At 51.0% G+C, this 121,843-nt stretch overlaps 2 protein-coding genes across 2 annotated transcripts; one reads left to right on the top strand and one right to left on the bottom strand.

Moving 5' to 3' along the window:
• Positions 1-8,350: 8,350 nt before the first annotated feature.
• LOC116937080 (3'-5' RNA helicase YTHDC2-like) lies at positions 8,351-67,190 on the bottom strand. The gene is made up of 24 exons (XM_076062180.1): positions 67,132-67,190; positions 61,568-61,717; positions 60,289-60,491; positions 59,909-60,075; positions 58,018-58,123; positions 56,896-57,052; positions 56,267-56,374; positions 50,282-50,427; positions 49,796-49,931; positions 48,723-48,849; positions 47,714-47,779; positions 36,337-36,515; positions 35,229-35,325; positions 34,057-34,144; positions 31,218-31,298; positions 30,024-30,106; positions 29,087-29,192; positions 26,948-27,067; positions 25,895-26,170; positions 23,851-23,977; positions 16,339-16,547; positions 15,458-15,839; positions 13,658-13,779; positions 8,351-10,281 (listed from the first exon to the last, which is right to left on the bottom strand). Exons 2-24 carry the CDS (start codon positions 61,701-61,703, stop codon positions 9,901-9,903), a joined length of 3,603 nt encoding a protein of 1,200 aa, XP_075918295.1. The 5' UTR covers positions 61,704-61,717; positions 67,132-67,190; the 3' UTR covers positions 8,351-9,900.
• Positions 67,191-67,855: 665 nt separating this feature from the next.
• LOC142917823 (TPR and ankyrin repeat-containing protein 1-like) lies at positions 67,856-101,095 on the top strand. Its single transcript, XM_076062189.1, has 21 exons — positions 67,856-68,159; positions 69,150-69,298; positions 71,475-71,589; positions 72,702-72,858; positions 73,744-73,868; positions 74,342-74,443; positions 77,325-77,460; positions 78,127-80,747; positions 82,741-82,981; positions 83,672-83,871; positions 85,092-85,229; positions 85,494-85,655; positions 88,196-88,358; positions 88,931-89,019; positions 89,783-89,886; positions 90,945-91,074; positions 91,959-92,026; positions 93,095-94,940; positions 96,345-97,488; positions 99,695-99,784; positions 100,212-101,095. Exons 1-21 carry the CDS (start codon positions 68,115-68,117, stop codon positions 100,307-100,309), a joined length of 7,923 nt encoding a protein of 2,640 aa, XP_075918304.1. The 5' UTR covers positions 67,856-68,114; the 3' UTR covers positions 100,310-101,095.
• Positions 101,096-121,843: the final 20,748 nt, after the last annotated feature.

Raw genomic sequence — 121,843 nt, 5'->3', positions numbered from 1 at the left:
CGCATAACATCTTGATTTGAACATTTCCTCGATTTTACTTCCCCTGTGCCATTTTAAGGAATAAACATTAGCCACGAATTGATGTTCTTCAACGTCATTGCATTCCTGGTTTGAAACGTGCCGTTGACGGCACTGAGTCACGGGGGCTGCTGGCACTGTGCCAGTGGCCAGCAGCTGGACTGGCAGTCCAGAGAGGTCGTCGCTTAGATTTTGACCTCCCGGCGCGGCAGCTGAAATCATCGGGCAGGGATTATAAATCTCCCTCCCCCACCCCCCACCGCTCTCGACCTCCGTCCACGCAGTTAAGTCGATCGGCAGGTGACGTTCGGTGGGGTAAAAGTATGGCTACTCCCAGACACCTCAGCAGTGTGGGAGCGCCATGGTTGACGAGATGTTAGCTACCTCGCCTGGTACGCAGGAGGTCGTGGGTCGCGGACCCCTACAAATACTCGCGATCATCAAGTTCCATACCCCCCACCCCCCACGGTTGTTGCATCGCAAGCCCCTAAGAGAGTCGGGTGACGGCTTGCTATCCCCTGCCAGACACGCTCAGCCGGTTTTCTCGGGCGAGCGTGGAGGATGGGGTCTGGGATTCTCAACCTTTACCTAATTCACGATTATTGACGCGGGGCATGGTTGAGTTCAACAGGCTCGGCAATGTGGCACTTTTGATTTAAAGATTTCGTGACTGCAAGCGATTCATAGACTCGGTTCTTTCGGTCAAGTCACGTAGAAAGGAAGTAATAAAAAATAAAACAATAAAATAAAATTCTCACGACGTTTCAGGCCACAATGCAAGCAGCCCTCCTCAGGTGAAGAACAGAGCTGTCCTAATGAGGACGCTGTCTTTCCGACAGCTGTTTCTTCACCTGAGGACGGCTGCTTGCGTTAACGTTTAACGTGGGATGTGTTTAACACGGCAAGTTAACGACGTCATGAAGATCATCACTGTCATCGGCCGTGATCATATCCACTGCAGGATGAAAGCCGGCCCAAGCCGACGCCAACCAGCACGTCCAATGAACTCGCGATGCATCGACCCACCCAGGGCACGCAGACGAACTGATTTCATCTCCTGGGTGGAGTTTGTGTTCATTAGGTCAGCTATCTTCAGATGAAGGTGCAGGCTCTGTGCTCTGAGCTTCGCTCTGCGAGCTACCCAGCCTCTGCCTCTCCCAATCTCACTGAATTGTGAACGTGTACAGCCGGGGAGGCAAAAATATTCTTCTTGGCCGTGCTAATTGAATGCCGATGAATTCTCCGAGAGGAAATGTGTGCCATTTTTAACAACCATTTTTAATCACGTGCGCATTGAACAAAACGTTCATCTCTCTTGATAAAGATAAAAAAAAATTGCTTAGAAACCACAACGGTTATTATTAAAATAACTCGAAATTGTTCCTTGTGTCCATGAATGTGCGAATTTGTAGTGTATATATTTAGTTGCATTCAGAGACCCAAATTGTTACATTTCACCGAAAAACGCCTTCCTTTATCAACGACACTGCACATAAACAAGGGACATAATCGTCACTTTTATTTTCCGTAAACGAAAAGTGACAAACGGCGCAAAAGACCAACAACTCCTTTGTCACGCGACACATTTTTAACAGAGCCGGGGGAAAAAAAAAATGCGACGCCAACCTCCGTGTTCGTCCCCCGGCGCTCCGTTACCCCCGCGGCCGGGGGCCACAGCGACGCGTGCCACCAACCGCGACCGTCGCCGCGACAGGCCGCCGGAACCCGCGAGGGCAGGGCCCGGCCCCCGCCGCCGCCGTGGAAGAAGAACGAGATCGCCGCCGCCGGCGACGGGGGCGCCGAAGCGCGCCGGAGCGATCGCCGCCGCCGCCGTCGGTGGGCGGAGGCGGCGGAGGCGGCGGAGGCGGCGGAGGCAGCGGCACGGGTCCAACAAGCTGCAGCCACGCCCACATTGTGTCCCACCGCTAGACCGGCGGCTGCCCCCTGTGGGAACGGCGGACCCCCTCGATAAGTTTCTCTTCATCTTCATCCTCCTCATCGTCATCCTCCTCATCGTCCTACTCATCATCATCATCATGCATCATGTGCGACTCACAACACGGGTTTCAATGCAACGTCTCTTTGCACAAACCAACCGAATAACGGCCGCCGCATTTTTTTTTTTACATGCCACCCTTACCCGTGCCAGGCTAGGTGCGCCGCGAGGCCCCGCGCGGAGCCCCAGCGCGAAGCCGCGCAGACACCAGGCGTCAGGGGTTCGCGGACCGGGACGGACAATGGACGTGACACCGCACGTGACACCGCACGTTGACACCGCACGTTGACACCGCACGTGACACACCGCACGTGACACACCGCACGTGACACACAGCACGTGACACCGCACGTGACACCGCACGTGACACACAGCACGTGACACCGCACGTGACACCGCACGTGACACACAGCATGTGACACCGCACGTGACACCGCACGTGACACACCGCACGTGACACACCGCACGTGACACACAGCACGTGACACCGCACGTAACACCGCACGTGACACACAGCATGTGACACCGCACGTGACACCGCACGTGACACACCGCACGTGACACACAGCACGTGACACCGCACGTGACACAACACGTGACACATAGCACGTGACACCGCACGTGACACCGCACATGACACACAGCACGTGACACCGCACGTGACACCGCACGTGACACCGCACGTGACACCGCACGTGACATCGCACGTAACACATCGTCACCCGCTAATGGTTATTGGGGAGGGGTGCGGCACGTGCAGTGACGTCACCCCCTCATTGGTTATTGGGGAGGGGTGCAGCACGTGGAGTGACGTCACCCCCTCATTGGTTATTGGGGAGGGGTGCGGCACGTGGAGTGACGTCACCCCCTCATTGGTTATTGGGGAGGGGTGACGTCACACACGGGACACACATTCTTGGCTCGTCACACGACCGATACTTCACGAACGTTTTATTGCTCATTTAAATTTTTCGCATGTTTTCAAAAGCGGCAAAAATAAACAGCTCTCAGAGGATTGACCGATTTGGCTCCTCGAGGCGATCAGCCTCGCTCACAGACGCACCGCTGTCACGGCAACAGGGCCTAACCCGCCTCCGCCTCCTCCTCAAAGCACAACACACGCATTCGATGCCCAACATTTGGAGCGCGCGGAGCGAGAACGTCGGACAATCGCACAACTCGACAAAAGCAACGGACACTCACAATGTAAACGCGCGCAATCCGACGGAGGTCATTCGGCGCATCTTCACGATTCAGCGAGCAGACCGCGGGGGGGACGCCCACGTGTCCATCTCGCGGGAATCCGCACTTTTGTTATTTTAGTCCCACTAACAAAGAGCCACCCGCCGTCCCTCCGCCGGCACCCCCCAAGACAAAGGTCCCCCGCGTGGACCTCCGCGGGCCGTCGGGGCGAGCGCGGTTACGCGAGCGGCGCCTGCGAAAGTCGTCAAGGCTACACGAGTAGGGGGGGGGGGGGGGTGGGTAGCCGGCGCCACGCCCGACCGCCTTTGTCTCCCTCGCGGCGATCTTTTTACGTTACGGCACCAGGAACTCCTGGGGAGGGGGGCCCCAGCGCCGGTCCGGGTAAATCATCGCTTGCTGCTTGTTGGCCATGAGCAGGAATCGAACTCGGGCCCGCCGGGTTCAGAGCAGCTGCCCCCCCCGTGCCGCAGGACTCGCCCACGCGAGCACACGGCGAGAGCGGCGCGTCCGTTTGGCGGGGCCGCCGGTTAGCACCTCGGCATCTGCAGAGGGGACTGACTTGCTGCGGCCTTCGCTGGGAAAAAAAAAACAAATAAAACACATTTTTCGATTAAAAGCTTTCGTGACTGCAAGGATTCAGCGCTGTCCTACCAGACAGTCTCGTCCCCTTCACCTGATGAAGGCCGCTTGTGTTGTGGCCGAAACGTCGCGAGAATATTATTGTGTTATTTTATTTTATCAATTTATTATTTTATTCTCATTCTACGTGGTGGTGACTTTACCGAAAGAACCAAAGAAAATAAAACACAGCGAACGAAATCTCCTCGCGTCCGATTGGCAACGGTTGGCTACGTGCGGTGCGGAAAGGAGTCCAACGTACGTACGGTGCAAAATTTACGCACCGCCGGGGGGAGCTCCGAAACGTCGGGCATCGCCGTGCGGGCAGACCCACGGCGGGCACAGCCCGTGAACACGGCGCAGGGACCCGCGTGCAGCCCAGCGCGGATTGTTTCAAGTGAGCAGAACGTGCGAATGAACACGAGGGAGCGTTCACAATGCCACTCGTAGTTTGGATGTTTACATAAGGTCATTTTAGGCGTGCGATTCTCCAAAGCGAGGCAGGTTTCAGGGCTTGGTTAATACCGGGGGATGCCAGGAGGAGGTGGTGCTGTGGGCTTGTGCCTGAGAAGCATTCGGGAGGTGACAGGACAGCGGTGCATTTAAAAAAACACACACAAATCTTGCCGCTGACATCTGTGAGAGTGACTCTCTCGTACGAATGGGTTGTCTCCGGGTTCTCCGGTGTCTCTCCCTGCCACGTGCCACAACTCGGAAAGGGAATTAAAAACGGGGCATTTTATCGGTTTCCATCGCTGCTTATTTTCACGGGAATAAAAATACAAAAATTACCACAGCCCTCGAGGAGAGGAGGGGTCCCATCCGCCGGGGTGCGTGTTGCTCTGCTTCCAATTAGCTCTGCCGTGTTGTCGTCAGCGCTGCCAGCGGCGCCAGTGGCACCCACGACACCGCCGCCATCGCCGCCGCCGCCACCACCATCACCGGCGACACGGGGCCATCTGTCCCACAATTTGAGCAGCTGTTCTCCAACCCGAGTCTCAAGCTCCTGTGATGGACATTCCCAGAGTCGTAAATAGTCGGCCGCAGCAATGACGCCACGTCACGCCAACGTCGCCACCGCCACGTGCCCTCCCACGACATCATCGCAATCACAGAAATAAACCCACGACCGCACGCACCGCAACTACCGTCACAAGCACCGCTACCCATCATCACCGTCACACACGTGCCACCAACAAAGACAACAAAGACCCACACCCCCCGTATAGCTAACCGCTACAGTATCGCTCCCCACACGTGCCACCACCGACTGTATCACGGGCACCGCCATCACAACCACCACCGTCATGCGCAGATGTAACCACACAAAGGTGGTAACTGAACGTGTGCCAACTTTCCGTTTAAAACCACCGACTCAAAGAGAGCTGAGAAAATGTGGCCGTCCTGACAGACGGCAGTGAAACAAGGACGCAACAGTAGGCCGGTTTCGTCGGCATGAGGAATCATCAGCGCACCAGCAATCATTGTTCGCTGCTGCTATATTCCCCTGGGAGACCCGTGCACGGAGAAACTTGTACCCCGACACTCTGCGGGAATGCAATTATTAGCGCTCGCCCAGAGGCGACAATTTTTGGGACGGCCGTAATTTTCTCAAATGTCTGCGCCGGCGATCCGAGTGACATTTGCCGCCCCAAATACCTATTTTTTTTAGCCCGTATAGATGTTTCCGTTCGGGATGGATTTGACCCAGGGCACACTACCGGGAAGGGATGCAGAGTCAAGGATAGCATGTGCGGGGTGTACAGTCAAGGATCAAGCGGTGCGCGAAAAGGGAAGCGATGTCAGGACGGAGGTCGCCAAGAGGAGGGGCACGGCTCAAGACGGACAGCAGGAAGAGATGAGGGAGAAAGGCAGGGAGAGAGGAGGGGGAGAAGGAATGACGAGAGGGTGATGACGATGATGAGAGTGGAGGGAAGACAGAGAACGAATGAGCCAGACGTGCGCTGCAAAGAGCTCTGTGTGTTGTGGAATGGCTTCAGAGAGAGGGGGCGGGGGTGGGGGAGGGACCACACACGTCACGTAATTTACAGGAGGTCTGAGCCGGTTTAAATTCCTCCGGTACAGCCGTGGAAAGCTTCTCGAACTACATGGGGGAAGGGAGAGGGGGGGGCGCTCACCTGCCCATCACGGCTCATCTGCACCCTCTTGTTGTTGTTACACCACGGGTTGAGCAGGGTGCTGCACCTGCTGGAAGGGGATCCTGCCCAGGTACAGCCACAGCACCCGAAACGCTCCGCCCAGCGCGGGGGAGCCCCCGGTCTCCGGCACCGCTCCTTGCCGATCTCCGACACCATCCGTGCGTAGCCCTGGCAACACGGCCGCCGTCACGCCCCAACCCGAGGCCGCTCGGCTCGTCGTGCGTCGGCCCTACGGCGCGTCGTGTTTTTTGTGGTTTTAACGGATTTTTTTTTTTTACTTACCAGGTTTAGAGGCCCGCTGAGCTACACGGCGCTTTTTCAGAAAGCGACCCGGCCAACGAGTTAGCGCTCAACGAAACGACTCGTCGTGTGGGAATTTGCAGCAGCCAAATGCTCTAAGCTTTTCTAAACGTGGAAGGGAAAAACCAGAGGACCCGGGAGAGTAATCCACACGATCGCGGGAAGAGATAAAAGAGACACGCAAACTCCAAATATACAGCAGCAGCAGCAGGCGTCACGGTCGGGATCGAACCCACGACCTCCCGCGTAGCAGGCAAGGTAGTTAACATCTCCTAGCCACCATGATGATGAGAGACACGAAAACTCCAAATATACAGCAGCAGCAGCAGGCGTCAAGGTCGGGATCGAACCCACGACCTCCTGTAGACCAGGCGAGGAAGTTGACATCTCCTAGCCACCATGATGATGAGAGAGACACAGACTCCAAATAAACAGCAGCAGCAGCAGGCGTCAGGGTCGGGATCGAACCCACGACCTCACGCGTAGCAGGCGAGGTAGTTAACATGTTGCCTTCGTTCGTGATGGCCCTGCACTGCGACAACAGCGCCAACAACACCAAACGTACTGAACAATTCACAATCCAGAATCTTTATTTAAATTGCGGGAGGATTCCGATGAGATCTACGAAGATCCGTTCGACAGATATGTCCAGTTTGGTCCGGGTCGTTACGATCCACCTCCGCCGCCCCTCCACCCACCCACCCACCCCCCCCACCACCACCACCACCACCACCCCTGCCAAACCTGGAAGCGTCCGGAGCCCCGCACGGAGAAGACGAGGTGGACGACGGGGCACGACGGGAACGCGCCGTTCAGTTTCGTCGGCCAGACGACCCTCTGCTGCGACAGCTCCAGGCTGCGCACGTTGCCGCTCTTCACGACGAAGTGGCGCATGCGGAGACGGAGGCTTCAGCCGGCGGGCGGCGAAACCGGCGAGAGCGGACGGGCAGGCAAACGAGTGAACGGCACACCGCGAGGGGGTTCGCGTCGGCCGAAGGGGTTCGTTCGTGGGGCGTAGCACCCAGCAGCAGCAGCAGCCGATCTGGGCGAGGGCGAGGACGTGGATTGGGGCACGTTCTCAGCGGTGCGGCGCTGCGTGGAGGAAGTCCTGGAAAAAGTTTCCTCCGCGAATCTGGCCGTCGCCCGATGACGCCGGTTGCAATTGCCGGCGAAACGTCGCGGTCGGATTGTAAATGTCGTGGCCTTTGCTCTCCGGCACACGCCCGGTGTGAGACTGTGCTGGTGACGAATTGGCACGTTCTGTTTACATACTCTTTGGTTCTATTGGGTAAAGTCACGTAGGTAAAAAAATAAAATAACAAAAATCACGACGTTTTGGCCACAACACAAGCGGCCTTCATCAGGTGAAGGGACGAGACTGTCTGGAGGACAGTCTCGTCATGATTTTTGTTATTTTATTTTTTATACCTACGTGACTTTACCCAATAGAACCAAAGAGTATGGATCCTAGCAGTCACGAAAGTTTTAAATCTACGTTCTGTTTACGTCACAAACCTTACTAATTGGCTGTGTCGGGTGGTGGTGGTGGTGGTGGGTGTAACAACACGCATTTATAGTTACGCGATCTGGTGATGTTGCCGCGTGCCGTGATGCCGTGCGTGTGACGACGACAATACAGAAGAGGGGCTAAACACGTGGTATGGACACAAACCACGTGATAGGAAGTTCTAGAAGGGTTGCTGTTGATGCTGCTGCACATGACGACGCTGTGTCACGATGCGCTGTGCGATGAAACAGGCGACGCTTTGTGTGTGTGTGTGTGACGCCGACGATCCAGGAAGGGCTACGCACGTGCATTGGGCACATTCTCAGAGGTGACAGCTGGACGAAAGGAAGCTGTGTGCACACTGAGCTTCTTTCGCACCGCAACACAAGCAATCATCATCAATCATCATCAATCATCATCATGCTTGTGTTGCAGTCGAAACGTCGTGATTTAATTGTATTGTTTTATATTTGTATTATTTTATTGTTTCCCTTCTACGTGGTGGTGACTTTACCGAAAGAACCAAGAATATGTATCCCTGCAGTCACGAAAGCTTTAAATCAAAATTTATTTCGCAACCGTTCGCAGCCAAACCACGCAAATCGTAAGTGCGGGGAAAGGACAAGCAAACTAAACACGACAAACAGTTCGAAATAAAATTTCAAAGTTTTTCAAAATTCTCGAAGGGTTTGGGGGATGCTGGGGAAAGAGGCACTGAGTGAAGTCTGCTGCATGAAGAATCGGAAGGCACCAGGCAGGGAGGAAGAAAGTTGATGGATCCGACAAGATGTAAGGCGGCCGTGATTTCCCACCGCTGGGCAGAGGACTCAAGAGAGGGTTTGAAGTGCGAGGAGCTGACGCGGCTCATCTCCGCGCATGGACAAACTTACACACACGCACACAAAGCCCCGAACTGCACACCACCACCGGTGTGATGTACCAGTAACGAATTGTAAATGTTGTAGTGGGTTTACTCTCCAACACACCACCATAGTGCAGTACTAGTAACGAATTGTAAATGTTGTAGTGGGTTTACTCTCCAACACACCACCGGAGTGCAGTACCAGTAACGAATTGTAAATGTTGTAGTGGGTTTACTCTCCAACACACCACCCGTGGTGTGATGTACTAGTAACGAATTGTAAATGTTGTAGTGGGTTTACTCTCCAACACACCACCGGTGTGATGTACCAGTAACGAATTGTAAATGTTGTAGTGGGTTTACTCTCCAACACACCACCGGCGTGCAGTACCAGTAACTAATTGTAAATGTTGTAGTGGGTTTACTCTCCAACACACCACCGGTGTGCAGTACCAGTAACGAATTGTACATGTTGTAGTGGGTTTACTCTCCAACACACCACCGGTGTGATGTACCAGTAACGAATTGTAAATGTTGTAGTGGGTTTACTCTCCAACACACCACCCGTTTGCAGTACCAGTAACGAATTGTAAATGTTGTAGTGGGTTTACTCTCCAACACACCACCGGTGTGCAGTACCAGTAACGAATTGTAAATGTTGTAGTGGGTTTACTCTCCAACACACCACCGGTGTGCAGTACCAATAACGAATTGTAAATGTTGTTGTGGGTTTACTCTCCAACACACCACCGGTGTGCAGTACCAATAACGAATTGTAAATGTTGTTGTGGGTTTACTCTCCAACACACCACCGGCGTGCAGTACCAGTAACGAATTGGCACGCTTTGTTTACATGAATAACCATACTAATTGGCTGTGTCGGGAGGTGGCGGATTTAACGGCACATTTATATTGATGCGATTTAACCTTAAAATCATCATTACGGAAAATATTGGTTGTGAACGCCTACTGACTACGTGTTTAACTGGTTTCAGAGTGATATGTAATCGTGTTTTTATTTCTCCTGTCAAGCCACGGACGTGACACGACCTCTCACATCCACGTTGCAAGTATAGCGAATTGACGATCTAAGCCAATGATGTATATAGAGGTCTATTTACACTCACCTAGAGACCTACAGACCTCTACATTCACACAGAGACCCACAGATCGTTGCTATCTACACAACTGCCACCGACCTCCCTGCCCGATAAATAACATGAAAACGATCATGGCCTCACATCTTGGTCACAAGCAACTCATCGGTTGTCTCGGCCCCACCTCCACCACCACCACCACCACCGGCTCCACCACCACCGGCTCCACCACCACCACCACCACCGCCACTCATCCGGCAACGATCGGCCATCCACGAAGCCGCCGCCGCGGCTGCCGCCGGGGGCGAAAACCTCACCGCGGGAGCGATCGGCATCGTCGGCCGTTGGCCGATGCCGGCGGGCTGCCGCAGGCCGAGGGCCTCGTCCTCGCGGGCCAGCGCCGCGACGACGGCGCTCACCGTCGCCTCGTCCGCCTGCGACGGGGCGCGCGACGGCTCCCGCATGCGGCGCGCGAACAGCGCGCGCCACTTCTGCCGCAGCCGCAGCAGCAGGTTCGCCGCCTGGCGGGGGGGGAGGGGAGCGGAGCGGAGGGCGTGAACGAGGATCAATCGCCCGGCGTTTTCGAGGCAGCAGCGGCGAGGGTTGTGGGCGGTGACTCCTCTACTAAGGGGACGAGTTATAGGCTCCGGGGGTCTGTTCGTAAAAGTCGATTTGTCCGTAAGTGCCAACTGTACCCCTGTCGATTCCTAACGGCGTCGTACGGCACTGCGCGCTGAGCACCGGGAATGGCTTTAAAAGTTGTGTAACCTCCCGTCAGATGTGGGTGCCACTGGGCTCTTCGCGTTCTACAGATGCAGAAGCCACCACCGCCGTCTATTGCACAGCAGTTGAGCTCGCGACTCTCGGTCCGAATAGGCAACTGGACATACGGACCGGGTTTGTTCGTAAGTCGAACATTCGTAAGCAGAGGAGTCCCTTTATGTGTGCATGTTGAACTTCTTTCGCACTGTACGTAGCCAACCTTGCTAATTGGAGGTGAAGGGTGAAGGAAAGGGAAAAAACTCAAAACAAAAAGCAGTTTTAAAGAAAGAAGTTGATTGCGGCGCCAATGTTCTAAAACTCCCCGGCCGCAAGAGTCGAGGGGGAGCCGTACCCCTGGTACGCCACAAGGCAGTAGAGCAAAGTGGACTGATCTCCATCTGTTTCCATCTGTGCGGGGATAGAGCGTTGCCCCCTCGCGCAAGGCGTGGGTTTTCTTCGGGTGCTCCCGTTTCCTCTCACACGTGAATAATAAACACGACTCATCGCCGATTTGCTAAAAAAATATCCTGAAATAAAAACTCAATTACAGGACCCTCCCGAAAAAGAGTCCTACAGCTCCTGGATAAACAAGTAAATTACTATAAGTACATTTGTATTATATTCTTGGTTCTTTCGGTAAAGTCACATAGAAGGGAAACAATAAAATAATAAAAAAATGAAGCAATAAAATTCTCACGACGTTTCAACTGCAACAGAAGCAATCATCATCATGTGTGAAAACCACAGCAATAATTTTTTTTTTAATTTTCTTGCTGTGGTTTTCACACCTGATGATGATTGCTTGTGTTGCAGTCGAAACGTCGTGAGAATTTTGTTTTATATTTTTATTATTTTATTGGTTGCCTTCTACATGGTGACTTTACCGAAAGAACCAAGAATATGAATCCCTGCAGTCACGAAAGCTTTAAATAAAAATTTACATTTGTAGTGATACGTAGATCCTTGTTTCCCCAGGAAAGCCTCGTCCACTCTTCTGCAAACTAAAACTAAACTTTCTATTTCACCGGGTAAGGCCCACTGAGCTAGAGAGATATTTTTCAGAACCTGGCCACAAATAATATCTCAACAAAGCGGCTTATCACGTGGACACTAATAGCGGCCAAATACTCGGCATGCGTGCTCATTCTAAACGCGGAGGGAAAAACCGGAGATCCCAGGGAAAAATCCACACGACCAAGGGGGGAAACACGCAAACTGCAAACATAGAGCAGGTGTCAGGGTCGGGATTGAACCCACGCGCTCCCTTCATACCAGGCGACGTAGTTAACATCTCGTAACCGTTGGGCCCCACAGAGACACACGCACCTTCACACGGAGACCCACAGACTAGCAACAGAGGTCGGTTGTAATTAAGCCGGGATGAAATTACATACAAACAAAACGCGCACCAGGGTAAATGTGATGGGGTGTGTTTGTACGGCCATCGGTAGCCGGGGCCGAAACCATCAAGTCGCCACAGCTGTGCGCACCGCGGTGTAATCGCAGGCGGTCAAAAAAATCGGGTCGTGAAACCCAGGATCTCAGCCATCTCGGCGAAGCGCTCCACGCAGTCGGCTCTTAAGAACAACGCGACAGCCTCATCCGACTGTTGGCTTCTTGTCGGGTATTTTGCGTGTTCACAGCCTCACTCGTGCTGGGAATTTGCACCGTGAGACAGAGCGACGCACACGTGCACGAGAAAACACGCACGGGCTAATGACATATTTTTCTTAGCTCTTTCGGTAAAGTCACCACGTTGAAGGGAAACAATAAAATAATAAAATATATATAAGACAATAAAAATTCTCACTACGTTTCGACCATAACACAAACGGTCGTCATCAGGTGTGTCGGTTTGCATTAATTTATTTATTTTAACACGGTGTATTTATTTATAAAAACACGTCAGCGCCACGTGCGGCGATTTGGCAGTTTATTTAGAAGGACTAGTCCATCTATGTTCAGGGGGGGTACCTCAGTGTTTAGTCCTTGATGAACCAAGTCTTCAATGATTGCGATGGTGTCAGGTAATCGCAATCATTGAAGACTTGGTTCATCAAGGACTAAACACTGAGGTACCCCCCTTGAACATAGATGGACTAGTCCTTCTAAATAAACTGCCGAATCGCTGCGCGTGGGGCTGACGTGTTTTTATAAATAAATACACCGTTTCAAAACAAATAAATTAATGCAGACCAACACACCTGATGACGACCGTTTGTGTTATGGTCGAAACGTCGTGAGAATTTTTATTGTTTTATATATATTTTATTGTTTCCCTTCAACGTGACTTTACCGAAAGAGCTAAGAATATGAATTACTGCAGTCACGAAAGCTTTAAATCAAAAGGTTAATGACAGTTTCACACGCAGCAGCAGCAGTAGTAGTAATCGTGCTTTCGCGACCAATATTATAGATGAAAGGTTTTTTTATGGGTTAGATCGCGTAAATATAAATGTGTCGTTAACCCAGCACCACCCGACGAGGCCAATTAGGAAGATGTGTCACGTGTCACGTAAACGTGCCAATCAGTTACACCTTTGGGCCACTTTCTGGCAAAATGTCGTCACAGTAGTCAAATTGTGAATGTTGTGGATTCACTCTCCGACACACCGGTGGGATGAAGTCGTACCTAATTTGCACGTATTGTTCGACGTGACAAACCTCACTAAAATTGGCTGTCGGGTGGTGGTGGTGGGTTAACGGCGCATTGATATTGAACACAATCTTACCCCAAACAAAAACCATTATTGTGAGGTTCATGACATCATACTAAACTGTTCAGAAAGCAGAGGGAGGGCTTGGGGCAGGAGCGTTGCCACGGTTAAGAAGCGAAGATGAACGGTCAGGAATGATAACGGAGCGGGAGCCAAGGGACGCGGACGTGTCCGAGAGCACGTCCACCGCGCAGACGGAGCGATGAGAGTTTGCGTCCAGCTGCGGAACGGGTTGTTGTTGTTCTTGTTGCACTGCACGATTGAGAGAGGTGGTGGTGGCGGCGGCGGTGGCGGCATGGGGAGGCTTTCATCCAGCAGTGACAAAAGCCAACTCTACACATTCACCATCCAGCAGTGGATACGACCATGGCTGATGACGACGACGACGACGATGGTGGCAGGTGGCGGCGTCACTCACCTCGGGGTCCAACTTGAAGTTGATCCACTCGTCTAGATGCAGAACGGCCGTGTTCACCTCCTCCTCCTCCTCCCCCTCCTCCTCAATCTCGTTGTCGCCGCTATCGGGAGGAATCCCCTCCACTGCACACGCACACGCACAAGTTCACGCAAGACGCGGTCACCGTAGCAGCCGTGACCACTGGCCCGTGACCACTGAGCCGTGACCACCGGCCCGAGACCACCGGCTCATAAACACCGAGCCGTGACCTGCACACGAGCCAAATTCATCGGCATCATCGATGTAAACACTATAAATTTAAAACTCATTTCTTTCGAACTGCTTTTTGTGTTTTAGTTTATTGCCGTTCCTCCGCACCTCCGATTAAGCACGGTTGGCTACGCTAGGTACAGTGCGAAATAAGTTCAACATACCTATACACTACTTTTATTTTAGCCGGTATTAAGGTCCCACTGAGCTGTGTAGCTCTTTTTCAGATGCAACCTGGCCACAAATGATAGCTCAACAGTGGCTTGACATGTGGACATTTACAGCAGCCAAATAAATTTTGATTTAAAGCTTTCGTGACTGCAGGGATTCATATTCTTGGTTCTTTCGGTAAAGTCACGTGGGGGTTCTTTCTGGCTGGTAACATTTCAAAACAACTTGACCCTCGTCTGTAGCAACATCAAACAGGATAGCCCTGTCACAAAGATTTGTGTCGAGCATTTGGCTGCTAAACATCGGTGATGAATATTCTGAACCAATCCCCCGGACTCCCGTTGGGTCGACTCAGCCTGAAATGAGCGCCTTGTCCCGCGTGCAAACATCCTTGGGGTGCGGTGGTGGCCCACACCTCCCCTTCTTGAGCCACGTCAACCACAATCGACGATCGCTGAGAGCACTCTCCACAATAGTTTCTCTTAGAATTTTTGACTTGAAACTTTCGTGACTCGCAGAGATTCATATTCTTGGTTCTTTCGGTAAAGTAACGTAAAAAAAAAATGTTGATTAAAAAGTTTCTACATCACTATACCTCCTTTGCCAGTACCAAAATGTAATAATAGGGTTTTTCCCCTTTTTTCTGGCAAAAAAGGTTTCAGTTTTGCTGCCAGAAAACAGGGTAAAAACCCTATTATAATATTTTGGTACTGACAAAGGAGGTCTAATGATGTAGATGCTCACCCCGAGCCCTCATTAATTTGATAGTGCATTGTCTTTGAGCTGAACGCCTTGTGGCGTCATCTGGTCGAGCACCAATTGGGTCGAGGCTCAAAAGAAAGCCGTCCCTTGGTGTGGACCAATCAGTTTCAAGGACAATGCATCATATTATCATAGTAGTTTTTTTGTTTGCATTTCGACTGCAGGTATTGCGGTTAATGCAGTAACATGCATCCTTGTAAAAAGGTTTCAGTTTTTTTGCCAGAAAAAAAGGGGAAAAACCCTACTATTAAAAAGTTTCTGTAGAACACAGGAGATGTTTGTCTTAGGTGGTATTAGCGAGGAGCGGCAGTGTAGCGGTCAGCAGGCTGCACTGCAAAACCCGGCGACCCGAGTTCGATTCTGGCTCACGGCCACCGGTGACGATTATCTGAACCGCTCCTGGGCCTCCCCTATGTCGACCCTAGGTCGACTCAGCCTCAAAGGAGCACCAGGCGCAGTGTGCAAACATCACCACTGGGGACAGAAAGGTGGCCTCACGTGGCGCTGGCCACCCACCCTGGCGGCCTTCATCGCCACTTGCTAACAACACTTGCCCCAAAGGTATCTTGAGGCTATACGGGGTATATCTGCCTTAGTCTGGCGGTGCAAAGTGTTTACGGTGAAGGTGGAGCGGCGGTGGCTGTTGTTGGCAGTGGCGATCGGTGGCGGTGTCTATCGATGGTGGTGGCATTTGGCGGCCGGCATCGTTGGTAGCGGCGGCGGCGGCGGCCGCAGAAGCGCCGGCCGCGTCGTCGGCGTCGTCGCCGTCGCCGTCGCCGTCGCCGGCGGCACCGGCCGCGGCGTTCGCGCCGTGCGTCGGTGACGGTCCCCGGAGGGCGGAGGCGGCGAGGCGAGGGGGGGCCCCGGCGAACAGAGCCACCGCCACGGGGCTCACGGCCGTGACGCAGCGAGCGATTGGCAGGCGGTGCACTCGCGTCATCTCGCCGAACACGAGCCAGTCGGTGGGAAGCGCCGCCACCCCCTGTGGAACGCCCTCCTGCTGCGAGGGGGGGAGGACCGCGCACGATAAGGGAGACACGGGGAGGTGAGAGCGGGCATGGGGGGTGGGAAAGCAGAGACGGCCGATGTTCAAGACGTCGTGTGTTCGCGAACGGCGACGTCTCATCGGTTACTCCAATACCGTCTCATCCGCCTGTTGACCTTTGTGAAGCAGCATCCCTTGCAACAACTTCAAACGATGCTTCCAATTGGCTCTCGTCAACTTTGCATGCCATTTGACTGAATGATGATACCCCCGCTTACGGCGACTGTTTCAGTTTCATTTTGATTTAAAGCTTTCGCGACTGCGGCGATTCATATTCTTGGTTCTTTCGGTAAAATCACCACCGCGTAGCAGGGAAACGATAAAATAATAAAAATGTAAAACAATAAAATTCTCACGACGTTTCGACTGCAACACAAGCAATCATCACAGACACACGCACGCACGCACACGCACACACACGCGCACATACGGACACGTGCACGCACGGTGGTACCTTATTGAAGACGCACTGGTCGAGCACGCAGGAGGAAGGGTGGAGGTGCACCTTACGCTCCAGCCTCGTGGTGAGCGTTTGAGTGGTGCGATCCACGTGGATCACGTTGGGGTAGAGCCCCGCCACCAGCGCCGCCTTCACCGCCGGCCACTTCTCCGAGTTCGTGTTGAGGTCGCGGATGTCGCCCACGCCTCTCGGCCGCACGAAACCTGGCGCGCGATTATTATTATTGTTGTTGTTGTTAGTGGTGTGACTGTCAGTGACGCTGGTTTACACAGGAAAGATAACCGTGTTTTAAAACGTAACTGTAAAATAATTGCATTTTACCAGTTGAGGCCCCACTGAACCACGTAGCTATTTTTCAGAGGCAACCTGGACACAAATGATAGCGCAACAGTGGCTTATCATCACGCGGAGATTTAAAGCAGTAGCAAAAATACTCTAAACGTGTGCCATTTCATGGGACATCGTTTGGCAGTACCAAAATATGAGAAGAGGTTTTTTTTAATCATGTCACTGCATTAACCACAATGCTTGTGGTCAGAATGCAAACATTGGTGTGGACCAATCGGTTTCTAGGACAATGCATATATTCTTCGACCACATCAATTCCATACACCCAGCCATCAGATTTACCATGGAGGTCGAAAAAGATGGCAAGCGACCTTTTTTGGATGTCTTAATTAAAAGGAGACATGATGGTTCAATGAGCCACTCTGTCTACAGGAAAGCTACCCATACAGATGCTTACTAGAAACCGGATTCCCACCACCATCCATCCCAGAAGAATTCTCTCATCAAGACTCTGTATCATAGAGCCCAATGCATATCCGACCAGGAACACATTACCAGTGAACTCAAGCACGTACACCAGGCTCTCAGGGCTAATGGTTACTCCGACTACACAATCCGCAAAGCCATTACTCCAGTCATGAAGAAGGATCCTCTTGTGGAGCCACTCAAAACCATCACCTAACCCTACATTGCAGGGGTCACTAAAAAGATCTCCAAAATCCTGAATAAACACAAGATCCAGGTCCGATTCAACACAGTACATAAAATCCGTGATTTAGTTCCATCTGTAAAAGATGCTGTTCCAGACATACAGTACCCGGGCGTTTACAAACTAAAGTGCCTCTGTGGTAGTAGCTACATTGGAGAAACCAAACGACATATCTCGGACCGCATCCGCGAACATAAAGCAGACTTGAAACACGGTAGGACGAACTCCTCTGCCGTGGCAGATCACTGTTATAATTCAGTGGGCTCACATGACATTGACTTCTCCAAGACGGAGGTTCTTTGCAAACCAACCGGCTACCATGAGAGATTCGTTCATGAGGCCATTCACATATACAAGCACAGAGACAATTTCAACCGAGAAGATGGATTCTGGCTTAGTAACCATTGGAAAGATGTTTTAAATCATTTCTGTTCTTAATTAATTGTATTTTACGATGACCTTCAGACCGCAGCTCTTTCGCCAGCATTGACTCTTAATACCTCTCACACCACGGTTAATGGTATGGTTTACAACATGGAGTATAATAGCGCCTCGCAGCTGTCTCTCTCCCCCTCCTCTGTTCCGACCATGGATGAACTCGTCCGTCTGAACGGGGCCGGTAGCTATCCGTGTTGCTAAAGTTGAGGGTAAGAATCCACCCATTTTTTCGCCATATAGCATTGTGATATATAACGACTTATTGTTGGTAGCTTAGCTGATTGGAGAATATAGAGTTTATTGATAACATTAAGGTAATTTATATTTTAGTTTTTTATTGGTTCACTATATAGTACTGTGAATAGCTCAGATGTGTAGGCCTTGACTTCAACATAGTCATTTCTGTGACCAGTCACTAGCTAATCACTCAGTTATTTCAATGCTAAATTCGCCTAGTTATTTCAATGCTAAATTCTCCTGTTTGATTTGTACTAAGTGCCTCGGTGAATGTGTATGCTCTGACTTTAACGTAGCTATTTCTGTGACCAGTTACAAGCTAATCACTCAGCTATTTCAATGCTAAATTCTATGCTAATTCCTTTGTCAAGGGGTGCCTCTGCGGATGTGTATGCTTTAACTTAGCTATTTCAATGCTAAATTCTATGCTAATTCCTTTGTCAAGGGGTGCCTCTGCGGATGTGTATGATTTAACTTTTAACATAGCTATTTCTGTGACCAGTCACAAGCTAATCACTCAGCCTTTTCAATGCTAAATTATATGCTAATTCCTTTGTCAAGGCGCTTTGTTTCCTCTCACACAGCTTAAAGGTCGTGATCTGAACGTGGCTCTTTCACTCCAGCGCTGTCCTACCAGACAGTCTCGTCCGTTCACCTGATGAAGGCCGCTTGTGTTGTGGCCGAAACGTCGTGAGAATATTATTGTGTTATTTTATTTTATCAATTTATTATTTTATTCTCATTCTACGTGACTTTACCGAAAGAACCAAAGAAGATGAATCATTGCAGTCACGAAAGCTTTAAATCGAAATTTAATGCATATATTATCAGAGTGTGTTTTTTGTTTGCGTTTTGACTGCAGGTATTGTGGTCAACGCAAACATGACTCCTTGTCATAAAAAGGTGTCAGTTTTGTTGCCAGATAAAAGGGTAAAAAAACAATGATCAACCATAAGACAATTTAGATTAAAGTTATCAGGCCAACTCCGCACTTTCGCGAGAAACATGGCTTCACCAATGATCTTAACACCTGTTGTTGTTGCCAGAAAAAATGGGAAAACAAATTCTGACACGTGTGACATTGATTCTCAATGTGGAGGGAGGACCCGGAGAAAAATCCACGTGACCACGGAGAGAGAGACACGCAAACTCCAAATATACAGCAGCAGGCGTCAGGGTCGGGATCGAACCCACGACCTCCTGTGTACCAAGCGTGGTCGTTAACATTTTCCCACCATGGCACAGAAGGGTCCTGCCTAGTTTTTGTGGTAGAGGTGCGATGATGTTGCCGCTCCGTGTGTGTGATCCCAATTGAGCAATTTATAGATAATTGTTTTACAGCATTGGGATGTTTGACCAATACCAGTTACATTTTATGCTAATATTTATTTACATACTATCAATGGCAGAGCCAGGCTTTTCAGGAAGGTGGGGGCAACCCCTCCAGCAATTAAAAATTGTCCCTTGCTCTTTATTCGACGCGTGTGCGGTGATCGAGGGGTGAATTTGAACCCCGTTTTGTGATCAGCATTGCGCTCGCTGAAGGTGTTGATGCCTTCAGCGAAGTCGTGTCCTGCATATACGCAACCGCGCACAATTCTGAGTCGCTTATAACCGCTTTGCCGTTACTTATTGCCAATTGTGGACTCAGACTATTGTCCTATCATCTCATAGAGTCCCTGGCACGTAGTAATAATATGGGGGTTGCAAAATGCCGATTTATTACCAATAAACCCCAATGATCCGATCGAAATTAAGGGATTTCGATCGGATCATTGGCTGGGCACGTGCCACCCCCCCCCCCCCCCCCCCCCCCCCCCCACTGGCTCCGCCAGTGCTTACTATGGGATGAAATCAGAGAAACCAGAGGAAACTGTACAAACATATAAACTGCACACAGAAAGTCGCCAAAATCAGAAATCGAACCCAGACCCTGTTTGCTGTGATGCACAAGTGTTGACACTGTAGTGTGTGGCTCCCAACCTGCCGGGAGAGTTAGTGCAGAATTCTCAACAATAAGAAGAGACGGACCACAAATATATTCCGAGTTTTTTTTCCCCTTAAATCAATCCTCAATATCATTCCCATCGTGCCACAAGCATCGTGACGTGAGATGCGTCATCCTTTCAGAGGTCTCTCAACCATCCGTGATGGAGAGCGACCAACGGAGGCGGATATCGTAGAGCTACTACAGAGCTCCCGTTCAAGTGACCTCCAGTTGACACGTCGCTCTGTTGTATGAGACTAATATTAGTTGCATGACGGTCAAACTGAAAAATGTTAAATTATCAGAGCTGGAATCTTAGCCAAATTATGTGCAGAAGCAAATTTAATAGTATTTCTTTTGTGTGCGGTCATTTGGTGACCTGGCCGAGACCGTAAACTTGCTACACTTAAGAAGCCGGTTTAATCATAACTCAGTGTCTGTGAGGCTAGGGATCTCTTTGTAATGTCTATGGGTCTCTGTAAATCTATGGGTCTCGATGCGAGTCATGAGTAGCTGGGATGAGACCTTCAGCTACCTTATACTTGAGCACCCGGCATTGTTACAACTCAGTCCCTGTGACACTATGGATCTCAATCTAATGTCTGCAGGGTCTCCGTACATTTATGGGTCTCTATGTGAGTCTATTGGTCTCTGTGTGAGTCTGTGGGTCTCTGTGTGAGTCTATGGGTCACTATGTGAGTCTATGTGTCTCTATGTGAGTCTATGGGTCTCTATGTGAGTCTATGGGTCTCTATCTGAGTCTATGGGGTTCTATGTGAGTCTATGGGTCTCTATGTGAGTCTATGGGTCTCTATGTGAGTATTTGAGTCTCTATGTGAGTCTATGGGTCTTTATGTGAGTCTATGGGTCTCTATGTGAGTCTATGGGTCTCTATCTGAGTCTATGGGTCTCTATGTGAGTCTATGTGACTCTATGTGAGTCTATGGGTCTCTATGTGAGTAAATGGGTCTCTATCTGAGTCTATGGGTCTCTATGTGAGTCTATGGGTCTCTATGTGAGTCTATGGGTCTCTATGTGAGTATTTGAGTCTCTATGTGAGTCTATGGGTCTTTATGTGAGTCTATGGGTCTCTATGTGAGTCTATGGGTCTCTATCTGAGTCTATGGGTCTCTATGTGAATCTATGGGTCCCTATGTGAGTCTATGGGTCCCCATGTGAGTCTATGGGTCTCTATGTGAGCATTTGAGTCTCTATGTGAGTCTATGGGTCTTTATGTGAGTCTATGGGTCCCTATGTGAGTCTATGGGTCTCTATGTGAGTCTATGGGTCTCTATGTGAGTCTATGTGTCTCTATGTGAGTCTATGGGTCTCTATGTGAGTCTATGGGTCTCTATGTGAGTCTATGGGTCTCTATGTGAGTCTATGGGTCCCTATGTCAGTCTATGGGTCTCTATGTGAGTCTATGGGTCCCTGTGTGAGTCTATGGGTCTCTATGTGAGTCTATGGGTCCCTGTGTGAGTTTATGGGTTTCTATGTGAGTCTATGGGTCCCTGTGTGAGTTTATGGGTACCTATGTGAGTCTATGTGAGTCTATGGGTCTCTATGTGAGTCTATGGGTCTCTATGTGAGTCTATGGGTCTCTTTGTGAGTCTATGGGTCTCTATGTGAGACTATGGGTCTCTATGTGAGTCTATGTGTCTCCATGTGAGTCTATGGGTCTCTATGTGAGTCTATGGGTCTCTATGTGAGTCTATGGGTCTCTATGTGAGTCTATGGGTCCCTATGTCAGTCTATGGGTCTCTATGTGAGTCTATGGGTCCCTGTGTGAGTCTATGGGTCTCTATGTGAGTCTATGGGTCCCTGTGTGAGTTTATGGGGCTCTATGTGAGTCTATGGGTCCCTGTGTGAGTTTATGGGTACCTATGTGAGTCTATGTGAGTCTATGGGTCTCTATGTGAGTCTATGGGTCTCTATGTGAGTCTATGGGTCTCTTTGTGAGTCTATGGGTCTCTATGTGAGACTATGGGTCTCTATGTGAGTCTATGTGTCTCCATGTGAGTCTATGGGTCTCTATGTGAGACTATGGGTCTCTATGTGAGTATTTGAGTCTCTATGTGAGTCTATGGGTCACTATGTGAGTCTATGTGTCTCTATGTGAGTCTATGGGTCTCTATGTGAGTCTATGGGTCTCTATGTGAGTCTATGGATCTCTATGTGAGTCTATGGGTCCCTATGTCAGTCTATGGGTCTCTATGTGAGTCTATGGGTCCCTGTGTGAGTCTATGGGTCTCTATGTGAGTCTATGGGTCCCTGTGTGAGTTTATGGGTCTCTATGTGAGTCTATGGGTCCCTGTGTGAGTTTATGGGTACCTATGTGAGTCTATGTGAGTCTATGGGTCTCTATGTGAGTCTATGGGTCTCTATGTGAGTCTATGGGTCTCTTTGTGAGTCTATGGGTCTCTATGTGAGACTATGGGTCTCTATGTGAGTCTATGTGTCTCCATGTGAGTCTATGGGTCTCTATGTGAGACTATGGGTCTCTATGTGAGTATTTGAGTCTCTATGTGAGTCTATGGGTCTCTATGTGAGTCTATGGGTCTCTATGTGAGTCTATGTGTCTCCATGTGAGTCTATGGGTCTCTATGTGAGTCTATGGGTCTCTATGTGAGTCTATGGGTCTCTATGTGAGTCTATGGGTCTCTATGTGAGTCTATGGGTCTTTATGTGAGTCTATGGGTCTCTATATGAGTCTATGGGGCTCTATGTGAGTCTATCGGTCTCTATGTGAGTCTATGGGTCTCTATGTGAGTATTTGAGTCTCTATGTGAGTCTATGGGTCTTTATGTGAGTCTATGTGTCTCTGTGTGAGTCTATGGGTCCCTATGTGAGACTATGGGTCTCTATGTGAGTCTATGGGACTCTATGTGAGTATTTGAGTCTCTATGTGAGTCTATGGGTCACTGTGAGTCTATGTGTCTCTATGTGAGTCTATGGGTCTCTATGTGAGTCTATGGGTCTCTATGTGAGTCTATGGGTCTCTATGTGAGTCTATGTGTCTCTGTGTGAGTCTATGGGTCCCTATGTGAGGCTATGGGTCTCTATGTGAGTCTATGGGTCTCTATGTGAGTATTTGAGTCTCTATGTGAGTCTATGGGTCACTATGTGAGTCTATGTGTCTCTATGTGAGTTTATGGGTCTCTATGTGAGTCTATGGGTCTCTATGAAAGTCTATGGGTCTCTATGTAAGTCTATGGGTCTCTATGTGAGTTTATGGGTCTCTATGTGAGTCTATGGGTTTCTATGTGAGTCTATGTGTCTCTATGTGAGTCTATGGGTCTCTATGTGAGTATTTGAGTCTCTATGTGAGTCTATGGGTCTCTTTGTTAGTCTATGGGTCCCTGTGTGAGTTTATGGGTCTCTATGCGAGTCTATGGGTCTCTATGTGAGTCTATGGGTCTCTGTGTGAGTCTATGGATCTCTATGTGATTCTATGGGTCTCTATGTGAGTCTATGGGTCTCTATGTGAGTCTATGGGTCTCTATGTGAGTCTATGGGTCTCTTTGTTAGTCTATGGGTCTCTATGTGAGACTATGGGTCTCTATGTGAGTCTATGTGTCTCTATGTGAGTCTATGGGTCTCTATGTGAGTATTTGAGTCTCTATGTGAGTCTATGGGTCTTTATGTGAGTCTATGGGTCTCTATGTGAGTCTATGGGTCTCAATGTGAGTCTATGGGTCTCTATGTGAGTCTATGGGTCTCTACGCTAGTCATTAGTAGCCCAGTTTCATCGCAGACGGGAAGCCGAAACCTGGTACCCCAGGATCACAGCGGCCGCCGGCTGGGCGCCCGCTGAAACTTTCCCGGCCGACCCGGCCGCTCGCCCTACCGGACGCGCGCAGATGACCCAACAGCCGCGTCCTCATGCCGACGATCATCTCCATGGTGCCCCGGCTCAGGAAGCTTCGCTCGCAGAAGGAGCGCTCCGAGCCTCCGGCGCACGCCTTCTGCCACGCCTGGCAGGACGGAGACGCAGACAGCGCAACGGAAATAAACTTTTCAAAGAGGCGGCGGTGACGTGGCCCGGCAGGAGATGCAGCAGAGGTTCACGGTTCGAATCTGGCGGGCCGGCCCTGGTTTTTTTGGTTGCGGGATGTTAACTACCTCGCCTGGTATACGGGATGTCGTGAGTTTTATCCTGACCCCCGACGCCCGCTGCACACGTGGAGTTTGCATATTCTCCCCGTGGTCGCGTGGATGTTTCTCCGTTTTTTGTTCTCTCTCCGCATTCAGAAACGTGCATTTCAGAAGTATTTGGCTGCGTTAAATTTCCACGCGATAAGCCACTTCATTGGGCTATCGTCTGTCGGCCAGGTCGCTTCTGAAAAAGAGCCACGTAGCTCGGAGGCCCTCGCTTGATAAAATAATAAAAAAAATTGACTGCCTTAGAGTGTTCTTCTTTGGTTCTTTCGGTAAAGTCACGTAGAATGAGAATAAAACAATACATTGATAAAAAAATAACAGGTTCCTGCAGGGTGGGCTGGTAGGACAAGTCTCTGCGCTGTTTTTACACCCAACAGCACGAGATTTCACTTCGTTAAAGTATTGAAAGGGGACGGACGGACGGACGGACGGACACATTAATCTATTGCAGGCTGGTACACTCAGTTTACAACTTCGTTCCTACCAGTATAACACAATAATATTCTCACGACGTTTCGGCCATAACACAAGTGGTCACAACACAAGTGGCCGAAACGTCGTGAGAATTTTATTGTTATTTTATTTTATCAATTTATTATTTTATTCTCATTCTACGTGGTGACTTTACCGAAATAACCAAAGAAGATGAATCCTTGCAGTCACGAAAGCTTTAAATAGAAATGCCTTAGAGTGGACGTTACAGATCCTTAAATGCGTCACGCTCCAAAATGTGCCATTTTCAAAATATTACACCGCCACTTGGATCATACTTTCAGGAGCAAAAAAATCGATGCCCGCTGTAGACGGACGAATGCCCGCGTGCAGGCCCAGGTGCTGAGCCACCTCGTGGTGCCACACAGGGGGTGCCCCTTCGTAGCGCGTCCAGGGTGAGGTGTGATGATGCGTGTCGCCTATCGGTTTCAGTTTCATTTATTTGGTGCAGGCAGGGGAGCCCTGTGAGCCATTCGGCTCTTGAATCGTGGTGCAACGGCAACAAAGCAAAAAAACGCTAACAAGAAAACATCTTAAAGTGACTACGTGACTCTGTGTGACTTTGTGCAAAACAGAAAATCCAGGAAAAAAACAGCAAAATATTCCAGAAAAAGCACCGTAAACCACCAACGCTGTGTGCAAAAATCCCAGTGGGATGCAAGTCAAACAACAACAACAACAACCACAAGACAACTTAGATTAAGGCCATCAGTCGAACTCCGTACTACAACAAACAAACATGGCCCAAACCAAAAAACGCAGTGGGCTTCGACGACAAATTATATCCAGAAAAATGTATATTTTTTTTGGGTTAGATCACGCAAATATAAATGTGTCGTTAAACCCGACACGGCCAATAAGTAAGGTTTGTTTGTGCTTGAATTTTAAATGTGGTGGGTTTACTCTCCCAACACACCGGTGTGCTGAAGACGAAACTCATTCTGTTGATGTGACAAACCTCACTAATTGGCTGCGTCGGGTGGTGGCGATTTAACGACACAACATTTATATTTACTGCGATATAACCGACAACAAAAAAACCTTTATTATGGATGTCGCTTATCACGTGGAAAGTGCTCTCCGAAATGCCACAGTGTAACGGAGTGGCGCTCGATGAAATGCAAATCACTATTATTGTTGTTACTACCAGTCTCACAGACCGACCGACCTGCCAAACATACCCCTCCCTCCCTCCCTCCCGCCCACGCGACAACTGCAACCTGCGTCAGTCACCCCACCTGGAATGCCCGGAGCAGGGCCATGTGATCGCTGAACGTGAAGGCGGCGAGATTTTTGCGCGAGAAGGCGGCGGCGGCGCGTCTGTGCGCCGGCTGGCCGGGCGGCGCGAAGGGGTCGCGGCAGGCGAGCGAGCAGGCGATGGTGAGCACCGGGTCGAGGCACTTGAGCACGACGCCGTGCAGCACCATCTTGCTCAGGTGAGGCTCCGTGGGCAGGTCCAGCAGGCGATGACCCAGCTCCGTCAGGTCCTCCCGGTCGTCCATCGCGTCGATCGCCTACCGCGCGCGCGCGCGAGCGCGAACACGCTCGCGCGTTCCTGGGTTGATGCCTGCGCGTCGTCGTCAGCCACGGCGCTTTGGGGGTCTGGCCCCCGTGACGCTTCACGCGGCCTTAGAGAGCACGCGGGCCCGGCGCGAGCGCCGCGGTGATGTCGCCGCCGCTCGGCGGCGAACGGCGGTCGTCGTCGAGTTTTGATTCCCGCTCGAGGCCAACGCCGCCGACGATTATCTGAACCGATCCTAAAATGGCCTGCCTTTAATGAGTACCACCAGGTGCGGTGTGTGTAAACATTACCACTCGGGGAGACAGAGATGATGGCCGGCTGCGGTGCAGGCAACCCACCCACCCCCGGTGCGTGCGGCGCCGGCCTTCGTGCACGCTCGTTACCGGCACCTTGCCCCCGAAACGTCTGACAAGGCTACGTGGGGGATATTTGTCTCTGTGCCGTGAGCACGCTTTGCGTTACGAACCCAGCGACCCGGGGTTTTTGTTTTTCTCCGTCGTACGTATATTGTTGCGACTCAATTGGTTTTTGGGTCAGGCCGCGTGAATTTCCACGCACACACACACACACACATGCACACACACACACACGTACACACACACGCACACACACACACACACGCGCACACGCGCACACGCACGCACACACGCACACACACACACGCGCACACACGCGCACACACACGCACACACACGCACACACACACACACACGCGCGCACACACGCGCACACACGTGCACGCACACGCACGCACACCACCGCACCGCACCTTGAGGATCTGCAGGGCGTTGCGGACGATGAGATTGGGCGGGGGATCCGGAGCCTTGGCCAGGAACTCGGCGACCGGCATGCAGGCCGGCGCCAGCAGCCTGGTGTGCAGGCACAGCTCCTGCAGCAGCAGTGGCAGCGGCAGAGGTGGTGCAGGTGATCCCCCCCCCGCAAAATAAATATCACCGTGATGGCACCCCCCCTCCCGTTGATCCTCTTTTTCTATTCTTTAAAAGCGTTGTAATAATAATAACAACAACAACAGTATCCTATGACGCTACACATTAGTTATTTATGAGGACCGAATCGCTTATTACAGCCACTACCAAGAAAATGAAAACCCGATTACCAAGAAAAAAAAATCTCAAATGAATAAACGAATTAATGATTCTCGATTTGAGGCTTTCGTGACTGCAGGAATCCACAGTGTTTGGTTCTTTTGGTAAAACATCACGATGTTTCGATCGCAACACAGCAAGCGAAAAAAAACAATCCAGCAGTGGAACAGCTGAACCAGCGAGAGAGCTGTCACAGCAACAAGAGGCCAGGACCCTGGACCAGCCTTCCAGCCCTTTTGAGGGCTAAGGCTCGCCATACCCGGCGGTCAGGACCCACCGGGGCCAGCGGTGGGTCAGATAGCCTCCCCTAGGTCCAAGCCGGAGGACTCTAGGCTAGGATAGCGGTAGACGTGTGAGTCCCGCCAAGTCCGGAGGCTGTACCTCCTTAGGTATCAAGGAGGTTAGCGGTAGACGTGCAAGTCCCGCCAAGCTAGGAGGTTAGCGGTAGACGTGCGAGTCCCGCCAAGCTAGGAGGCTGTACCTCCCTAGGGTATCGGGTGAGGGGACAGAATATCCCTCTGTGTGTGTTAAGGATTGTGTAAGGAACAGTTACAATAAACAGAGTGTGCCTCCTGAGAAGTTTACTCGTCTTTACAACACTACATATTTGCGGTCTACACCACGGAGCCGCCGTTGACCCTGGCTATTGACCGAGCAACGCAACAGGTTCCTACCAGCTCCCTCCGCAGAAGAATGTTTTATATTCTGGAAAAATCTATTCCGGCAAAATTGCCCGATGATGCGGGGACGTAATTGCCGGCAAAACGTTGTACTGCTGAAATCGTAATTGTTGCGGATTCACTCTCCAACACTGCCGGTGGTGCCGAAGTAGTAAACTGATTGGCGCGTTTTGTTGACGTGACAAAACCTTGCTGGCTGGAGGGGTTGTACGACAACGCGTCGCTGTTGTGCTCACGTGTCGACCTGAACCATTCATGATGGATCATCACCCACCGTACACAACGCAAGCCGTTTCCTACACTCACGTCACACGCGTCACAAGACGTGGCGCATTCCGGGGCACTCTTGGTCAGGGGCTATGATGCTGCTGATGACGATGATGAAGTTGGCGACGATGAAGTTGGCGATGATGATAAATATTGGCGATGATGAAGATGGCGATGATTATAAATATTGGCGATGATGAAGATGGCGATGATGATAAATATTGGCGATTATGAAGATGGTGATGATGATAAATATTGGCGATGATGAAGATGGCGATGATGATAATAAATATTGGCGATGATGAAGATGGCGATGATGATAAATATTGGCGATGATGATAAATATTGGCGATGATGATAAATATTGGCGATGATGAAGATGGCGATGATAAATATTGGCGATGATGAAGATGGCGATGATAAATATTGGCGATGATGAAGATGGCGATGATGATAAATATTGGCGATGATGAAGATGGCGATGATGATGATAAATATTGACGATGATGAATATTGACGATGATGAACGTCTATCCCTGGGATACTGAAGAGAGGCACAGTGAGCCAGAGCGTCACACCGCTGACGGTGTCCACCGGCCGTGGCTTCGTGAGGATCGTCGAAAAATCTCTTCAGAACGGGGGCCAACGTCAGCCAGAAGGCCCTCGATGGCACGCGACGGCGCCCCCCTCACCCCCCCTCCCCGGGGGTGTTCGCTGTGAGCGCTGCGAGCGCTTCGCATTCATCAGTTGCGCCGGGCGAGTATTTGTTGGTGGTCTGCGACTCGCCGCGCCGTCTGGAACGCGCTCTTACCCTCGCGCGCCTTCTGGCTGCCCGTTGGCCCGCGTCGTCCGTACCTGCAGCGGCTCTCGAAGCAGCTCGGGGGCCTGGAACTCCGGCATGTTCCGGAAGCGCACCTTGCTGAACAGGTGGAAGCAGATGCCGGGGCGACACCTCCCAGCCCTGCCCCGACACAAAAAACGCATAGAAGACGAGAGAGAGAGAGAGAGAATTCCCCCCGCGTGTGTGTTTATATCCCAGGCACTCGTTGTCGTTTCTTCCACAAATCGCGCCGTGGACGCGTCCCACGGGACCGGTGCCTCCGTCTCTGTCGACGCCGCCGTGTCCCACCGCTCGCGAGCGCAGCAGGTCACGCCAACACGAAGATTCCCCAACTGAGTCGCAAAGCACGGCGACGAAAAACCCCAGGTCGCTCGGTTCGTGGCGTGTCGTGTCCTCGTGACAGAAATGTAAACATCCTGCCCCCCCCCCCCGTACGGCCTTTAACAGACCGCGGGAACAAGCGCCGCTAGCGGGCACCTACGAAGGGCCCGGCATTGCGGCTCAGGGGGAGGCGGGTGGCCGACGCCACGCCCGGCGCAGGAACGGTTTAGATGACCGTCGCCGCGGTTGACCGCGAGCGGGAATCGAACCAGGGTGGCCGGGTTCGTAGCGCAGCGTAGTGCTAAACCCCGACACTACGACGCATTCACTCACTCACTCACTCACCCACTCACCTCACTAACAACGCTCACCCACTTTGCTTCTCCCCTTGCACTTTTTTGCTACAGAATTCACGCTCCCATCATCTCTTTTGCCCCGACGCGCTTACAGCCGGGGAACTATGCAAATGGTCGTGTTGGGAGCTACCGACAGCCCACTCGGTGACGAGTCACCTTGTACCAGATGAGATGACGTCGAGAGACGATGCATTTATGTACGTGTGTATAGTTGACATTCTCTCGCTAATCGGAGGTGCCAACAGTGTTGATGCACGCCCGTGAAAACCCATACCTGCCGCTCCTCTGGAGGCTGCTGGCCTGGGAAATCCAGACCGTCTTGAGCATGGTGGCCGAGGCGAGCGCGTCGTACGATTTCTGCAGGGCAGGACGGACGCACGGTCACCCAACCAGCGGCAAAACATTACCACCCCCGCTTATCTCTCCGAAAATTATAGCCATCATTTATTATTTTGCTTGTTCACCCGGGGGGGAATCGCCACCCAGTCTCAAAAAACTCTTTGTCTCAGGAGGGTCCTGCTAAGTATTCGCAATAGGGGGGGGTGGGGGGGGGACGATATTGCTACCCCAATTTGAGTAGTTTAACACGTGGGCTTTCGCGACCAATATTATTTCCTTGTTATATCGGAAAAAATCAGACTTCCTACCAGACAGTCTCGTCCCCTTCACCTGATGAAGGCCGCTTGTGTTGTGGCCGAAACGTCGTGTTAGAATATTATTATTATTGTGTTATTTTATTTTATCAATTTATTATTTTATTCTCATTCTACGTGGTGGTGACTTTACCGAAAGAACCAAAGAAGATGAATCATTGCAGTCACGAAAGCTTTAAATCGAAATTTAAATCCAAAAAACCTTATTATGAACCCAATTGAGTAATAATCTGCACTGGCTGGGGGGAGGAGGAGGGGGGGGGTGATATTAAAAAAATGGCCGGTGAAGCCGGTACACAATGGCCTACTCATCTCGAATGACGTCACGGGGTCTTTAACATTCCACCGAAGCAGACGCACGCGCAGTGGAAACGTATCGGATCGTTAAAACATTCGTGGCGATAGCCAGGGTGGCGCCTGCCGGATTCGAACCGTGAACCTCTTGCTGCTAGCGGCGAATGGGCTAGCCGGCGCACGGCAGCGTGACCGCCCCCCAAGTGAAAAAAAATTGTCTTCCACGAAACCGGTCCCTGGTGCCAAAAATGTTGAGGCTGCTGCTGTACAAGATGCAGCAGCAGCAGCAGCAGACACTCAGCATGAACAGAATATTATAAATACATTTTTTAAAATAATTAGCTAAATGAACAAAAAATGTAATAAGCGGAAGCGTATAAATAGGTCTTGAGGGGCATCTAAAAAAATGTACACAGATTCAGGGATCCCTGATATCTCGTGGAAGAGCGTTCCGTCGCTGATGCGCGCGTGTGTGCGCGTGTGTGTGCGTGCACGCGCTCTCTGCACGCGTGTGTCAGCACCTCCTTCACTTTCCCCGAGTCGATCACGAACACCACGTCGTTCAACGCGATGCCGCCCTCCGCTATATTCGTCGACAGGATCTTGCGACGGGGTTTGGGGGTTAAAACAGAAAATGAAAAGGGACGGAGCGAGCTGTGACCGCCTCCAGCCCGCACGCACACACACATACACACACATACACAGACACACATACACATACACACACATACACACACATACACATACATACACACACACATACACACACACATATACACACACACATACACACACATACACACACATACACACACACACACACACACATGCACATACACACATACACACACACACACGCACACACACACACATACACACACATACATACACACACATACACACACATACACACACACACACATACACACGCACACGCACAAACACACACACACGCACACACACACACACGCACACACACGCACACGTTCATCACCGTGAAAACAATCTTCTAAATCTAGACAGGATCGCCGCACCGCCGAACAAAATGGTCCCGTGGTTCAGTTTGCAAGCACGAGTTCACGTTTCGAAGTCGATGTTAGAAACATTTATGTTTCACGGAATGCGGTTCGTAAGTGCGGGTGTTCGTAAGTGCGGATATTCGTCAATGTGGGGTGTTCCTAAGTGCGGATGTTTGTAGGTCGAGGACCGCCCGTAATGAAAAACTATCATTTTAACCAAACTGTTGTTATACACAGTATCTGTTGTTTTAAATCTAAATTTAATTCTCGTTTTTTTTTTTACAAACGCATGTTGTCCAATTAGTGCGGTTGGCTACGTATGGCGCGAAAGAAGTTCAACATCCATGACACCTACATTTTGATTTAAAGCTTCCGTGACTGCAGGGATTCATATTCTTGGTTCTTTCGGTAAAGTAATGTAGAAGGGAAACAATTGAATAATAAAAATATAAAACGATAAAATTCTCACGACGTTTCGACTGCAACACAAGCAATCATCATCAGGTGTGAAAACCACAACAAGAAAATTTGAAAAAAGTGGCGTATTTTTTAACGTTAGCACCACGGAGAGCGATTTGACAAGTTTCTTCAGATGGACGAGTCCATCTATGTTCGGAAAAGAGGAGGGGAGACGAAAAATAATGGATGCGGTCTAACACCTGCTTAAGAAGTCAGGAGTCAGGTGACTCGGTTATTCTGACGAAGACTTCATGGATTTGCACGTACAGGGCATTGCTTAGAAGCCTCAGCAACTCACAGCGGCCGACATCGCATTTCATCTCAATCGTTCCAAAGTCCTGCTGAGATGTAGCCAAGGGACCCCCCCCCCGGTGGCAGCTGTCCACTTGTGGCTCAAGGTGTACGCTGGGGCGTACCGAAAAACGGAAATTTGTATATACAAGTTAAGCGGCGATGTTGCTTCGCGTTCTTCATTCCAAAATTAAGCAGTCTGTGAGTTAATGAATCTACCCCAACTGCACGCACGCAAATAAAACAAATCAGTTCAACAAACTTTGAACAGACTTTGAACATTCGAGCTCAATGTGTTATTATTATTATTTACGCTGCTTTACCCTGGAAAGGCCTCGCTGGCTTTCTCCACTGTCGTTCGTGAGCGTTTCTGCAGTAGGGGCGCGATGTCGCCGCCGCCGCTGTGCGCAATTCCAATTGAATCGTTCGCAAGGTTAATTTTTGTTGCAAGCGTTTGGATGTTTGCCCAATACCGGTAACACGGTGTGCAGGTTATCGATTCTAGATTCGAAGCTTTCGTGGACTGCAAGGATCCACACTCTTTGGTTCTATTCGGTAAAAGTCACGTTAAAAAAAACAACAAAAAATTAAAAGAAAATTTCACGACGTTTCGGGCCACAACACAAGTGGCCCTCATCAGGTGAAGGGAGCAGACTGTCTAGAGGACACCGCTGACAACACAAGTGGCCCTCATCAGGTGAAGGGAGCAGACTGTCTAGAGGACACCGCTGACAACACAAGTGGCCCTCATCAGGTGAAGGGAGCAGACTCTCTAGAGGTCACCGCTGACAACACAAGTGGCCCTCATCAGGTGAAGGGAGCAGACTGTCTAGAGGACACCGCTGACAACACAAGTGGCCCTCATCAGGTGAAGGGAGCAGACTGTCTAGAGGACACCGGTGTACAACACAAGTGGCCCTCATCAGGTGAAGGGAGCAGACTGTCTAGAGGACACCGCTGACAACACAAGTGGCCCTCATCAGGTGAAGGGAGCAGACTCTCTAGAGGACACCGCTGACAACAAGCGTTTGGATGTTTGCCCAATACCGGTAACACGGTGTGCAGGTTATCGATTCTAGATTTAAAGCTTTCGTGACTGCAAGGATCCATACTCTTTGGTTCTATTCGGTAAAGTCGCGTTAAAAAACAACAACAAAAAATTAAAATAAAAATTCACGACGTTTCGGGCCACAACACAAGTGGCCCTCATCAGGTGAAGGGAGCAGACTGTCTAGAGGACACCGCTGACCTCTAGACAGTCTGCTCCCTTCACCTGATGAAGGCCACTTGTGTTGTGGGCCGAAACGTCGTGAATTTTTTATTATTTTTTGTTGTTGTTTTTTTTAACGTGGCTTTACCGAATAGAACCAAAGAGTTTGGTGTGCAAGTTTTTTTGTTGTTTTTGCTACGGGACAAAAGCCTCCGACAACCCGGAGGAAACCCAATGCACGACGGGGGGTTGAGTCGGGAGTCGAACCCAGGCTCTTCTCGCTGTGAGGCACGCGCGTTACCGCCGTCCTGCTCCCACCCCGGTGGACCAACATGGGAGCGACCAAGGCTAGAAGAGGAGACAACATTATAAAATACGCACAATTTTGCGGGTTCCCGGCGGCATGCTCCTGAGAACTCTCCTCTGGTCACACGTCTGCATGTTGGAGTGGAGGGTGAACACGTGGTACCTGCCACAACAAGCGACAGAGCTCTTTAGCGCCGACCGGCGGCCGACGAGTAGCGGCTCAAGCGGGGCGGGCCGCTGGATTCCCAAAACGTGAACCTCTGCAAACGAGCGGTGAGCTGCTGGGCGACGTCTAAACTAAACTATTTTTTTTATTTCACCAGGCAAGGCCCACTGAGCTTATGCAGCTCTTACTTAAAAGCAAAGGGCAGCTCGGCAAAGTGGCTTATCGCGCGGGAACACGCTGCGGCCAAATGCTCCGAACGCGTGACGGTGATTTTAAACGCGAGGGAAAAACCGGAGGACCCCGGAGAAAATTCCACGCGACCACGCGGAAGAGAGAGACACACGCAGACTCCAAATACGCAGCAGGGGTCACAAGGTCGGCATCGAACCCACGACCTCCTGCATTCACGAGGCCAGGGAGGTGAACGTCGCACCCTCCTACCCGCTCCGTCTTATTTCGTAATACGCGCAATTTGCAAATGCAAGAAGCCGGGTCAAGGCAGCGAATCAAGTGAACAATTTACCCCTTTCAGTGGGGACCAGTCTGGTTTGGGGCAGCGGGACTGCTCCCCATCTTTCTACCCTCTTGCTTTTCACAACCGGTTTAGTTGACGTTGACGGTGTGTACTACGCGCGTCGCAGTGAGACGCGACGGGCCCCGTCCTTTGCCTCGATGATAAAAAAAAAAATGTCCACGAGCAATCTGACCAATGGGACGCAACTAGGAGCGTTCTCGAGCAGAGTTCTTCGGTAAAATATCACGGACGGAGCTGAACGGAAGAAGGGTCTCGCGGTCGCCGAGAGAGTTGAGAGAAATGTTTCCGCGTGCGAGGTGGCAACCTTCACAAGGCGCTCACAGTCAGAAAACGACGACGATGACGATCGCCGTCGTCAAGGGCCCCTCGTACGCAGGGTATGAGCGCCAATGGCCATGCGTGCAGGCGGGCGGCTAACAGGGCCAAAAAACGCCGCCGAGCTGTATGTAGGACACGAGCCCGTACCTCCTCCCGGACGCGTACGCACGCACGTCCGCAGCGGCAGGCCACCCATCAGAGTCGGGAAGGTGGGTAAAGCGTACTCACTTGTGGCTCTGCCACGCAAATCTTTTGTCGTCCCAGAGAATGAGGTCCCGCAGCGCGATGATCTCATCGTAGCCCGGCAGAAAAATCAGCACAGCTCCTGAACAACAGCAGCACCAGCAGCACCAACAACAAACATCAGCAAAGAGCTCAACGGTATTTGTTTAAAGCTCTATCAGCTGAGGTTGAAAGAGTCAATGCACAAGTTCTCTCTGTCTGTCTGTCATTTGAAGGCGTGATTACTCTTGAAAAGTCTATTCAGTACGTGGCCATCAAACATGAAATAGGCGACGTTTCAGGCAACAGCTCTTCTTCATAACACGTGAACATGAATTGATCCAAGTGCTGGCTTGGATCCGCCGCTGCCTGGGGAACCACAGCACTTCCTTTCTCCAGCTATACAGCAGAGATGTTCTCCAACTGCATGCCGGTGTTATGATGATTATTTGTAGACTTTAAAAACACCCTTGCAAATTGCTTCTCTGGGATTATACAAAGCGGTGATCATTGCCTCTTGTTGGCCAGACTAATGCCCCGCTTACAGGCCAGGTGCCGTGTCACCTCGTGGCGCACAGGGACAGCTGCCACTGGTGGGGGGGGGTTGCCCTTTCAAAAGTCTTGTTGAGATGTCACCAGTGAAAAGCGCAAATCGCTCCGAGACGCTCGCAGCGTGATGGAGGGCAGTTGTGTCAACAGCAAATCATTCCCATCATAATAATAACGATCACCGCCACCACCACCACCATCATCATCATCATCGCCGCCGCCATCATCATCATCACCACTGTCACCACCGTCACCATCACCACCATCATCACCACCACCATCATCACCACCACCATCACCACCACCATCATCACCACCACCACCATCATCACCACCATCACCACCACCATCATCACCATCACCACCATCATCACCACCACCATCACCACCACCATCATCACCACCACCACCACCATCATCACCATCACCACCGTCACCACCGTCACCACCGTCACCACCACCATCACCACCACCATCACCACCACCACCATCACCACCACCATCATCACCACCACCATCACCATCGCCGCCGTCGTCCGGCCGGGGCGCGGTGGATGGCACCCACCATCGCTGGGGCTCTGGCAGATCTGGTTGAGGAGGTGCAGGATGAGATCGAGGTCCACCTTGTCGTCGTCGTCCAAGGTGTGGTGGTAGACGCCGAGCAGCTCACGGCACTCGGGGCTAAGCTCGGTGCTGGCGTTCGCCAGCTTGCTTTGGTCAGGCCCGGGCTCGCCTACCGAAGCCCTGGGAGACCGGGCGAGAAAAAACAGGGTGGTGAATTCAACTAAAAGTATTTTTTGTATTTTACCAGGCAAGGCCCACTGAGCTACATTGCTCTTTTTCGATAGCGACCCGGCCACAAATGATAGCTCAACGAAGCGGCTTATCACATGGAAATGTACAGCAGACGAACACTCTAACACGCGTGCTTCTAAAAATGTGGAGGGAAACACCGAAGGACCCGGAGAAAAATCCAGGTGACCACGGGGAGAGCATATACAGCAGGCGTCAGGGTCAGGATTGAATCCACGACCTCCTGTATATCAGGCGAGGTAGTTAACATCTCCTAGCCACCGTGGCGCCTCACACTGCTGGGTGGACAGAGGCAGTGAGAGAGGTTTAAGAGCGTTGGCCACATATTAATAATAAGCCATGATCGATCTACAGCTGGATCAGGGACATCCCAAGCTGTCACCATCCCTCATGGTCCTGCAATGCAAGAATCTATCCAGGCACCTGCAAATTACTGATTTAATCTCCACGGTGAATGTGTATCTTGGCCGGTCGTGTTCTCATCTTCATCCTGCCCAAGCCCACTCATTAAAAAAGTAGTCAAATCACGTCTCAAACTCGTGTAAACCTTTTTAACGATAAAAACAATTTCTAACATTGATTTTCAGTGCCGGACGGAACATCTGACATGGCGACAGTGTGGTGAAAATTAGCCCTTGTGCAAGTGCCAGGTAAATCCTGACCGTGACGCGTTGTATATTTGGAGTCTACACGTTCTCCCCGTGGTCGCGTGGATTTGTCTCCGGGGTAAAATGTTGCATCGTGAGGTTGTGAGAGACTTGTCTCCGGGGTAGAATGTTGCATCGTGAGGTTGTGAGAGATTTGTCTCCGGGGTAAAATGTTGCATCGTGAGGTTGTGAGAGACTTGTATCCGTGGTAGAATGTTGCATCGTGAGGTTGTGAGAGACTTGTCTACGGGGTAGATTATTGAATCGTGAGGTTGTGAGAGACTTGTCTCAGGGGTAGATTGTTGCATCGTGAGGTTGTGAGAGACTTGTCTCTGAGGCTAGATTGTTGCATCGTGAGGTTGTGAGAGACTTGTCTACGGGGTAGATTATTGAATCGTGAGGTTGTGAGAGACTTGTCTCAGGGGTAGATTGTTGCATCGTGAGGTTGTGAGAGACTTGTCTGAGGGGTAGATTGTTGCATCGTGAGGTTGTGAGAGACTTGTCTCTAGGGTAGATTGTTGCATCGTGAGGTTGTGAGAGACTTGTCTACGGGGTTAGATTGTTGCATCGTGAGGTTGTGAGAGACTTGTCTGAGGGGTAGATTGTTGCATCGTGAGGTTGTGAGAGACTTGTCTCTGGGGTTAGATTGTTGCATCGTGAGGTTGTGAGAGACTTGTCTGAGGGGTAGATTGTTGCATCGTGAGGTTGTGAGAGACTTGTCTCAGGGGTAGATTGTTGCATCGTGAGGTTGTGAGAGACTTGTCTCTGGGGTAGATTGTTGCATCGTGAGGTTGTGAGAGACTTGTCTACGGGGTTAGATTGTTGCATCGTGAGGTTGTGAGAGACTTGTCTCAGGGGTAGATTGTTGCATCGTGAGGTTGTGAGAGACTTGTCTGAGAGGTAGATTGTTGCATCGTGAGGTTGTGAGAGACTTGTCTCTGGGGTTAGATTGTTGCATCGTGAGGTTGTGAGAGACTTGTCTCCGGGGTAGATTGTTGCATCGTGAGGTTGTGAGAGACTTGTCTCAGGGGTAGATTGTTGCATCGTGAGGTTGTGAGAGACTTGTCTCCGGGGTTAGATTGTTGCATCGTGAGGTTGTGAGAGACTTGTCTCCGGGGTAGATTGTTGCATCGTGAGGTTGTGAGAGACTTGTCTCAGGGGTAGATTGTTGCATCGTGAAGTTGTGAGAGACTTGTCTCCGGGGTTAGATTGTTGCATCGTGAGGTTGTGAGAGACTTGTCTCCGGGGTAGATTGTTGCATCGTGAGGTTGTGAGAGACTTGTCTCTGGGGTAGATTGTTGCATCGTGAGATTGTGAGAGACTTGTCTCAGGGGTAGATTGTTGCATCGTGAGGTTGTGAGAGACTTGTCTCTGGGGCAGAATGTTGCATCGTGAGGTTGTGAGAGACTTGTCTCTGGGGTAGATTGTTGCATCGTGAGGTTCTGAGAGACTTGTCTCCGGGGCAGATTGTTGCATCGTGAGGTTGTGAGAGACTTGTCTCAGGGGTTAGATTGTTGCATCGTGAGTTTGTGAGAGACTTGTCTCTGGGGTAGATTGTTGCATCGTGAGGTTGTGAGAGACTTGTCTACGGGGTAGATTATTGCATCGTGAGGTTGTGAGAGACTTGTCTCAGGGGTAGATTGTTGCATCGTGAGGTTGTGAGAGACTTGTCTGAGGGGTAGATTGTTACATCGTGAGGTTGTGAGAGACTTGTCTCTGGGGTTAGATTGTTGCATCGTGAGGTTCTGAGAGACTTGTCTCCGGGGCAGATTGTTGCATCGTGAGGTTGTGAGAGACTTGTCTCAGGGGTTAGATTGTTGCATCGTGAGGTTGTGAGAGACTTGTCTCTGGGGTAGATTGTTGCATCGTGAGGTTGTGAGAGACTTGTCTACGGGGTAGATTATTGCATCGTGAGGTTGTGAGAGACTTGTCTCAGGGGTAGATTGTTGCATCGTGAGGTTGTGAGAGACTTGTCTGAGGGGTAGATTGTTGCATCGTGAGGTTGTGAGAGACTTGTCTCTGGGGTTAGATTGTTGCATCGTGAGGTTGTGAGAGACTTGTCTGAGGGGTAGATTGTTGCATCGTGAGGTTGTGAGAGACTTGTCTCAGGGGTAGATTGTTGCATCGTGAGGTTGTGAGAGACTTGTCTGAGGGGTAGATTGTTGCATCGTGAGGTTGTGAGAGACTTGTCTCTGGGGTTAGATTGTTCCATCGTGAGGTTGTGAGAGACTTGTCTCCGGGGTAGATTGCTGCATCGGGAGGTTGTGAGAGACTTGTCTCAGGGGTAGTTTGTTGCATCGTGAGGTTGTGAGAGACTTGTCTCCTGGGGTAGATTGTTGCATCGTGAGGTTGTGAGAGACTTGTCTCAGGGGTAGATTGTTGCATCGTGAGGTTGTGAGAGACTTGTCTCAGGGGTAGATTGTTGCATCGTGAGGTTGTGAGAGACTTGTCTCCGGGGTAGATTGTTGCATCGTGAGGTTGTGAGAGACTTGTCTCTGGGGTAGATTGTTGCATCGTGAGGTTGTGAGAGACTTGTCTAAGGGGTAGAATGTTGCATCGTGAGGTTGTGAGAGACTTGTCTCCGGGGCAGATTGTTGCATCGTGAGGTTGTGAGAGACTTGTCTCTGGGGTAGAATGTTGCATCGTGAGGTTGTGAGAGACTTGTCTACGGGGTTAGATTGTTGCATCGTGAGGTTGTGAGAGACTTGTCTGAGGGGTAGATTGTTGCATCGTGAGGTTGTCAGAGACTTGTCTCTGGGGTTAGATTGTTGCATCGTGAGGTTGTGAGAGACTTGTTTCCGGGGCAGATTGTTGCATCGTGAGGTTGTGAGAGACTTGTCTCCGGGGCAGATTGTTGCATCGTGAGGTTGTGAGAGACTTGTCTCTGGGGTAGATTGTTGCATCGTGAGGTTGTGAGAGACTTGTCTCAGGGTAGATTGTTGCATCGTGAGGTTCTGAGAGACTTGTCTCTGTGGTAGATTGTTGCATCGTGAGGTTCTGAGAGACTTGTCTCTGGGGTAGATTGTTGCAAAGTGAGGTTGTGAGAGACTTGTCTCAGGGGTAGATTGTTGCATCGTGAGGTTGTGAGAGACTTGTCTCTGGGGTAGATTGTTGCATCGTGAGGTTGTGAGAGACTTGTCTCTGTGGTAGATTGTTGCATCGTGAGGTTCTGAGAGACTTGTCTCCGGGGCAGATCGTTGCATCGTGAGGTTGTGAGAGACTTGTCTCTGGGGTAGATTGTTACATCGTGAGGTTGTGAGAGACTTGTCTCTGTGGTAGATTGTTGCATCGTGAAGTTCTGAGAGACTTGTCTCTGGGGTAGATTGTTGCATCGTGAGGTTGTGAGAGACTTGTCTATGGGGTTAGATTGTTGCATCGTGAGGTTGTGAGAGACTTGTCTCTGGGGTAGAATGTTGCATCGTGAGGTTCTGAGAGGCTTGTCTCTGGGGTAGATTGTTGCATCGTGAGGTTGTGATAGACTTGTCTCTGGGGTAGATTGTTGCATCGTGAGGTTGTGAGAGACTTGCCTCAGGGTAGATTGTTGCATCGTGAGGTTGTGAGAGACTTGTTTCTGGGGTAGAATGTTGCATCGTGAGGTTCTGAGAGACTTGTCTCTGGGGTAGAATGTTGCATCGTGAGGTTGTGAGAGACTTGTCTCTGGGGTAGAATGTTGCATCGTGAGGTTGTGAGAGACTTGTCTACGGGGTAGATTATTGAATCGTGAGGTTGTGAGAGACTTGTCTCAGGGGTAGATTGTTGCATCGTGAGGTTGTGAGAGACTTGTCTCTGGGGCTAGATTGTTGCATCGTGAGGTTGTGAGAGACTTGTCTACGGGGTAGATTATTGAATCGTGAGGTTGTGAGAGACTTGTCTCAGGGGTAGATTGTTGCATCGTGAGGTTGTGAGAGACTTGTCTGAGGGGTAGATTGTTGCATCGTGAGGTTGTGAGAGACTTGTCTCTAGGGTAGATTGTTGCATCGTGAGGTTGTGAGAGACTTGTCTACGGGGTTAGATTGTTGCATCGTGAGGTTGTGAGAGACTTGTCTCCTGAGGTAGATTGTTGCATCGTGAGGTTGTGAGAGGTTTGTCTCAGGGGTAGATTGTTGCATCGTGAGGTTGTGAGAGACTTGTCTCTGGGGTAGATTGTTGCATCGTGAGGTTGTGAGAGACTTGTCTCAGGGGTAGAATGTTGCATCGTGAGGTTGTGAGAGACTTGTCTCTGGGGTAGATTGTTGCATCGTGAGGTTGTGAGAGACTTGTCTCTGGGGTAGGTTGTTGCATCGTGAGGTTGTGAGAGACTTGTCTCTGGGCTAGATTTTTGCATCGTGAGGTTGTGAGAGACTTGTCTCAGGGGTAGATTGTTGCATCGTGAGGTTGTGAGAGACTTGTCTCTGGGGTAGAATGTTGCATCGTGAGGTTGTGAGAGACTTGTCTCTGGGGTTAGATTGTTGCATCGTGAGGTTGTGAGAGACTTGTCTCCGGGATTAGATTGTTGCATCGTGAGGTTGTTAGAGACTTGTCTCCGGGGTAGATTGTTGCATCGTGAGGTTCTGAGAGACTTGTCTCAGGGGTAGAACGTTGCATCGTGAGGTTGTGAGAGACTTGTCTCTGGGGTAGATTGTTACATCGTGAGGTTCTGAGAGACTTGTCTCCGGGGCAGATTGTTGCATCGTGAGGTTGTGAGAGACTTGTCCTCGGGGTAGATTGTTGCATCGTGGGGTTGTGAGAGACTTGTCTCCGGGGTTAGATTGTTGCATCGTGAGGTTGTGAGAGACTTGTCTCCGGGGTAGATTGTTGCATCGTGAGGTTGTGAGAGACTTGTCTCAGGGGTAGATTGTTGCATCGTGAAGTTGTGAGAGACTTGTCTCCGGGGTTAGATTGTTGCATCGTGAGGTTGTGAGAGACTTGTCTCCGGGGTAGATTGTTGCATCGTGAGGTTGTGAGAGACTTGTCTCTGGGGTAGATTGTTGCATCGTGAGATTGTGAGAGACTTGTCTCAGGGGTAGATTGTTGCATCGTGAGGTTGTGAGAGACTTGTCTCTGGGGCAGAATGTTGCATCGTGAGGTTGTGAGAGACTTGTCTCTGGGGTAGATTGTTGCATCGTGAGGTTCTGAGAGACTTGTCTCCGGGGCAGATTGTTGCATCGTGAGGTTGTGAGAGACTTGTCTCTGGGGTTAGATTGTTGCATCGTGAGGTTGTGAGAGACTTGTCTCTGGGGTAGATTGTTGCATCGTCAGGTTGTGAGAGACTTGTCTCTGGGGTAGAATGTTGCATCGTGAGGTTGTGAGAGACTTGTCTCTGCGGTAGATTGTTGCATCGTGCGGTTGTGAGAGACTTGTCTTGGGGTTAGATTGTTGCATCGTGAGGTTGTGAGAGACTTGTCCTATGGGTAGATTGTTGCATCGTGAGGTTGTGAGAGACTTGTCTCTGGGGTAGAATGTTGCATCGTGAGGTTGTGAGAGACTTGTCTCAGGGGTAGATTGTTGCATCGTGAAGCTGTGAGAGACTTGTCTCCGGGATTGAATGTTGCATCGTGAGGTTGTGAGAGATTTGTCTCCGGGGTTAGATTGTTGCATCGTGAGGTTGTGCGAGACTTGTCTCGGGGTTAGATTGTTGCATCGTGAGGTTCTGAGAGACTTGTCTATGGGGTAGAATGTTGCATCGTGAGGTTGTGAGAGACTTGTCTCAGGGGAAGATTGTTGCATCGTGAGGTTGTGAGAGACTTGTCTCAGGGGAAGATTGTTGCATCGTGAGGTTGTGAGAGACTTGTCTCCTGAGGTAGATTGTTGCATCGTGAGGTTGTGAGAGGTTTGTCTCAGGGGTAGATTGTTGCATCGTGAGGTTGTGAGAGACTTGTCTCTGGGGTAGATTGTTGCATCGTGAGGTTGTGAGAGACTTGTCTCAGGGGTAGAATGTTGCATCGTGAGGTTGTGAGAGACTTGTCTCTGGGGTAGATTGTTGCATCGTGAGGTTGTGAGAGACTTGTCTCTGGGGTAGATTGTTGCATCGTGAGGTTGTGAGAGACTTGTCTCTGGGCTAGATTTTTGCATCGTGAGGTTGTGAGAGACTTGTCTCAGGGGTAGATTGTTGCATCGTGAGGTTGTGAGAGACTTGTCTCTGGGGTAGAATGTTGCATCGTGAGGTTGTGAGAGACTTGTCTCTGGGGTTAGATTGTTGCATCGTGAGGTTGTGAGAGACTTGTCTCCGGGATTAGATTGTTGCATCGTGAGGTTGTGAGAGACTTGTCTCCGGGGTAGATTGTTGCATCGTGAGGTTCTGAGAGACTTGTCTCAGGGGTAGAACGTTGCATCGTGAGGTTGTGAGAGACTTGTCTCTGGGGTAGATTGTTACATCGTGAGGTTCTGAGAGACTTGTCTCCGGGGCAGATTGTTGCATCGTGAGGTTGTGAGAGACTTGTCCTCGGGGTAGATTGTTGCATCGTGGGGTTGTGAGAGACTTGTCTCCGGGGTTAGATTGTTGCATCGTGAGGTTGTGAGAGACTTGTCTCCGGGGTAGATTGTTGCATCGTGAGGTTGTGAGAGACTTGTCTCAGGGGTAGATTGTTGCATCGTGAAGTTGTGAGAGACTTGTCTCCGGGGTTAGATTGTTGCATCGTGAGGTTGTGAGAGACTTGTCTCCGGGGTAGATTGTTGCATCGTGAGGTTGTGAGAGACTTGTCTCTGGGGTAGATTGTTGCATCGTGAGATTGTGAGAGACTTGTCTCAGGGGTAGATTGTTGCATCGTGAGGTTGTGAGAGACTTGTCTCTGGGGCAGAATGTTGCATCGTGAGGTTGTGAGAGACTTGTCTCTGGGGTAGATTGTTGCATCGTGAGGTTCTGAGAGACTTATCTCCGGGGCAGATTGTTGCATCGTGAGGTTGTGAGAGACTTGTCTCAGGGGTTAGATTGTTGCATCGTGAGGTTGTGAGAGACTTGTCTCTGGGGTAGATTGTTGCATCGTGAGGTTGTGAGAGACTTGTCTACGGGGTAGATTATTGCATCGTGAGGTTGTGAGAGACTTGTCTCAGGGGTAGATTGTTGCATCGTGAGGTTGTGAGAGACTTGTCTCAGGGGTAGAATGTTGCATCGTGAGGTTGTGAGAGACTTGTCTCCGGGGTTAGATTATTGCATCATGAGGTTGTGAGAGACTTGTCTCCGGGGCAGATTGTTGCATCGTGAGGTTGTGAGAGACTTGTCTCAGGGGTTAGATTGTTGCATCGTGAGGTTGTGAGAGACTTGTCTCAGGGGTAGATTGTTGCATCATGACGTTGTGAAAGACTTGTCTCTGGGGTAGAATGTTGCATCGTGAGGTTGTGAGAGACTTGTCTCAGGGGTTAGATTGTTGCATCGTGAGGTTGTGAGAGACTTGTCTCTGGGGTAGATTGTTGCATCGTGAGGTTGTGAGAGACTTGTCTACGGGGTAGATTATTGCATCGTGAGGTTGTGAGAGACTTGTCTCAGGGGTAGATTGTTGCATCGTGAGGTTGTGAGAGACTTGTCTCCGGGGTTAGATTATTGCATTGTGAGGTTGTGAGAGACTTGTCTCTGGGGTAGATTGTTGCATCGTGAGGTTCTGAGAGACTTGTCTCTGGGGCAAATTGTTGCATCGTGAGGTTGTGAGAGACTTGTCTCAGGGGTTAGATTGTTGCATCGTGAGGTTGTGAGAGACTTGTCTCTGGGGTAGATTGTTGCATCGTGAGGTTGTGAGAGACTTGTCTACGGGGTAGATTATTGCATCGTGAGGTTGTGAGAGACTTGTCTCAGGGGTAGATTGTTGCATCGTGAGGTTGTGAGAGACTTGTCTCAGGGGTAGAATGTTGCATCGTGAGGTTGTGAGAGACTTGTCTCCGGGGTTAGATTATTGCATCGTGAGGTTGTGAGAGACTTGTCTCTGGGGTAGATTGTTGCATCGTGAGGGTGTGAGAGACTTGTCTCCGCGGTAGAATGTTGCATCGTGAGGTTGTGAGAGACTTGTCTCAGGGGTAGAATGTTGCATCGTGAGGTTGTGAGAGACTTGTCTCAGGGGTAGATTGTTGCATCGTGAGGTTGTGAGAGACTTGTCTCCGGGGTAGATTGTTGCATCGTGAGGTTCTGAGAGACTTGTCTATGAGGTAGAATGTTGCATCGTGAGGTTGTGAGAGACTTGTCTCAGGGGTAGATTGTTGCATCGTGAGGTTCTGAGAGACTTGTCTCTGGGGAAGATTGTTGAATCGTGAGGTTGTGAGAGACTTGTCTCCGGGGTAGATTGTTGCATCGTGAGGTTCTGAGAGGCTTGTCTCTGGGGTAGATTGTTGCATCGTGAGGTTGTGAGAGACTTGTCTCTGTGGTAGATTGTTGCATCGTGAGGTTCTGAGAGACTTGTCTCCGGGGAAGATTGTTGCATCGTGAGGTTGTGAGAGACTTGTCTCCGGGGCAGATCGTTGCATCGTGAGGTTGTGAGAGACTTGTCTCTGGGGTAGATTGTTGCATCGTGAGGTTGTGAGAGACTTGTCTCTGTGGTAGATTGTTGCATCGTGAAGTTCTGAGAGACTTGTCTCTGGGGTAGATTGTTGCATCGTGAGGTTGTGAGAGACTTGTCTATGGGGTTAGATTGTTGCATCGTGAGGTTGTGAGAGACTTGTCTCTGGGGTAGATTGTTGCATCGTGAGGTTGTGAGAGACTTGTCTACGGGGTAGATTATTGCATCGTGAGGTTGTGAGAGACTTGTCTCAGGGGTAGATTGTTGCATCGTGAGGTTGTGAGAGACTTGTCTCCGGGGTTAGATTATTGCATTGTGAGGTTGTGAGAGACTTGTCTCTGGGGTAGATTGTTGCATCGTGAGGTTCTGAGAGACTTGTCTCTGGGGCAAATTGTTGCATCGTGAGGTTGTGAGAGACTTGTCTCAGGGGTTAGATTGTTGCATCGTGAGGTTGTGAGAGACTTGTCTCTGGGGTAGATTGTTGCATCGTGAGGTTGTGAGAGACTTGTCTACGGGGTAGATTATTGCATCGTGAGGTTGTGAGAGACTTGTCTCAGGGGTAGATTGTTGCATCGTGAGGTTGTGAGAGACTTGTCTCAGGGGTAGAATGTTGCATCGTGAGGTTGTGAGAGACTTGTCTCCGGGGTTAGATTATTGCATCGTGAGGTTGTGAGAGACTTGTCTCTGGGGTAGATTGTTGCATCGTGAGGGTGTGAGAGACTTGTCTCCGCGGTAGAATGTTGCATCGTGAGGTTGTGAGAGACTTGTCTCAGGGGTAGAATGTTGCATCGTGAGGTTGTGAGAGACTTGTCTCAGGGGTAGATTGTTGCATCGTGAGGTTGTGAGAGACTTGTCTCCGGGGTAGATTGTTGCATCGTGAGGTTCTGAGAGACTTGTCTATGAGGTAGAATGTTGCATCGTGAGGTTGTGAGAGACTTGTCTCAGGGGTAGATTGTTGCATCGTGAGGTTCTGAGAGACTTGTCTCTGGGGAAGATTGTTGAATCGTGAGGTTGTGAGAGACTTGTCTCCGGGGTAGATTGTTGCATCGTGAGGTTCTGAGAGGCTTGTCTCTGGGGTAGATTGTTGCATCGTGAGGTTGTGAGAGACTTGTCTCTGTGGTAGATTGTTGCATCGTGAGGTTCTGAGAGACTTGTCTCCGGGGAAGATTGTTGCATCGTGAGGTTGTGAGAGACTTGTCTCCGGGGCAGATCGTTGCATCGTGAGGTTGTGAGAGACTTGTCTCTGGGGTAGATTGTTGCATCGTGAGGTTGTGAGAGACTTGTCTCTGTGGTAGATTGTTGCATCGTGAAGTTCTGAGAGACTTGTCTCTGGGGTAGATTGTTGCATCGTGAGGTTGTGAGAGACTTGTCTATGGGGTTAGATTGTTGCATCGTGAGGTTGTGAGAGACTTGTCTCCGGGTTAGATTGTTGCATCGTGAGGTTGTGAGAGAATTGTCTCAGCGGTAGAATGTTGCATCGTGAGGTTGTGAGAGACTTGTCTCCGGGTTAGATTGTTGCATCGTGAGGTTGTGAGAGACGAGACGTATTTGAGAGGCATTCTTCCAGTGGATTGAAACATGATGATCTTTTTTTGCGACTGTTAAGTACCCAGGAAAGCCTCACTGAGTCTCAAGGCAATTTTTCCATGAAGATGCCGCCGAGTTATTTCATTTAAAAATAAACGGAATAAATATTGCCGTCACGCGTGACACCCCCAATTGAGTAATGCGCAGGATACATTTCTCAGCACTGGGATGTGTGACCAATGCTAATGACGCGGTATGTTCTTTTTTGTTGCTTTTAAGCTTTGGGAGGAAACCAAAGAAGCTGGAAGGAAAAGCCACGACAGCCGTGGAGAGGGAGCGCACAAACTCAACAACACGGACAAAGTATCCCGAGTCAGGCATCAAATCCAGGCCCCCGTTTTGCTGCGGGGCGCAAGTGGCACCGCCGCGCTGCCGTCTACGATGAATTACAATAAACCGGTGCCCGAATAAGGCGATGCCATCGCCGATAACGTACGCAGACGATTCCAGGAGCTCCGCCATGTCCGATTCATGGAATTTCTTCGCCCAGTCGAAAGCGTTCCTGCGGAAATGAAAAAAAAAACAAGGCAAGGGCATTTGGGGGGCGGGGGGGCGGGGTGGGGGGGGGTCGTCTCGACCGCGCCGGCACCGGGCGATTGCGCCGAACCGGGAAAACGAGCACGGGGCGGCGCATCTTGCGGAGGGGAGGCCGCACCAGCGCTTGACTGTCTGTCGGACCCAAAAACACTAAACCAGGGGGAGAGGCGGATGTTGCTCGCGACGAGATGGGCGTCAGGCACCGCGTGGCCGGATGTCGGGCGACGGGGAAAAACGGCGGAGACGCGGCCGAGCGGTTAGGTCCGCTTGCTGAAGGTTTGTCGATTCGCATCCGGCAGGCCACCCCGGTTATTAACAGCCCAAAAGCAGGAAGGCGGCTGCGGGGTGTTCTAGGATCCCCCGGGACCTCCCCCCCCCCCTTGGAACTCTCTGGAAGGGAGGCGTGGCCAGAGGCTGACACACAGGGGAGGTGTTTAAAAGCCGGGATCTCTCAACGTGTCCGGGGCCAGTCCAAGACAGAAGCCAGAAGACCAGCAGCTGGCCAGGACCCTGGGGACCCCCTAGCCCCGCTGTCCTTGTAAGGGCGGGGGACTCTGTGGGCCAGTGGTGAGAGACTCTGGCAACCCGCGGCCAGACGTCCTTGTTAAGGGTCGTGTCCGAGTGGGCCAGTGGTCAGAGGAGCCTCCCCTAGGTCACTCGTAGCCGGAGGAGCTGAGGGCTGTAGTCCGGTGTAAATTCGCGATCGTCCAGAGGCTGCACCTCCCTAGGTGATGAGTAAAAATGGCTGCAGCCTTAGCGAAGGCTGAGACCGTTGCTGTTAAAGCGTTTATTGAACAAACGCGTTGCCTCCACAAGTCGTCTCCGAGAACCCGCTACAACCTTCCACCGGGGCTGTGTCAACGCCCGATTGCGATCGAGCGGGGATGGGGGTGCAGGTGTGCCCTCACATGCCGTTGGAGTCCTTCAAGTTGACGTCGGCCCCCATCCGGAGCAGCAGCTCCACGATGTCAATGAGGCCGCGGCCGGCGGCCACCATCAGCGGCGTGGCGGTCTTCTCGCTGTGCCTGTAGTCGACTGCCCAGGAGAGAGACGATCATCATCATCATCATCGGCAGCGGCGGCGGCAGCGGCGGCGGCAGCGGCAGCAGAAGCAGCTTCAGCGGCAGGTGTGCAGCAACAAATTTATTCGACCATTCGAATTCTGACGCTCACACGTAGGGAGCATTCCGAGCTGTAATGGTTGGCAGTACTGGCCTTCCAATTCGGCATTTTAAACGATGAAGCAAGTTTATTAAATCACAGCCCCCCCTGCCCCTGCCCAGCCTCCCCAACCGCTCACCTTCACCACCGCCTGTCCAAACAACACCCCCGCCCCCTAGAGCCCTCTTCAGTGTAGGCTCTTTCAAGAACAGTGGCACAAGCAAGCAAGCCAGCAATAGCGGGGCTGCACCTTAATCTGTTAAATAAGAAACAAGGCCAAACTTCGACCGGGGCCACAGCGCACGTGGGCCAATCGACGCAACCCGTCGCAAACCGTTCCACCGATAAAAAAAAAAACGGTTTACCGATTCCTGACTCTCAGAACACGGAACAATATATGCACAGCACTTTTTCAGAAGCGACCTGGTCGCAAATGACATCTCGGTAAAAGTGACTTATCACGACGTGGAAATTTATAGCAGCCAAGTACCCTGAACACACGTTGATTCCAAATGTGGAGGGAAAAGCCGGAGGACCCGGAGAAAAATCCACGTGACCACGGGGAGAGAGACACGCAAACTCCAAATATACAGCAGCAGCAACAGGCGTCAGGGTCGGGATTAAACCCACGACCTCCTGCACACCAGGCGAGGTGGTTAACGTCTCCTAGCCACCGAGGTGGTAACCGATTCAGGAAAGGGCTACCGGTTTAACGGGGGAAGAAGTTGGGAGGGGAGGAAGGGGTGGGGGGTGGGGGGGAGGGAGGGAGGGTATTTCCCAGGCCACCCTGTTCCATTGGCACGCTGGCCCCGGCACGCACCGCTGACGCGCTCGCTGATCAGCAGGTGCAGCAGCTGCGTGGATGCGTCCTCGTCCCTGTGCAGCCACATGTTGGTGATGCACGCGTCCATCTCCTTGACGAGCCACGGCTCCAGCTTGGAGCCGTCGCGCTCCGCCTGTCCGCGCAAGAGACAAAAGATCCCCGTCGTGTAGCCGAAACAGACTGTTGGGGGCAAGCGCTGTTCGCCAGTGGCACCGATACGAAGGCTGGCACGGCGCACGAGGGGGCAGGTGGCCAGCACCACCACGCCTTTGTCTCCCGAGCGGCGATGCTGGCGCACCGTACCAGGTACTTATTTGAGGGCTAAGTCGATCTAGGCGAGGAACAGGAGCGGTTCAGATAATCGTCACATATCCTGCAACAGACTGTCGGGGCAAGCGCCATTAGCGAGCACCTACCTCGCCCGTATACCAGGCGAGGTAGTTAACATCTCCCGCCCCCACCCCAGCGTTCCACACGACATACCTCCTGTTCGAAGGCGCTCTCCCCCCCTTCGATGTTGAGAATCTTGGTTTGATCCGTGAGGAGTGCGACGCTGGCACCGCGCACTGGCACGCTCGGTCCGGTCTCCTCCTCGTATCGTTCGCTCAGATTGTTCTGCTGGCTCTCCACTGCGCACACGCAGACACAGAGATCCACCCCCCACCCCCCCCGGTATAAAGCCTCAACAGACTGTTGGGGCAAGTGCTGTTCGCGAGCGCATGTGAAGGCTGGCACGGCGCAAGAGAAGGTGGTGGTTGTCTATATGCTGCACCATGTGCTCATTTTAAGGCTGAGTCGACCGAAATAACAAGGAAAAACTTTTTTTTTTTACCAGGTAAGGCCCATTGAGCTACGTAGCTTTTTCAGAAGTGACCTGGCCACATAAAAATGACAGCTCAAGCAAGCGGCTTGTCACCAAGTGGACATTTATAGCGGCAGCTAAACACTCTAAATGCACGTTGATTACAAATGCGGAGAGTAAAAACCAGAGGACCCGGAGAAAAATCCACACGAGCACAGAGAGAGAGAAAATGTAAACTCCAAATATAAAGGTGTTATGGTCAGAATCGAACCCACAACCTCCTCTATACCAGGCGAGGTAGCTAACATCTCCTAGCCACAGTGGCGCCCACCGTGCAAGACTGGTCCTGTGGAAGGTGCAGGACTGGTTCGGATAACCGCCACTGATATTGGCTACGAGGGTCAAAGGTCACAGATCCCCCGTGTAGCCTTAGCAGACTGTAGGGGCAAGTGCTGTTAGCGAGCAGCACCTATGAAGGTCGGCAATGGTACACGAGGGGGTGGGTGGCCAGCACCACGCCCGACCGCCTTTGTCTCCCCAGCGGCGATGTTTACTAAACACCGCACCAGGGTACTCATTTGAGGCTGAGTCGACCTAGGGGAGGCCCGGGACCGGTTCAGATAATCACCGCGAGCGGGAATCGAACCCGGGTCGCCGGGTTCGTAGCGCAGCGTCGCGCTGACCGCTGCACCGCCGCTCCCCACCACGAGGGTCACACACAAACAGAGACGCAGGCAGAGACACACACACACAGCAGTGTACACGCCTTTGTAGTGGGTTCCGGAGACACTTCGGAGAGGCAACTTCTTTATGACAACACGGTACTCCCAGCAGTCCTCCTGATACACTGCTACAGCCTAGGGGACACGGCCTACTCCTAGCGTGCCTTGACACTGGCTACGCTCTCGGCTCCTCCGGCTATGATGACCCTAGGGGAGGCTACGCCTGACCCGACCCAGCCAAGGTGCGGGTCTAGACTCTGGCTTCCTTGGCCCCGGCAGTCCTAGAGTCCCACCACCGGCTGAGAGTCCCACCACTGGCCCAGAGTCCCACCACCGGCCCGCACAGCGTCCCGGCCCTTTTTAATTTTTTTCATTTTTCATTTTCATGTATTGGGTATAGCCCTGTGAGCCATGCGGCTCTTAAGTCGGGTGCAACCGCAACAAACTAAATTTGAACGCGGAACATCCCAAAGCGACGACGCGCAACACAAACATCCTGGAATTCAACAAAGCAAATATTCCACGCGCACAAAAAAAACTTATTAAAACGCTGCGTGCAAAAAAATCACAATGTGGTGCAAGCCAACAACAACGACAACTGTCTGGGGATCCTGAGCCCCCAGCAGCCCCTCCGCTCTTGGGCTGGTGCTGCAGTCCCTCCCCTGATTGTTCGAGGTACCGTTCCATCCATGGCGCTACACCTTCACAGGTCATGGCAGCTATGAAGAAGCCCGGTCAGGTGATGCGATTATTCGGACTTCCTGTGTTACGGTCGTAACGTCGTGGGAATTTTTATTGTCATATATATTTTATTATTTTATTGTTTCCCTTCAACGTGACTTTACCGAAAGAGCTAAGAATATGAATTCCTGGGTACCGTCCCGGCAACGCCTGACGTAGCTTCAAGCGAAACGCCGCGTATCTAAATCGCTGAATCCGGCTACGGGAATTGTCCTTCAACTCACCGGTGGGACAACTGAAACAATGACAACAGACACATCGTGAAGCGCCTGTTGCACCACGTGACGGTCTAATTAGTTTGGCTGCTTCGGGGTGGCGGAGGGGGTCTTGACGACACAGATTTGGCCAGATCATTACATGGCCTAACACAACACTTCAGTGGGAATTGACAAGCCATCACGTGGCCCCACCAGACATTAGCGATAACGACACGGACGACAGTTTATAAAACAACAACAACAACAACACGCAACAATAACGATAACATTCACGGTGTTAATAATAATAACAACACGGACGACAGTTTATAAAACAACAACACGCAACAATAACGATAACATTCACAGTGTTAATAATAATAACGACAACACGGACGACAGTTTATAAAACAACAACAACAACACACAACAATAACGACAACATTCACGGTGTTAATAATAATAACGACACGGACGACAGTTTATAAAACAACAACACACAACAATAACGATAACATTCACAGTGTTAATAATAATAACGACACGGACGACAGTTTATAAAACAACAACACACAACAATAACGACAACATTCACAGTGTTAATAATAATAACAACAACACGGACGATAGTTTATAAAACAACAACACACAACAATAACGATAACATTCACAGTGTTAATAATAATAACGACAACACGGACGATAGTTTATAAAACAACAACACACAACAATAACGACAACATTCACGGTGTTAATAATAATAACGACAACACGGACGATAGTTTATAAAACAACAACACACAACAATAACGACAACATTCACAGTGTTAATAATAATAACGACAACACGGACGATAGTTTATAAAACAACAACACACAACAATAACGACAACATTCACAGTGTTAATAATAATAACAACACGGACGACAGTTTATAAAACAACAACACACAACAATAACGACAACATTCACAGTGTTAATAATAATAACGACAACACGGACGACAGTTTATAAAACAACAACACACAACAATAACGATAACATTCACGGTGTTAATAATAATAACAACACGGACGACAGTTTATAAAACAACAACACACAACAATAACGACAACATTCACAGTGTTAATAATAATAACAACACGGAAGACAGTTTATAAAACAACAACAACACACAACAATAACGACAACATTCACAGTGTTAATAATAATAACAACACGAACGACAGTTTATAAAACAACAACACACAACAATAACGACAACATTCACAGTGTTAATAATAATAACAACAACACGGACGACAGTTTATAAAACAACAACAACACACAACAATAACGATAACATTCACAGTGTTAATAATAATAACAACAACACGGACGACAGTTTATAAAACAACACACAACAATAACGACAACATTCACAGTGTTAATAATAATAACAACAACACGGACGACAGTTTATAAAACAACAACAACACACAACAATAACGACAACATTCACAGTGTTAATAATAATAACAACACGGACGACAGTTTATAAAACAACAACACACAACAATAACGACAACATTCACAGTGTTAATAATAATAACAACAACACGGACGACAGTTTATAAAACAACAACAACACACAACAATAACGATAACATTCACAGTGTTAATAATAATAACAACAACACGGACGACAGTTTATAAAACAACAACACACAACAATAACGACAACATTCACAGTGTTAATAATAATAACAACAACACGGACGACAGTTTATAAAACAACAACAACACACAACAATAACGACAACATTCACAGTGTTAATAATAATAACAACAACACGGACGACAGTTTATAAAACAACAACACACAACAATAACGATAACATTCACAGTGTTAATAATAATAACAACACGGACGACAGTTTATAAAACAACAACACACAACAATAACGACAACATTCACAGTGTTAATAATAATAACAACAACACGGACGACAGTTTATAAAACAACAACACACAACAATAATGATAACATTCACAGTGTTAATAATAATAACAACAACACGGACGACAGTTTATAAAACAACACACAACAATAACGACAACATTCACAGTGTTAATAATAATAACAACACGGACGACAGTTTATAAAACAACAACAACACACAACAATAACGACAACATTCACAGTGTTAATAATAATAACAACACGGACGACAGTTTATAAAACAACAACACACAACAATAACGACAACATTCACAGTGTTAATAATAATAACAACAACACGGACGACAGTTTGTAAAACAACAACAACACACAACAATAACGATAACATTCACAGTGTTAATAATAATAATAACAACAACACGGACGACAGTTTATAAAACAACAACACACAACAATAACGACAACATTCACAGTGTTAATAATAATAACAACAACACGGACGACAGTTTATAAAACAACAACAACACACAACAATAACGACAACATTCACAGTGTTAATAATAATAACAACAACACGGACGACAGTTTATAAAACAACAACACACAACAATAACGATAACATTCACAGTGTTAATAATAATAACAACACGGACGACAGTTTATAAAACAACAACACACAACAATAACGACAACATTCACAGTGTTAATAATAATAACAACGACACGGACGACAGTTTATAAAACAACAACAACACACAACAATAACGACAACATTCACAGTGTTAATAATAATAACAACAACACGGACGACAGTTTATAAAACAACAACACACAACAATAACGATAACATTCACAGTGTTAATAATAATAACACGGACGACAGTTTATAAAACAACAACACACAACAATAACGACAACATTCACAGTGTTAATAATAATAACAACACGGACGACAGTTTATAAAACAACAACACACAACAATAACGACAACATTCACAGTGTTAATAATAATAACGACACGGACGACAGTTTATAAAACAACAACAACACACAACAATAACGACAACATTCACAGTGTTAATAATAATAACGACACGGACGACAGTTTATACAACAACAACAACACACAACAATAACGACAACATTCACAGTGTTAATAATAATAACAACGACACGGACGACAGTTTATAAAACAACAACAACACACAACAATAACGACAACATTCACAGTGTTAATAATAATAACAACGACACGGACGACAGTTTATAAAACAACAACAACACACAACAATAACGACAACATTCACAGTGTTAATAATAACAACACGGCTACGGTGGCGATGCGATTGCACAATCATGATGAAGAAGAAGAGCGACGGAAGAGCCCAGTTGACATTGGCTGATTGGATTCCTCCAATATGAACAAACACATTCTCCTGCGGAGGGAGCCGGTAGGAACGTTGGGTTGCTTGGTCAACGACCAGGGTCAACGGCGGCTCCGTGGTGTATTCCGCAAATATGCCCGACTGTGAGGGCGGGCACAAGCCGGCGTGAGTAGGTTAAACGTTGAGTTTTATAAGGGCACCACGGGGTGACCAGCCCCTGCCCCCCCGGCCCCACCCCTCCCACCCCCACCCCCAGCCCCACCCTCCCCACCCAGCCCCTCCCCACCCTCCCCTCCCCACCCAGCCCCACCCTCCCCTCCCCACCCAGCCCCACCCTCCCCACCCTCCCCACCCTCCCCACCCAGCCCCTTCCTCCCCACCCAGCCCCTCCCCACCCTCCCCTCCCTACCCAGCCCCTCCCTCCCTACCCAGCCCCTCCCCACCCTCCCCTCTCCACCCAGCCCCACCTCTCCCATTTTTGGATGCACGACGGACGGACACAACAACAATAATCCCCGTGTGGGCTGGTGGTGTAACCAGGAGGTTCCTACCGCTATCAATATTCTCCTGATTCCGATACAGTTGGAGATCGCCGCCTCAACACAATGGGAGGCTCTCTCAAGCAATGCGGGGGGCGGGCGGGTGGTGGGGGGGGGTGGTTTTTGCCGGCTGTACGTACGTTGATCTTTCTCCTTCTGGCGTCTCTCCATCTCCTTAGACTTGTAACCAGTGGTGGGCAGGATGTCCTCCAGAAAGAACCGCTTCACCTCGAAAAGCCTCCCAGGCACTGGCCCACGGACGAGAGGCAACACGGCGTGCACACCGCCACGTCCAACATCGCCGTTGCGTTTGGCCCGCCGCCGCCACCGCCGCCGCCGCCACCGACGCACGGTTAGATCGAGTGAATATAAATGTTGTGTCGTTAAACCCGCCACCACCCGACGCAGCAGCCGGTTAGCGAGGTTTGTCAAGTAAACAAAACGTGGCCAACGAGTTGCTAATTCGGCACACACCGGTGTGCTGGAGGAGTAAACCCACAACATTTACCGTTCGGTAATTACAACCGGCAAATGTCGCACTCCAATGGTAAATGTTGTGGGTTTACTCCTCCAACACAACGGTGCGCCGTGCTAGTAACGATATTTTGTTTTACGTGACAAAATCTTACAAATTGGCCCTCGGGTTTAACAACACATTTACATTGACGCGATCAAACCCAAAAAAACCTCTAATACATTATCGATAATATTGGTCGCGAAAGCCTACCGCTACGTGTTCAACCGACGGATGGATTTAGCCGTCTCTCACGTCTGACGACGGGGCAGCCGCCGAAGTACTCTGAAAAGAGTAAAACGTTGAGGGGGGCGCTCATCAGCACGACGCGGAGGTTGCACTGCCGCTCCAGAATGTCGCGCAGCTTGATGAGCAGGATGTCGCAGAAGCGGTCGCGTTCATGGATCTCGTCCTAGTGGATACATCACCGCCAACGCTGCCATCATCATCATCATCGTCAATGTAACCACCACCACCGCCATCATCACCATTGTCAATTTCGCCACCACCAGTTAACAAAAATCTATCATGACCAACTGACAATACAAAGATCCCCCGTATAGCCTTAACAGACTCGTTGGGGCAAGTGCTGTAAGCGAGTAGCTCCTATGAAGGCAGGCACGGTACACAAGGGGGTGGGTGGCAAGCACCACTCTTTAAGAACCACCACCAATACCACCACCAGAACCAACACCAGCACTACCACCATCATCATCACCACCCCTAATCACCACCACCACCACAATTATCACTACCATCATCACCACCCTTAACCATCACCACCACCAGCAGAACCATCAATAACCACCACCCTTAGCAGCAGCAACAACACTACCAGCATCACCACCATCATCACCTTTAACCAACCAGTAGCAACAGCATCAGCACCAGCTTCATAACAATAATTAAACTTCACCATGTACATACAGTCCGTTGTCAATCCAATGATTGAGACACTAAAACCGAACAAAAACTCAGAAACCGGAACTGGCCACATCTTGGGTTAGACCGAATAAAATAAAATAAATTAAAATCACGACGTTTCGAGCGAGCGCACACACAAGGGTCCGTCAGCAGGTGGGACAACCACATCTACAGGCCTCGATAGCCTCTTGTGACAGCAGCAGCAGCCCTTTTGCCCACTTCAGCAATTCTTTCTTGCTGTGGTTGTCCCACCTGCTGACTGACGCTTGCGTGTGCGCGCGCCCGAAACGCCGTGATTTAATTCATTTCATTTTCTACCTACCACGGTGACTTTACCGAGAGAACCCAGGGGCGTGGACCCCTGCAGTCACGAAAACTTCAAATCTAGATTAGACTGAAAAGAAAACTTTTGAGCACCGGTGTGTGGTGGATCGACTGTAGCTCGGCACGTACCACGATGATGTGCGTCACGACGGTAGACGTGGTGCTGTCTCCGGCCATGAGGGTCCTCAGCAGCACGTCGTTGGTGCAGAACGTGAGGAGCGTCTTTGGCGAGACCCTGCGCGCAACGCCGCGTGCGGAACGCGACGGTATGAGGGATACTCTTTGGTTCTATTGGGTAAAGTCACCACGTAGCAGGTTAAAAATAAAATAACAAAAATCACGACGTTTCGGCCACAACACAAGCGGCCTTCATCAGGTGAAGGGACGAGACTGTCTGGAGGACAGCGCTGGAGTGAGAGAAGCCACGCTGAGATCACGACCTTTAATGAGGGATACTCTTTGGTTCTATTGGGTAAAGTCACCACGTAGGTAAAAAATAAAATAACAAAAATCACGACGTTTCGGCCACAACACAAGCGGCCTTCATCAGGTGAAGGGACGAGACTGTCTGGTAGGACAGCGCTGGAGTGAAAAAAGCCACGCTCAGATCACGACCTTTAAGCTGTGTGAGAAGAAAAACACTAAGCGCCTTGACAAAGGAATTATCATATAATTTAGCATTGAAATGGCTCATTGAAATAGCTAAGTTAAAGTATACACATCTGCAGAGGTACCCCTTGACAAAGGAATTAGCATAGAATTTAGCATTGAAATAGCTAATTGAAATAGCTAAGTTAAAGTATACACATCCGCTAGAGGCACCCCTTGACAAAGGAATTAGCATAGAATTTAGCATTGAAATGGCTCATTGAAATAGCTAAGTTAAAGTGTACACATCCGCAGAGGCACCCCTTGACAAAGGAATTAGCATAGAATTTAGCATTGAAATGGCTCATTGAAATAGCTAAGTTAAAGTATACACATCCGCAGAGGCACCCCTTGACAAAGGAATTAGCATAGAATTTAGCATTGAAATGGCTCATTGAAATAGCTAAGTTAAAGTATACACATCCGCAGAGGCACCCCTTGACAAAGGAATTAGCATAGAATTTAGCATTGAAATAGCTGAGTGATAAGCTGAGGTATAAGGGATCTCAAATACATACATGGTGTTTTCCTGTTAACCTAACATCTAGGTTGTCAGTCAATATTACGATTCGTAAATTTAACGTAGGTATGCAAGTTGAACTTCTTTCGCACCACCGTACGTAGCCAACCGTGCTCAATGGTCCAACGTGTGTGAAGTCCTCCCCCCACCAGCCGCCACAGCCAAACCAATTAAATTACCACATGGTGGTAAAAGTGTTTCACTGTGCGCCCAACAAGATTGTTTCAGCTCACCACCGACAGTTGAGTTGAAGAACAATTCCATCAACACAAATTCAGCAATCGTATACAATGCCTATAAAGCGATATGCTAAATTTCCTTGTGACAATTGTTCTGCACCCCCACCCATACCCATGGCAAATTGTTGTTTGGCTTGCATCGTGCAGAGGAAGGATTTCACGACAGCTGTTTTTGTCAAGATAATTTCATCGTTGCCTAACCAAAAATAAATGTGCCGTAAATATTGTTGCACCGGCTCGGTTTTCGTAGAGTTGTGTCACTGCAGAGCTCAGACAGGACGGAGAAACGCAAACCGAACACAACCCTAAAAATCACACAACTCAACGAAAGGACACGGCGCAGGGCAGGGAGAAACACGACAGGACACAGCGGTAAAAGTACACAATAACAAACGTATGTGTGCATGTGCGCGTGTGTACGTTGAACGTCTTTCACACCGTACGCAGCCGACCGCGCTAATCGTGGGGGCGCGACTAGCACAGTTGGAATGAAACGACGAGAAAAATTACAATAGCACACGGCCCAGAGGGAAAACACAACAACAACAACAACAGAACAGACACACACACGCGCACGCGCGCACAACGGAAGCGCCAACACGCGTACACGCACTTGCTCTCCAATCGGATCTGGTAGCCGACGGTCTGGCCGACGCCCTCCCCTCGCTCCTCCGCCACCCTCTCGGCCGCGGCGACGGCAGAGATTCGGCGCGGCTGCGCGCAAATCACGCGGCACGGCGACCCCAGGCGGCTGCCCTCGTCCAGGATGTACTGAGGGATCTGCCGGGGGGGGGTGGGGGACGACACGGGCGGCGGCGCGCGCCGAGTGTTAAGCGGTGATCGGAGGCAGTCCTCAAGATCGCAATTCGGGGGTAAAAAAATAAAAAAAAATAATCCACGTTCACCCCGCTCGTCGTGGTGGTGGTCACTGGGGAAATGAGCCCGACATGCTGAATGAAGGAGCGCCGAGTTCCAGGACCGTGCTGCGAGCACCTGCGTGGTTTTGCCGGAGCCGGTCTCGCCCAGCACCAGCAGGATGTTGGACTTGGCGATGGTGCCCAGCAACTGCTCCCGGAACGCGGCCACGGGGAGGGTCTGGCGGAACGCCTCCAGCTCCGATCGCCCCCGCGGCGGCGGGACCTGAGCGATCCCGTCGTTGAGCCGTCCGCTCGGCCTGCTCGCCTCGCGTCTCGCCCCTGCGAGTGACACGCGTCGAATTGCATCAGCGTCACGGGTGCCACGGTGGCTAGATGTTGACTCCCTCGCCTGGTGTACAGGAGGTCGTGGGTTCGATCCCAACCCCGACATCTGCTGCTGCTGTATATTTGGAGTCTGTGTCTCTCTCCCTCATCATCATCATGGTGGCTAGATGTTGACTCCCTCGCCTAGTGTACAGGAGGTCGTGGGTTCGATCCCAACCCCGACATCTGCTGCTGCTGTATATTTGGAGTCTGTGTCTCTCTCCCTCATCATCATAATGGTGGCTAGATGTTAACTCCCTCGCCTGGTATACAGGAGGTCGTGGGTTCGATCCCAACCCCGACATCTGCTGTATATTTGGAGTCTGTGTCTCTCTCCCTCGTCATCATCATGGTGGCTAGATGTTAACTCCCTCGCCTGGTATACAGGAGGTCGTGGGTTCGATCCCAACCCCGACATCTGCTGCTGCTGTATATTTGGAGTCTGTGTCTCTCTCCCTCGTCATCATCATGGTGGCTAGATGTTGACTCCCTCGCCTAGTGTACAGGAGGTCGTGGGTTCGATCCCAACCCCGACATCTGCTGTATATTTGGAGTCTGTGTCTCTCTCCCTCGTCATCATCATGGTGGCTAGATGTTAACTCCCTCGCCTGGTATACAGGAGGTCGTGGGTTCGATCCCAACCCCGATATCTGCTGCTGTATATTTGGAGTCTGTGTCTCTCTCCCTCATCATCATCATGGTGGCTAGGAGATGTTAACTCCCTCGCCTGGTATACAGGAGGTCGTGGGTTCGATCCCAACCACGACATCTGCTGCTGTATATTTGGAGTTTGCGGTGTCTCTCTCGAATCGACGTGCGTTGAGCGTATTTGGCTGCTGCGAACGTCCACGTGATAAGCCACTTCATTCGAGCAATCATTTTGTGGCCAGGTCGCTGCTGATAAATGGCTACGCAGCTCAGCGCAGCCTTACCCGGTAAAATAATGCCTGAATAGATTAGTTGATAGAGGGCACCAATGGAGCACCACGGAAAAAAAAAACGTCGCCGGCAACTCCAAAGTGGGAACGAACCTGGGTCAGAGCCGGTGTCGGGGAAGCGCTGCAGAAGCACACGGGCGGCGTGGCGCGCCCGTTGCGACAGCGCGAATGACATCTCGGCGCCCGCCACCTCCGCTGTCTCCTTCTTGCGCACAGTGAGGCACTGCATCGGCCCCCCCCTTGCTACCGAAACGCAGCGAGGAACGTGGGGGGCAGCGTTAATTTACCGGTGGGCGGGCGGGTTAGGTGGGTGGGTGGGTGGGTGTGTGGGCGTGTGGGTGTGTAGGTGGGTGGGTGGGTGGGCGAGCGGGTAGACGGATAGGTGTGCATGCAGGCGCACGGGTAGGCGTGTAGGTGGGCAAGTATATGAGTGGGTTTGCGAGTGCGTGACGAGGCAGGCAGGTAGGTAGGCATGTAGGTGGACATGCATGTGGGCAGGCAGGTGCACAGGTAGATATGGGGAGCGGTACTGTAGCGGTTAGCACGCTGCTGCGCTACGAACCCGATTCCCGCTGACGGCCAACACCAGTGACAATTATCTGAACCGATCATATGCCTCTCCTAGGTCGACTCAGCCTCAAATGATTACCGAATGCAGTATGTAAACATCGCCACTCGGGAGACGAAGGCGATCAGGCGTGGTGCCGGCCACCCACCCGTGCCGGCCCTCATAGGTGCTCGCTAACGGCACCTCCTCCAACAGCCTGTTAAGACTACACGGGGGATCTTTGTCTTGTATAGGTTGGGTGGGTAGGTGAGCGGGTACGTAGGTTAGTGCATGCGAATCACAAGCTTAGTCCGTGCTCGCCAGTTGCCTGGGTGAAAGGTTGGGCTCCGTTTTGCCCTAACGCCTGGCCAGCTGGCTTCAAAAAAACGTAACCAATGAATGAGCCGATTTTCATCGCTCCCAACTCGGCAGTGGGATGGTCTCAGGCACGTTTTCTCCTCTTGGCTGGGCCGCTGTCCCGATTAGCACGGGTGGCTACGTGCAGTGCAAAAGAGGTTCTACTAGACGTGCCCACACACTTACATTCTCTGACACTGCCCTTGGCCGTGCCTTAGAACGCCAACGCCCCGCACAATCCCGCTCGCCTCTCTCTTGACAATGTGTCTCTTACCTTTTCGTACGTTCTCTAATCAATGTGCTTTCTCTATGCCGAAAACAAACTTCTTTGAAGCTGATTTTGCGTTGAAGTTCGTTGCCCTTCCCCCACGCCTCTGGTCAGCACGGTTTGGCTACGTACGGTGCGAAAGACGCTCAACATACACACGCTCCTGTCCCTGTCTCTTAGAGTTTAATTCAGAATTTGTTCCATTACAAAGACCCCCTCCCCGTGTAGCCTGTAACAGACTGTCGGGGCAAGTGCTGTTAGGGAAGCACCTATGAAGGCCGGCACAGCAAACAAGGGGGGTGGGTGGCCAACACCACGCCCGGCCACCCTTTGTCTCCTTCGTGGCAATGTTTCCGCATCGCACCAGGTACTCATTTGAGGCTGAGTCGACCTAGGGGAGGCCCGGGAGCAGTTCAGACAATCGTCACTGGTGTTGGCCGTGAGTGGGAATCGAACCCGGGTCGCCAGGTTTGTAGCTCGGCGCACTAACCGCTACACTAACCGCTCCCCACAGGCACTCCTTGGCATACGCGAAAAGCACGCCTATCTCAAAATCGTGTATGTCAAAAGCAATGTTCCCATAAGGGGCCGTCCATAAATGACGTCACACGAGTTTGGCCGATTTTTGACCCCCCCCCCTGCCCCCCTCGTCACACAGCGTCACAAAGTCAGACGCCCCTGAAATATGACGTCACAAAGTTCTGCCCCCCACACCCCCCAAACCATATTTCCATTTTTAAAATGAAACACGCTTCAAATCGCTTTACACTATTGTCATTGTAGTGCGTATTTAATGTGGCGCTGCACTCTGATGTTGTAGGAGAAAACATTTGTAGAATTATAAAATATTAAAAGTAATTCTATTAAAAAAATACTTGAAACTTTGCAGTAGAACGAAGCAAAATGGAGAGTACAATAATATCAATTACATATTCATTCCACAGAATGAAAAGCCCTGGTAGAATCATTAAAATCAAAATGTTTAATAACAATCATTCAAAATGTTTTTTACTAAATGTATGCATCACCATTCTCCCACGGAGAAGCGAAATGCTCCTTCATGGAATAAATAAAAGGTGACCTTAGTAAATTTAAAACATCAAATAGTTAATAATGAAAATTATTCAAAATTAGTGCCGTTATAACAATTCTATTTAATTAAGTAGATATTTAAATTTTGATTTAAAGCTTTCGTGACTGCAGTAATTCATATTCTTAGCTCTTTCGGTAAAGTCACGTTGAAGGGAAACAATAAAATAACAATATATATAAAACAATAAAAATTATCACGACGTTTCGACCATAACGCCTGATGACGACCGTTTGTGTTATGGTCGAAACGTCGTGAGAATTTTTATTGTTTTATATATTTTTATTATTTTATTGTTTCCCTTCAACGTGACTTTACCGAAAGAGCTAAGAATATAGATATTTAAAGTTGCGCATTTTGATGTGACGTCACATTTCTCAACCCCTCCTCCCCCCCTACGTCACACATCGTCACAAACGTCTGACGCCCTCCATAGGTGCGTGACGTCATTTATGGGCGGCCCCTAAGTGATAATGATACAGGATTCGTCTTCTTTGCTTCTCTCGGTAAAGTCACCACCACCACGTGAGAGAATGAGAATAAAATAATAAAATCACGCGATACAATTCCCACGACGTTTCACGAGATGAAGGGGGTTAGGGGATTTCACCGAGACTCGCAGAGATAGTCGCCTAAGTTATCCTTGCCCATATCAATACAACGGCACACAATATACAATAGAGGGCTTCAACAAAAATGTTAACACATTACGGGGCTGTCGCTTTTAATAGAAAAAAAAGAACGAATTTTGATTTAAAGCTTCCGTGACTGCAGGGATTCATATTCTTGGTTCTTTTGGTAAAGTCACCACCACATTAGAAGGGAAACAATGAAATAATAAAAATATAACACAATAACAATAAAATCATCTGATGATGATTGCTTGTGTTGCGGTCGAAACGTCGTGAGAATTTTATTGTTTTATATTTTGTATTATTTTATTGGTTCCCTTCTACGTGCAGGTGACTTTACAAAAAGAACCAAGAATAATAATTTTATTGTTTTACAATAATTTTATTGTTTTATATTTTGTATTATTTTATTGGTTCCCTTCTACGTGCAGGTGACTTTACAAAAAGAACCAAGAATAATAATTGTATTGTTTTACAATAATTTTATTGTTTTATATTTTTTATTATTTTATTGTTTCCCTTCTACGTGGTGGTGACTTTACCGAAAGAACCAAGAATAATAATTTTGTTTTACAATAATTTTATTGTTTTATTATTTTTATTATTTTATTGTTTCCCTTCTACGTGGTGGTGACTTTACCGAAAGAACCAAGAATAATAATTTTATTGTTTTACAATAATTTTATTGTTTTATATTTTTATTATTTTATTGTTTCCCTTCTACGTGGTGGTGACTTTACCGAAAGAACCAAGAATAATAACTTTATTGTTTTACAATAATTTTATTGTTTTATATTTTTATTATTTTATTGTTTCCCTTCTACGTGCAGGTGACTTTACAGAATTACCAACAATATGAATCCCTGCAGTCACGAAAGCTTTAAATAAAAAATATATATCAATATTCATTAATTATTTCCAAGCAAACTACATTCGTGTGTTTTTCTTAAATGCATTCCGTTTAAACTTGTAACAAATATTTTTTTACGTACTGACAAATTAAAGGTTTTAATTCCACTGTGTGGTGCAATTATTAAACATTCTAACAATAACGTGCCCAACATTGTGTATACATATATTTAAAATGTGATTCACAGCAAAAAAAAATTAAGTATGCTTTTTAATGAAATACTATCAACCCAAATAAATGAACGGTTAACACACTTGCAACATGATAACAAACGTGATGTTAATATCTTCACAAAGTCAAAAAGATTATCTCTCCTCCCCACTTGTCCGCCTTCGTTGGTCAGCGCGTGCCTCTGGAATCCTTCCCCAGAGCCACGTTTCTCGTTGAAAATTCTCACGAGTGTCAACATTTTCTTGTTACTTTACGTTAAAATGTAAACTCTTAATATGCTTAAATTTTGATTTAAAGCTTTCGTGACTGCAGTAATTCATATTCTTTTTATTGTTATATATTTTATTATTTTATTGTTTCCCTTCAACGTGGTGACTTTACCGAAAGAACTAAGAATATATCTTAATATGCTTCCCGTAAAATAAAATTAAGCAACACAGTTGAGGAATACAAAAGCGGTGAACACAAGCAAACCGGACACATGCACAATCACAACGAGACGAGCAAGGGCAAATAAGTGTTGTTGTTATTCTTGCCACGTGTGTGTGTACACGTGTGTGTACACGTGTGTGTACACGTGTGTGTGTACACGTGTGTCTGTACACGTGTGTGTGTACACTGTGTGTGTGTACACGTGTGTGTATACACGTGTGTGTACACATGTGTGTGTGTACACTGTGTGTGTGTACACGTGTGTGTGTGTACACTGTGTGTGTACACGTGTGTGTGTACACTGTGTGTGTACACTGTGTGTGTGTACACGTGTGTGTGTACACGTGTGTGTGTACACGTGTGTGTGTGTGTACACTGTGTGTGTGTACACTGTGTGTGTACACGTGTGTGTGTGTGTACACCTGTGTGTGTGTGTACACTGTGTGTGTGTGTACACATGTGTGTGTGTACACGTGTGTGTACACGTGTGTGTGTGTGTACACTGTGTGTGTGTACACTGTGTGTGTACACGTGTGTACACTGTGTGTGTGTAGACGTGTGTGTACACGTGTGTGTGTACACGTGTGTGTACACGTGTGTGTGTACACGTGTGTGTGTACACGTGTGTGTGTGTGTACTGTGTGTGTGTACACGTGTGTGTGTACACGTGTGTGTGTGTACACGTGTGTGTGTACACGTGTGTGTGTGTACACGTGTGTGTACACTGTGTGTGTACACTGTGTGTATACACGTGTGTGTGTGTACACGTGTGTGTGTACACGTGTGTGTGTACTGTGTGTGTGTACACGTGTGTGTGTACACTGTGTGTGTGTGTACACTGTGTGTGTACACGTGTGTGTGTGTACACTGTGTGTGTATACACGTGTTTATCTTTAGAATGTGAAAGGGGGTCACTAACACCACTTGCCCCCTACAGCCTGCGAAGGCTACACGGGGGATCTTTGTCTTTGTGTTCACGTGGCGTGTTGTTTCACGATGTCCACGCGAACGACGTTAAACACCACCACCACCACGAGTTCGATCGATCGATCATTCGATCGATTGAAGGGAAGAAATCGGCTAAAGGCCCCCAGACTTGCAGGCCCCGAAGCCGGCTTTTTTTTAGTTTCGATCGCTTTTTAAAACGAGGGGTTAATCGATTAATCTCGGTCGGTACATTTTGTATTTTGTTTGTTTTAAATGTTTAAAAGTGCGGGTGGATTAAGATGGAAGTTTAAAAAAAAACTCACTCAGTCGCAAACTCCCTCAGCTGCAAACTCCCAAGGCCAGCCGAGATCTTACAAAGTGAAGTGGAACCAAAATCGTGAAGCTGACGGGCGAAACCAAATTGGTGTCAAGCTGAGGGGGGGAGGGCGAAACCAAATTGGTTACAAGTTGAGGGGGGTGGGCGGAACCAAATTGGTTACAAGCTGAGGGGGTGGGCGAAACCAAATTGGTTACTAGCTGAGGGGGTGGGCGAAACCAAATTGGTTACAAGTTGAGGGGGGTGGGCGGAACCAAATTGGTTACAAGCTGAGGGGGGTGGGCGGAACCAAATTGGTTACAAGCTGAGGGGGTGGGCGAAACCAAATTGGTTACTAGCTGAGGGGGTGGGCGGAACCAAATTGGTTACAAGCTGAGGGGGTGGGCGAAACCAAATTGGTTACTAGCTGAGGGGGTGGGCGAAACCAAATTGGTTAAAAGCTGGGGGGGAGGGCGAAACCAAATTGGTTACAAGCTGAGGGGGGTGGGCGAAACCAAATTGGTTACAAGCTGAGGGGGTGGGCGAAACCAAATTGGTTACTAGCTAAGGGGGTGGGCGAAACCAAATTGGTTTCAAGCTGGGGGGGTGGGCGAAACCAAATTGGTTACAAGCTGGGGGGGAGGGCGAAACCAAATTGGTTATAAGCTGGGGGGGGTTTGTGGACGACTGTAACAGGGGGGCAGGTACAGTACTCTTGCGCGTGTTAAAGTACAGTGCGTATTAACAGGAGTCTACGGGGGAGGGGCAGCACTTATCAGTTCTACGGAATTCTAGCCTCGCTGTCACGTGGTCGCCTTATCCGCGCTACGTTTTCTAAACGCGCCCTGCTAAGGCCTCGCACGTGGTCGCAAACGAGCGTGGGGGTCGTGTCACCCCGGGCCCGGCGGCGCGAAACGTCGGACCTCCCCCTCCTATCAGCCCGCCGGCACCGCCACGCGAGGGAATAGTTTTTCGCGTGTAACCTCGCCAATGGCTGGCATCGGCGGAACCCGTCAGCAGGCAACGATGAGCCAGGTAGGAGGGCGCACACGGGGAGAGAGGAGAGGGGGTGGTGGTGGTGCACCACGTGGTTCACACAGTGGTGTGGTGTGTGGGTGATGTTGTGTAGGTGATGTAGTGTGTAGGTGATGTAGTGTGTAGGTGATGTTGTGTGTAGGTGATGTTGTGTGTAGGTGATGTAGTGTGTAGGTGATGTAGTGTGTAGGTGATGTTGTGTGTAGGTGATGTGTGTAGGTGATGTGCTGATGTTGTGTGCAGGTGATGTGTGTAGGTGATGTACTGATGTAGTGTTGGGTGATGTGTGTAGGTGATGTACTGATGTTGTGTGCAGGTGATGTGTGTAGGTGATGTGTTGATGTTGTGTGCAGGTGATGTGTGTAGGTGATGTACTGATGTAGTGTTGGGTGATGTGTGCAGGTGATGTACTGATGTTGTGTGCAGGTGATGTGTGTTGGTGATGTGTTGATGTTGTGTTGAGTGATGTGTGTAGGTGATGTGCTGATGTTGTGTGCAGGTGATGTGTTGATGTTGTGTGCAGGTGATGTGTGTAGGTGATGTACTGATGTAGTGTTGGGTGATGTGTGCAGGTGATGTACTGATGTTGTGTGCAGGTGATGTGTGTAGGTGATGTGTTGATGTTGTGTTGGGTGATGTGTGTAGGTGATGTGCTGATGTTGTGTGCAGGTGATGTGTTGATGTTGCGTGCAGGTGATGTACTGATGTGTGCAGGTGATGTGTGCAGGTGATGTACTGATGTGTGCAGGTGATGTGTGTAGGTGATGTGTTGATGTTGTGTGCAGGTGATGTGCGGATGTAGTGTTGGGTGATGTGTGCAGGTGATGTACTGATGTTGTGTGCAGATGATGTGTGTAGGTGATGTGTTGATGTTGTGTTGGGTGATGTTTGTCGGTGATGTGCTGATGTTGTGTGCAGGTGATGTGTTGATGTAGTGTTGGGTGATGTGTGCAGGTGATGTGTTGATGTTGTGTTGGGTGATGTGTGCAGGCTGAATTTGTAGAAGAAGTGGATGCGCTCTCCATCGTAATGAATCGGATGGGGAAGGATTTATTTCACATGGGCTACTACCTTGAAGCCCTCAAAATCTACGAGGAGGCTCTGTCCCTGCAACTCTGCCACTCCGCCTCTGTCGGCAGGTATCGTCAAATGCAGACGCATATCGTGACATCTAACGGGCAGGTTCCAAATGGAATTTGTGACATCTCAGCTTGGTCACACGCGTACGTCGTCACGGGATTGCCCCGGCGTTGACAATAATAATAATCAACGTGGTTAAATTTCGATTTGAAGCTTTCGTGACTGCAAGGATTCATCTTCTTTGGTTCTTTCGGTAAAGTCACCACCACCACCACCACCACGTAGAATGAGAATAAAATAATAAATTGATAAAATAAAATAACACAATAATAATATTCTCACTACAGCGCTGTCCTACCAGACAGTCTCGTCCCCTTCGCCTGATGAAGGCCGCTTGTGTTGTGGCCGAAACGTCGTGTTAGAATATTATTATTGTGTTATTTTATTTTATCAATTTATTATTTCATTCTCATTCTACGTGGTGACGGTGGTGACTTTACCGAAAGAACCAAAGAAGAATAATCAATGTGGTGGCGCTGATCGGCTGGAGGTCACAACGTGAGATTGTTACAGGGTCAAGGAACGCGGTCGCGAGGTAGCAGCTGCTGTGCGTTGTGCGATGGAGACTCGGCGCTTGTTGCGCAACCATCCCGAGTCGGGATTTTATTTGAACTTTGATTTGCTGACTCCTCCCCCCCGCCCTTCCCTCAACCGCCTGGGATAAGAAGGCTCAACTAATCGAGTCTCTCACCTTTCTGAAGAGATGCCGCGACTCTAAGCTGTCTCTCTCCCCCTCCTCTGTTCCGACCATGGATGAACTCGTCCGTCTGAACGGGGCCCGTAGCTATCCGTGGTGCTAAAGTTGAGGGCGCTTTGTTTCCTCTCACACAGCTTAAAAGTCGTGATCTGAACGTGGCTCTTTCACTCCAGCGCTGTCCTACCAGACAGTCTCGTCCCTTCACCTGATGAAGGCCGCTTGTGTTGTGGCCGAAACGTCGTGAGAATTTTATTGTGTTATTTTATTTTATCAATTTATTATTTTATTCTCATTCTACGTGACTTTACCGATAGACCCAAAGAAGACGCCTGCTTCACGTTTCAGGGCAAGTGCTCCTTTGATCGCTATCAAAGGGGTAACTTATCCCAGCCCCTCCCTTAACCTGTGTATATATAATCCAGGTCGTCTCTGAACTGTGCTCCCGACACATGAATGAAACCAAAAGAGTTATGAATCCTTGCAGTCACGAAAGCTTCAAATCTAGAATTTGATTTGAAGCTTTCCGTGACTGCAAGGATTCGTGCTCTTTGTTTTTTTGCGGTAAAGTCCCACGTTAGGTAAAAAAATAAAATAATGAAAACGACTAAAAATGAAATCGCGACGTTTCGGAGGCAACACAAGCTTCCGTCTTGTTTATGAATACCACGAAACATTTTAATAGTAATTGTTTTAACAGAAAGTAGTCACTTTTGACTGTTTATTTACCATGCATTAGGCTAGGCCTAGACTTGTACCGATCATTCTTGGCTGAGACCAAAAACAATCAGTGTAATTGCATTAAATAAAGTACCCACAGTAAATAACTCGTGAAATTAACTTAAAGTGAAGAGAACTACCAATAGAGACAGGCACCGAGGGTAGACAAAGGAATACAGAGATACAGGAGAGACAGCAAGACAAAATACAAAGGCAAAGATCCCCCGTGTAGCCTTAACAGACTGTAGTGGCAAGTGCTGTTAGCGAGCACCTACGAAGCCGGCACCGCACAAGAGGGGGTGGGTGGCCAGCACCACGCCCGACCGCCTTTGTCTCCCCAGTGGCGATGTTTACTACACACCACACCAGGTACTCATTTGAGGCTGAGTCGACCTAGGAGAGGCCCAGGACCGGTTCAGATAATCGTCACTGGTGGTGGCCGTGACTGGGAATCGAACCCGGGTAACTGAGTTCATGGCACAGTGCCACCAACCACTACACATAGAGACAGGCATCAGCTGGGTCCGAGATGTAATAACGGGTGATAATGCTTCCCCTTGTAGGCCAGGCCTATGCCAGGAGGTGTTTGTGCTTTCGTGGGATGAACTGTTGCATTGGCAGTAAATGCCCTTTAAAAAAAAAAAACTAGAGACCTTTGCTGTAAATCATGACATTCATTCATTAATCGCTGCGAGTGGATTTCAGTGAAACAAACCCCGAGTCGTGGCATTAAGCGACAGCTGACGTGTGACTCCTGGCAGAGTTGTTTCCCTGCTCTTCTGCAACATGGCCATGACTTACGTCAAGTTGGGGAGATTCGAAGATGCTGTGACCATGTCGTGCAAGTCCATCGACGCTGACCGGCAATGGTGCAAGGTATTCATTGCAGGCGGCAAGCCACACCTTTGCACGAGTCATCATCATAGTCAACAACGCGAATTGTCGTCTGTGTAAATATGTACGCTGGTCAGATGCTACGTTAATTCATATTTGGTATAATCCTTTTGGCATTGCCAACTGCTTTTCAAATGCATTTGGAAGTTGTGCCATCATGTGGCCCCCCCCAACGGAATTTGTTTTACAGCCCCCAGGGAGAGATAGGCCCGCTCAACAGCAATGTGGGATGTCACGCAGACGGGGAGTTGAGGGAAACACAGCCACACACACACACACACAGAGAGAGACGGGAGGGACACACAGAGACAGACACAAATCTAGACACGTATCAAATATTTCCTAGATAACCTGCATATGCTGTTGGTGCACGTGCTCCGACCAAGCACCTTCTCTAAGGCTGGCACAGCCCCGGCGAAGGCGATCGTGTTACGTGTGGAGTAAGCGTCTCAGCGGTTTAGCGCGTTGCTCTTAACGACCCCACCACCTGTGTTCAATGTCCACCCACAGTTAAAACTGTCGTGAGAGATATCCACACTTGTCCTGGGCCCTTGCCCCGGTGTACAGGGTAGTCCCCGACTCACGACGGAGATGCGTTACGACGACCCCCCCATCGTAAGTCGAAAAATGGCCTAGCCCTACCCAGGAGTCTCAAGAAATGGTGATAATTTAGCATAACAGAGCAATTTACAGTACCGTACTGTATAAACTATATAGTGTATGTATTTATTAATTACTATACTGTGTTGCACAGTAAAATTTAAAGTAAAAAACAAGGTAAATTCTTTGCCTACCCACATGAACTGCAATTTCATAGAAAGTTTTTTTCAGGAAACAATCCCACACTCATTGCCAACACCAGTGACCATTATCCGAACCGTTCCTAGGCTTCCGCCGAGTTCGATTCGACCTCAAATGAGTACCTGGTGCATTGTGTAAATAATCGCAACTTAGGGAGACACGGGCAGCCCAGCATGGTGCTGGCCACCCACCCCCTCGTGTGCCACGCTGGTCTTCATAGGTGGTTTGCAAAACAGCACTTTCCCCAAAAGTCTATTGAGGCTCCAAGGGGGGATCTTTGTCTTTGTGTGCAGGGTTACTATCAGCTGGGCACGGCGCTCGCTGGGCTGGGCGAGGCAAAGGAAGCGGTCGCTGCGCTGCAACATGGCCTGGCTGTCCTGCTTGTCTCCTCTGGCCACACTGTCAACCTCACCGTTGAATTCCTCATGGAAATGTTCAAGGCCATGAACCGTTAGTATGCCTTGGGATCATTAGGCGCAATGTCATACGGTTTGTGGGCACACCGCAACACAGGCACGTGTGGTTTTAGATACAGAGGTCACCTCCTAGATGATGTGGATCTGTGTAGCGTGCATCTAAATGTGATTTGATCTCTTAGGCACGTGTGGTTTTATATACAGAGGTCACCTTCTAGATAATGTGGATCTGTGTAGCGTGCATCTAAATGTGATTTGATCTCTTAGGCACGTGTGGTTTTAGACACAGAGAGGTCACCTCCTAGATAATGTGGATCTGTGTAGCGTGCATCTAAATGTGATTTGATCTCTTAGGCACGTGTGGTTTTAGATACAGAGGTCACCTCCTAAATAATGTGGATCTGTGTAGCGTGCATCTAAATGTGATTTGATCTCTTAGGCATGTGTGGTTTTAGACACAGAGGTCACCTCCTAGATAATGTGGATCTGTGTAGCGTGCATCTAAATGTGATTTGATCTCTTAGGCACGTGTGGTTTTAGACACAGAGGTCACCTCCTAGATAATGTGGATCTGTGTAGCGTGCATCTAAATGTGATTTCATCTCAAGGTGCTGTAAGTGGACGGTGCGCGTTGTTATTTTGTACACATTGGGAACGCACACACACGAACACCGCATTCCTCACTCGAAGCTGACACACACATGGACGTATGATCAACACGCACACGAACGCCACTTTTCTCACCAGCAGCTGACGCACGTTTACACACGCGCACACACGCGCACACACAAATGGTAGTTTTTTTCACGTAAATGTTCCCTTCGTTTTTACACCCTACGGTGTGACATTGCTACGTTTTTGTCTTTTACGTATGCTCCCACGCTTGACTTGGTGGCCTTTCTGTCTGTGTTGGCCGCAGGCAAGACCGACAACAAGAGCCTGTTCGTAGGGGTTCTCCGCATGCTTCAAGAAGAAGCGCTGCTGCACACGGAGAAAGTGTGGCAACAGCTGCTGCGCGAGATGGCAGAGCAGGGCCTCTGGAAGGCACGTGCGGCCGACCGCGAGTCGCGCACGCCAGTCGTGTCTGATGCCCCTACGGGCGCGGCGGCATCTCCCGCTCGGCCTCGTGGGATCGTGTCACGCATCTGCTGAGAGCAAGGCGACGTTTGCGGGCACCCTGGAGCATCGTACGGCACAACGACGGGGGTTTTACGGCGCTCCGTTCTGCCGTCAGCTTGGCGCGTGTGAATTGGCACGCGCAGCGTTCGCGCCGTCTTAGACGCGCGCGAACGCTCAACGAGCGGCGTTTTAATGTTGCGCGATCCGTTCGATGCACGCCCAGTTCCCGTAGTGATCGTGCCCTGTTCGAATTAACGGCGGTGTTTTCCAACGACTCGTGCTGGTTTTAACCTGGCCGACGTTAATGCTTGGGGGGGGGGGGGGGGGGATAGCCCTCTTGTCGTGGAACGTGTGTGGGTGATGTTGGTTTTTATTTGTGTCCGGTGTGCAAATAACAGGAGATGTACATAGTGGCGTGTACGCCCGATGACCTCCGACCCCTAAATTCTGTGGTGGGAGTGGAGCCGGCGTCATTAGTGAGTCTCTACTCCCTCTTTCAGGTGGGTCGATGAGTTTGCGATGTGGCCGTAGAATGTTTCTGGTCATACCCCTGTCATTACCTCCCGTAGCCACCAGTCCCTTCACACTCACAACTGATACCCCTGTCATTACCTCCCGTAGCCACCAGTCCCTTCACACTCATAACTGATACCCCTGTCATTATCTCCTGTAGCCACCAGTCCCTTCACACTCATAACTGATACCCCTGTCATTATCTCCTGTAGCCACCAGTCCTTTCACACTCACAACTTATACCACTGTCGTTACCTCCTGTAGCCACCAGTCCCTTCACACTCACAACTGATACCCCTGTCGTTACCTCCCGTAGCCACCAGTCCCTTCACACTCACAACGGATACCCCTGTCATTACCTCCCGTAGCCACCAGTCCCTTCACACTCACAGCTGACTCCCCCTGTCGTTACCTCCCGTAGCCACCAGTCCCTTCACACTCACAACTGATACCCCTGTCGTTACCTCCCGTAGCCACCAGTCCCTTCACACTCATAACTGATACCCCTGTCATTATCTGCTGTAGCCACCAGTCTCTTCACACTCACAACTGATACCACTGTCGTTACCTCCCGTAGCCACCAGTCCCTTCACACTCACAACTGATACCCCTGTCATTACCTCCCGTAGCCACCAGTCCCTTCACACTCATAACTGATACCCCTGTCATTATCTCCTGTAGCCACCAGTCCCTTCACACTCACAACTGATACCACTGTCGTTACCTCCTGTAGCCACCAGTCCCTTCACACTCACAACTGATACCCCTGCCATTACCTCCCGTAGCCACCAGTCCCTTCACACTCACAACTGATACCCCTGTCATTACCTCCCGTAGCCACCAGTCCCTTCACACTCACAACTGATACCCCTGTCATTACCTCCTGTAGCCACCAGTCCCTTCACACTCACAACTGATACCCCTGCCATTACCTCCCGTAGCCACCAGTCCCTTCACACTCACAACTGATACCCCTGTCATTACCTCCCGTAGCCACCAGTCCCTTCACACTCACAACTGATACCCCTGTCATTACCTCCTGTAGCCACCAGTCCCTTCACACTCACAACTGATACCACTGTCCTTACCTCCTGTAGCCACCAGTCCCTTCACACTCACAACTGATACCCCTGCCATTACCTCCCGTAGCCACCAGTCCCTTCACACTCACAACTGATACCCCTGTCATTACCTCCCGTAGCCACCAGTCCCTTCACACTCACAACTGATACCCCTGTCATTACCTCCTGTAGCCACCAGTCCCTTCACACTCACAACTGATACCCCTGTCATTACCTCCCGTAGCCACCAGTCCCTTCACACTCACAACTGATACCCCTGTCATTACCTCCTGTAGCCACCAGTCCCTTCACACTCATAACTGATACCACTGTCATTACCTCCCGTAGCCACCAGTCCCTTCACACTCACAACTGATACCCCTGTCATTACCTCCTGTAGCCACCAGTCCCTTCACACTCATAACTGATACCCTTGTCATTACCTTCCGTGGCCACTAGTGCATTCGCACTGTAGGCTGACTCAACCTGTCGGTGATTGTTCATAAGGTCATGCAAAATAGTCAAAACCTTTTTTACCCTGAGCTGCATTGCCATGTAGTCGTATGTCCTCATCAAAGTTAAGTTTAATACCATGATCAAGAATATTCATATGCGGTGGCTGTCATTATCAACGTTTCGACTCCAATCACCAGGATGTATTCTAAATTAATGTTCAGATACTGAGTGTGGCCAGTTCCCTGTCTTGGGCACAGTTCAAACAGCAGGGTATGGCCTCTCTGGTGATGCCTGTGCTCGAGGAAGGCGTTTCCCAGGTTCACGTGAACTTGTTATCATTCCAAGCCACCAAGCCTGTTCGATTTCCAACTACTGTGCTAATTTATTTTTTGCTGCATCTGTTTTTTTTAACTCTTGGAACTCAAAGATAACACACAAATGTCTACAAGGGACAGACAAGATCGCATTTTTTTAATTCTTTTTTGGAAAAGTCAAATATACAGCAGCCTCTAACGCGTGATTATTCTCTAATCGACGTTGTTCCCTCTCCCTGTCTCTCGGTGCATTCCAACGGATGTCTCGCTGTGATTTTTTGCGTAATTTCCAGCTTTTATTTTCCGGTGTTTTCCCAGCGGCTCTCTGCGTTTCTCATCCGTGTCTTATTAGGCGGTGATTGTGATCTAAGCAACCTGCCAGGTGGCTCAGTGGCAGAGCAAACGGCTCCCAGTTAGAGGGCTGTGAGTTCTAATCCTGGTTGGGAGTTCACTTCACCCATCATCATCACCCCTCAACCGTTTGATAACAAAGCAATCATCATCAGCTGTGAAAACCACAGCAAGAAAATTTGAAAAAAAAAAAATTCTTGCTGTGGTTTTCACACCTGATGATGATTGCTTTTGTGTTGCAGTCGAAACGTCGTGAGAATTTTATTTCGATTTAAAGCTTTCGTGACTGCAATGATTCATCTTCTTTGGTTCTTTCGGTAAAGTCACGTATTTTATTGTTTCCCTTCTACGTGGTGGTGACTTTACCGAAAGAACCAAGAATATGAATCTCTCTCTGCAGTCACGAAAGCTTTAAATCAAAACTTTAAAATGAGCAACCACTTTGTGAGGATATCAGCGGCAGTTGGCGTGTGGATCGACTCGCCCTCCCACCGTAGAAACGCAGAGTTTACACCGCTGGCTAGGGCCGTGAAACAGCAGATGAGCACCGCTTCAACTAATTTGGGGTAGGCAAATCACTTTTGACTTAACCTAAGCGAGAACGGTTTCAAGGGAGGAGACCCGTGGTGAACTGGCGTGTGGAGGGCCCTCCCGTGTACTTTTTGACCAGTGTCCTCTTGCCACAGCTGCTGGCCCCGGGTCAAGAGAAGTGGATCGCCGTTTTGGTCACGTGGCTCCTCAGCCACGGCGCGAAGCCCGCCTCCATCGGCGCCAACCCCTTGCACGCCGCGATGATCCTCATCCTTTACAAGGGCATTGATGGTAAGTAGCAAGAAGTGCGCGGTGATTCTTCGAGGTGCGCAAGTGGGAAACGCGTAAGAGTGTGTGTTAACCCAGGGGTGCTATTGTATTGCACGTATGTTTAATTAATTTTGCGCCGTTATGTGTGGTGGGTTCTGGAGACACTTTGGATAGGCAACTTCTTTATTACAGTACATAGTTCATAGTTAGTTCATAGTTCATTTATTTGGTATAGCCCTGTGAGCCATTCGGCTCTTGAATCGGGTGCAACCGCAACAAACAAAAAACATGAACAAGAAAACATCTTAAACTGACTTTGTGTTGACTGTGCAAACAGAAAATACAGGAACAAAAATATCAAAATATTCCTGAAATAGCACCGTACACCAACGCTGTGTGCAAAAATCCCAGTGGGATGCAAGTCAAATAACAACAACAACAACAACCACAAGACAACTAAGATTAAGGCCATCAGTCTAACTCCGCCACGTGGCGGTGAGCGGCCGTCTACGGGCAAACTGGCCGGCACGTCAGTTCGCCACCCGGGCCACGTCGCGGGCTCGGCGCCTGCTTAGCTCGCGAGAACCGACAGGGTCGGGAGGCGCGCCTCCGGGCGATTGGCGCAGAGAACCGCGTTTCTCAGGAGCTGCTTATCGGTTTGCGCCGTGTTTTTTTATCTGTCGCCAGACGAAGAGGGGCTGCGCGTCCTGAAGCTGCTCTTGGAGAAAGCCCCGAACGTCAACGCGAGGGACGCGGGCGGCAACTCCCTGCTGCACCTCGTCTTCTCTTCGCCGCCCTCGAAGCGCCACGACGAGATACTGCGCCTGCTCGCCGCGTGCCGCGTCGACGGCGCGTGCCGCAACAAGGCGGGGAGGCGCGCGTTCTGGGGCGTCGGGCCGAAAGACCCCCGCGTGCGGACGTGGAACAGCCTCGCCCGCGAGCAGAAAGGCGGCGGCGGCGGCGGGAGCGGACGCGACGGCGGGAGACGCAGGCGCCCGCCGGAGCGCAGGAGGGCGGCCGGGCCCGAGGCGCTCGCCTCCGATCCCGTGGGCGAAATGGTCGAGGAGGCGGGGGAGGACGACGACGACGGCGACGTGGAAAAAGTGGACGCCGCGAAGGAGGATGCGGTCAGTTTGGCCCGAGACGCCTTGGCCCGAGAAATCGAAGGGCTCATCGAGGAGTACGACCCCGCGGAGACGCGGGCGGCGAGATCCGCGGAGCCGGCGTCTCCCGCGCCGACGGCCGCCGAGCCGCCCCCGAGCGTCGCCGAACGCCAAGCCGGCGGCGGCGGCGGCCCTCCGGATGCGCCCGACGAAGCGGACGGTTTGTCCGACGGCGAAGACGCCCGCGACGAGGACGGTGTCGGGGACGGCGGCGGCGACGACGACGGTGACGATGGCACGGCGGGCCCTGACTTCGAATCGCTGACCTGGGAGATCGAGTGCACTCGCGACGCCCTCAGAACCCTCAACGACAAGAGCCTCCCGCGCGCCGCGAGGAGGAATATCGTGAGGGTGATTTACTCGCTGGGCAACGGTGACTGGCACCTTCACCGCATCAAGAAAGTGAAAGGCGTCGCCGAGTCCAGCGAGATCAGGCTGTTTGAGGCCAGGGTAGACAGGGCCGCCAGGCTGCTTTGGGAATTGGCGATCGACTTTTCGCCACGTTGCAGTGCCAAGCCCGAGAAAATCACCGGCTCCGAAGAGTCTACTTCGGGAGGAGAGACGACTGGAGAAGTCTACAGCGAGATCATCCGCATTTGGGACATTGTCCTTGATCACAAGCAACTCGACCACAGAATAAAGAGGATCATTTCCTCCTGCGACCGTGGGACGTCCTGCTCGCTCCGCCGCAAGCTGAAGGGCATCGAGCGAGCATCGTTCCCCTCGCAGCAGAACGTGCGGCGGAGGTACCCGCTGCTCTTCGTCAAGGCGGGCGGCTCCACCGGTGCCCGGCCCGTGTCGGCGGAAGCCCGGGATTACTTTCCTCCGGCGAGCACGATGGAGAACGAGTACAACATCGAGAAGTTCCACACCTTCGGCACGACCGTGGCGCTCAACGTCCTGCGCTGCCCCGAGCAGACGATCGAATACCCGTTCCGCGTGGGAGAGCTGGAGCACTCGGTCATCAACCTGAACCCCACGCCCTCGGAAGCCATCATCCTCGTTGGCCGCTCGGGCACCGGCAAGACCACGTGCCTGATGTACCGGCTGTGGAACACGTTCGACAGGTATTGGCAGACGACCGCGCTCCGGGGAGAGCCGTGGATCCCGAAGGCCGCGCTTCCGCCGCCTCCGTTGCCGGACGACGCGGGAGTCGGGGAGGACGTTGCGTTTGACTGCCCCGTGAAGAACGGCTGTGTAGGTGATACCGGCCGAAAGGGAACGCGCGAGCCGGAACGAGAAGCTTGCCTCCATGCTTCAGAGCTTTTCGACGTCGACCGAGGAAATGATTTCTTGGAACCTGCGGCCGAGCTCGGTGCCGCACGGCTCGCAAGTCACCAGCCCGAGGGAGGCGCCGCTCCAATTTGTGAACATCTTCATCAGCTGTTTGTCACCAAGAACCACGTGCTGTCTCGAGAGGCGCAAAGGAACTTTGTGGAACTGTCCAAATCTACCGCCGGCACCCGGCACTACTCGCCCGTTGACATCAGCGGCGTGTACAGGCTCCAGGACGTCAAAGACGAGAACTTTCCGCTCTTCTTGAACTCGCGACAACTCCTCCTGCTGCTCGACGCGTCGCTCGCGAACCCGTTCTTTGCCAGGAACGGAGACGGGAGCTTAAAGGAAGCCGTCCGCGGGTGGTCCATGGACGACGACATTTTGGGCCTCGGCGACGCAGAAGACGCGATGGAAGAGGATCCTGACGACGAGGAAGACCACCGGGCGGACATCGGCAAACTTCACGAATCCAAAAAAGAGGACCCCAGGAAGTTCGTGACGTACGAAGTGTTCACGAGCGACATCTGGCCCGCCATGGTGAAGGGGAAGAGCCCGTATAACCCTGCCACGGTGTGGATGGAGATCAAGTCTTTCGTAAAGGGCTCCGTGGAGGCCCTCCAGAGCCCCAACGGGGTCCTCGGTTTGGAGCACTACGAGGAGCTGGGCCGGAAGCGGGCGCCAAACTTCACCGGGGACCGTGGCGAGGTGCATCGGCTGTTCCGCGCCTACCAGCACGTCAAGTCCCAGAGGTGCTTCTTTGACGAGGAGGACCTGGTGTTCCACATCTACTCTCGCCTCTGCCGGCTCGAGGTCACGCCTTGGTCAATACATGAGCTCTACGGGGACGAGATCCAGGACTTCACGCAGGTGCAAAATCAACCGTGCCGGTGCACGCGTTAAGTCGGTCGGAATCGGAACGTTTATTTGCATTGGAGGAATCCGATGAGCTATGAAGCTAAATTTTGATTTAAAGCTTTCGTGACTGCAGGGATTCATATTCTTGGTTCTTTCGATAAAGTCACCACGTTGAAGGGAAACGATAAAATAATAAAAATAAAACCATCACGACGTTTCGACTGCAACACAAGCAATCATCATCAGGTGTGAAAACCACAGCAAGAAAATTTGAAAAAAGTGGCGTTTTTTTCTTAACGTCAGCACCACGCAGAGCGATTTGACAAGTTTGTTCAGATGGACGAGTCCATCTATGTTTGGAAAAGAGGAGGGGGGAGACGAAAATAATGGATGCGGTCTGAAAGCCACCGTAAGCGTGAACAATCAATTAAGACCCGAAATGAAAGGACTTTACCGAAAGAACCAAGAATATGAACTATAAAGCTCTTTTTTTTACAGATCTCCAGATCTCAGGGCACATTTGGAGATGTGTTCCTGATTTTTGGATGCATCTGAAAAATTATGAAAATTGGTACCTAGATAAGAATTTCGGACGAGATCAGAATTTACATCATTAGACCTCCTTTGCCAGTACCAAAATAAAATAATAGGGTTTTCCCCTTTTTTTTCTGGCAACAAAACTGAAACCTTTTTACAAGGATTAATGTTACTGCATTAACCACAATACCTGCAGTCAAAATGCAAACAAAAAACACACACTATGATAATATATGTGGCATTGTCCTTGAAACTGATTGGTCCACACCAAGGGACGAGCTTGATGATTCGCTACCGCCTTAGTGCTGCGTGGTTAGCGAATCATCAAATAACACGTTATTTAAATGCGTGCCTACAAAGAGCAGCGTACTTCAATAGGGATTGCCATTGGTAGGGCTATTTTAATAAACAATGAATAATAAAGAGGAAGGACAAGTTCAAAGGCCTCGCATAATGCACATGCATAATGTACGTTGCCTCAGTAATCCCCCCCCCCCCCCGTCAATTGTGCAAGAGCCCAGCTGCGTGGTCAACACATCTATGCCTCTATATAAGGAACGGAACAGTAAGACTTTTCCACAAATCTGGCTGTTGCCTGATGAAGCTAATTGTAATTACTGGCGAAACGTCACGGTACTCAGACTGTAAATGTTGTGGCTTGGCTCTCCAACGCACAACCGGTGTGCTGTACTAGTACACAACACTATACACTACACTACTATACACTACACTATACACTACACTATACACTACTATACACTACACTATACACTACATTATACACTACACTACTATACATGACACTACACACTAGTGCTGTACTAGTGATGAATTGGCCACGTTCTGTTTACGTGACAATCCTTACTAGTTGGCTGTTTTGACGACACATTTATATATTTACGCGATTTAACCCAAAAACCTCTATTACGGATGATATTGGTCGCGAAAGCCTACGTGACGTGTTAAACTGCATTGCGCACGTGTGGATTCTTGTATTTCACCACGGTGACCCACAGAGCATTAACCGGGTCCATAACTAAATAGCAAGGTTAGGGAGGTGTACAGCACGCCATTGGTGAAAATAACCAGGAGCGACGGGCCAAAGTGTGAAGCAACACTTGGGAATCAAAAAGAGCGGAACAAACGTCTCCCACAAAATAAAAACGCTGAGATAGACCCTGGGCCGGGACATCCGGCTAGGACGTCGGGGGACTGACGGGCGAGACTAACGGCGGAGTAGAGGTTCCAAGGAAGGAGAAAGCGGTGTAGACAGACGACGGCGATTCGGAGAAGCGACGGCGAAGAGCCGCCGACACCGCCGGGAGGCGTTTGCCCAGCAGCGGGAGGACGTTGACGGTGGAGAGACGACGGCAAAGTAGGTGCCGACTGACCGAGCGCCGTCACCTGCGACCGCCGCCCCCCCTTCGCCCCCTCCACCCACCACCACTCCACCGTGTCCCGTGCGCAGGCCGAGCTGGCGTTGCTCATGCGCTGCTGCGCCGACCCCAACGCCATGTTCCTCACGGGGGACACGGCCCAGAGCATCGTGCGCGGCGTGGCGTTCCGTTTCAGCGAGCTGCGTTCGCTCTTCCACTTCGCCAGCCTCCCGCCAAGCGGCGGCGGCGGCGGCGCGGCGCGTCGCTCGCGCATCGACGTGCGCAAGCCCAAGCGTCTGTACGAGCTCTGCCAGAACTACCGCTCGCACTCGGGTGAGCGCCCGCGAACACGTACAGGCCTGCGCCTGGGCGGGGGGGGGGGGGGGCAGGCGGGTGGCACGCCGAGCCGCCGTCGCTGCCACCGAGGTCCGGGTCTGCGGATGTCCCCGGCGCGAGGTACGCGCCCTTGGGGGGGGCGTCCGCCCGTGTTCGGTGACTCTCCTTGGCTCCGTGTGGCAGAGTCGGCTTGAGCGAGCTGGTTGGACTCGGGCTCTGAACCGGCATCTAATGAATCCGCTGTGGTTATTGGGGAAGGGCCCTTTTTTGCCGTACACCGCCGCCCTTCCGTGAATGCAGCCGGGAGCAAAACTAGTCGGGCTCATTGAACGGTGAAGCCTGCAGCAGATAGTTTAACATGGAGGCTTTTCGCAACCATTATTAGATTGCGTAAATGTGAAAATGCGTCATTAAACCCACCACCACCCAACACAGCAAATTGGTAAGGTTTGTCACGTAATCAAAACGTGCCAATTAGTTACTGCTGCTGAGTATCGCCGGTTCTCGTAATGCTATTAAAAACGCGACAACCTCGGCGCAAAGTCAAGCCGCGCCTTCTTCTCAGGTCGGGACCACGAGTTTAAACACTTGGTCCGTTAACACGCGGCCTCCGCACGATCCCCCCCCCCCACGTAACCACCGCCGGTCCTTCCTCTCCCACGTGCCCCCTGCGTCCCTTCGCGCCAGGCATCCTGGCGTTCGCCTCCAGCGTCGTGGACCTGCTCCAGCACTTCTTCCCCGAGTCGCTGGACTGGCTGCCACGGGACCAGGGGCTGTTCGCGGGGCCGCTGCCCGTCCTGCTCGACTCGTGCAGCTCCGAGGACCTGGCCATCCTGCTGCGAGGCCACCAGCGCCGCGCCCAGCCCATAGAGTTCGGGGCGCACCAGGTTTGTTTGCCATTGGGCGGCGGAGGTCGGCTTTGTTTTTTTTGTCATCTGTAATCCGTGTACAACCTGGTGGAAACCGGTATGAAACCGGTATAAAGTGGTCTGAACCGGTTTTCGGCACGTGTAGATATCTGCAGCAGTAAACGTAACCTTTTAAACTCGGGAACGAAGGGAGCTGCCTGCCGCGGTGGGTGTCATAGGCAGCACGCTGGACTTGCAATCCAGCGGTCATTGATTCCGGGGCACAGCAGCTGCAACAATGGAGCAGGTTTTTCAAATCCCTCCCCTCCCCCACTATCCACTCTGCAATACACACGGGCACACCGCAGTCGACTGGCAGGTTACGCGTGGTGGGATCAAGTGAGGGTACGCCTCCTCCTTCCAAGACGTTAGCTTAGGAGACAATGCCAGATACCCTCTATTGGAAGCCCTTCTTCCGGAAGTGGCATGAGCAATAAATCAATTGCAGGGCTTGCCCCTCTATCTCTTTTCGACCCAGTAACTAGGACAAATGTAACCGAGGGGTGATCTAGGCCGCCGTGAGGTTTGTACGTCCGCGTGTGCGCCAATCGGTGCATTCGTTACTTAAAAGTTCCACTGGAATCGGTTGCCGTTTCCTAAACTTTCATAACCGGTAATCGTTGCTCAAGCCGGTTATCGGATCAGTTACCAGTTAGCAACAGCGGTTTGTACGTGTCTTAGCTTTCCACTCGCGTACGAAGCGCATGGCACCCTCGTTTGAGAAATGGGCCCGAACGATTTGTTACCGAGATACCTCTGGATGTAACGTACGTTGAACTTCTTTCGCCTCCGTACGTAACCAACCGTGCTAGTGTTCAGATGTAGCCTCGCAGTTCCAAGCCGAGCCCGTACTCGAGCGTAAGGAGTGCTCGGTGCAGGTTAGGGCTCGTCTACACGTAGCGCATTGTTATCGCCTGCTTGTGAGTGTGCACGTATGCCCCCTTACACGCGAGTCATTACACAGGTAAACACGCATGGTGTAGTGGATATCAGCCGGAAACCTGGGTTCCATTACTGGTCGATTCAGCCTTAAAGGACCATCTTGTGCAGCGTGTAAACTTCAGCGCTTGGGAAACAAAGGCGGCCGGGCGTGGTGCTGGCCACCACCACCACCCCCCTCGTGCTCAGCAGAGCCACTCGCCCCAATAGTCTTGCGTGGTGCCGCTACAGGGGGTACCTTTGCCTCTTGCGCGCGACAGGTGATCCTGGTTTGTAATGAGAAAGCCAAGGAGCAGCTCCCAGAGGAGCTGAGCCTGGGCCTGGTGCTCACCGTCTACGAGGCCAAGGGGCTGGAGTTTGACGACGTTCTCCTCTACAACTTCTTCTCCGACTCGGAGGCGAGCTTCCCCCCCCCCCCACGGCCTCCGCTTGGTGCCCGTTGCACGTGTCCCCGATATTGCCACCTTTCCCTCCTTGTCAGGGGACTCCTCGGTGCGGCCATCATGCCCTGGCGGCACGTCTTCGCCCTCCTTCTGGTCACGCCGGCTCAACTCTTTCCGCTCGTCTCGTTCTCTCGCTCGTGCGTCTGGCGTGCGCGCGTCCCCGCCGACCCTCCTCGCTCCGGCCGCGTTCTTTACGCCCGCGGGGGGGGCCGTGCGCAGGCAACCAAGGAGTGGCGGGTGGTGAACTCGTACGAGGCGCCTGCCCGCAGCGACGACGCCGGCACCGTGCCCTCGCCGCGGCCGCTGGAGGAGACGTTGCTGGAGGAGGAGGTGCTGCTGCCCGGCTCCCGCCCTCTCAACTTTGACCCCATTGCCCACAAGGTCGGCTCCTCGCTAACGGTCGCTCGCTTGTCTGGCCAGCTATCGCTGCACAACACAAAGCAAGCGGACGATACCTCTCCTTCGTTGATATTTTAAAGATGTTTTTTTTACATAATTAAAAATAAGAAAAGGTTTTAACCCTTTCTGGGAAATTAAACAGGAGGTTTAAAAATAGAAACATTTTGCAAGGCATCAAGTCTGCATTAACCACCACACACAGTACTTGTGGCAAATCATGCCAGGCAAGGCCCACTGAGCTACACAGCTCTTTTTCAGAAGCGGCCTGGCCACAAATCATAGCTCAGTGAATTAGCTTATGATGTGGATTTCATTTTTCCTCAGCCAAATACTCCAAATGCATGTTTCTAAATGTGGAAACGGAGAGAAATCCACGTGCCCACGGGGGAGAAACAGGCAAACTCCAAATACACAGGTGCCAGGCTTGGGGATGGAACCAGTGACCTTCTCTGTACCACGCGAGATAGTTAACATCTCGCCACTGTGGCACCCGCACATCCCTGTCCTCCACGTGAAAGCACTTCTCACATTCCCCGTCACGCAACGCTTCTCAGATCGCGCATTCCCAGAGTGCCTTGCGGTAGACAGGAAGTTTTTAAAAGCGACTTTATTTTTCACACGGCGGCAACAGATCTGGTTGAACGGGACGCGTCGTCCGGTTATTGACGTCGTTGCCGCCGCACACAAAGCCGGCTCCACCGACACCGCTGACCGTGCCGAGCGTTCGCCCCCCCACAGGGCCTCTCCACCTGACGTTCACAAACCCGAGTCGACTTCGGAGCAGCGCTTGAACCCCGTGCGCACATTCGGCCGTCTCGTCACTCCGCTGCTGGATGAGGGCCTCCCCATTGGCCAGGCGGGCTGTGGTGGGGGGGGGGGTGATTTGACCATACTTCACCACGCCGGTCAACGTCAGTTGACGAAGTCGGGGAGCTTAGACGTGTGAGCATGGAAGCGCAGTATAACAATTTGATGTTGCTACACCTCTCCCACTGCTGCTCATCACGGAGCTCTGCGGCCTCCAGCACGTGTTATGCATGGCGGTCACGCGTGGAAGCACTAGCCAGGCCCAAATACCAGCTTAGCTTCTTAGAACTGATGAGCATATTGAGCAAATATTCCAGGCGATTACTCAGTGGCGATTACACGTGGCAGTAATCATCGCCCGCGACTGGCAGACTCATGCCTGTTGGCGGGTCAAGTGCCGAGTCACCTTGTGAATTGGCGCTTGACCTCATCTGAGATTAGATGTAAGATTTTTTATTTAAAGCTTTCGTGACTGCAGGGATTCATATTATTGGTTCTTTCGGTAAAGTCGCCACGTAGAAGGGAAACAATAAAAAAAATAAAACAATAAATTTCTCACGACGTTTCGACTGCAACACAAGCAATCACCATCAGGTGTGAAAACCACAGCAAGAAAATTTGAAACAAGTGGCGGTTATTTTTAACGTTAGCACCACTTTTTTTCAAATTTTCTCGCTGTGGTTTTCACACCTGATGATGATTGCTTGTGCTGCAGTCGAAACGTCATGAGAATTTTATTTTAATTATTTTTTTATAATTTTATTGTTTCCCTTCTACGTGGTGGTGACTTTACCGAAAGAACCAAGAATATAGATAGATGTAAGGTGTACAGCACTCTGGGACGACCCAGCGTACAGGAGGGAGGTGGCACTCTGTCAAACGCAAACCGTTGCCGTCATCGACATTGTTCGATGAAAAGGCATTTGAAGAATCCCCCGGGGTGAAAATTGGCGCGGGGGTTTCATTTTTTTGTACCCTCGTGAAAATTGGCAAGCTGGAACGGTTTGTGTCAAAACCATCGCTGATCTCGTCACCGAGCGCAAACCATCGCCGCAAACTCCGCCCCACTCTTGCAGCGGCCTTTGGCTGGCCCGTTGAACAAAGACGGCCGCCGCATCGCGCGCCTTCAGGGTGCGCTTTCACAGCTCTCTGAAACGCCCCTCCTTCTTCAGGACCGCTTCTCGCGTTGTTCAGTTTCGTTGTTCTTCATCCCACGCGCCTCCTACGAAGGTCGGTTGGCTACGTACGGCGTGAAAGACGTTCGACGCTACGCGCCGGGCGCCTCCGCACGCTCGGCACGTCTCTCGCACACACACACAGACACACACACACAGACACACAGACACACACACACAGACACACACACACACAGACACACACACACAGACACACAGACACACACACACACAGACACACACACACACACAGACACACACACACACACAGACACACACACACACAGACACACAGACACACACACACAGACACACACACACAGACACACACACACAGACACACAGACACACACAGACACACGCACAGACACACACACAGACACACACACACACAGACACACATACACAGACACGCACACACACGCTGCGGAGGGCGGCGGCTACACCGAGCGGCAGGGTTTCCACTTGCCAAGGGGGTTTTACCGAGGCCACGCGGCGACGCCGGCGCGCCGGCTCACCGCGCCGTATCCATTCCCCCAGGTGCTTGTCGGCGAGCTCAAGCGCCTGTACACGGCGGTGACGCGCGCCCGGGTCAACCTGTGGGTGTTCGATGACCACGAGGAGAAGCGCACGCCCATGTTCCGCTACCTCGTCGGGAGGAACCTCGTCACGCTCGTCCGTGCCACCCCGGGCGAAGAGGAGGGTGGGTGGCGGAGTCGCGTCGCCGCTTCGGCGATAACGCTCCGCCGGCTCCCGAGCCGATCGGCCGTCCAACTTGCGCTCGCACGATCCTGCTTGTCCCAAGAGCCTCCATTCAGCCACTGACTAGCACTCGTCTCACTCCACGGCACTCTCCATTCTCCTGCCTCTCCCCTCTCATCTCACCATACTCACCTCCATGTCCTCTCCTGCCTCTCCCCTCTCATCTCACCATACTCACCTCCATGTCCTCTCCTGCCTCTCATCTTACCATACTCACCTCCATGTCCTCTCCTGCCTCTCCCCTCTCATCTCACCATACTCACCTCCATGTCCTCTCCTGCCTCTCCCTCTCATCTCACCATACTCACCTCCATGTCCTCTCCTGCCTCTCCCTCTCATCTCACCATACTCACCTCCATGTCCTCTCCCGCCTCTCCCCTCTCATCTCACCCCACCGCCCTCCACGCTCTCTCCTGCCTCTCTCCTCTCATTGTAAGATTTAGCTCGCTTAACAGCACTTTCCCCAACAGTCTGTTAAGGCTATACGGGAGACCTTTGTCTTATGCCCTGCAGGCCTGGATGATGGTGTCTTTGTGCGCTCTTCCACGCCGGAGGAGTGGAACGCTCAGGGAGATTTCTTTTTCAAGCATCGTCGCTGGAAGGTGAGTGCCAAGACAGCTCGGTCTGGACACCTGGGCCTCAGCGTGGCAGTCCAGCCGTCGCTTGCCAGTGCTTGTTATTGAATTCACGGTTACCAATTTCACTAAACTGAGCTTTTTTATTTGACCAGGCAAGGCCCACTGAGTTGTAGAGCTCTTTTTCGGAAGCAACCTGGCCACAAATCAAAGCTCAATGCGCTGGCTAATCTAGCAGCCAAATCCTGTTAACGCACATTGATCAACGTGGAGGGAAAAATCGGAGTGCCCGGAGAAAACTCCATGCGTCCACGAATAGAGAGAGAGAGATAGAGGGAGGGAGACATGCAAACTCCAGGCATCAGGGTCGCGATTGAACCCACAACTTCCTGTATCCCAGGCGAGGTATTTAACATCTTGTAACCCAAGGCCTTTGGCAGAGGTGGCCCACTCAGAACATAGCAGAGCTAAAACATTTCCACGGCGACCCTTTTGCCAGTTTTGAGATGATAAAAAACAAGGTTTTACCCTTGCTGGCATTATACCGGAGGCGTTCATATTTTGCAACGCAAAATAAGACGCGAGGAATCGCACGCACACACACACACGCACGCGCACGTGTGATGACGCAGGCAAACAAACAGAAGCGCTTGCTTCCACGCAAGGAAGTTTCCTCCAGGATAAGGAAACGGCGGCGCGATGGCAACCGGCCTCTCGTGCGCCGTGCCGGAGCTTCGTAGCGCGCTCGCAACCAGCGCTCGCCCCGACAGATTTTTGTCTTTGTGTCCAGGTGGCAGCCAAGTGCTACCGCAAGGGTGGGGTTGCGGCGAAGGAGAAGCTGGCGCTGGCTCACGACGCGGCGCTGCGCACGCAGAGCAGCGGATGGAGCCCCGGGTACGGCCGCACCTGCGCCGCTCCCTCGCGGAGGGCCAGGCGGGGGGTCGGCGCTCGGTAGCGAGGAAGCCGGCGTCGGCGGCGCCTGGGGGGGAAGAGCGCCCGGGGAAGCCGGTTCCGTGCCACCCGCGAGTCGGGTCCACGCTTCCCAATCCTCCAAATGTTTTTTGTTACGAAAGGCGCAAAGAAGTGTGCAGAGGTGCATGGGGGTGGGGGGTGGGGGAATTACACTGAGAGACTAAAAGGTAAAACGCATGGATCAGAGAAGAGACAGAAATCAGAGACGTCAAGTTGACCGGAAAAGAGTAAATTGTCCCGGGTAGAACGCAACGCCGGTGAAGGGCGACCGCCGTGGGAGACGGAGCCACGATTACCGGCTTTTTGTGCTAGAAGCTGATTTAATTGCTGAATTGTTAGACAATGAGGAATGGCGGCGGCTCGGGGAGGCCTTCATTTAACGGTTGATAGAACACAGCCGGCGATGATATTTAGTTTTGTTTAAACAATGGGACGCACATTAACACTGTAACTCTAACTCACGAGCCTTTGTCACTGCCCATGACTTTAAAGCAGGGCGTGGGCAAATTTTTTGACTCGCGGGCCACGATGGTTTCTAAAATTTGACAGAGGGGCCGGGCCAGGAACAGATGGATGGAGTGTCTGTGTGAACTGAATAAAAATTACGTGTTAAAAATCATTACGTGAAAGGATTTGGCCTTTAACAGGTAGCAAAGCATTTATTTGCAAGGCAGTTTAACAAATTGCACAAACATAGGGCCTATACACCACACTCCCGGTCAAAGTGCGCCATCTAATGGGGAAACTGGGGGCATTACAGGAGAAAGGTAAAATTTAATTTAATAATAATATTTGGACAAGTTCGGCGGGCCAGATTAAAAAGCCCAACGGGCCGTATAGGGCCCGGGGGCCGTACTTTTCCCACGTCTGCTTTAAAGGATACCGAGCCAGGCTTGAGCACCACAGAACGTCGCCGCTTCTCGGTATGCAACGACGCTCCCCCTCTGCTGCTGTTGCTGCTGCCCGCGTGTTGCGAGCAGCAAGGCCCAGGACTACCTTGCCCTGGCCAAAACGTACCTCGAGTGTGGCCTGCCCCACATGGCGCTCAAGTGCCTGCAGAACGCAAAGAGCTACCCCCTCTGTGGCAGGCTGTGCGAGCGTCTCGGCAAGGTGAGCCTCCGGCATCATCACCACCACCACCCCCCCCCCCCCTTACCATCTTTCATCCCACGCCTGTAAACGTTATTCATCATATTCTTGGTTCTTTTGGTAAAGTCACCACGTAGAAGGGAAACAATAAAATGATAAAAATATAAAACAATAAAATTCTCACGACGTTTCGACTGCAACGCAAGCAATCGTCATCAGGTGTGAAAACCACAGCAAGAAAATTTTGAAAAAAATTATTGCTGTGGTTTTCACACCTGATGATGATTGCTTGTGTTGCAGTCGAAACGTCGTGAGAATTTTATTGTTTTATATTTTTACTATTTTATTTTTTCCCTTCTACGTGGTGACTTTACCGAAAGAACCAAGAATATGAATCCCTGCAGTCATGAAAGCTTTAAATCAAAAGTTATTCATCATCTTAAGTACGTCGCCCGTTATTATAAGCCACGACATTGGATCCTGCCCCATTATTGATATCGCGACAATTGCCAAGCGACGCAGGAGGCACGTCCTGAAGGACGGCGTGGCTTTGTGTCACGTGCTCACCGAGTGTTGCCTATCCCGAGCTGCCTGGCACGAGCTGGAGCCTCGTTAATGATACAGGGCTAGGGGCCAAGTGGCCGGGTGGCTCAAAGAGTTCCCAAACGCTGCGATGGCCACCCCTGAGAAGAACCGGATTCGAATCCGGGCTGCAGCCACCTGTGAATAATGCGGGTTCTCAAGTGTTAGCGAGCCGATGGGTCGCCCAGTGACCGCACGATGACGTCGCGATGCGAGGACAGCAGCAGCAGCAGCAGCGCTGTCGGACTGCCTCGTGTTGACCCGGCGTTGACCTCGTGTTGACCTCGTGTTGACCTCGCGTGCTGCACGTGGTGTGCGAGTAGGTGCGAGAGGCAGTCGGGTGGTACATGAAGAGCTCGTGCTACGACGAGGCCGCGAGGCTCATTGAACGGTTTGTACTCCGCCCGTGCCCCGGGTTGCATTTCAATCGCGCGACTTTCATCCGCTCAACCAGGTTGCCCTCTTCGCATGTTAAAGTCGTACGACAACCCACCGTCGTCGTCGTCCTTCTTGTGTCGCTGCACAATCTGGTACGCTTCGATTTTGGCGCTGCATCAGTTGTTGTAACGGTTAGACAGTTCGTGAAGTTTCTGAGAGATTGTTTGGCGTGTTTTTACAGCTGGATGATTGAGAAACCACGGTTTGCGCATTATCGCCAAACAATCAGCGTCGTTATTTTTCACTCTTCTCTAAAAACTCACGAATATCCCCTTGCTTACCCTCAACTCCCCTTCCCCATCCATTCCCCATCTTTTACACGATCTCTCTTCCCAACTTCCCTACCCATTCATCACACTCATTCATCATCAACTACTGATTGTCACTTTCATCATCGTTTATTGCACTCATCATATTCACGGGCTACTCATCGCACCGTTCGATTTCCAACACGTAGGCTTTCACGACCAATATCGTTCATAATACAGGGGTTTTTTGGGGTTAAATCGCGTAAATATAAATGTGTCGTTAAACAGAACACGCCAATTCGTTACTAGTACAGCACACCGGTGGTGTGTTGGAGAGTAAATCCACATTTACAATCCAAGTGACGTTTCGCCATTAATTACAACTAGCATCATCAGGCGAAACAGCAGGATTTTTCCATAAATCTGGCTGTCGCCTGATGACGAATTGTAATGAATGTTGTTTTGGATTTACTCTCCCAACACACCGGTGTGCTGTACTAGTAACCAATTTCCACGTTCTGTTCACGTGCCAAACATTACCAATTGGCTGTGTCAGGTGGTGGCCGGCTTAACGTGGACACGTTTATAATTAAGTGACCTAACCCAAAAAAACACTTGTATGTATCATTGCCAATTCTCCATTGGGCACCTTAGCGAAGGGGCTGTATGGAATCAAAACGTGATCGGCCATACGTTTAAAAGTGTTGAACGGCGTGGTGCCACCGTCACTCTGGACCCCCCCCCCCCCCCGTGCCACGGTGCGGTGCGCCCAGGTGTGAGGCCGAGCAGAGCCCCGACGGAGGCCTCGCCCCCGTGGACTTCCCGTGGAAGTGGCGCGAGCTCCGCTTCGTGGCCGCCAGGCGTCACGTGGAGCGGGGCGACGAGGGCGCGATGATGAGCTCGCTGTCCCGCGTCGCCTTCGAGGAGCAGCTCGCCTTCCTCAGGATGAACGACTTTTTGGCCCAGGCCGTCGCCCTCCTCGAGCAGAGGGGCAGGGTCGAAGAAGCCGGGAAGATGCTTCGAGAACACGGGATGATTACCGACGCGTTGCGGCTCGCCAGGCCCGGGAGCCAATTCGCTGGCGAGTGCCTCCTGGCGAAGGCCCGTGCCGCGTTGCGGGCGTTGCGGGCACGCGCCAGCCGACGAGACGAGGCGGAGGAGGAGGAAGCTTTGCGCGAAATAAAAGCAGAACTCCAGAGCGTGAGGGAAACGTGCGAGAATAACAACTTTGTGAGCGGGAAGGCCGAAGCCTGCTACATGCTTGGGAAGTTGGAAAGCGACGAAGACCTCCTGCGTGAAGCAATCACGCTCTTCCTCGAGGCCGACGTGGTCGTGGGCGCTGCCGAAGCGACCGCGGCTTTGCTGGACGTCGAGGGCGGGGGGTCGCCGCACGTCGTCCCCATCATACTCGAGGTGCTGCAGCCCCTGCTGCGGCTCGTGGCGAGCTTCCTCGGCGGCGGCGCGAGATCAGGGGAGGCCGCGGCTCATCGGGAGCAGTGGCTGGCGCAGAGCTGCGAGTTTTACGGCTTGAGCCGGAGCGAGGGGTCCTGCAGGGTGTTGACGCAGGAGGGCTCCAGGTTCCTCGACGTGCCCGGCGGCCCGAGGCACGGCGACGGAGAGCCGCCGCGCGTGCCCACGCCCGAGGCGGACCGCGTCCTCGCGCGGCACCTGCTGGGTCGCTGCGAGCGCCTCGCCCGGGCGGCGGAGTCCCGCGCGCGCCAGACGCCGGGGGTCTGCGGGCGCCACCCGACGGGAGGGGCGTGCCCGCTCCGAGATTGCCGCGGCGCGCACGGCGGCGCGGCCGGCGGGGCGGAATTGAAAAAGTTGGTGGCGAGCAAAGTTCACCTGGTGACGCTGTCCGGAATTCTCCTGGAAGCGATCCCGCAACTGGAGTCCCGGAGCCCCGAAGCGGCAAAATTTGTGGAGGCGCTCCTTCCCAAGCCAGAGCTGGCTGACTGCGAGGACCTCCTCGCCCTGCTGTTCCCCAGCCGTTTCCACCCGCGAGGGCTGTCGGAGAGCCCGGCGTCCTGCGGGGACATCCTGGCGCCGATACGGAGCAACCCTCACGTCGGCTCCGCGATGCGCGAGCTCGTGGCGCGGGAAGTCGCCTCCCGCGGCGAGGAGAGCCGGAGGGAATCGACCGACCTTTGGCTCGAGGCGTACCGCGCGGCGCGCGCCGTCAATTCTCCGACGGAGCCCGGCAGGCTCCTGCGCGCCGAAGAAGAAGAAGAAGAAGCGTTTCGCCGGCGCGTCGAGCGGAAGAGGTCGGGGCCGGGCGGCGCCACCGGCATGCTCGTCCTGCCCAATGGACGCTACGCCAGCTTTTTCAACCTCTTCACGGAATCGGCGGAGAAGGCGTTCGCGCGGGGAGACGTGCTGGGCTCGATCCACGCCTTCTGCCGCTTCCGCAAGCTGATCGGGACGCGGCGGCAGCGTCGCTGCGGCGGCGGCGGCCTCGCGCCCAGCGTGGCCAACGCGGCGGCGATGGCGGAGCTGCAGTTGGTGCTGGTCTGCGCGGTCCACGCGAGCGCGCGCCCCGACGTGAACACGGTCTGCCTGCCGCAGGGCTACCTCGCCACGCTGAACCTGTGGAGCTGGATGCATCCGCCCAACCCGCGGGTGGGTGCGCCACGCGCGGACCGGGGGGGGGCGCCTCGCGGATATTTACCTCCCGGACGTTTTTCCGTGAGGCTTTTCCAACGGAGAGTGAAAGTTAGTCATGCGTCAACTCTGTCCGGCCGTCCGTCCGTCCGTCTCTCTGTAACGCGGGGGTTGCGGTGGCTCTCTCCTGCTGAGAATGATCCGACACGAACGGAATTTGATCGTGAGAAAACCGTCCCCGTTGATCGAAAAGTTTAAGCGCCCACGATGTGGCTATAACAGCCGGCACCAAGCAGATAGGCGCGTGTGTGTGTATGTGTGTACGTGTGTGTACGTGTGTGTGTGTATGTGTGTGTGTGTATGTGTGTGTGTGTGGACGGAGTCTTGGCGTGTATTGAATCGTAATCGATTGTTGATCTGGCCAACTGCGTGTCATTAGAAACACCGCACCCGCCGCACACGGCCAAACAAATTGAACGTCGGGCGCGGCACGCAAACTTTTAAAGTTGCGGCTCACCGGTAAGCTGACGGACAATCCGCAACAACCAAATTCAGCAACCGCCTCCGAGCCCAAAACTCAACGAGGAGATTGGCCACGGCAACTCAGGCGCAGAGTTGGCGACGCGTTTTGGTGCGATTGTATCATCGTACGGCTCTCGCAACGTGACACACGCTGACGGAGCACGTGAGCGCGATGCTCCGGACGCTCGCTCTCTCACGCCGTTTAATTGTCACTCTGTGGCTCTTTCGGTAAAGTCCACGTGGTGGTTAGAAAATAAAATAAATTAAATCACGACGTTTCGTGCGCAACAACAACAGGCGTCCGTCAGCAGGTGGGACAACCACAGCAAGAAATAATTGCTGAAGTGGGCGAGAGGCCTGCCGTGACAAGAGGTTATATAGGTAAGAGAGGGGGGAGGAGTAAGGGGGGAGAGAGAGGGGGGGGTGAGTGGGCGGGGTTGGGAGTGGGAGGCTGGCGAAGCTGGAGATGCGGATATGAAGGCAACAACCATAAAGCAGTTAAGGTTTGGATACAAATTGAGCAATCATTGGAAGGATGTTATTAACCAGGTAAAAAACTTAACTGCTTCATGGTTGTTGCCTTCATATCCGCATCTCCAGCTTCCCCAGCCTCCCACTCCCAGCCCTGCCCACTTCCCCCCCGGTCTCAGGTCCTCTCTTCCCCTAGCGCTTCTCTCTCCTCCCCCCTCTCTTACCTATATGACCTCTTGTCACGGAAGACCTCTCGCCCACTTCAGCAATTCTTTCTTGCTGTGGTTGTCCCACCTGTTGTCGCGATTCGTTTTATTTCGTCTTATTTTCTACCTACCACGTGGGCTTTTACCGAAAGAATCAAGGAGTGTGGATTCCTGCAGCCACGAAAGCTTAAAATCAAGATTGTTTCATCGTTCCCCCCTTCAGGCGAAACATCACCGTGACGTCTTCGAGGCTATTAATGAGTTCGGCAGAGGCCAGCAGCAACCTTCCGGCCACGACAGAGTGCTGAGGCACGTCGACCACTTGGCCCTCATGGTGTGCGGCGAGCGCAACGAGTTCCTGCTCGACGCCTGCGGCGATGACCCCTGCGTGGAGTCGGGGGCAGCGGAGCGCCTGGTCGTGCTGTGCCTGGTCATGCTCGTTAACGTCCACATCCTGAGGAGGGCGAAGCTCCAGTCCCGCATCCGCGCGGCCGTCAGGAACGCCGGCGAGGGCCTCCCGCCCGAGAGGCGGGACAGGCTGCCGCCGCGTCTCCTGCGCTGCCTGGAAGCGGCCGACGCGGCCAAAGGACCCGGCGACGTGGCGGCTGCCCTGGACGCGCTTCTGCGGCAGAGGGATGGCGATCGTCTCTACGACTGCGTGTGGAGCTCGCGGAGGCGCGGCTTCTTTCTCCACCGCGGGTCGTCGGCCTCCCGATTCCCCGAGCGATTTGAGCGCGACCCGGGGGAGCCGGGGATTTCCGCTTCGAGCCCGGGGCGGTTCCCGAACGGCGACGGCGGCGAGGAGAGGGGGGAGGAGGAGGAGGAGGAGGACGAGGACGAGGAGCGGAGCGAGCTGCTCTTGCTGCGTCATCTGGCCACGCGGCGGGAAACGGAGGAGCGGACGCGGCTGAAGGCTCGGCGCAGGTGGAGAGCGGCACGGCGGGCCCTGCAGTTTGCCGTGGCCCTGAGCGCCGGGCTGAGGGAGGAAGCCACGGGACAGACGGTCCTCAGACCCGCGCGGCTGACCCAGGGGCGCTGCGGCGTGTGCGGCGTGAGCTTCGCCGAGGAGCGGGACGCCAACGCCGACGCCGCCGCCGGCGGCGCGTCCGGCGTCTCGGCGAGCGGCCACTACGGGTCCCGGGGCCACGCGTCCGGGACGGAGCGGTATCACGCCTACGTCGTCGAGTTCCGTCGCCTGGTAGATCCGGCGACGCGGAAGGCGGCGGCGGGGCTCCGGCGGTCGGAAGGGCCGCGCCGCCAGGGGCGCGCCGGCGCGCGGTTGGAGATGCGTCGGGAGGAGCTGAGGGAGGCGATGAAGCGCGTGGAGCTGCTGGAGCGCGAGCAGCGCACCGGCGTGCTTTGGGATGGTAAGGGTCGCTGCTCCTCCTCGTCGCGTGCACGGCTATCGGGGGTTTAAATATCCGCTCGCCTTGATTTGTTTTACCAAGATGTCCTCCTCGGTTTCCTGCTCGCCGCGTCCGATCGGAATCTTAATTTAGACTGCAAGGAGGAATCCGGTGAGCTGTGGAGCTCTTTCCCGCGGATGTCCAGAATGGGGGGGGGGGGCTGGGTCAGCCAGTTACAACAGCAATCAATGCAATAAAAACCGATAGGAGTGCAACACTGAGAAGATGGTTAAGCAATTCACTAAATATAAATAAGTGATCATTTGTATTATTGGTTCTTTCGGTAAAGTCACCACATAGAAGGGAAACAATAAAAATATTTTTTAAAAAAATTCTCCCGACGTTTCGACTGCAACACAAGAAGCAATCATCATCAGGTGTGAAAACCACAGCAATAATTTTTTTTTTCAAATGTTCTTGCTGTGGTTTTCACACCTGATGATGATTGCTTGTGTTGCAGTCGAAACGTCGTGAGAATTTTTTTATATATTTTTATTATTTTATTGTTTCCCTTCTACGTGGTGACTTTACCGAAAGAACCAAGAATATGAATTCCTGCAATCACGAAAGCTTTAAATCAAAAGTGATAATTTGTATTCGTATTTATCAAAGCTTGGGCAAAGTATTAAAAAAACACCAGCAAAAGACATCCAAAGTGCTGCTGCTAGGAGAAGCGAGCTTGGGGGGGCTTGGGCAGGACGCGTCGTCAACGGACCGGGAGGAACGACGGTTACCCGATGGTCGACGCCGATAACGGAGCAAGCGGCGAAGGGACATTGCGTCCGAGAGAGAGAGAGAGGTCGCGTCCACCGGAGCGACGAGATCGAGATTGTTGCACCGCGGGATTGCGCGGGCGGTGGCAGTGGCCCCGGGAGGCCTTCACTCGGCGGTGGATTGATCACGGCGATCTTTTATTTTCCATTCGTACGGCTGCCGATATGGATGCAGAGCAACGTGCACAATTTGACGTGCATGGGGGGTCAAGCCGGACAATCGCGTCAGGAACACCGGGTGTATCGCTGTAACGATGTCTTCTGCGTATTTGTTGGATGATCGGGAATTGCGTCGTTACATGTCCACAGTCGCATCCAGGAGAGTTTTTAATATTCCATTTCTGCATCAGGTATCTGCTTCTGCCCCCGCTCTGTGCGGATGCGGTTTATTAATTAATCGCATCCGCTGATGATGGATCTTGGAGAAGCGTCGCTTTGTAATCAAAACTGTATCCTGTCAGAGTGAAGGCTCCTAACTCCTTTTTAAAGAGATTACTTTGAACACCGTTTACTTGATTAACTCCCTAAACATAAATGCGATTTGCGGTCCCATCTTGTGGCAGATGGAACCTTACAGAGCAAATTAATCCGTGTGGTCGTTAATCCGAAGACGGTGAGAGCACCGCATCTTCACATCGGATCACGGACTCCTTGGTGCCGGGTCTCCAGTACCGCATCAGGGCAACACCAAACCCGCGATGCCACTCAGACCCGGTCGCGGTGCCTCGTGATGGGGCGCCTCGGTGGCTAGGAGATGTGAACTACCTCGCCCGGCATACAGGAGGTCGCGGGTTATATCCCGACCCTGACGCCTCTCGGCAATCCCCTCCGCTTATGCGAACGCAACCTTAGAGGCCTCGGATTGACCGAGCGGGGCATCGCGCGCGGCTCTGCCTCCGCGGAGGAGGCTTGCGATGATGAGGCCTTAGAGGTCGGCGCAAGCACCTTGAGGTGGCGGTTCACGCGGGGAGAGGAGAGGAAACGCCAACCAGGATTTGAACTCGCAGCCATCGCGAGCCTCCCCCCCCTCTCTCCAACACTGAGCCACACGGCCGGTTTGCCACGGTGCGCAGCAGGGTGACGTGCAATTGTTAACACGACCTCTACCGGCGCTTTCTCAGCGCTGTGAAGGAGGGCCGTTGCCTGAAACGTCGCGTTACGTAGATACGTTTTGAGGCCGTGACTAACGCGAGGTTTTTCTTTGTTAGGCTGTGCTCTGCGCAGCATCGCCAAATAATTCGTCTCGTTCCGGTGCATTGGTGGTTTGTCGCGATGGGAAAACGGCGTTCCGGGCTTCCAGGCTCCGCGGAGGACGATTCCACGAGCATCCCTGATGATCCCCCGCCTGGGCGTGTTTGCGTGTTGGCGTGCGTGTCGGGAATTTCACCGTGCAGTTGGCGAGAAGCTGCGATCGGCGGTGGAGCATTTGGACAGGTGCACCACGGAGCTGGAGTCGATCGTGGCCCGCGGAGCGGCCGACGCAGGTTTGTCGCTCGATTTTACCCCGAGGTCGTTTCTTTAATCATCCGGTCGGAGTGACGAGCTCACGGCGGTCAACTCTCTCTCTCTCTGTCTGCTGCTGGAGTCGGCCAAGTGAGCTCGCGTGAACCAGTTTTGCCGTACGGGGGGGGGTTTCTCCTTTCACCCGTACCCCTCGTGGACAAAGATGGCCAACGCGCGACCGTGTACGACCCATTGAGTCCACATTCCTCGCTCCGCCGTCTCGTGTTCGGCCGCCCCGCGGGGGCGTCCGCGTCGGATTTTGAGTGCGCGGCGGAGGCGGCCGGTGGAGGAGCGGGGCCCCCCGTGCTCGGCGGCGCGTCGATCGGCGGACCCTGCGTTGTTGGCGGGACGCGCTCTGTGGTTTTGCCCGTTGCGGGCGGTTGACCGGGCCCTGGTGGTGTTCATCAGACGAGGTGCATGAGGATGAAGGAGAGCCAGAGGGGGCGGCGACCTTCAAGGAGCTCGACCCGCTGCACAAGACGGAGCGCAGGCCGGGGCCGCGGTGACGCCGAGGAGTCCCGGCTCCGGCACTCGGGCTTTGAACGGGGACTCCGCCCCTGCTACACACACACACACACACCACCAGATCTAGACACATTCACTAACCCCAGCTATACACACACACACACACACCACCAGATCTACACACATTCACTAGCCCCAGCTACACACACACACACACCACCAGATCTACACACATTCACTAGCCCCAGCTACACACACACACACACCACCAGATCTACACACATTCACTAACCCCTGCTACACACACACCACCAGATCTACACACATTCACTAACCCCTGCTACACACACACACACACCATCCCCAGATCTACACACATTCACTAGCCCCAGCTACACACACACACACACCACCAGATCTACACACATTCACTAGCCCCAGCTACACACACACACACCACCAGATCTACACACATTCACTAACCCCTGCTACACACACACCACCAGATCTACACACATTCACTAACCCCTGCTACACACACACACACACCATCCCCAGATCTACACACATTCACTAACTCCTGCTACACACACACACACACCATCCCCAGATCTACACACATTCACTAACCCCAGCTACACACAAACACCATCCCCAGATCTACACACATTCACTAACCCCTGCTACACACACACCACCAGATCTACACACATTCACTAACCCCTGCTACACACACACACACCACCAGATCTACACACATTCACTAGCCCCAGCTACACACACACACACACCACCAGATCTACACACATTCACTAACCCCTGCTACACACACACCACCAGATCTACACACATTCACTAACCCCTGCTACACACACACACACACCATCCCCAGATCTACACACATTCACTAGCCCCAGCTACACACACACACACACCACCAGATCTACACACATTCACTAGCCCCAGCTACACACACACACACCACCAGATCTACACACATTCACTAACCCCTGCTACACACACACCACCAGATCTACACACATTCACTAACCCCTGCTACACACACACACACACCATCCCCAGATCTACACACATTCACTAACTCCTGCTACACACACACACACACCATCCCCAGATCTACACACATTCACTAACCCCAGCTACACACAAACACCATCCCCAGATCTACACACATTCACTAACCCCAGCTACACACACACACCATCCCCAGATCTACACACATTCACTATCCCCAGCTACACACACACACACACACCATCCCCAGATCTACACACATTCACTAACCCCAGCTACACACACACACACACCACCCACAGATCTACACACATTCACTAGCCCCAGCTACACACACACACACACCATCCCCAGATCTACACACATTCACTAGCCCCAGCTACACACACACACACACCACCAGATCTACACACATTCACTAGCCCCAGCTACACACACACACACACCACCAGATCTACACACATTCACTAACCCCTGCTACACACACACCACCAGATCTACACACATTCACTAACCCCTGCTACACACACACAGCATCCCCAGATCTACACACATTCACTAACCCCAGCTACACACACACACCATCCCCAGATCTACACACATTCACTAACCCCAGCTACACACACACACCACCAGATCTACACACATTCACTAGCCCCAGCTACACACACACACACACCACCAGATCTACACACATTCACTAACCCCTGCTACACACACACACCACCAGATCTACACACATTCACTAACCCCAGCTACACACACACACACCACCAGATCTACACACATTCACTAACCCCAGCTACACACACACACACACCATTCCCAGATCTACACACATTCACTAACCCCAGCTACACACACACCATCCCCAGATCTACACACATTCACTATCCCCAAGCTCCGGCACTCAGGCTTTGAACGGGGACTCCGCCCCTGCTACACACACACACACACACCACCAGATCTACACACATTCACTAACCCCAGCTACACACACACACACACACCACCCCCAGATCTACACACATTCACTAGCCCCATCTACACACACACACCATCCCCAGATCTACACACATTCACTAGCCCCAGCTACACACACACACCATCCCCAGATCTACACACATTCACTAACCCCTGCTACACACACACACACCATCCCCAGATCTACACACATTCACTAACTCCTGCTACACACACACACACACCATCCCCAGATCTACACACATTCACTAACCCCAGCTACACACACACACACACACCATCCCCAGATCTACACACATTCACTAACCCCAGCTACACACACACACCATTCCCAGATCTACACACATTCACTAACCCCAGCTACACACACACACCATCCCCAGATCTACACACATTCACTATCCCCAGCTACACACACACACACCATCCCCAGATCTACACACATTCACTAACCCCAGCTACACACACACACACCACCCACAGATTTACACACATTCACTAGCCCCAGCTACACACACACACACACCATCCCCAGATCTACACACATTCACTAACCCCAGCTACACACACACACACACCATCCCCAGATCTACACACATTCACTAACCCCTGCTACACACACACACCATCCCCAGATCTACACACATTCACTAACCCCAGCTACACACACACACACACCATCCCCAGATCTACACACATTCACTAACCCCTGCTACACACACACACCATCCCCAGATCTACACACATTCACTAACCCCAGCTACACACACACACACACCATCCCCAGATCTACACACATTCACTAATCCCAGCTACACACACACACCATCCCCAGATCTACACACATTCACTAACCCCAGCTACACACACACACACCATCCCCAGATTTACACACATTCACTAGCCCCAGCTACACACACACAAACACCATCCCCAGATCTACACACATTCACTATCCCCAGCTACACACACACACACCATCCCCAGATCTACACACATTCACTAACCCCTGCTACACACACACACCATCCCCAGATCTACACACATTCACTAACCCCAGCTACACACGCACACACACCATCCCCAGATCTACACACATTCACTAATCCCAGCTACACACACGCACCATCCCCAGATCTACACACATTCACTAACCCCAGCTACACACACACACACCATCCCCAGATTTACACACATTCACTAGCCCCAGCTACACACACACAAACACCATCCCCAGATCTACACACATTCACTATCCACAGCTACACACACACACACACACCATCCCCAGATCTACACACATTCACTATCCCCAGCTACACACACACACACACCATCCCCAGATCTACACACATTCACTAACCCCAGCTACACACACACACCATCCCCAGATCTACACACATTCACTATCCCCTGCTACACACACACACACACACCATCCCCAGATCTACACACATTCACTATCCCCTGCTACACACACACACACACACCATCCCCAGATCTATACACATTCACTATCCCCAGCTACACACACACACCATCCCCAGCGCAACACACACACACACCATCTTCCGGACCAGGCAATGTGCGTGGATTCCACGTGCCTGCAACATTTCACATTTGAATACAAATTAGTTTGTGTTAGTACGTTTTGAAGGGTTTGTCTGTTACCTTAATATTTACCAACAGGCAACTAGTTCCTATGCCAATTTAAAGCTGTTCTTTATAACATTTTGCATTTCAAGGCCACGGTTGGTACGGACCAATGCGTTTGGCTTTTGTTATTCAGGCTAACGGAGAAAAACGTGCACGGTGCATCTCCTGCGTGTCGCGGTGCAGGGATCAACGAGCGCTCCACTCTCCTCCACGGCGACACCATCACGCTCCACTCTCTACAGTGACACCCTCACGCTCCACTCTCTACAGCGACACCATCACGCTCCACTCTCCTCCATGGCGACACCATCACGCTCCACTCTCTACAGTGACACCATCACGCTCCACTCTCTACAGTGACACCATCACGCTCCACTCTCTACAGTGACACCATCACGCTCCACTCTCTACAGCGACACCATCACGCTCCACTCTCTACAGTGACACCATCACGCTCCACTCTCTACAGTGACACCATCACGCTCCACTCTCTACAGTGACACCCTCACGCTCCACTCTCTACAGCGACACCACCACGCTCCACTCTCTACAGCGACACCATCACGCTCCACTCTCTACAGCGACACCATCACGCTCCACTCTCTACAGCGACACCATCACGCTCCACTCTCTACAGTGACACCATCACGCTCCACTCTCTACAGCGACACCATCACGCTCCACTCTCTACAGTGACACCATCACGCTCCACTCTCTACAGCGACACCCTCACGCTCCACTCTCTACAGCGACACCATCATGCTCCACTCTCTACAGTGACACCATCACTCTCCACTCTCTACAGTGACACCATCACGCTCCACTCCCTACAGCGACACCATCACGCTCCACTCTCTACAGCGACACCATCACGCTCCACTCTCTACAGTGACACCATCACGCTCCACTCTCTACAGTGACACCATCACGCTCCACTCTCTACAGTGACACCCTCACGCTCCACTCTCTACAGTGACACCATCACGCTCCACTCTCTACAGTGACACCATCACGCTCCACTCTCTACAGTGACACCCTCACGCTCCACTCTCTACAGCGACACCATCACGCTCCACTCTCCTCCACGGCGACACCATCACGCTCCACTCTCTACAGTGACACCCTCACGCTCCACTCTCTACAGTGACACCATCACGCTCCACTCTCTACAGCGACACCATCACGCTCCACTCTCTACAGTGACACCATCACGCTCCACTCTCTACAGCGACACCCTCACGCTCCACTCTCTACAGCGACACCATCACGCTCCACTCTCTACAGTGACACCATCACTCTCCACTCTCTACAGTGACACCATCACGCTCCACTCCCTACAGCGACACCATCACGCTCCACTCTCTACAGCGACACCATCACGCTCCACTCTCTACAGTGACACCATCACGCTCCACTCTCTACAGTGACACCATCACGCTCCACTCTCTACAGTGACACCCTCACGCTCCACTCTCTACAGTGACACCATCACGCTCCACTCGCTACAGTGACACCATCACGCTCCACTCTCTACAGTGACACCCTCACGCTCCACTCTCTACAGCGACACCATCACGCTCCACTCTCCTCCACGGCGACACCATCACGCTCCACTCTCTACAGTGACACCATCACGAGCCGAGCTCGTAGTGCCGGAGAGACCGCCGCACGACATGCACAACTTCGTTTTTTCACGCAGCTACCCAGAATGCCGAGCAGGCCGCGTCCCGCACGTGCTTCTCTTGCCGCTAAACTGAATCGTAGTTTTGTGGACCGTGCCTGGGCCTGTGTCCAGGTCATCATTGACCAAAAGTCGGCGTGATGGACGTGAATGTAGTTTGTTTGTAATAGTTTACGTGGGGTTTAACTAGTTTTGTGTAACCACCGAACGCGTTCATTTTACGTAGCAGGCGCTTCCTGCGATTGACAGAATGACAGCAACGAAAGAACACGGTAGATCATTTAGAAATTCATCTTCACGCATGGGATTCGCATCCCAGATTTCTTCCGCTGTACACGTTAATTTACTTCTCTAACATCTTAAATGGATTTTGTTATCTGTCAACGCGACGAATATAAATTCGGCATTCCGTTTTGGTAACACTTTTTTGCATCTTGTCTGTATTGTTCTGAAACAAGATGAGTAGCCTTTTATTTACAATAGCAATGTAGACACGTGAATGATGTCATGCCAAAATTGTAATTGTTTTACATTAAAAAGATAATCAGACGATTAAAAGGTCCAATTCATTTTCGATTGTGGTCAACATTCCACCACTTTGTACAGGAATGACGGCCGCATTTGCAATTGAACATCGAACCACTCTGTCTCTAAACTCTTTGGTTCTATTGGGTAAAGTCACGTAGGTAAAAAATAAAATAACAAAAATCACGACGTTTCGGCCACAACACAAGCGGCCTTCATCAGGTGAAGGGACGAGACTGCTTGTGTTGTGGCCGAAACGTCGTGATTTTTGTTATTTTATTTTTGTTACCTACGTGACTTTACCCAATAGAACCAAAGAGTGTGGATCCTTGCAGTCACGAAAGCTTTAAATCTAGAACACTCCAGTGTCTCTACTCACTCCCGCAGACTGAGGGTGGCCCACAACGGCCGGGGTGAAAGGGCGCAGTGCTACGGTGCCCCTGGGCACTGAGGAGTTGCTCCCCGTGCAGTCTTGTCGTGGTGGTGGTGGTTCACGCTGTCAGGTGGGGGTGGGGGTGCCAGGGACATTTTTTTAACCATCAGAAAACTTCGGAGCAACAAAAAAAATCGCGTTGCTCAAATCGGTGCAGACGGGTTGACAGAAGAGGCCGCAGTCGCACGTGAAATACGGCGACTGATAAATGATCGCGATGATTGCGATCACGATCTTTGCGTTGGCCGCTGCTGCTGTTTGATGATGACGACGACGATGGCGTGGAGAGATAGAAATAAAGCGTCGGCTTGATTTAAACAAAGTTTACTCGCCACTTCTTTGTTCCGCCTTTGTTAGTGTAGGGGGTGAAGTGCTCCTGTTACTGCCGCCGCCTCGCTGATGGATTGAGCAGCAAGGCGATTTGTGCCTGAGAACATTTCACGAGGACATGCAGCGAGCACTGACCGCGATCATCCGCGGGGTTCGCTCGAGAATGCCGCTGACCCCATAACATTGATTAGCCCAGCGACCTTTTTTACGGGCCACGTCCTGCAGTTGAGAATCCGAAAATCTAAATTGGTCCAAAGTTTGCTGCTGAAAAAACATCGGTTCACAAAGCCCTTCGGCCATTGCACCTACAAGGCGTCTACTTGATTTACATTGTCAAATAGAGCCTTTAAATTTTGATTTAAAGCTTTCGTGACTGAAGGGATTCATATTCTTGGTCTTTCGGTAAAGTCTCGTAGAAGTTTCCCTTATACGTGACTTTACCGAAAGAACCAAGAATATAAATAGATCCTTGTTTATTATGTGATGAAAAGCTTTGAGTTGTGATTGGAGGGATCTCTGATCAATTCCTGGAGAAACGATGGAGGGCCTGGATTTCGTTGTTTTTTCTATCTGCGAGGGGCCACTGATTGACACAACAGACACTGCTTTAGAGTTGCTCCAGATCTGCCACCAAATGAATTGCTGTCTCTGCAACACGTGTTCATTTCACTGATTGACGTTGGAGAAACTGTCTCCTTTATCTCCCCTTTGCATACAGCAGAGTAAAACCTTGGATTGCGAGTAACTTGGTCTGCAAGACGAGCAAAAATTTTAAGTAAATAATTTGATAAACGAGCGAGGTCTTGCAATACGAGCAGTACGTACAGTACACGTTTTGTCTGCGGAGCGTCACGTGATCACAACTGATATACGAGTGCTTTGATATACGAGTATATGTATATTTTATTGATGGATTACAAACACGTTTCCGGAACGAATTATGCTCGCAATCCAAGGTTTTACTGCATGTATATTTTATTGGTGTAAATTTAGATGTCAACCAAGCACAGGGTGAGCAAGTGGGTTTAGGAAAGGTTTCTCTACAATCCACCACGTGCATACAGACAACCAATCAGATCCTGTAAAAAAACTAATACCAATACAATTATACCTGGCCGTTCTAAACTTATGAAAATGCAGTTGACTTGGCAGGAAACTGACAGCATATACGCTCTAAAGAAACCAAGCCCTGCATATATAATAAGTTTACAGAGATTGCGCGTAAAGAGTTAAATAGATGTTGGAATGCGAGCGTCGACCGAGAAGACCCGTAGCGTTATCCGTGGGTACAAAGCGGTCACCCCAGATTCCAGCCACGCCACGCTCGCACGGCCCCGGACCAAGCGCTCGGCCGGCGCGCCTCTCCGCGTGGGGGTTCCGTGGCATCCCCTCCGTGTTTCGCGGGCTGTAGTTGCTACCCGATTTGGTGTCGAGTTACCCCGACAGTCGGTATCCCGTGGACGGAACGGCACTCATTTAACACGCAAAGCGCTTTGCCACGAATTAGCCGCAGTAACCTCGCTGGTCTCGTCAAAGAGCAAAAAACCACCGTCACGCAAACTTCGGTGGTCATCCTCACATCAGCGGCTTCTGGCGGGCCCTTGCGGCCGTCTGGAACGCTCTGACTTCCGATAAGCCACCGGAATTATGCACTTTTAAAAATAATTGCCCAACGTGCATTACTTTTACACCTGGCGCACATTATAACATTGCAAATACATCCATCATGTAAACACAATACCTAACAAACCTTTGCCTGTGCTCGCAGAAGGTATCCACTGGTCTTTTTAAACAATTCTAGTTAAAGATAAGCGGGGAATTTACAGGCAAGCGGTAGATGCGGCCCGATTTGGTGTCGAGGTACCCCAACAGTCGGTGTCCTGTGGACGGAACGGCACTCATTGACACAAAAAGCGATTGCCACAGCGCCGCTGCCATGAGCCCATCTCTCATGAAACAAGAACCGGAAGAAAATGACAACTTCGCTACGTGGCCCAGAGTGATGGTGGAGTGTGAAGAGGAGATAACGGTGGAGCGTGAAGGTCAGGGTTCGACTCCAGGTGGCGACCTCCTGGTGGATGTAGTCGCCGTGAAGCAGGAGGATGAGAACTGAGACTGTCGCTTGTGATCGCCCGGTCAACTTCTGAAAAAGCGGTCATTTAGCTCGGTCGGCATTACTGGGAAAAGTTAAAGATTTGTTCGTCTAGTAAACTGGAAAGGGAATTTGGCCACATTCTATGGATCCGTTTGGGCCGCCGTTTTTTTATGGGGGGTGGGGGGAAGTTATTGATCACGTAAATATATTCCCTTAATTTAGAGGTATCCATATAGTTAATTTGTTCTGAAAGGCGGCCTTAGAAAAGTAAACATTGAACAAAATAGTATCATTGCACGCGTCTCCATAACGAGCGTGTAATGACTCTTGATTTTAAGCTTTCGTGACTGCAGGAATCCATGCCGTCTGGTTCTTTCGGCAACGTCGTCGCACAGCAGGTAAGAACAAGACGCTTGCTCGTGTTGCGATGGAAACGTCACGTGATCTATTATTGTGTTTCTACCCACCGTGCGACTTCACCGTGAGAACCACGGCGTGGAGCTGGTGCTGAAAGCGCCAACAACGCCGGCGAACGTGTCGCTGTATTTTCAATACTGAGAGCAAGTAACGCAATTATTATTATTACTGTAACCAGTTCTAACGTGTAAAATGCACGCGTAGAATTGCGCCAGTGGGAATTGAAATGCGCGCAAATGTTACGCCGATACATTTTGCGTACTTGGGCAAAATGTAATTCAATGCAGACAATGCAAATGCGACAAATAGATTATTGCATTGTCAAAATTCCAGGGAGTTGGGGTTTGGTAAGGGTGAAACTCTGCAACATCGTTTTTACCGGTAATTTTCCCCACTGTAAAAACCTTTTGCGGTTGCACAATTAATTGTATAGATTTACACTTTGCAACAAATGGGGCACGTTTAAATTCAAGGAGCTACGTTCACACAATTAACTAGACCAACCTCATCCACATTGCTCCTCACAAAAGTGTCATATATACATGAACCAGAAGCCATATATACATGAACCAGAAGCCATATATACATGAACCAGAAGCCATATATACATGAACCAGAAGCCATATATACAAGAACATAGTACTGAACTGCCACCGTACATCGTCAGCGTACTTACCAGACATACGTGAGCAATGTTTTTAATCAAGTGATATCTCCTTCCTACGACAATATATTAATATTTTTTTTAAAAATAAATACACATCATGTACAAACATGCCAATGGCCTGTAACTTTGTTGGCGCCAACATGCTTTTTCTCGTTGCCCCACTAGCAGCGCGAGTAGCCCAAATGTTGTTGTGGGTGAGTCCAGCCACGGTGTTCACCACGGGCCAGCTTCGTGCAAGCGGCAAAACAGCGGCACGTTTCAGACGACGGGATTAGAGCGCTACCCAATTGAGTTTGGGGGGCTTCCTCCGATGTTGGAAAGTCAAGTTCAGGGACCTTCCATAAATGACGTCACGCACCTATGGGGGGGGGGGAGGGGGGTCAGACATTTGTGACGATGTGTGACGAGGTGGCGGGAGGAGGGGGGTTTGAGAAATGTGACGTCACGTAAAAATGCGCAACTTTAAATAAACGTAATTAAATAGAATTGTCACAGCTACTTTTGATTCATTTTCATTATTCACTATTTGATTATTTAAATTGACTAAGGCCACCTTTTATTTCTTCCACGAAGGAGCATTTTGCTTCTCCATGGGAGAATGGGTGAGTGGGTCGTTGAGTGAGTGGGTGGTTGAGTGGGTGGGTGAGTGGATGGGTGAGTGGGTGAGTGGTTGAGTGAGTGGATGGGTGAGTGGGTGGTTTAGTGGATGGGTGAGTGAGTGGTTGAGTGGGTGGTTGAGTGAGTGGGTGGGTGAGTGGTTGAGTGGGTGGGTGAGTGAATGGGTGAGTGGGTGGGTGGTTGAGTGAGTGGGTGGTTGAGTGGGTGGGTGGATGAGTGGGTGGATGAGTGGGTGGGTGAGTGGGTGAGTGAGTTGTGGGTGGGTGGGGTAAGTGAGTGGGTGAGGTGAGTGGGTGGGTGAGTGAGTGGGTGAGTGGGTGGGTGAGTGAGTAGTGGGTGGGTGGGGTAAGTGGGTGTGTGAGGTGAGTGAGTGGGTGAGTAGTGGGTGGGTGAGGTGAGTGGGTAGGTGAGTGAGTGGGTGGGTGAGTGAGTGGGTGGTTGAGTGAGTGAGTTGCTTCTCCATGGGAGAATGTTGAAGCAAACAATCTCGAGTTGAAGCGTTCGTGACTACAGGAATCCACACTCTTTGGTTCTGTCGGTAAAGTCGTCTCGTTGGTAGGCAGACAATAAAATAATTAAATACGCACTACAATGACAATAGTTTAAAGTGATTTGCCGCGTGTTTTATTTTCAAAATGGAAATATGGTTTAGGGGGGGAGGGGCAGAACTTTGTGACGTCATATTTGAAAGGGGGGTCTGACTTTTCGTGACGCCGTGTGACGAGGAGGGGGGGGGGTCAAAAATCGGCCAAATCGTGTGACGTCATTTATGGACGTGCCCCCCTTTATATCCCTCCGTACCGGTGTCATCGCTGCTCACGACTCTGTGTGGCGAGCAGATAACGTCGGGGCAAGAGGACGGTAACGTTGTTCAAACTACACGCCACGGGCCCGGCACCATGCGGTGTGACATGCCCCCATGTCACGACACAATTATTTAACGTTCTTACAATAACACGTCCGGCATTGTGTATGCATGTATTTACTTAAATTGTGATTCGCAGCCGACAAAAAATTTCCAAAAAAGTTTTCCTTTTTTAATGAAATACTATTAATCAAAATAAGCAATAGGTCGATTAATTAACAAAAAAAATCTGTTTGTCAAGAAATATCAACATGCAAATTCGTACAAATTCGTACTGAGGTTTTACATTTGCCAGAAATTGTTAAAAGCTCAGTACGTCAAGCTCACCATACTCACGTCTTCAGCATCATAATTGGTGACCTATGGTGCGTGGTAGTCCGTGACCTTTAGATTACAAACGCAAATATTCCTCACCTGGGTCCTTACAAAACTTGGTAGACACCTACCCGCGGAGATCATCGATAGAGCATCAGGTTTTTCAAAATCTTTATAAATATTCTCCACACGTAGACGGAAGAATGTGCATTTACACGTCAATATTCCCCACATGCGGGGGTTTGCGTTTTAGCAACTGCATAAAAAGTGTTGTGCTGCACTATGCTCCTGCGTCTATGCTCCCTGCCTTCACCAACATTCGCTGAACAGCGTTGAAGTAAAGTGAAATAAGCCCCCACGACCCTGAATGCCATGAGGAGACCCTCATCCATCACTGGATTGAAACAAGGGCGGAACAAGCGCATGCTGAGCCTGCCCACGTGCGTAATCCGCGTTTCAGGTCTACGGACAAATAGATGACGATATTGTTTTAGGCTGGGAACTTCGCATACTGTATATTATATTTTCTAAGTGATTTTAAGTCCATTCTAATCAGGCCAAGCGATTCTAAAATGTTTTTTTTCACAGTAGCCAAACCCCGGTGTAGTTAATAAGAGTTAAAGCGAACTCCATGGACAATTGGCATTCAGTGGACCATGTAAGCCCCACCTGATGTGTGCACTCTGGACAACGTGGATCGATACTCTTTGGTTCTATTGGTAAAGTCACGTAGGTAAAAAATAAAATACCAAAAATCACGACGTTTCGGCCACAACACAAGCGGCCTTCATCAGGTGAAGGGACGAGACTGTCTGGAGGACAGCGCTGGAGTGAAAAAAGCCACGCTCAGATCACGACCTTTAAGCTGTGTGAGAAGAAAACAAAGTGCCTTGACAAAGGAATTAGCATATAATTTAGCATTGAAATGGCTCATTGAAATAGCTAAGTTAAAGTATACACATCCGCAGAGGCACCCCTTGACAAAGGAATTAGCATAGAATTTAGCATTGAAATAGCTGAGTGATTAGCTTGTAACTATTCACAGAAATAGCTATGTTAAAGTCAGAGCATATACATTCACCGAGGCACCTAGTACTAATCAAACAGGAGAATTTAGCGAAACACAACCACGCTCAGACCGCGGACCTTTAAACTGTGTGCGAGCAAACAAGGTGTCCTGACAAAGAAATTAGCATAAAAATTAGCATTTGATTGGCCGATTTTAGAAAAGAGGTGGTGTACGTGCCGGTGGACTTGCCGTTTGGCGCGGGGGGGGGGGGGGGAGTTTACCTATTGATGGCGTGAAAAGGGAATTTATAAGAGCTGCGAAAGTTTGGGGTACCACTACTTGAAAAATATACTGTACCATTGAAGTAGTTTAATGTGGGTGGACTTAACGTGGATCGACTTAGCGTACACTGCGTGCAAGCTTTCCATTTCCCCCTCCCTCCACGATAGACTTTGCATCTTTTGTTGCCAGAAAAGAAGGGGAAAACCTCTTCTCATACCTAATACTAAACTTTACAACGAAATTAAACTGAAATGAAGGCTCTTGAATGTTTTTTTTCTTGAACTACTTAGGACCAACTTGGTGTTGTTGTCTCTGTTTCCGCATCAATGTGGAAGATTGAGTTGAGCAGACTGTTTTGTCTAATCCATGCAACGTTCAACCAACATTTTGCAAGTCACAACACAACTATGTCGGCTTCTTCCTTCACACTGGTCAGCATTCAAATTCCTTCCCATCATCACGTTTCCCCCAGCACTCAGGGAGTGTTTTATCAAATGATGCCTCGGGACATTTGTCCAATTTTTTTTAAACTTAGTTCCCTTGCTTATGAGAAACAAAACCATTACACAGAGACTACCATTGCACTACACAGAGGGTTGATATTCAAACATCTGTATAGATAGTAGGTCACCGAACCTACTTAATGTACTTCCATTAACTCGGTGTCTCCATAGCCCAACAGACGGGGTGTTTAACATGCAGGGCGATGTCTTATCTACTATCCCTGCATTATTAAGAGTGTCCTTAATATACGATTAATATTCATGTTCTTGGTTCTTTGGGTAAAGTCACGTAGAAGGGAAACAATAAAATGAAAATTTTCCCGCTTTGGTTTTTCACGCTTGATGATGATTGCTTGTGGTTGCAGTCGAAACGTCGTGAGAATTTTGTTGTTTTATATTTTTTATTGTTTCCCTTCTACGTGGTGACTTTACCGAAAGAACCAACAATATGAACCCCTGCAGTTACGAAAGCTTTAAATAAAAAAAATATTAATATTCATTAATTATTAACAAGCAAACTACATTTGTGTTTTTTTTCTTAAATGCATTCCGTTTTAACTTGTAACTAATCTTTTTTTTTATGTATTGACAATTTATAGGTTTGCATTCCACTGTGTGGTGCAATTATTAAACATTCTAACAATAACATACCCAGCATTGTGTATACATATATTTAAAATGTGATTCACAGCAAAAAAAAATAGTATGCTTTTTAACGAAATACTATTAACCCAAATAAGCAATAGGTCGATTAATTTTAAAAAAAAAAAGATCTGTTTGTAAATAAATGTCAACATGCTAAATAAGTAAATGAAATAAGCATAGGAATAAATGCTTATCTTAACATACTTATTACACACGTTCATTTGAAATGTTATGCAGGAGATAAAATCACCGAAGTTGACCAACATAGCAGAGCAATCGGTTCAGACTGGTAGTGAGTGGCAAGTCTACACAACGATGTTTTTTTATGGTAAATCGTCCAAAGAAATGTAACTGAAACCAACACACCAGCATAACACAATGCCCCCCAAAGCATTTTTCTTGACGATTGGCCATTCCCCTGGGCATGCAGCCAGTGGTGTGGGCTTAGTTCATTTCATAGTTAGTTCATTTATTAGGTATAGCCCTGTGAGCCATTCGGCTCTTGAATCGGGTGCAACCGCAACAAACAAAAACATGAACAAGAAAACATCTTAAAGTGATTTTGTGACTGTGCAAACAGAAAATACAGGAAAAAAATATCAAAATATTCCTGAAATAGCACCGTACACCAACGCTGTGTGCAAAAAATCCCAGTGGGATGCAAGTCAAATAACAACAACCACAAGACAACTAAGATTAAAGCCATCAGTCTAACTCTGTACTACAATAAACAAAAACATGGCCAAAACAAAAAAAACTTTTCGAAATCACCAAAATAAAAGCCAAAAATCCAATGTAACAGTGATCATAGGGACTGTGACCGAATTTTTAACAATGAACTACGTAAATAAATTATAACACCAAAATCTAGAGCCATATTTTAGGCCACTGAATAGCAGTGGCAGCTAGGGTTTGATTACAGCACCGAGGCTCACCTGTGGTGCAACTTCGCCCTGAGAGGTGCGTGGCAGGACCAAGTCTGGATCGTGACTCTGGCTCGACTCGTTGTTTAGCCGTGGCTTGGGGCGAGGAAGGAGATGGTATAGTTATCTCTTGAACGGGGGTCACACCCCTCAAAACTGTACCACCAACAGCCTCATCCCACGCGCACGTGCAGCCACGGGCCACCAATCGCTTCTGCGAACCATTTACTAAAAACCACATGGGATAAAAACCACGTGCTTCATACAGTACACAAGGCAGTGACATATTACCGTGTTAGAGTACTCGAAGGCACCAAATTCGTTATGCGCCGTTTCTGCATGATCCAGAAGCCATATATACATGAACCAGAAGCCATATATACATGAACCAGAAGCCATATATACATGAACAAGAAGCCATATATACATGAACCAAAAGCCATATATACATGAACCAGAAGCCAAATATACATGAACAAGAAGCCATATATACATGATCCAGAAGCCATATATACATGAACCAGAAGAAATATATACATGAACCAGAAGCCATATATACATGAACCAGAAGTCATAAATACATGAACCAGAAGCCATATGTACATGATCCAGAAGCCATATATACATGAACCAGAAGCCATATATACATGAACCAGAAGCCTTATATACATGAACCAGAAGCCATAAATACATGAACCAGAAGCCATATATACGTGAACCAGAAGCCATATATACATGAACCAGAAGCCATATAAACATGAACCAGAAGCCATCTAGACATGAACCAGAAGCCATATATACATGAACCAGAAGCCATATATACATGAACCAGAAGCCATATAGACATGAACCAGAAGCCATATAGACATGAACCAGAAGCCATATAAACATGAACCAGAAGCCATATACACATGAACCAGAAGCCATATATACATGAACCAGAAGCCATATATACATGAACCAGAAGCCATATAGACATGAACCAGAAGCCATATAGACATGAACCAGAAGCCCTATAGACATGAACCAGAAGCCATATATACATGAACCAGAAGCCATATATACATGAACCAGAAGCCATATATACATGAACCAGAAGCCATATATATACATGAACCAGAAGCCATATATATACATGAACCAGAAGCCATATATACATGAACCAGAAGCCATATATACATGAACAAGAAACCATATATACATGAACCAGAAGCCATATATACATGAACCAGAAGCCAAATATACATGAACAAGAAGCCATATATACATGATCCAGAAGCCATATATACATGAACCAGAAGAAATATATACATGAACCAGAAGCCATATATACATGAACCAGAAGTCATAAATACATGAACCAGAAGCCATATGTACATGATCCAGAAGCCATATATACATGAACCAGAAGCCATATATACATGAACCAGAAGCCTTATATACATGAACCAGAAGCCATAAATACATGAACCAGAAGCCATATATACGTGAACCAGAAGCCATATATACATGAACCAGAAGCTATATAAACATGAACCAGAAGCCATCTAGACATGAACCAGAAGCCATATATACATGAACCAGAAGCCATATATACATGAACCAGAAGCCATATATACATGAACCAGAAGCCATATAGACATGAACCAGAAGCCATATAGACATGAACCAGAAGCCCTATAGACATGAACCAGAAGCCATATATACATGAACCAGAATCCATATATACATGAACCAGAAGCCATATATACATGAACCAGAAGCCATATATACATGAACCAGAAGCCATATATATACATGAACCAGAAGCCATATATATATACATGAACCAGAAGCCATATATACATGAACCAGAAGCCATATATACATGAACCAGAAGCCATATATACATGAACCAGAAGCCATATATACAAGAACATAGTACTGAACTGCCACCGTACATCGTCAGCGTACTTACCAGACATACGTGAGCAATGTTTTTAATCAAGTGATATCTCCTTCCTACGACGATATATTAATATTTTTTTTTTTAATATATACACATCATGTACAAACATGCCAATGGCCTGTAACTTTGTTGGCGCCAACATGCTTTTTCTCGTTGCCCCACTAGCAGCGCGAGTAGCCCAAATGTTGCTGTGGGTGAGTCCAGCCACGGTGTTCACCACGGGCCAGCTTCGTGCAAGCGGCAAAACAGCGGCACGTTTCAGACGACGGGATTAGAGCGCTACCCAATTGAGTTTGGGGGGCTTCCTCCGATGTTGGAAAGTCAAGTTCAGGGGCCGTCCATAAATGACGTCACGCACCTATGGGGGGGGGAGGGGGGTCAGACATTTGTGACGATGTGTGACGAGGTGGCGGGAGGAGGGTGGTTTGAGAAATGTGACGTCACGTAAAAATGCGCAACTTTAAATAAACGTAATTAAATAGAATTGTCACAGGGGCGGTGCCGAGGGGTGCCGGGGGGTAGGTCCAGGGGCGGTGCCGAGGGGTGCCGAGGGGTGGGTCCAGGGGCGGTGCCGAGGGGTGCCGAGGGGTGGGTCCAGGGGCGGTGCCGAGGGGTGCCGAGGGGTGGGTCCAGGGGCGGTGTCGAGGGGTGCCGAGGGGTGGGTCCAGGGGCGGTGCCGAGGGGTGCCGAGGGGTGGATCCAGGGGCGGTGCCGAGAGGTGCCGAGGGGTGGGTCCAGGGGCGGTGCCGAGGGGTGCCGAGGGGTGGGTCCAGGGGCGGTGCCGAGGGGTGCCGAGGGGTGGGTCCAGGGGCGGTGCCGAGGGGTGCCGAGGGGTGGGTCCAGGGGCGGTGCCGAGGGGTGCCAAGGGCTGGGTCCAGGGGCGGTGCCGATAGGTGCCGAGGGGTGCCGAGGGGTGGGTCCAGGGGCGCTGCCGAGGGGTGCCGAGGGGTGGGTCCAGGGGCGGTGCCGAGGGGTGCCGAGGAGTGGGTTCAGGGACGGTGCCGAGGGGTGCCGAGGGGTGGGTCCAGGGGCAGTGCCGAGGAGTGCCAAGGGGTGGGTCCAGGGGCGGTGCCGAGGGGTGCCGAGGGGTGGGTCCAGGGGCGGTGTCGAGGGGTGGGTCCAGGGGCGGTGCCGAGGGGTGCCGAGGGGTGGGTCCAGCGGCGGTGCCGAGGGGTGCCGAGCGGTGCCGAGGGGCGGGTCCAGGGGCGGTGCCGAGGGGTGCCGAGGGGTGGATCCAGGGTCGGTGCCGAGAGGTGCCGAGGGGTGGGTCCAGGGGCGGTGCCGAGGGGTGCCGAGGGGTGGGTCCAGGGGCGGTGCCGAGGGGTGCCGAGGGGTGGGTCCAGGGGCGGTGCCGAGGGGTGCCGAGGGGTGGGTCCAGGGGCGGTGCCGAGGGGTGCCAAGGGCTGGGTCCAGGGGCGGTGCCGATAGGTGCCGAGGGGTGCCGAGGGGTGGGTCCAGGGGCGCTGCCGAGGGGTGCCGAGGGGTGGGTCCAGGGGCGGTGCCGAGGGGTGCCGAGGAGTGGGTTCAGGGACGGTGCCGAGGGGTGCCGAGGGGTGGGTCCAGGGGCAGTGCCGAGGGGTGCCAAGGGGTGGGTCCAGGGGCGGTGCCGAGGGGTGCCGAGGGGTGGGTCCAGGGGCGGTGCCGAGGGGTGGGTCCAGGGGCGGTGCCGAGGGGTGCCGAGGGGTGGGTCCAGCGGCGGTGCCGAGGGGTGCCGAGCGGTGCCGAGGGGCGGGTCCAGGGGCGGTGCCGAGGGGTGCCGAGGGGCGGGTCCAGGGACGGTGCCGAGGGGTGCCGAGGGGCGGGTCCAGGGGCGGTGCCGACGGGTGCCGAGGGGCCGGTCCAGGGGCGGTGCCGAGGGGTGCCGAGGGGCGGGTCCAGGGGCGGTGCCGAGGGGTGCCGAGGGGCGGTTCCAGGGGCGATGCCGAGGGGTGCCGAGGGGCAGGTCCAGGGCCGGTGCCGAGGGGTGCCGAGGGGCGGGTCCAGGGGCGGTGCCGAGGGGTGCCGAGGGGCGGGTCCAAGGGCGGTGCCGAGGGGTGCCGAGGGGCGGGTCCAGGGGCGGTGCCGAGGGGTGCCGAGGGGCGGGTCCAGGGGCGGTGCCGAGGGGTGCCGAGGGGCGGGTCCAGGGGCGGTGCCGAGGGGTGCCGAGGGGCGGGTCCAGCGGCGGTGCCGAGGGGTGCCGAGCGGTGCCGAGGGGCGGGTCCAGGGGCGGTGCCGAGGGGTGCCGAGGGGCGGGTCCAGGGGCGATGCCGAGGGGTGCCGAGGGGCGGGTCCAGGGACGGTGCCGAGCGGTGCCGGGGGGTAGGTCCAGGGGCGGCGCCGAGGGGTGCCGAGGGGTGGGTCCAGGGGCGGTGCCGAGGGGTGCCGAGGGGTGGGTCCAGGGGCGGTGCCGAGGGGTGCCGAGGGGTGGGTCCAGGGGCGGTGCCGAGGGGTGCCGAGGGGTGGGTCCAGGGGCGGTGCCGAGGGGTGCCGAGGGGTGGGTCCAGGGGCGGGTCCAGGGGCGGGTCCAGGGGTGGTGCCGAGGGGTGCCGAGGGGCGGGTCCAGGGGCGGTGCCGAGGGGTGCCGAGGGGTGGGTCCAGGGGCGGTGCCGAGGGGTGCCGAGGGGCGGGTCCAGGGGCGGGTCCAGGAGCGGTGCCGAGGGGTGCCGAGGGGCGGGTCCAGGGGCGGTGCCGAGGGGTGCCGAGGGGCGGGTCCAGGGGCGGTGCCGAGGGGTGCCGAGGGGCGGGTCCAGGGGCGGTGCCGAGGGGTGCCGAGGGGCGGGTCCAGGGGCGGTGCCGAGGGGTGCCGAGGGGCGGGTCCAGGGGCGATGCCGAGGGGTGCCGAGGGGCGGGTCCAGGGACGGTGCCGAGCGGTGCCGGGGGGTAGGTCCAGGGGCGGCGCCGAGGGGTGCCGAGGGGTGGGTCCAGGGGCGGTGCCGAGGGGTGCCGAGGGGTGGGTCCAGGGGCGGTGCCGAGGGGTGCCGAGGGGTGGGTCCAGGGGCGGTGCCGAGGGGTGCCGAGGGGTGGGTCCAGGGGCGGTGCCGAGGGGTGCCGAGGGGTGGGTCCAGGGGCGGGTCCAGGGGCGGGTCCAGGGGTGGTGCCGAGGGGTGCCGAGGGGCGGGTCCAGGGGCGGTGCCGAGGGGTGCCGAGGGGTGGGTCCAGGGGCGGTGCCGAGGGGTGCCGAGGGGCGGGTCCAGGGGCGGGTCCAGGAGCGGTGCCGAGGGGTGCCGAGGGGCGGGTCCAGGGGCGGTGCCGAGGGGTGCCGAGGGGCGGGTCCAGGGGCGGTGCCGAGGGGTGCCGAGGGGCGGGTCCAGGGGCGGTGCCGAGGGGTGCCGAGGGGCCGGTCCAGGGGCGGTGCCGAGGGGTGCCGAGGTAGTTAACATCTCTCAGAGACATGATCTAACCCACGAGGGTCCTCCTCTACCGGAGCAGATAGTTTTTCCCGTATTTGCTCAACTAAATGTTGGTCACCTAATATACAAACCTATAGCCCATATTTTCAACCTGTCCATCAAATAAGCATCAGTTCCTCTAGAATGGAAAGATTCCTATGTCCGTCCACTTTACAAAGGGGGCCCTAAAGATGATCCCAATAACTACCGACCTATCTCAATTTTGTCCCCATTGATGAAAATTTTTGAAAAATTATTGAACTACTAAATTATCAGTTTCCTGTCCACCAACAATCTACTACATCTAAAACAATCCATGTTCCTAAAAAAATACAGCACCACATCTACTGCATTAGACTCTTTGAATAAAATTCACAACAGCCTTGATAATAAGCAGTACTGTGCCTGTCTTTTTCTTGACCTGTCCAAAGCTTTTGATACAGTAGACCACAACACCTTGCTTAGTAAACTAAGTTGCCTCGGTTTTTCCGAAAACACAGTACAATGGTTAAAAAATTACCTCTTTTCTCGCACACAAACTGTATTCACAGATGGTTGGAGGTCAAACAGTGTTAAGATAACAAAAGGGGTTTCACAGGGTTCCATCCTCGGCCCCCTCTTGTTCTCTCTTTATGTCAATGTCTTGGGCACTGACCTGGATCATTCCAGGGTAAATCTTTTTGCAGATCACACGATACTGATTATTGCTGGCCGCTCTCCAGATGACGTGATTGCTAAGTTCCAGGGTGATTTCAACAAACTACAACATCAGCTAGTTTCTCTTAAACTAGTCTTGAATACCTCCAAAACCAAGGTGCTATGCTTTTCACCGGAACTAAAGCAGGAAGTTATTTTTCCCCAATTACATTCCTTGAATAATTATCCAATAGATCAAGTTAAGATCTATAAGTATCTTGGGATCATCCTGGATTCAAAACTTAATTTTGAAGATCACATTGATTATATTGGTAAAAAGACAAAAAATGTTTTTCTGTATTGACACAAGCATTGCTTCCCCCCAATGTTCCGTTTGGAATAGATAAAAGCTACCATACTGCCTCTACTTGACTACTGTGACATCGTGTATAAATCAGCCCCAAGTACTGTACTGAAGAAGCTTGATTCCATCTATCACTCGGCCTTAAGATTTGCATTGAACTGCCCATATAGGACTCACCACTGTGATCTCTACATTGGGTCAAACTTAACATATCTTAATGTTCGACGGCTTGTGCACCAGATCTTATTTATTCACGATGTACTTACAAAACATTCC

Source organism: Petromyzon marinus, unplaced genomic scaffold (assembly GCF_048934315.1).
Source record: "Petromyzon marinus isolate PM22_M1 ecotype Great Lakes invasive population unplaced genomic scaffold, UKy_Petmar_22M1.pri1.0 PM_G_Scaffold_53, whole genome shotgun sequence".
NCBI lineage: Eukaryota > Metazoa > Chordata > Hyperoartia > Petromyzontiformes > Petromyzontidae > Petromyzon > Petromyzon marinus.
Note: the sequence above shows the minus strand (reverse complement) of the source record. Positions and strands in the feature narration are given on the sequence as shown.

Bases quoted from the DNA above. Each gene is read 5' to 3' on its own strand.
- LOC116937080 (XM_076062180.1), bottom strand. From the start codon at position 61,703: ATGCAGTGCCTCACTGTGCGCAAGAAGGAGACAGCGGAGGTGGCGGGC. The intron at 60,076-60,288 runs GTGCTCGCAGCA...CCCCCCCGGCAG, and splicing joins GCTCCGGCAAAACCACGCAG to ATCCCTCAGTACATCCTGGA. The intron at 47,780-48,722 runs GTGAGGGCACAC...TCATTTCCGCAG, and splicing joins TTGAAGGACTCCAACGGCAT to GAACGCTTTCGACTGGGCGA.
- LOC142917823 (XM_076062189.1), top strand. From the start codon at position 68,115: ATGGCTGGCATCGGCGGAACCCGTCAGCAGGCAACGATGAGCCAG. The intron at 88,359-88,930 runs GTGGGTGGCGGA...TATGCCCTGCAG, and splicing joins CACCCCGGGCGAAGAGGAGG to GCCTGGATGATGGTGTCTTT. The intron at 91,075-91,958 runs GTGAGCCTCCGG...GTGTGCGAGTAG, and splicing joins TGTGCGAGCGTCTCGGCAAG to GTGCGAGAGGCAGTCGGGTG.